Source organism: Loxodonta africana, chromosome 4 (genome assembly GCF_030014295.1).
Source record: "Loxodonta africana isolate mLoxAfr1 chromosome 4, mLoxAfr1.hap2, whole genome shotgun sequence".
Classification (NCBI taxonomy): Eukaryota; Metazoa; Chordata; class Mammalia; order Proboscidea; family Elephantidae; genus Loxodonta; species Loxodonta africana.
Window position 1 is genome coordinate 28,369,270 of NC_087345.1, and position 144,179 is coordinate 28,513,448.

General features: G+C 40.9%; 1 protein-coding gene across 2 annotated transcripts; it reads left to right on the forward strand.

The window, feature by feature from the left end:
• The first annotated feature begins 15,010 nt into the window (after nt 1-15,010).
• On the forward strand, nt 15,011-95,282 carry IGF1 (insulin like growth factor 1). 2 transcript variants are annotated; one of them, XM_003405632.4, is made up of 4 exons: nt 15,011-16,046; nt 21,104-21,260; nt 76,906-77,087; nt 78,693-79,630. In XM_003405632.4, the coding sequence occupies exons 1-4, from the start codon at nt 15,984-15,986 to the stop codon at nt 78,921-78,923; spliced, it is 633 nt and encodes a 210-aa protein (XP_003405680.1). In that variant the 5' UTR covers nt 15,011-15,983; the 3' UTR covers nt 78,924-79,630. The 2 variants fall into 2 exon arrangements, with proteins under 2 accessions (XP_003405680.1, XP_010598061.1); XM_010599759.3 differs by lacking the exon at nt 78,693-79,630 and adding an exon at nt 94,216-95,282 and having other exon boundaries at nt 15,969-16,046.
• Nucleotides 95,283-144,179: the final 48,897 nt, after the last annotated feature.

The window sequence follows — 144,179 nt, forward strand, 5'->3', positions numbered from 1 at the left end:
CCCTATGAGGCAGTTCGGCCCTATTTTATAGTGTCACTATGAGTCAGAATCAACTTGAAGGCAACAAGTTTGACTTTTAAGGAACCCTGGTGGTGCGGTGGTTAAGTGTTCAGCTGCTAACCAAAAGATTGGTAGTCCCAACCCACAAGCCACTCCACAGGAGAAAGATGTGGCAGTCTTCTTCTGTAAAGGTTACAGCCTTGAAAACCCTATGAGGCAGTTCTACTCTGTCCTATAGGGTCACTATGAGTCAGAATCAACTCGATGGCAAGGGGTTTAGTTTCTTCTGTGATATCAAGTAACAAGGTTTGTTCATGAAGAAGGAAGATGGTCATGGTTTACTGTACTTGCAGTCCTAATTTCCAAGTACTCAGTACTAAAATGAAAAGATGATGTTGGTGGCTTGTCTTAGAGGAGAGGATAGGTGTGCATTTGTCAAGTAACTGGTGTTCTTCAAGATTTCTACAGATTGACTATTTTAGTCACTGTCTTGGCAATTTACCAGTTGAAATTTATCTCCTGCTATTTCTGATTTTACATTATTTTTCTCAAATAGCCAACTATCCATCTACTTCTAACATAATTTTGGTACAGTTCTATAAAATAATTAAATTATTCTCAGCCAATAGACTATAGAATTGACACCTTTGTATTGTGGTGTTGGAGAATATGGAATATACCATGGACTGCCAAAAGAATGAACAAATCTGTCTTGGAAGAAGTACAACCAGAATGCTCCTTAGAAGCAAAGATGGCAAGGCTATGTCTCACATACTTTGGACATGTTGTCAGTAGGGATGAGTCCCTGGAGAAGGACATCATGCTTGGTAAAGTGGGGTGTCAGCAAAAAAGAGGAAGAGCCTCAATGACATGGATTGACACAGCGGCTGCAACAATGGGCTTACGCATAACAACGATTGTAAAGACAGCACAGGACTGGGCATTGTTTCATTCTGTTGTACATAGGGTCACTGTGACTTGTAACTGACTTGATGGCACCTAACAACAACAGTGATAATAGACTAAAGGAGCCCCGATGGCATAATGGTTAAGAGCTTGGCTGCTAACCAAAGGATTGGCAATTTGAATTCACCAACCTCTCCTTGGAAACTTTATCAGGCAGTTCTACTCTGTCCTATAGGGTTGCTATGAGTTGGAATCAACTGAACAGCAACAGGTTTTTTTTTTGTTTTGGTATTTTAATAGACTAAAATTATCATAGTTATAATTCAGTTATACAAGCAACAGTACTTAATTCACCAATGATTTGTGTTCTAAATGTTTATAGACTTCAAGAAAACAGTTGCCTAGAAACTGAGGTCTAGGGACATTAATCTGCTTGCTAGGTAATTGGCTGTGAGGCCGCTGTAAAATTCACAGCTCCTTACTTTAATTTTCATTCTACTGTACCTACTTCTAAGAGGTACTTCCTTTTTCTAAGGAAAATATTTTATTTCTATTCTGCTGGAATAACACCTTTAGGAGTCCTAAGCATTGTTAAAACTGGAGTCCCCTGCCCTCCACAGCAGTAATTTAAAAATAATTAAAGTGAGTGAGAAAAAAACTCTTTGCTGTGAGTCGATTCTGACTCATAACGACCCTATAGGACATAGCAGCACTGCCCCATAGGGTTTCCCAAGAGCAGTTGGTGGACCTGAACTGCTGATCTTTTGGTTTGTAGCCAAGTTCTTAACCACGTGGCACCGGAAAAAGTTCAACAAAATAATCCTGGTTGTAAAAGGGAAGGAGAGAAATAAGGTGGCAGCTAAATGGAGAAGTGGAATTAAGATGGGAGAAATGGCAGCATATTTATGTACTGATGGGAATGATGGAGGAGAGAGAGCCAACTGAGGATGTGGTGAGGGGAATTTCTGGAGTGATATTTTTGAGTGGGCAAGAGTGAATGAAAGTGGAGCATTGGCTTCAGGTAGGAGCATGGACTTTTCCTTGTAGTAATGGAAGTAAGTCTATGTGGGCACAAAAACGGGTGGGGTGGGGTGAGGAGGTGAGTATGATGGTGGGAGCTTGTGGAAGGTCTCTTCTGACTGCTTCTTTATTTTCCAAGAAACATGAGGTAAGGTCTTCAATTAAGAGTGAAGGTGGTGGTGAAGGTGTTGGAGAATTTAGGAAAAGAAAAGGTCTGAAACAGTCATCTACGAGAGGAGGTGAGTGAAGAGCCAAGGCAAATGGAGTATGATTGCCAGGCAGGATCAAGGGCCTATTCTTCTCTCTCTGCCCCGGCACAGCAATAATCTCTTTGTGTTGTATCATTTAGAAATTGATCATATATTCAGTTTAATACTCCTTGGTTTTATCACCTCTAATATTTTTGTGTCAATGTCTCTTCAACATGATAGCAACCTCCTGAAGGTCACAGATCATGCCTTGTACTTCTGTGTGGCCCAACAGTATCTACCAAATTGGCTGGGTGCATGGTGGGGTTCCATAAACACCAACTGCACTAAATTAAAACCTCGAGTGCTACATCTTTAGGGTCAGAAACTGGCCTGGCATAGCAGAACTCACAATCCTGATGCCAGCATGGAAAGAGAATGTGGTTCAGCAGAGTTGGTTTTGAGCTCCTTGGCCTTTTTGGCTTGCTCCAACTCGTGATTACAAGGGCACAGACTAAGATGCAACCATCCACACTGGAGAGGTGTCTGCCCCCTGTAGACTTCAGACTACAGAGGTCACTTTGGAAGATTTGCCATGTGTTTATTGTAATGTCGCCAAGCAGGCATGATGAAAGCTTACCTGGTCTATGGCAAATACAGTACAATTTTTATCTGTAGTGTATAGATGAGTTAGCTGAGATTTATCCTTAATCCATTTGCTTGCTCATTTTTCAAGAACATTTGGGTATTTGTTTCCCACCTCTGTGCTTTCAATTTATAGAAACTACAATTTCAACTAAAGAGAACATTAGATTTGGCTTATACTTCTCAGCTTATTCTGCCAGCTAAGAGGTTTAAGGAAACCTTAGATTTAAAATTTTTTTTATTTAAACCATGATTACTGTAACAGGTAATTTTCACACATTCATTTGGGTTTGGGGGGGCGGGACTGCCTCTAGAATCTTATATTTCTAATTTTATTTCGACTTTAAATTATCTACCATCTCTCAAGTCCAGTCCACCTCCTATGTGAATTAAAAAAGAAAGACTTTGTGTTCATGTTATTTCATTAAAGCCCACAGCATCAACTATCCCTTTATGTTTCTAGGAGAACTTTCTTCAGAGCTGCTCAATGCCATAATTAATTAATCCAGGCACTGGGAAGAAGAATACAGGTGCTAGAGTGCTATATTTCCAGAAATATGCAGATGAGAAATCAACCAATACAATGGGGAAAAAAGATAGAGATAAAATAAAAAATGGTTCCTTCTGCCTCACCTGGGTCATCTTTGGGTCAATTCCATCTCATCTCTGAGTTAACTCTCACTACACTAGGGTATTTGACTATACCAGTAGTTATCCTATTTTATTTTCCCCATTGTGGTTAATGCTTAGAACCTTTTGAAATTATCTTTTTTTTTTTTTTTTTTTGCATGTTTATTTTCTGACACACAGACATGTAAGCTCTGTGAAGGCAGGGACTTCGTCTTGTTCGCTAGTGTATTCTCAGAATCTGAAATGGTGCCTGGCACATAGGAGAGTTCAATCTGTTGAACGAGTAAATTAATGCAGAAATGAATGAGCGATCCAAATGCCCATTCCTCATCCATGCTGTTTTGTTCAAAATGCTTGTGCTGAGCTTTCCAGCTCAGCGCAGAACTCTGTAGGACAAAGGTGGGTAATTGAGTAAAGTCCTCCCTCAAGGAATACAGCAATTTACAGTAGGATGCATAGCTCAGTTTGTAATTATACACCAATTAGTATGATTATTTAATTAATGACTGCCTCTCTGCACTAACATTACCCTGGGTGACACAACAGTTTGCCCTCAGCTGGTAACTGAAAGGTTAGCGGTTTGAACTTATCCAGCAGTGCCTCAGAAGGAGAGCTTTGGGGATCTGCTTCTAGAAAGATTACACCAAGCAATCCCTACAGGGCGATTCTATTCTGTAACACATGGGGTCACCATGAGTTAGGATCGACTAGAAGACACAATTTCCTCCAGTAAACAGTAAGTTCCATAAGAGGATACACGGTGTGTGGTTTTACTTATCATTGTACTTCTACACTTAACATGTTGTCTACCACACTCAATAATTATTTTATGAATGAAGTAATAAATAAATATATGCACAAATGTATACTTATATGCATACAAGAGGACAAAGCATGAACAAAGTGATATGGGAGTTCAGATGGATAAGCCACACTTCTAGTGGTGGTGGGAGGGAGGTTGGGGTGGCTGCAGGAATGGAAGGAAGATTGGGGAAGGATAAAAAACCAAAAAACTAAACCCATCGCTGTCGAGTCGATTCCGACTTGTAGCGACCCTATACAACAGAGTAGAACTGCTCCATTGGGTTTTCAAGGAGTGCCTGGTGGATTCAAACTGCCAACCTTTGGGTTAGCAGCCAAACTCTTAACCACTACGCCACCAGGGTTTCCTTGGGGAAGGATAGGTGGTAAAGAAATGAACTGGATTTTTCAACTAAAGGAGTTCCTGGGTGGTGCAAACAGTTAACTCACTTGGCCGCCAACCAAAAGGTTGGAGCTTTGAGTCCACCTAGAAGTGCCTCAGAAGAAAGGCTTGGTGATCTACTTCCAAAAAATGAGCCATTGGAAATCCTATGGCTCTCAGTTCTGCTGTGACACATGTGGGTTTGCCATGAGTTGGAATCTACTCAGTGGCAACCGGTTTCTGGTTTTTCAATCACAAGGGCAGAGTGAGGGGTAGAGGTGAGAAGCCTTTAGCCGGAGCTAAAGGCACAAAAGGGACAAACATTTAGTGTGTGGTAAGTGGTCCAATTGGGCTAGAGAGACAGATGAAGTTATGTAACACAAGGTATGTTTGCAAGGGTCTGTTCAGGCTGAATTGTAAATGGCTTGGGAGTTACATTGATTCCATGATATAGCCAATGAAAACGCTCGTAAGATTCTACACATTCCCTCCAGGATAAAAAAGTATTTTGAAGTCATTTCTACAGTCTAAAAGCCTAAATACCTTTTAAGGGGGCTCATTAAAAGTTGCTTAACTATTCTTTTTTTAATGAGACTTTTAAATGTAAGCAACACAAGAAATAAAACTGCCTTTTTCTGATGTTGCAGGCACTGAACGGTCTGATTTTACAAGCTCAGTGATGCAGTCAATCTCATCTACATCTGCATTTACTTTCCATGACATAGACCTTTCTGATGGAGCACTGACGGTACAATGGGTAAGAGCTGGGCTGCTAACCAAAAGGTCAGCAGTTCAAATCCACCAGCCGCTCCTTGGAAGCCCTATGGGGCAGTTCTACTCTGTTCTGTAGGGTCGCTATGAGTTGGAACTGACTCGACGACACGTAACAACAACACAATGGACTTTTCTGGTAAAGGCTCAGTTTGACAGCAGAAATGAACATGGTTTTGTGAGGCTGAAGTGGGAAAAGAAAGAGCTCAGATAGAAGGTCTAGTAGTATTCCCTTTGCTTGCTCTTCCTTCCTTCCTTTTTCCCTTCTTTTTCTTTCTTTCTCCCTTTCTCTCTCTCTCTCTCTTCCCACCACTTTTATATTTTTGCTTTGTTTTGTACACATACACGTACTTAACTGGAACTATGGGATTTAGCATTATAATTCCAAGCATATCAGATTTCAAATGCGTCTCTGTCTTAATTACTAAAATCAGACTTCCTGGAAAAGAAGAAAGCCTCCACTTTGCTCCCAGCGAATGACTGGGACATAATGAACATCTGGAATGTATACTCGGCTTCTTTACGTGATTACTGATCGACCCAATCCCATTGCGTTCTTCCAGGACTATAAAAACGTGTTAACATGGTTACATCACACACTTCAGCTGGTTTGTATAAGGCATGATTTTGCCACATGACATTTATTTAAGAAAGTAAATAATAGCTCCATTCAAAGTGATGGTGTAGCATTCAGGGCACCCACGTGAACCCAGCCCTGGCATTTCCTGCCCATTTTTCTGGAGTTAACCAAATTGTTTGACACTGAGCTATGTAAACTTATTTTCCAGGCAGCAGAATTTAATACTTCCAAGAGAATGAAGTTTTCTCTAGTTTTGGATGACCCCAGCTTCAGTGTGGGTGATTAGGGTTGCCCCAATTTATGAGCTGCGTCTTCTAGTCTTGCGTTTCAGTAATAGAGTTCCCCTCACCAAGATAAATCCATCTTTTATACAAGGACACGGGGCTGGGTTTGGCACACTTGGGACAGGAGAGCCCCTAAAGTGTTTCCAAAAGGCTCAATGGATATCCTTATGGAACCATTTAAAAGCTGCAAAAATGCAAATGTGTCACCCCTGGTGCTAAATGCTGCCGACTACTATTGCCTAGTTGTTTCCAACTACACTTAGCGTCAGTTCTCGGCTCTTCCCGCCCACTGAAAAGATTCCCTTCAGTCCCCGGGAGCTTTGGTTTTTATGTTTTGTTTGTTTAATGTTTTGTCCTAAGAGTTGGTTGAGTTTGGATCAGAAGAATTTCCTGCCCCACTGAGTCTGTCCACAGGGGCAGTACCTGGTGAATTATCCGTGATTTGAAAATATGTGCTTTATCTGCAGAATCCACAAGAGTGAGTGGTCTGGAAAAGTCCTGATGTTGGAAGACTTGTCCTAGGTGGCCTCTTGGGAAAAGCAGATGCCCTCACTAGTAGCCCCAGGCACTCTTCAAACTTTGCAAATGCTACAATTGCCTCTGGATATCTCTTGCTTTCCAAAGCAGTGGAGTGAGTTTGACAATCTTGGCACCTTGCAGAGAAGCTTGCCAGCCCATGATGTGGAATTGCTACCTTGATAGGAACCCAAGCTGGGAAGGAGCCTGCCAGTTGGTTTGGCAGTGCTCAGGCCCCAGCAAGATCCAAATCTGAAGTCACCATTTTCCTTGTGAAGAATCGGGGATATGAAGCCAGAGGGCAGTTGATTAAAGGGAACTAGTTCAACTAGCACTCATCAGCCAGGAAAACGGGGGAAAAAACTCGCAAAGAATAGCTGCGAGAAAAAGGCCAAAATACTAGCCAGTGAGCACACAATCTGGTCAAACTATCCTACCTTGAATGGCAGGAAAGTCAATGAGACACCAGGAAGTGTCCCTAATCCATCATGAGCCCCATTTGAGAACTGCCCCATCGCCCATTGCCTTCGAGTCGATTCCGACTCATAGCGACCCTATAGAACAGAGTAGAACGGCCCCATAGAGAACTGCCAAACAGGTAAATCAATAGTTCTCTGAGCACTTCCAAGCTGTACTGATTCTAGGGCAGGCTGAGAGGGATTTGCTTCGCTACCTATCCTAGGCCAATCTGTGGATGCTTCTCTAACCTTAAGAAATTGTAGATACCAAGGATTGAGCGTATCCTAGACCCTAGGACTCTAACAAGTAAAGCACTCACTGTCATTGAATCTAAAATGTTTAGGCCTTTAGGTCTTATCAGAACAAAGTTTATCCAAATCAGGGCGGATTTAGTAGACAGATGTTTGGCATTGTGAATTGCTTTACCATAAATGCCCACATGTAAAGTTCTAGTAAAACTACTCCAGGAAATCAGTCCTTTGTTCTTACTGTAATTGGAAGGGTATAAGTGGCTTCCATCTGAGGCAGGCTTTGCCTGAACTTCTAGATTAGAGTCTTCTTGCTTCGAAAGAATCATTGTCTGTTTATGCTGCTCTGGGTACTTATTATGTTTTATTAGAGGCAGCATGGTATAGTGAAAATTCTGTGGGGACTTGTTTTCTTTTCCATGCATTATGAGGCAGTAGCTCAGACTGGAAGTGGTGGAAATGATGAACAGTCAGCATAATCTTTCTTCACTAGCTTCCCCCAAAATGCTGCATACATGGCTGCAACCAGGCCCCATCCTAGGTGCTGATCTCTACAGTTTTCAGGCTTGGCTATTACAGTTATTCTAAAATCATTTTTTAAATTAACTATCCTTTTATTGAGCACTAATAACTGTACAATCTTATACTGTGGGGAATGTAGGATTTTATAAGAAAACATTGAAGGAGGTCATCCATCTACTAGACCATGTACAGTAAAACAACCTGAATTTGAATCCTGGCTCTGTAATTTATTAGCCATGTCACATTGAGGAAATCATTTAACTTCTCTTAGCTCAATTATTCTTTCATTTATCCAACAAATATTTTGGAGACTATAGTATGTTGAGATGGAGGTGAGAGTGAAGTATCTGTTTCATTGAGGTTTGTGAGAATTAAATGAGATCATTAAAATAATATGAAATAAAGGATTGCATATAGTAGGTGATCAATAATGGCAGTTGTGAACATTTTGATCAAAGATTTTATAGAAGAATTTTGATCAAAAAGGGAAGAGCAGAATAGAATTTCAAATTCTCATGGAATCCAGACTTTTTGGAGCCATTGAAGCTGTATAAATCTCTGAAACTATTGCCCTGAGATAATCTTTAAACCTTAAACCAAAAATATAACCTGAAGTCTTATTTAAACCAAACAGTAGTTTAGTTAATAGTATTGTGGTCTTTTAATGAACTACCTATATAGGATCAAATTGACAACAGCAACTTGAAAGGTTAGGTAGGAAGCTTAGGGGACAGTGGGTTTATGCTAATGGGGGAGGAACAATTCAGAAAAGGAGGGTAAAAATGGTTGCACAACTTGAAAAATGTTATCAATGTCACTGAATTGAACATGTAGAAATTGTTGAATTGGTGTATATTCTGCTGTGTATATTTTCAACAATAACAAAAATAAATTGTTAAAAATGGCAGTTGTTATTATCATTATTAGTTAACAAATACTTATTGAGCACCTGTTAAACACCTTTCTGGTATTCTCTGCGTTCCAGCCAGGATCGATCCGACATCAGCAGTGATGCCCTTGGTCCCGTTTTTCTAGCACTGTATCAGACAATGTTCTGCTGCTATTCATAAGGTTTTCAGTGGCTAATTCTTTTCAGAAGTAGACCATCAGGTCCTTCCTCCTAGTCTGTCTTAGTCTGGAAGCTCAGCTGAAACCTGTCTGCCTGGGGTGACCCTGCTGATATTTGAATATCGGTGGCATAGCTTCCAGCATCACAGCAACACACAAGCCCCCACGGTACAGCAAACTGATAGATGCGTGGGAGTAAATACTAAGGATAGTTAGCACATATAGTACCTATCAGTGTGGCACAACAGTTAAGCACTCAGCTGCTAACCAAAAGCTTTGTGGTTCAAACCCACCCAGTGGCTCCATGAATGAAAGATCTAGAGCTCTGCCCTCGTAAAGATTACGGCCAAGAAAACCCTATACAGCAGTTCTACTCTATCACCTGGGGTCCCTATGAGTCGAAATTGACTCGACAACGCCTCACAGAAATAATGGTATGTTTAACAACTCTTTTGGGAGACTTTTCCTGACTATAAAAGTAATACCTGTTCAACATAGGAAAAAAAAAATAGGAGGTGCAGAAAACATTAAGAAGAAAGTTAAAATCACTTGACACCCTGCTCCCCAAATGGAACACAGTCTCAGGGGAAGAAACATCTGGGAGGCCTCTCTCAACATTTTGCCAAAAGGCGGAATTTTGTCCCACACCTACCCTCTGAAGTCTGAAATTTTTTTCCATTGGTCTAAACGGCAAATTTTCTGAGAAGGGAATGAAAGCACTACTTATTATCCATAGAAATTCAGACATGTGTTTAGGTGTATGTTTGTGTGTATGTGCTTGAGTGTGGTGTGTGTGTGTTCTGTACATACTTGTCCCCTTTCGTGGCAGGAAAAAAACATATTCTAGTTCTTGCCAATCACCGCAGTCATCAATGAGCAGCATCTCAGTAAAACATTAATGACACAGCCAAAGCAAGTATCCTGTGATTTTCCCATTGGCAAGGATTGGGACAGGTAAGTGCAGGAGGCTTAAAAAAAGGGGAGGTTTAAGAAAAAATGCATGAGAAGAAAACATAGAATTGAAAAATGCAATTCATTAACTTGGATTTTTGTTTTGTTTTTTGCAACTGGGAAAAGACTATTATCATTGCACAGTTTTCATGTCCTGTGAATGCGTCTTCCGAGGACCACCAGGTTTAAATATTTGTTTTCAGCTCGGAGAAAAGTGGAGGCCTTCATCAAGGTGTTTTGAAAAGGAGCAAAGCCTGCCGTAGCTATTTCTTAGTGTCTGTAACATGTGCCATGGCACGCCTTTGTTCCTTGCTCAAGGGTCTGTGCTGGGCAGAGGATGAAGTACTGTCTCCAAGGGTACAGGCTTACCGGGTGGGTCATTACCAATGGCTTCCCTAGATGCTGTTTCTACCCCTCAGTTGATTACTTAAAATTCTATTAATGCAGAAAACCCCAACAGGGAACAGTCTGAAAAGCTCCCTAGCACTGACCCACAAAGAAGAGGTGAAGGCTGGAGGCTGTGTGCCTATCCTGTTCTGGAAGAGCACAATACAGCTACCTTCATTGACCCACATGAAAAGTGCGATGCTCTGAGGAACCAGTTTTCCCAGGAAGTTCAGGGATTGCCAGAAACAAGAACTTTTTGCTTCAACGCTTATTGTGAACAATCTTTATCAAGTGCAATCATTTCATTTTTCCATTACAATATAGATAGATAGGTAACAGGTAGGTAGGTAGGTAGACAGATAGATGCTGCTGTTGTTAGGTGCCATCAAGTCGGTTCCCACTCATAGCAACCCTATAGGACAATGTAGAACTGCCCCATAAGGCTTCCAAGGAGCATTTGGTGGATTTGAACTGCTGATCTTTTGATTAGCAGCCAAGCTCTTAACCAATACACCACCAGGGCTCTGACAGATAGATCAAAAAAAAAAAAAAAAAACAGAGAGATAGCTGCCCATAAATCAACTCCAACTCACAGTGACATTACGTACATCAGAACAAAAAATTGCCTGGTCCTGCATCATCCTCATGTTTGTCCACATTTTTCAGTCCATCATTGCAGCTATTATACCAGTCCATCTCACTGAGGGTCTCCCTTCCTTGCTGTCAACTCCACCAAACACGACAACCTCTTTCAGTGACTGATCCTTCCTAATGGCACATCCAAAGCAAGCAGGTTGTACAACGTTCTGCTGTGACCCATAGTTTTCTTTGGCTGATTTTCTGAAGTAGATGTCTAGGCCTTTCTTCCTAGTCTGTCTCAGGCTAGACACTCTGCCAAAACTTGTCCACCATAGGTGGCCCTGCTGGTATTTGAAATACTGATGGCATAGCTTCCAACATCACATCAAGCTACTACAGTAAGACAAATTGACAGATGGGTAGTGGAAAATCTATTTACCAAAGTATAAATACTACAATTGAATCTTTCAGCATGGAATATCTGGCTACTGGAAACCCTGGTGGCGTAGTGGTTAAGTGCTACGGCTGCTAACCAAGAGGTCAGCAGTTCAAATCCGCCAGGCGCTCCTTGGAAACTCTATGGGACTCTGTCCTATAGGGTCACTATGAGTCGGAATCGACTCCACGGCACTGGGTTTGGTTTTTTTGGTTTATGACCAAGATATCCTTGTCCTCATGAAACTTACAATCTTTCTTTCCTCTCTTAGCACCTTCCCGTTTTTAAACTACAATGAATCAAATACCTAATTTATTTATTTCAAGATGCTGGATAAAACTAAAGGTAAGAGTAGCTTGAAGTACATTTGAGTCTAGAGCTTTTCAAATGCCCCACCCCCAGACTTCACACGTTAATTGCAGTGGCAGTTTCCCAGAAGCCCACTAGAGGGCGCGCACATTTTTCTATTCCACAAGAAAGAGTGTTTGTGGGCACTACCCCTGAAGTTTGGAACTGAGTCTCCTTTCCCCACTTTCTACTCAACTTAAGGCAAGGGTGGTAAGCCCCGAGGCGCTCTCAGTCCCACAGCCCACCTTCACCCATACAGCGGTTTTTCATTTGCCATAACGAAGAATTCTTTTCCTCACAAAACCTCAACAGTTCTGTTTTCTCTTTCCAGCATTTGCCGTTTAAACATTTTAGAAGACACAAGATCCAAGTTTGATGTTGAAAAGAAGATGAGGGGATTTCTCTTTCCTATTACTGTTTTTCCTAGCTGTGAGGGAAAGGCTCTTGTAAGGATTTTGAGCAGCTCCTTCTAGCTAAAGACAATCTTTCTGAGCAGTTCACAGCATTCTTCTGAGATCTTTTGGAGCTGACTTCAGTCCCCTTGCTCTGCAGCATTTTGTTTTGAGGTCCAGCCTTTTCCTTGGAGCTTTAAGTCCTGAATTGATGAGCCCTTGATCTTGACTTCTCAGAATACACTCTCAGACCAACTCTCCCCACAAACAATGAGCCAAGAAAAACATCCAACAGTGTCCCCAAGTTCTTTCCCTGGTGGGTTGCCCCAGAACCAAAGATCTCACCCTTTGTTTGGTTCCAAAGACCCCTTACCTCAAAATATCCTTTCCAGGCTTTTCTTGGCAGTCAGAAAAGACATTAATGAAATAAATTGTAAATATGCCTTATTGCACACAGATATGAAATTACCTTTTGGATGAGTGCTTCTCCAGCTAACACAGAAAAGACCGAGAATGTGGCTTTGAGCAAAATGAGGGAGCACCGGCCCCTGCCTACCCCTTTCGGTGAACTTGCCCTTTAAGGAAGCGAGCACCTTTTTTTTTCATCTTAAGAGAGGTGTAAAGAAGTCTTCAGAGGCTGAGGCTTTATGCAAATATGCTACTCAAGAAGAAGGCTTTAGGCGAGAGTTATTTATATCCAATAGGCATTATACATGCAAAAGGTGAAACTGTGAATCTCTGAATTTCCAGGAGTGGATGTTCTCATGATGAGCACCTCCTTGCAGTTTGCTATTTTGGTGCCACACAATCCCCATATCTAACTGTCAGGCTCCTCCAGGCAGGAAACTATATAATCAGTCAGTGATTTTAGATTGACCCTGTATGTTTCTCTTAAATGGGACTTTATGACCTGGACTTTCCTTGGGGATTAGATTTACTACCACTCTGGAATCCCTAGTTAATAGGTGCATTCATTTCTTTTTCTCCTAAACAGGTACAGCACTCAGCCATTAAGAGGAAATCATATGGTACATTTATTGCCCTTTCTTTTTCATATTGACTCTTGGAATTAGCAAAGAAAATGGCTATTTCCCTAGGAATTATTGCCCTGCTCTGTTGCTGGCTCGCCCTACCCAGAAATATAGACTATTCTCCAAATTGAAGTATACAATAATCACTTCAGGAAATTGCTTTCACTATTGGAAACCGATAGCTCACATCGGAATGTTTCCACAGCGCAGCTGATGACAATTATGACTCCCTGAAATTTCAGTTCTATTTGATTGTAACATAAAAACTGGGACATAAATTAAAACCCAATTATCATTTCAGGGTAATTGGGGTTATAAAACCAAGAGACTGTGAGTCAGTGTGTCGATATAGCTGGAGAACAGTGTCTGATGGAACGGCATGTGTTCTGCCTCCCAAAGGAAGCTCTCCTGTGAAATGGCTAGGGATAAGGTGATCTGTGCACCCTCCGTGCCAAGGGAGTGCACCAGACTGGGTTACAGACTTGGAGAAATGTAGTGAGCTTCTAGGGTATCTTGGGAGGATTAAGATAAGCTAAATCTGCAATGGGGAGGGGGTGAAGCATAGTAGTAGCCTTCACCTGTTGAGATGCCTGGTGGTAGAATAAGGCAGTCAGTGCCAAGACTCCTGCCTGTACCTGCACTTGGAAATAAAGGAGTTTTCTCACCTGGGAAACAGGTGAGCCGCTCTTCGGTTCCATATAATCTATATCATCAACGTCCCTGTGAGGAGGACCTTGTTTTTCATAAAGGGCATGATCTGAAAAAGCTGCATTAAAAAAAAAAAGGATCTTTGGTAAATCAAGTCCTAAGTCAAGTGCACAGGGGGAGCTTGTTAAAGGAAGCCTTGGGTTGTTCTTTAAGTACGGAGACCACGCACACACCTATAGATGCCTGAAGGGCCACCTCTTGATGGTGCTTATTTGCACACAAGTCCTCTGCTGGCCAAATCGTGTGCATTGAAATCTTCCCAACCTTTTACCAAAAAGCCCTTCATGACGCGACCCCTCCCCTGTTCTGGATTTACAGAAGGGTTTCACTTTCTTGTCTTTCCAGAGAATAGGTCGCTGCCCACCCCCTCCCACCGCCCCCCCCCCGCCCCCATGCCTTGTTCATATTTTTTAAAGAGCACAGGATAGCAATGTTTTCCTCCCTGTCTCTGCCGCTCTCTGAGAGCTCCCATTGGGTACTGACTGTATTCCATTCCTCTCTGTTTCTCTAGGGATACATGCAGTTGGGCACACAGTAGGTGTTGATTAAATGGGGCTGAATACAGTGAACGATTGAAACGGTATCATCCCCGATTCCTAACTTTTATTTCTGGAAGGTAAACATGTAACACACAGAAAACTTGACCAAACCCCACCCCTTTCAAAACCTACCAGGTTTGCTTTTGAGGGCAGCCACTTCTGTAAACAAATTTCTGGCCACAAGATAACATAAAGAGCCAGACTGGGGATTGCAGCAGACCTCTCTTTCCAGGTGCTGTGTAGCTTCAGTGAGTCCCCTGGGACCCAGGAGACAGAAATGCGAGCTCAGGAGTATTCCGACTCTCCCTGGGAAACCAGGCCTAGAGAGAGATTTCGGGAAAGTGTTATGTCAGATCTGGGCTTCTATTTCCCAGTCCAATTTCTTATCTACTACCTCACAAAACCGAAGAGAAATTGTTACAGATTGTATAGACAAAAGATCAGAATGTGATTCTCAATGGCAAAGGCAAGTATACATTATAAATAGCAAGACAGCTGGCTTGGACCATGCTGCAGGCCACTCACCCGGTTGAGGGATTTGGATGACATCAGAACCCTTGAGAGGGTATTGCTAGCCAGCTGCTGGTTATTTAGATACACAAAAATTGGAGAGAGAAAACACAGACACACACATACAGGTTCAAGTTATGCAGAGCAATATGAACAACGAGAAAACGGCTTGCCCCTCAGGTGCCCTTCCCCTGGGAGATGACAGGCTGCCTGGTAGAGGAAGGAAGAAAAAAAATTGTATTTTATTTTTCCAGTGAGCTTTACAGCTCAGTAAAGTCTTTGCCTAGTCGTGGGCAAAAAGCATGAGACAATATTCTAAAGGAAGCCAATGGCGAGGCTGCCTGCCCCCGTTGTAAGTTCTAAGAAATGAGATCATTCCCTTGACTTGGCAGCTGGGACAAGGGATCACCCCAGCTCTGTCTTCCAATCTCGTCTACCCCGGTCACTGCAGGGTTAAAATTTGGGGGTTTGCTTGAGGTAGGGTTTGCCTCTTCATTTCTTTATTTTTCAATTGTGCGTTTGCTCTGGAATATAAAATTGCTCACCCCTCCCCCGTGTATGTTCCTTTAACGCCGTGAAGGTGTATTCACAGATGTATCTTCATGCCCAGTAAAAAGTTAAATCAGAGACGAGAGCCTTATTTTCTATGGCAGAATAAGTATTTTAATGTCTGCTAACCCTGTCACTAACACACATTCTTTTAAGGGAAAAAAATGCTTCTGTGCTCTAGTTTTAAAATGCAAAGGTATGATGTTATTTGTCACCATGCCCAAAAAAGTCCTTACTCGATAACTTTGCCAGAAGAGGGAGAGAGAGAGAAGGCAACTGTTCCCCCAGCTGTTTCCTGTCTACAGTGTCTGTGTTTTGTAGATAAATGTGAGGATTTTCTCTAAATCCCTCTTCTGTTTGCTAAATCTCACTGTCACTGCTAAATTCAGAGCAGATAGAGCCTGCGCAATGGAATAAAGTCCTCAAAATTGAAATGTGACATTGCTCTCAACATCTTCCATCTCTCTGGATTTCTTTTTTGCCTCATTATTCCTGCTAACCAATTCATTTCCAGACTTTGCACTTCAGAAGCCATGGGAAAAATCAGCAGTCTTCCAACCCAATTATTTAAGTGCTGCTTTTGTGATTTCTTGAAGGTAAATATTTCTTACTCTTTGAAGTCATTGGGGAATTTTATTGAAATTGTGTACTGTTTGCTGCTGCCTAGAAATGTGATTCACTTTAGAATTTTCATTGTTTCGGAACTGGGAGTTATTTATAAATTGCTGAATATGCAATTCTGTGGGATCTGAAAAACAGCTTCGGGAGATGGATGCATTTCCACAGATATCCGTATGACTAGAAACTATGGCAAGGTACTTACGCTAAATCCCCCACTTATGCAGGGCTTCAGTGGTGTCATTATGGAAGATTCCTGTAAATCCTGTCTATGGTTAAGGGCTATAGAACATGGATATGAACTTTTGGAATTTTTTTTCCTCTTTTGCAGGTGCAGATGTTTTATTTTTAAGATCATGTTTGTGTGTGTATGTGTGTTGTGTGTGTGTGTGTGTGTGTGTGTGTAACTTGTCAGGACTTTATTTACAAGGCACGCCAGATATGAAGAGTTGCATTTGAGATGATGTTAAAGCTTTTAAATATGATCTTTGGAGCTAAGGTCCCGGAACTCTCTGCACTTTTGCCCAGAGAGTCAAAGTTAGAGGGAAATTTAATGTGCCCTTCTGAAAAGAAAAAGAACTCCTTGACAACTCTTGCTGACCTGGCTTATTCGTCTGATTTAAACAAATGCATACCGTTGATGGAAAGCGGAAAGTTTCGAGCAGCTGCCTGTCCAATTTGACTCTTTGGAAGAGGACGTTCGTGGGCAAAGTTTTGCCTTGGGATTGCGGGTTGTAAAACTCTGATTTTATGCTCAGTGTTGTAAAGTCTCTGTAGGTAAATTTGGCTGCCGTTGTCAGTGCACTGACTTCTGGTTTCCAATCGCTGGCCCTAGTTCAAGTTTCCATTCTCAGCAAAATTATATCCTTCAAGACGTGTGTTTTTTCAATTTGCAAGCACTTTTAAGCAGCTGTCACTGACTCCGCTGCTGCAATTGCTTGCGGGCTCAATTCATAAAACGTCCCTGCCGCTTAAAGCAGCATTCATCCGCTGCTTTCAAACACTCCACCGCTAGGACTTTGCTTGGTCAAGTAAGAGGCTTGAGAGTTAAGGATAGATACTCCCTTGTCAGCCAGGCACCTGACTAGGCTGTCCTTGAGATTCCAAGACACATTTGCCACCTTGCTTTAAATGAATTCAGTATACATATCTACTACCGTGTCCCGCAGCTGGGGTATTTTCCTCCCTAATGAGATGATCACAAAAGAGGTTGTGGAGAGTTATCTCTGCATTTAATTACAAGGTGGGGAAACTGGGTCCAAATGAATTTTTCATTCTGGGTCTGCTGAACTTTTCAGAAGTGGAGCTAGCAATCAATCCTTACTTTTCACTGTGCTCGAAGCAGGAAGTGGTTTGGGGGAGCTGCAGGGTCTTTCAATTGTAATTTCAATGAGTCAAGGTGTCCTGCCTAGAGGCAGCAGAACTCACAGACTGATTGTACTCTGAGTCTCAAGATATTTCCTACTGCGTGGGGGAGTCAGAGGGAAGAGGACAAGACAGAGGGCTGGAGCTTGGATCACTATCTGGGCAGATGTAATAGACACAATGGGAAATCGGTGGCTCGATTGGGGGAAATGATTGACTCAAATCCCAGCTGTGCAATTTGTTCATTGTTTGAATGGACAAAAGGCAGTTTACCCAGGCTCCTAGCATACCTGCCTGGGTGTCCAAATGTAACTAGATGCTTTCCCAAACCACACCCACAGAGCAGCACACGTTTTTAAGTCCTCAGTTTTCTATTCACATCAGTCTCATAATACCCACCCTGACCTGCTGTAAAAGACCTGGAACAAACAAAAATGGGTACACCTACAGTGAGTATTTTCTTACGACTATCACCATCAAATTTTAGGGCATTTTCACTGTAGCCCAGACATCTGGAGGCAATTGATGTACCATTTATTTAAGACAAAAAGAAAGCTTTTTTTTAAATTTGGATTTGTGAATGATTTTTGAGAAAGTATTCTGGAATTTTTTTTCTACTTCCTTCTTTTCTATCATATCTTTCCTTTCTCTCTCTTCGTTTTCTTTTGTGTTTGGCAAAATAAAAGGGCAAGGAAATTATGAACATATGGGGCCAATTGTTTCAAACTTTTAACTCCGAAACAAGTTCATTACTGTTTTCCCTTTTGAGAACATAACGTGATAAATTCTCTGGTTCTCTGTGGGTGTACTGGACTGGTTCCCTGAACTAAAGGAAAATGCATTAGAGGTTCTATCTTGTCCTAGAACTAAAGAGCTGATATTTATCTGAGAACATAATGAGCAGAAAAAAAAAAAAAAAATTGTGAAAAAAGCTTAAGTTCTTAAATGCTGGAGATTCATAGGTATTCCTGGGCCTAAATGGGTTAGACCAGAAATACCTATTAAAAATATAGTTTTGACATCTAACGAAGTTCTCAATTCACAGAAGCTATGAGTTGAATGACTTTTCCACCCTGGATTTCATGAGAACTGAAGAACTAGAAGGCATTTATAATTGCAGGCATTTGGTATTCAGCATTACTATAAACTCAACAGAGAAAGGAGGGGTAGAGAAATTGGATTGGCAAAATAACAGACATTCTAGAATTAACCCATTGCCAGAATGTGGGGGGCGGGGTGGTTATCCTATAAGATCAATTGCAGGTTTGCTCTTTTGAGAAGGGCAATGAAAGCCCATTTGTTGAGGTTTCTATGGGAAATACTGAAGGGAAAAAAAACCCACTACTTCTTTTACAACTAAGAGAAATGAGGGCTGGCTGATATCTTGTTTCTAGCAGACCCAGTAGCTTTGGCTGGGGGGCGGGGTGGTGGAGAGTTTCCATGTAGAGGTCTACCGAGAAAATGGAAAACCTGTTCAGTTGGGCTCTCATTTTCTCTTTTATTTCATTTCCATTATTCATGATAATTTGCAAATAGAGGGCGCCTTTCATCTTCAACTGTTTTACAAGGATTAACTAAATATTTATGTTGTCTTAACGAGAGTCAGGGGTTTGAATCTCCCCCCCACCCCACTCCCCCCCACCAATTGCAGGGATGAAGGTCTGGCCACAAAAACAGAAATTTTAATTAAAACAGTTGAACAAGCCTTGCCACTGATGCAGAGCGTTAAGTTGAAAGTTCGCAGTGTGCGAGGTGGGTGGTCAGAAAATAAATTTCTGAGTCAGCTTCTTCAAAAGTGATAATGTTGGATGGACCTGCCACTATTACCAAAAGAAAAAAAAAAAAAAAGAACCGTTGCCATCTAGTTGATCCTGACTCATAGCAAACTTATAGGACAGGGTAGAACTGCCCCATAGGGTTTCTAAGGAGTGGCTGGTAGATTTGAACTGCCAACCCTGGTTAGCAGCCTTAGCTCTTAAGCATTATGCCACCAGGGCCTCTATTATTAAAAAAGCCTCTTTTTGAAACTATAGATTCCAGCCTAACTCCATGACCCTTTTAATAGGGTCCCTTGCCTACCATCCCGCCAGTTGTTCTTCCAAAGTCGCTGAAAGCAGACACATCTGAAAGAGGCAAGGCTACTTCCCTTGGACGGCCTCCTGGAAGAAGCCACTCTTTTGTGCCACAAGTAACAATATGAAAAACTTAATGATCACCTTATCGTCCTCTACAGAAGGAGGACATAGACTGGAACCACAAGAACCCTGCTTCTGATAGGGCTGCAACTGGCTGCCTATCATGGGCTAAAGCACACCCAAGGGGTCCCTGGGTATACTGTGCTACAAAATGGATACAGTGACACAAAAGTCCCTCCAAGAAATGAAGTCAGAATTCCTGTGACAAATTTAAAAAAAAAAAAAAAGCTCTTGCAGGTTTTGAGCTCAGTGTGTACGCATAAGAAAAAAAAAAAAAAAAAAACTCGTTGCTATCGAGTGGATCCCGACTTATAGTGACCCTACAGGACAGAGTAGAATTGCCCCATAGAGTTTCCAAGGAGTGCCTGGTGGATTTGAACTGCTGACCTTTCGGTTAGCAGCCATAGCCCTTAACCACTATGCCACCAGGGTTTCCTAGAAGGCACTTGATATACATGTGTTGATTTGATATTGGACTTAACAAAAGGGGCTTTAGAATGTAGGAGTAGCAGTCTGCTTAGGATGAGTCAATCTCATTCCTAAATCCTCATGTTCTTCCTGTTTCTGGGTTTGTTTTTCCTTCCACTTGTGGTTGTATTAACTGCCGATATACGCCAGGTAAGAAATCACTCTCTCTCAATCTCTTCTCTCTCTCTCCTTTTTTTCTCTCTCCCTCTCTCTCTTTTAGCCACATTAAGTTTAATCAGTAGCTGGAGAATATGTTCTGGTTAATTTACTATCCTGGTCAATAATGGATCATATGCCATCTGTGGTTAGCCCATTTTTTAAGAATTTAAATTAATAAAATGTATTTGGCTCCAAATCTATGCTAAACCCAATTTAATGTTTGTTGATTCAGAAAGTTCCATCAGACTCTCAGAGTGCTATGGACTCTTCATTGTAATAACAGCATTCATCATTTATGTAAAAATGCTCTCAGATATTTTATCTCATTTAATTGTAATAGGAACCCATAGAGAAAGTTACAGTAACTCCATTTCTTCCCCAAAGGCAGCTGAGGTTCACGGAGGACTTCTCCAAGGTTCCGAAGTAGCAAAGGGACTCAAACACAGCTTGTTTGATGCCAAGATATGCTCGGTCCATGACACCCAGCGGCTTCTCCTGTACTTTGTTGTGCTTCTGTGGGGGTGGTTCTGACTAACGGCAATAATGGAATACTGGGGGAAATTGCACCCTGGGTGCCACGAACGGTTTGTGCTTGACTGCTAACCTAAAGATTGGTGGTTCAAACCAACTCAGAGTTGCTGTGGAAAAAAGGCCGGTAATCTGCTTCCATCAAGATTGCAGCCGAGAAAACTCTATGGAGCAGTTACACTCTGTAACACTATGGTTGCCATAAATCGGAATGGACTAGATGGCAGCTTTTGGGGGGAGGGGGAATGCGGCCCTGTCCCACCCCCGCCCCCCTTGCAAGAACACAGAGGAAACGTGACCCTCCTTCTGTCTCTCCGCAGGTGAAGGTGCACATCATGTCCTCCTCGCACCTCTTCTACCTGGCCCTGTGCTTGCTCACCTTCACCAGCTCCGCCACAGCGGGGCCGGAGACGCTCTGCGGGGCTGAGTTGGTGGATGCTCTTCAGTTCGTGTGTGGAGACAGGGGCTTTTATTTCAGTAAGTAGCCCTCCCCCTCACTGCTCTCCTAAAGTCTGAAGTGTGTGGCTCTGTGGATTTACAACCACAGAGAGTATGAGTGAGTGACTGAACGACTGCCCGTGGCTGGCAGCCAACCTCAGCATTGCGTTCCTCACCTTAAAGTAAGCGCAGTGCTTCAGTGGTGCTTTGGCAGGTTCCGCAGACTTAGGTTGGAATTTTCCTCCTTAAGAATTTGGCTTTTAACTGCTTCCTGCTGAACTTTCCTTCAACAATTAAGGTCTACCCTTGCTATCCCACTCCTTTCAATACCGCCAAGTCAACTCCGACTCGTAGGTACCCTATAGGACAGAGTGGAACTGCTCCACAGAGTTTCCAACGAGCTGCTGGCAGATTTGAATTGCCTACCTTTTGGTTAGCAGCTGAGCTCTTAACCTCTGAGCCACCAGAGACCCTACTTTTCAAGGAAAGGACAGGACAGATGAGCCCTGGGGTATTGAGGTTTTGCGTTTTGAGACCTATAGGTGCACATACAAACATATGGAAGCATGAAGTCCTGTTTTAAGTGCTATGTGCTTCAGGGTTCAATAGTAAGACTCTCCAGTCACGTGGACTTGGTAAAAGAACTAAGGAGGTATGTTTCAGATGTCTCCATACAACATGAAATCACCAAGAACTGCCAGAAGATGAACCTCACTCACAGGCATGTTTGCAAATACCCAGGCTCTCTCTAAATGCAAACTGTACTAATTTGCCCTTTATGCAAATTGACCTTGCGTTTTTTTTGTTTGTTTGTTATTACTCTCCTTTGCCATAGCTCTTCTCTGGGAGTCTCCAGGGATATTTAGATCTGGAAAAGGTCTTTGACAAGTACAGGGCCACTTATCCCGTAAGTGGGTCTCAGGTGATTTAAAAGTACACAGCAATAAAAAGTAGACAGCGAAGTCAATGCTTGCAAATAATAAACATAAACAAAAGTCAGTGTTGCCTAAGGGAACTGATCACCTAAAGAATCTACCTCAAGTGCGTCTGTCTCATTGTATATTACAGGGCAATGAAAGATTTAAAGCCAGGTGCTCATTCTGTATACTTCTTTGGAATTTTAGAATCTTGGAAACTGATGGCTCTCAGTGAGCATGAATCATCCTTAAAGGTTCATATTGCTCAAGTGAGGACAGGTTACCTCAGCTACCCACTAGGCTTTGAATAGCTTCTGTGATGACTCACACATTTCAAGTCTGTCTCAGCTTCTTCCCAGATGTCGGCTTCTCTTTAGGCAGGTGTTATGCTTTGTGTGCGTGTGTGTGTCTGGAGGCCCTGTGTATAGTGGTCTCACAATCAGTAGGGGAGATGAGAAGAAAAAGGCTGGTAGGAGACTAACGATTTCTACTCACTGTGGATTTGGCAACAAATAGTTTTTAAATAACTAGTGACAGAGAGTAGGACATGCTTTCTACCATTTGAACGGTTATATTCCCACTCTGCTTCCAGCCAATGCTTTAATTGAGTGAATTTATCCAGTTCTCTGTTACAGTGTAGATGAATGAGTTCATCAGGTGGGTGCTTTTAGAATAGCAGACTTGTCTTACCTCTAAAATAACCTGCAGAAGGCAAACATCCAACATCAACATCAACCAACAATGGGTTGTAATTATTCTATGTTTTGCTGCAACTGATCCACATCTTAAAAATATGAATAAATGGTTCTCACTTTACTTTGCCCAAGAGGATGTTATATTGCCTGATAACCCATTTGCACAATTTTCTTTGATCCAGTTCACTAGGTAATTGCCAAACCTATAAGCATCCTCTGTTATGATGTTCAACATGACATGTTCTAGGATACCCATGTATGGTGGATGGGGACTGGATCGTTCTATGCCTGTGATATCTGCATTAGTTGATGAAAAATGATAATGTAAAGAATGATTTGGTCCTAAGTAACTGTATGATACTTGATTATATATATTAGCACAGTCACTTGAGAATATTGGACACCTATGGTGAAAACCAATTTTAAGGCATGGAAAAAGTTCTTTTATTCTGTTACTACAATGATCAATTTGTTGCAAATGTTTTTTAATTCTACCTTAATAACATGGAGGGCAAGATTATACAAGACAACTCTTGATGTTTAGTGTATGACTTTGGATACAAAGTGGTTTTGTAAATTCTAGAGGATTATGTATCATTACTGTCAGCATTGTCATGGAGTATATGTTTCATACGTTCTGCCTTAGAGAACTCCATGATTTATGTTAATCTCTTGCCTGACATAGATCCTCATGACCAAAAGTATTCTTTTTTAACTTTCTAGTCAACTGGACAGTCCTCTTTTTCTAAGTTATCCCCTTTGAATTCTTTAATTCGAAACAACTATAGAACGCCTGTCTATTGTGTGTAAGGCATTGTACCTGGCATGAATGAGACGCCTAGAAAGATTGAGCTTGTGTTGAAGAAACTCACACCCTAGTTAGGAGGTAAAAACACGCACAGAAGTATTATGAAGTGTGATAAGAGAAAAATAACCATGGGAAAATAGATTATAGTTCTTTATGCTTTTCCTGAGTTTTTGGGGGGAGAATTTTTTAATCACTTGCCTTTACCAGGTTCTACTCTCCCAAGAATAATGCCCTCTCAACTGGCTTCTTGATGCCAAAGCTCATATTTATTCACTTTGGAATGCCAATGTATAGCCTAATGCCTGACATAGTAGCTGTCCATGTTTAATTGGTGAATTGAATTGAATGGAATCTAAATGAATCTAGTTGAATCCAATTAAATTGAATGTATTACATGATCGGGACCTTAGTCATAATGACCATCAAGAGTTAGGTTTTGTCCACTACTTAGGATAATTCTCACCTCAGGTTTACCCAGTTATTTGATGAAACTATTTCTTCTGCTTAACTGAATACAGTGTATACTGACAAGGACTTAGAGGCTGCATTTGGTCATCCCTTTTTTAAGCTACACTGATGGTCTGCTTTGTGTCTGAGCCAATTATTCTTACAGGCATTAGCTGTTGTCAACAAATTTTATTGAGTTTCCTTTTCATCCCCTGAGATTTATTGTGTGTGGAGAAGTCATCTCTAAGCATTTGCAGTCTCTGAAATATTCTTCAGAGGAAAACGGTCTTCTCCACCTCCACCTCATATCAGCTGGCTCTTGTTTTTTTGTTGTTGTTGTTCTTTCTTTCTTTTTTTTTTTTTACTGTTATTTTCAAAGTTTTATTGTGGCTGTGCCTTTTATGTTAAGCTGCTTCAAATCCATTTTGGAAGTTAGCCTGGATTTTTTTTCTTTTTTAAATAATGGAAGACAGTTTCTCATCTTAGTTTGAAAGTCAAGCATCTAAAAGAAACATACCTCTGTAAGTGTATCATTTTTGTCCATCCACAATATTTAGTAAGGAGAGTTTTTAACCCTATTAGAAACAGAGGTGTTTTGAGTAAAAGTTTATGTAATGCTTGTTTTGTACTGATTGAGCCAATGTGAATGGGCTCGTATTTTCCTACAAGCCCTAGAACACAGTAGAAGCAACCTTCTGGATTATTTGTTCTGTGAACTTCTTCCCAGCATAAGTGGAACAGTTCATCTATAATTAATGCAGCTTCCCCAGACATTTTATGAAATGAAAGTTCCAATGAAGAGCTAATTACCCATTCTTCCTTATGCATCATAGTAATAGAGCCTATCAACCAGCCTTGTACTCTCATAGTTCTGTGAGAAAAATGGTGGCATAATGGATGTGAAAGCACATTGGGGAAGAGCTAGCTATTATCTGACCAAATTGATGGAGTCTTCATAGAGCACAGCTTGTTATAACCTCATTTTGTATGAAACCCAGCAAGAGGAAAAGAGCTTCAAGTGAAATACAAGTTAAGCTTGCCACAGATAAAATTTTTGACAGCCCTGGTGATTAACCATTTTAACATGCTGTTTAGGAGCTGAGGGAATTTCTCTCCTTGGATCTAGTTAAGAAATTGATGGACAACCAGCCATTTTGGATGGTTTTAATTAAGAGCAGCCAAAAGAAAGAGAGTTTCTGGGGTCCTTTTTAGTTTTAAGAGTCTATAAACAGACCCTTAAATAAACTGTATATGCTCTACCTCCACAGTCTGGGGAAAAAGGAGAAGTAAATCAATTAGAAAAAATGCTGGATATCCTTTGGGCTGTTCCAGATTTATAGCTTTTGTAAAACATGCTTCCAATGCATAGTTATTAAGAACAGGTCTGAATAAACAAATGGCATTCTTTATGTGTTAAAATACACTATTTTTTATAGCGCTTAAGTGAAACTTTGCAATTAACTTTCATTGTTATTGATTGCAATGACCTTCCTAGAGCTAGGTTATTATTATTAATTCAGACTCCTTTCATTTGAAATATAGTGCTCAGTAAACTGCTCCCAGACCTGTCATTCATTAGCCTTATTGCTTTGGCAGGCATTTAAACTTCCTGGACTGAAATGTTCTTGTCTATAAAATGAGAGGATTTTGTAAAAGTAAACGATCTTTTCTAACTTTAGCAGACTCGTATTCTAGATTGTAATTAAAGATTTGGTGCTATTCAAGTAAAGAAAACTTTAAGTAGTGACCAAAGAACACTTAGTTTCCTTTGCCTTCTTTACACAGTTTGTTGGTTCACAAAGACAAGAGGTTCCACAAAAAGAACTTCAAGAAAGAAGACCCAGCTTCTTTGTTTTGTTTTAAGCTGGGCTTCAACTCCCCAGGGATGGAATAGAAGCTCATACATAACCAAATACATGCTACATGCAGATCATCTGGCCAACGGAGCACATGCCTCCAGAAAGCAGGCCTCCATGTTTCTTTGCTAGGAAGGACCAGCTGACGGCTCTCATCTTCGTTTTCTCTCTCTTGGATGTGAGGACAAATGAGTAGGTCAGTTTTTAGTTGGACTTTATTAAATTAGAAAGGATGAATAAGAGCCTGTAGACCTCTAAACCTTGACCAAAAGTCTTTTTCAACCTATGAGCCTTGACTTTCCTGAAATCAAAGAAGAAACTGCAATTTGGGATATTCAAAGACATGCTCACTCCCTTCAAGACCATCTCCCTAATGGAGAATTATGAAAAGCAAGTGAGTGAAGGGTTCAAGACCAAAAGTTTGGCTTCATTGCCAGACATCCCAGGTTTGAATCCTGGCTCAGCAACTTACTTGGTGGGAAACCTTGAGAAAATTACTTAACCTCTTCATTCCTCAATTTCTTCATCTGTAAAATGGGACCTACCTCACAGAGCTGGTGTTAAGTTAAATGAGTTAATATATTAGGATTTATTAATTTAGAATACTGCCTGATACACAGTAAACACCATATACATATTAGCTATTACACTTATTTATTCCCTTCTGAGATCACTTGCAGAATCTGTTGCAAAAGGTGAGGTACCTGAACAGCCCAATTAACTATATACTCATTTCCTCTCCTTGGGAGCAGCTGATATAACCCATTTTTAGTAGTAACAATTATGTAGTTATATTAGTAACATGAACAAGAAGGAAGTCTTATGTTTGTCTAGTATAAATTACATTTTCAAAATCAGTTGTATTGATTCTTCCACTTTGTCTTTACCCCAGTCTTGGTGGGCAAAGATCATGCTTCATTGGGCAAATGAGAAACGTGAGACACTGTGACTTACTTAATTGGGTGGGTCCAGAAACATGGGCAAGGTCTCTTGTCTCCCAGATGTGTGTTCATTCAACCATCGGCGTTGTTTAGAGACCCAAAGTGTTCCAGGGGAAGAGAGATGCTTCCAAAATCCCAGTCCTCTTTGGGGAGATAAGGAGCTAGAACTCCTGGGTGACTCAGTTGATGCTGAGTACTTCCTAGAAAGGAGGTATGAGGGAGATATCCATGAACCTAGATGTTACCTTCTTGAAAATTTGAGGAAACTCTAGTAGAATTTCCTCAGGGTGGACGAGAAAAGTCTTCTTTGGTTAGAGGCTGCTGCTGTCCGAGAGCCTTCCCAGTCTGGATTCTTGGACCCTACTCAGACAGAACACTGCTGTAGCTCACCTATGGACACCATGATGTGAAGTATGACCTGGAGTAGCCTCTCATCTGGCAGACTTCAGAGTCCTCTGCCAGAAAACCTAAAGTGTTTAATTTCTTGCAGCTGTTAGTTGTGTTGATTTTTCTCAAAGATCTATTAAGGAAGGATTATTTATTTTAGCAATGATCTTCCTTGGAGCACTATGAGAAAGATGGTAAAGGGGAGGTAGTCACAAGGCCCTATAATCCAGACAGGGAACAAAGCAGGGACACATTTTCCCCACCTGACAGTGAAGAGAGCTGTGGGAGCAGCCAGATGTTTGGATTCAAGGCTTCCACCCGCACAGCTATCACTCAACCAGTTGACTGAAGACCACTGGCACTGGAATACCTCATATCTTCACCAGTTGGTAGGGTAGACATTTTGGATCCAAGAGAGAGTTTGGCCATTCTGCAAGCTCTATGGGCCTCTACATATTTTGTCCAGACATCATATGCCATACAAGCCTCCTTTAGAGCCTCTGTTAGAGCCAGCCTCATCTCTCCAGCAGCCTCCGTTCTAATTTCACAGCCCACAATGAAGAATCTGACACACTGAGAACAGGCGCATGGTCTCTCCCAAGGCAATTCCTCATTGTTCTCCATGATGGGCTGCAAAGCTTTGCTCTTTTTGGCAGCCAGACGTCTTTGACAACCATAGTGGCAAAAAATCATTTTTGCACTGAGCTGCTGCCCTGGCAGAGTTCCATCCTACACCTCTCTGTGAAACATCAGTGAGCTCTTAGATCCCAAGGAATTACTTTTGGTTGCCTGGAAAGTTCAAATCTCCAGGACTTATTAGCTGTTAGACTAAGGAGATGACAACGCAGCATTTTGTTTGTCATTATCTATATGCGAGATCATGCTTAAAACATAGCAAAGAGCTGTTATTTGACATGCAATTCCTTAACTGCAGTGAATTGTATGCCTTTTTAACGCATTGTTTAGTCTCGCGTTGGCTAAAGCCACTTAAAGAAGCACTTGGCAAGCTCTGGCTTTTCATTCTTGGCATAGCTGCCCCTCTTACTTTTTCACTGAACCTTAAATACGAAGAAAAACCCTTCACTTACTTTACATCTGGCATATTGCCTTGTGCAATTGGCCAGAACCTTTGCACATGGCCCTCTGCATTTGTCCTAAGGTAATTAATGGCTTCGCAATATTTGATCAACAGCAGCATGGACACAAAGAGAAATTGTGCAACCAGCGGGGACCACACGGTTTTTTTTAATTAAAACCTTTTGCATTAAATGTTCAGACTTTCCATAGGAATAACTGGTCCCATGCAAAAGAAAGCATGTTGCAGGCTCTGGGAAGCCACCCAAGAACTTGATTATTAATTAAGTATACATTACGTTACTATCTCCCTGTTAAAATTATCTGATTGTTCAAAGGAAGTAAAATTGTGGATAGCTACAAGCTTGGAAGACCTTGAAAAATTAAATAGCCAAAAGCTTAATGTTTAAGATGAGGAGTCTGAAACTCAAAGAAAAGTAACATGTCCAAGGCCACACAGCTAATTAGTGGCAGAGGTAGAAGGAGACACTGTTGAATCTGTTTTCTGATTCTAGTGCAGTGTTCTTCCATTTAGCAGTAATTAACCACTTTTATGTCAAAAAAAAAAAATTTTTTTATGTCAAAGTTGGAAACCCTAGTGGCATAGCAGTTAAGTGCTAGGGCTGCTAACTAAAACGTTGGTGGTTCAAAGCTACCAGGCACTCCCTGGAAACTCTATGGGGCAATTCTACTCTGTCCTATAGAGTTGCTATGAGTTGGAATTGACTCGACGGCAATGGGTTTTGGGGTTTCTTTTGGTATGTCAAAGTTGGAGTCCCTGAGTGGAGTGGTGCAAAAGATTAAAATGCTTTCCTGATAACCAAAAGTTTGGAGGTTTGAGTCTACCAAGAGGTGCCTTGGAAGAAAATCCTGACCATCTACTTTCAGAAAAATCAGTCATTTAAAACCCTATGGAGTACAGCTCTGCTCTGACACACATGGGGTTGCCATGAGTTGGAATCTACTGGATGGCAACTGGGTTTTTTTTTTGCTTTGTTTTATTTCATGAGGAGCTCCAATGGAGCTTACTCACATGAACATAGATCTCCTTGGCACTTTTATTCCAATAAGCTCACCTAAGCCTTAAGTTAATGATTTCATTTCCTTTGCTGTAGAAATTTACACCCACTAGAGTGATTCCCTGCCTGTCTCCTATAAGGTGCACAAAGCTTTCAGATGTGCTTCAGGCATTCCAAGTCCACTTACGGGCATAATTTAGACTATTATTTTATATTATATTATTCTGACTCTTTGGTCACTCTCTCCAATGTCAACTTGGGTAGAACTGCTTTGGAATGACTTAGCAAAGCTGTGCTCCTGGAAAATCTGAAATAGTCTGATGAGTTGTTGGACCAGTTTTTTTTTTTTTTTTTTTTTTTTTGCTGGAGATTTCTCTGATAGCCCCAGGCCAAAAGAAATTTACACCTGATTTTTTTGCAGACTTCCAAGCAAATACTCTGTGAATCTCTTCTGACTTTCTTCTTTCATCTGCGGTCTTTATGAAGTCCTAAGAAGGCTGTTTGAAGGGGTCTTTTTAAACTTTGAATAAATGTCAATCACAGAGCCAATTCTGTGACTATTGCTGGGAAGATGGGACTAACTCTGTGCCTTTTACCCTGATGAGACGGGTCTTTCATCAGAGACAAGTGATTAAGAAAGTCTTCGCTAAGCCAGCCCATATGCACCAACTAGTGATTGTCTATGAAACTGGGGAAGGGAGCATCAGGAGTTAGAATTCTGGATTAAACTGATTTGGTGACACTGTAAATTTGAGCTTACTCTTGCCTCCCTTCCTTCCTTTTGACACGATTTTTAAATCTTGCTTCTTCCTCATACTCCCCACTCAACTTCCCCAACAGTGCCATTGGCCCTAGGGCTTCTCAACCTCAGCGCAGTTGATATTTTCAGGTGGATGATTTTTTGTTGGGAGGAGGTAAGGTGGGGGGGCCTGCCCAAATAATTTAAAAATGTTTAGCAGCATAGCTGGCGTCTACCCACTAGATGCCAGTAGTACCCCTCTCTCAATCATGACAATCAGAAATGGCTCCAAGCATTGCTAAATGTTGCCTAGGGATTAAAATCACCCCTGGTCGAGAACCACTAGACTAGAGAAATCACTAGAAAGGAAGTGACTAGAGAGATGGGAAAGCCGCCAGTGCAAGCAACACACTAACTATCAGTCACTGCTAGTCAGGAGTCTGTGGCCCATCACCTGGAGTAAGCAATGGGAAGAGTCACTGTGATTTTGAAAGCTTTTCTTTGAAAACAGAAAGCTCGTCCCATAGACTATTTAAAAGTTATTTGCTGGCCCTCCCTTTGACCATGGAGTTATGAAACTCATTTTATTTCAGTAAGGGCACACAGAAATGGTCTAGAGCAAAAATATGTGCTTAAAAGTTTGAGTGTGACCACCTGGAGCAAATGAAAATGAAGCTGGTTATCTCTGACCTCAACATTTGTGGCCATTCCGCCTCGGTCCCATAAGAAGTGAGCTTTCAATTCCTCACAAGTGAAAAGGCCTGTTTCATAGGTAGTGACCAGAGTTTTTCTCCTCTCATGTTTTTCCTATCTGAGTATCATCACAGTCATTGCTCAGAAACCCCCCTACCAAAAAGCAAAAGAGATTAATGAAATACTACTTTGGAAGCCAGAAGTTCCAAGTTTGGGTCCCACCCAGCTCCCTTGCTTAACAGATCTGTGACCTTCGAGAAGTAACTTAATGTTCCTGCGTCTTACGTTGCTCATCAGTAAAATGGGACTAAAAAATATACTTCAGAGTTGTTTCAAGGCTAAAATATGGGAGGGCTTTAAAAACTGAAAGGACTTTCCAAGTATAAGTTGCTATTAATAGATTGAATTAGATAGGCTCATTTACCTGTTGCCAGTCACAGCCACAAATTAGTTCAATGGTTCAACTTCAACACTACCTTCTGCAATAGTTATAATCTAGAAGTGTTAATTTGGCAGTCTTATCTTCTCAACCTTAGTAGTTAAAAACAAAAGCCTGTTGGTATTTTCCCACTCTTATATCACTTGCATTTAGAACATCTCCCAAGAGTTAAATAATGGATCTTCAGAATGCTCATTTAATATCACCTTTTTTTTGTTTCCTTTCACTTGGAGGAAGCAAGAAAGAGATGGGGCCTATCACTTTAACACACTAAGCTTGCTTACGAAGTTTGTCCCCCACAAGGTGGTTAGGTAGTCACTGAGGTATCACATGTAGGCAAAACATTTCCAGTCTCCCAAGTCAGCTGTTGGTGATTTCTGCTTAGCCTCAAAAAGAAGTGTTCAGCAAAGGGAATGTCCTCACTAATCAGAAAAGTATCTTTGTACTCTCAGGTTGTCTATCTAACTGCTTCTTTATCACAGGCTGACTTAGGGGAATTGATTTTTTTTTTTTTTTTTTTTTTGAACATGGTGTTGATGAAATAAAAATTGTGAGCTGGGTTGTTTTGTCTGGGTTTATCATCATATGGGCCAGGGACCATGTGATTTTTCTATTCCAGAGACCCCACACTCAAAGACTCTCAGAGACTTAATATTTGACGTAGCAAAGTCACTTTTGAACCACACACTCAAATACTGGCTATTGTTGCCATGAATTCCATCCTCTCTGTTTTACTTTGAGCTCCTTTGGAAGTTGTCATTCCAGCTGTTAAACTTCCTTGAAAACAGAGACTAAGTGTTTAAGTTTTTTGTTTTTTGTTCTTTTTCTGTCCTTCATAGCATCCAGTGTTGAGTACTTAATAAAACTCTTTGACTCGATCTCTAAAAAAAAAAAAAGATCCCCAAAGCTATTTCCTCCTATATAGCCTGTAACTTTCCATTTGCTAGTTCTACCATTGCGAATGTGAGATTAAAGATATCAGAGTAAAAAAAAAAAAAAGAAGGCAATCTGAGGTGTCACTTCTTGGAACCTCCTTCACTACTGCCCTCACTGACAACAACTCCTCGTCCAACAGAGAGATAATTCCAGCCATAGGGAGTTTTCAAGGCTACCACAAGAGCAAGGAGCCCTGGTGGCACAGTGGTAAGATGCCTGGCTGCTAAGCAAAAGGTCAGCAGTTCAAACCCACCAGCCACTCCATGGGAGAAAGGTGTGGCAGTCTGCTTCTATAAAGATTTACAGCCTTGGAAACCCTATGGGGAAGTTCTACTCTGTCCTACAGGGTTGCTATGAGTCAGGATCAACCCGACAGCAATGGGTTTGGTTTTGAGTCACCAAAGGTGCTATCACAAATGGGTTCCACCTGTGGAAGTAGTTTTGCGACCAGAACCTCCACTCAGCCCCTCTCTTACATTCTAGCCAAAGTACTTACAATAAAAGGAGTAGTGGTAGTTAAGGCCCCATGACAAACAGTACAGCCCCGGCAGATAAGCCCCAACGCAGATATAACAGGTGGAGTACCAGTCCTTACAGCATACTACAGGTAACTTCTATCGGCCAAAGCAGAACTGAAGAATTGGAAAGGTAGAAAGAACCACAGGTCAAACTGGTCCAGTGCTCTCACCTCCCAAATGAAGGAACCGAGATCCACTGATATACATGAGATCACAAAGCATGCTAGTAGGAAAGCCAAGCCTAGAATTCAGTCTCCTCACTCTCAGTCTGGAGCTCTTTGCACAGCTGGACATTTTAAACTTAACCTTGATAAACTCACATGAAATTAATACTAATAACCACAGTTTATAAAGTCAAAGTGAACTGCTATGTCAAGTGATTTTTGTGTAACATATCCTTGGGTGGATTAACCAGGAAGCGTGATAAGCACGAGCTTCCATGTGCTTACTAATCTGTAGTACACAATTTCATGTGTTTTTCACCACATCTCTGAAACCCATGTGAAATTGTACACAACAGATTAGCAAGTAAACACAATTAAGCCTGTGTGTACCTTGTTTATTGGGTAATCTGTCCCTGAATAAATCAGAAGATTCTTTGAAATTTCAAGCCGTTAACCATTTATAAAAACTTTTTACAATTGCTTCCACCCATTGGATAACATCATCAAGTCCCTTTGTTCAAAATTTGATCAAACTGACTGTATGGCTATGGATCTTCCTAGACCCTAGTAGTCTGGTAGATTGGAGGCTTTAAATAAAAAAAAAAAAAAAGGAAAGAGCTAGTTTCTTTGAAGAGTTAATTTGAATCTGAAGTCATGTCAGCTGGTTGACTAGCTTATACATTCGGAATTGCTTGCTAACTCAGAAGCTACCTAAAAAAAAGATATTGTCAATGCCTTATCTCTGTCTCCCCACATTCCTGACTTGCTAGTCTTCCATAAAGGTCTTCCATGAAGAAGCTTAAATTTTCCTACGTCTTTTGAGTTTTATGTTTCTTTCCATTAAAGTTTCCAACCGTTCATAGACATATTTAGTTTGGCAGAGGGGAGTGGTGACTCATGGAATGAAGAAATTTGAAAGCAAAGCTACTGAAAATGGATCTAATTTCTTTTTGGGGTAATTTGGGAGCGAGCAATCGATAATTTGTCTAATTTTTCCTGGTTTCATCAGCTGCCACACTGCCAAATATTTGTTCTGTATGGATGCTTGTTATCCCTGAAATATATAACAAATTTCAGCCGCAACTATATCTAATATGGTCAATGGGTAAGACTATTGTTGGCTCATTTTCTCATTGTTTTTGGCTGAACACCCTCAATCAATGGCTATTGAGTGAAAAAACAGGATCATATTGAAACCATTTTCAGCATGTTCCTTCCTATGGATCCAACCATTTCACTGTTTGTCAAGCACAGCAAATGTTCTCTATTAAAGGGATGACTGTGTTTTCGGCATAGACGCAACTGTCAGTTAATTGCATTCACCTTATAAGTCCACTCTCCCAATTTGGTGTAGAGATGTTTTTGGCTCTCCAAGGATTCCTTTTTTTTCTACCAATTTTTGCCTCCCACTATGGAACAGATATTTGGGGATAGGTTCTGAGAAGATCAATGGCACACTCATATAATAGGCATGTCAGGCTTACCTTAAGATAGTATGTGGGCCCTGAGTCATATGAAGTATAAGTCTTGAGAAAGGAATTAGTGCCACAAATCTGGCTGGCATTTCTGTAGATTACTAGTGCTTTGCATGTAATATGGAAATCCCTTCTACTGGAGAAGGTAGACGAAGGTGAAGAAACATTGTACCAAAGCACCACGACGTGTAAGCTAAAGACACACAGAAGGACTGCTCTGACTGGTTCTTGAAAGTGAAGCACAGGCCACTTAGAGTCTTAAAGTCATTTAATGGGTGGCTGGCTTATACAACTGATTTTGATGCCCACCTCCCCCCCATCCACAACAATAACAGCAATAATATAGAACAGAGAGGTGTATCTGTTAGAAGAAACCAGACTTGATGGGTGGCCATAGAAAGTGTTTTGTGGCAAGACAACACTTCTTGTTTATAACGGGCAAATTTGGCTTGATATGCATATGTTCTAAGGGGCACATGTCACTGTTGCCTAGCAAAAATTCGGCTTAGTTTGTGAAGATGACCTAGAATCTTGCTATGCAAAGCCACCTGAGAGCTTGTTAGAAAATCAGAATAATTAAAATTTGATCATTACATCTACATTAAGTCATTTAAATCCTTAAATCTGCAGAATCCAGACCAATTAAGTCAAAATTTGCATTTTAAGCAGATGTCCAGGGGATTTGTATGGAAAGTAGCATTTCAGGAGCCCTCATCTAGGGACTGAAAGGAAATAACAGGTATTTATCAATTGGCGGCTCTCAACTGCTAAGACAGAAAACACAAGATAGAGCTGAATTTTCATTGAAGATTTGAAAAACTTGGTTGGGGCCAAACTGCTTATAGTCATTAACAATGTATGTGTTGACTGAACTCCATCAAGTACCGATTCCCCAAAGTTGATGGAGCTTTTCCTCAGAGGAAGTATAGAACTGCTCCAAGGATAACCCCATGGCCTGACCTTCTGTGAACTGGAAATTGGAACTCCTAATTGCTGTGGCTGCAATTTCCAAACCCATCACTGGGGCCAGGAACTGAGCTCCAGCCCTTAAGATCTTGCCAGATTCTTTTTCAATAGCTACATTTTTCAAGAACAGCCAAACAAGCCTCCTTAAAAGAAAAAAAATTCTAATTGCATCGAGTGAACAAATGTGTGTTTTACTCAGATCAGATTGCTTCTTTTGTCATGCTTAGCTAGGTTCTAATATTATTTCCTATAAGCAGGGGCCTATCTATGGAAAATAGCGCCTATGGCAATTAGTTTTAATTTGCTGAATGATCTCTCATAGCTGGCGATGGAAAGGCGATGGCCAATAGAAAATGCTTATTAGCGCCCCTTCTCAAGCGGTGCCCAGGGCACGCGCCCTACCTGCCATACCTTAGGTACACTCCTATTTATGAGTCTGAGTTGATTAGTTCCATTAGTATTCCTATTGGGATGTAAGAGAAATGGTTTAAAGCTGAGAAAAGTGTGTTTCCGTAACCTATCAGAAGATTTAAAACAGCTTTTCAAAAAGACACAGCTGGCTTCCCAGTTGACAGCCTTCACTAGACTCTGTCCTGGAATTCAAGAGCTTCCTCAGCCTAAGCATATTATTGAAGTTCCAAGAGTCCTTTGGTAGCTCAAACAGTTAACCTCTTGGCTACTAACCACAAAGCTGATGGTTCAAATCCACCCAGGTATGCTTTGGAAGAAAGGATATCTACTTCCGAAAGATCATAGCCATTGAAAACCCTATGGAATGAATTTCTACTGCTAAGTATATGGGTCCTCATGAGTTGAAAGTGACTTGATGGCAGCTGGTTTGGATTTTTGTTGTTGTTGTGTAGGAGTGGCTGGGTGGAACAGTTAACTTGCTCAGCTGCTAGCCAAAAGGTTGGAGGTTCCAGTCCATCTAGAGGTGCCTTGGAAGAAAGACCTGGTGATCTAATTCCAAAAAAAGAAAAATCAGCCATTGAAAACCCTATGGACCACAGTTCTACTGTGCCGAACATGGGGTCACCATAAGTTGGAATTAACTCACTGTCACCTGGTTTAGGTATCTGAAAGGCATGGCTTTCTCAGAAGAATGTTACCCCACAGCAGAATGGGAGAGTGAGATAGAGAGGATCAGTTTGTAACTTCTATTCCCTGAAAAGACACTAGAAAAAAGGGAGGGTTTTGAATTGGAGTCTTAGGAAATTGTGAGTTTACTCAGAGTTCTGCCGCTAAATAACTTGGTAAGTGTTTTGCTTAGTCCCTAGGGTCTGAAAACCCTTTTCCATTAGAACAATGATATTCTATAAGATGAACCAAGGCATTCCACCTCTGAAATGGGATCATTGTGATCTCTTTTCCCAATTTTCCAGGGGAAAAAAATAAGCCATATATATAGTGTTCACATTTTTTTCCCATACATTTTCCTTGAATTCCTTTATTCATTTATATACCTATCTGGCCTTAACAAATATTGGCATATATTACCCCTGCTCCAGATATGAAAGATCTCTTTGAATTTTAACCACACACCTTTCTGTTTTAATCAATTCAACAACTTTAAGCACCTGCCCCCTCTTGACTATATTCAAATCTAGGATAAGGCAGTATTGGACATAGCCCACAATTATATATTTATTTCATTTAAACTTAATCCAACAATATTTTAATCCAACTATATCCCTGATTCCTTGGCATTCTCCCCCTTGAAATAATGTTGACAGGATAACCTCTAAGATCTTTTCCAAAACTAACATCTAATATTGTTTCATGGCAATCTCTAAAATCCTTTAAGAAATCCAACTGGATATGAACCTCATCGTTTGTTTCTTTGTTAGCATCCTTCTTTCATTACTTTTACTTTGTGTTGTAGTAAAACGTATGGAAGTAAAATTACAGCGTTAATCAATTTAATTGTAGAATCATCAGCTGGGCACCTGCTCTGGGTTAAGCAACGCACAAGGGGAGGATGACGCCATGCCTTCAGAAAGGTTTCACTCTAGTGCGCGAGGACCAATTAAATATCAACCCTACACCCCCGGTGCTTGAGTCAGATGGAAATAATTCTCCCTGTATTATTCCTATCCTCCATTTACTGAGTGCCTTTTGGTTAGCCAGACGCTAATGATAGCCCCTACCTTCAGGAAGTTAATAATACTCTATAACAGATGTCACAGAATGGTGCTATTCCCCACTCCTACCCCGGCTGAATCCAGCCCACATACATGTTTTGTTTGGTACACATAATATATTTTTGGAATTATAAAAATCAAGACATTTTAAATACAAACTCAGATTAACAACTTCTCTTGAAAAGCTGGATGGTGAGACAATGCCAGGCCTGCACTCCTGAGTGGCGGCTATCAGCTGGAGGATTTTGGGTGGGATACATGCCACTCCAACACATGGCAGTGTCTTGCAGACTTGCTTTATTCATTTATATACCTATCTGGCCTTAACAAATATTGACGTATATTACCTCTGCTCCAGATATGAAAGATCTTTTTGAATTTTATCCACACACCTTTCTGTTTTAATCAATTCAACATGCATTTATTGAGTGTATACTACCACCTAGCCACTAGGCTAGCCACTGCTGACTGGTATGAATAAGATACAAACCTTATCTTTAAAGAATTCCATACAAAACAAAAACCAAACCCACTGCTATCGAGTCGATTCTGACTCATAGCAACCCTACAGAACAGAGTAGAACTGCCCCCATAAATCTTCCAAGGAAGAGCTGGTGGATTTGAACTGCCCACTTTTTGGTTGGCAGCCAAACACTTAACCACTGGGCCACCAGGGCCGCATAAGAACTCCATAGTTTCTCTCAAACTTAGCAAGGGTACAACTCAGCTAGAATTAAAAAGATGATCAAGTCCTCCTGGTGAAGAAAGAACCCAGATCTGAAAAAAGTGAATATGCAATAATTTAGAGATCATCATCGAAGGTATATTTCTTCAAGAGCAAGTGGAGTTTTTGGCCAGTGACCTTGCAAAGCAGGAGAGGCCAGATTCCCAGCCAATGCAGTGGACAGGTTACACAATCACCCACGGTGTTTAGGACAGTGGAGACCATCAAACCAGCTCTTCAGGCGAAGGGTGTTGTAGCACTGTAGTTTGTTTTGCACCAAGATCCAGAACAGCTGTTACCAATTCACTGGACGATTACACGTGTCCCTCCTTCCATTCCCATCACTGTTTAGGTACTCCTCGTCGCTCACCAAAACTATTGCAACAGCCTTCTCAGTGATCACTCTGTGTCCAATCTTGCTTGACACCAGCCATCCCACCCATGAGATTAATCTTTCTGAAGCACAGTTCTAATCACTTTATCCCTTTTCTAAACAATTTCCAGTGACTCCCCATGGCTAAGTAAATTGAGTCCAAATTCTCTAATTTGACAGCAAGGCATTTTACGTAAGGCTCCTATCTGGCTTTCCGGTTGTATTTCCTAATATTTCCCTACAGCAGTGCTCACAAACTTCCTGTCTCTAGGTTTTATTCGGTCCTCAGAAGGGTTTTGTTTGGAAAATACAGGATTTTTATAAACATTTGAGTTATCTGCAAATATTTACAAAATGGCTTTTCCCTTTAGATTTGCACATGCTTTCCGCTTTACCCAAGTCCCCACCACTCTCTGCTGTATGATTCCAGATCATGTTACTCCTTTACTTGCTTGGCCCTGGTAGGCTTTTGGATTTACAGCTGTCCTCTACATATTATAACATCTAACCTAGATGATGTTCTACCCCATATTTTTTCTTTCCTGGGCTTTCCTCATATTCTTCTCACAAATTTTTTACCATATTTCAGCTCTCTCTTTCCTCTGAATAATAATAATATTACTCCTACAGAACTTATACTCTGTCCTATAGCTTATGAGTTATTTATTTACTAATTTATTTTATAAGTGTCCTGACCTTATACCATCTGGTTGACTCTAAGCTCCATATAGGTAACGACTGTGTGTTATAATCTCTGTAAGGTCTCAAATAGTCCCTTCTACGCAGTACAGTCAGTGTGTTCCTGGCTTTAAGTTATTCATTCTCCCTTGGCCTTACAGGCCTATATTAGTTGTGTATGCCCCTAAGAAGGCGGTAACTCACTAGAAATGCAGACAGCACTAAGTCGGAAGGCCCCCCTGGGTTTTTTTTTTTTAGCATTTTCAAGTAGAGAGTGAGAAATACTGTATCTAAAGGCAACTACTGTGGGATTTTAGGTAAACAGAACATGATCCTTTTGGTTGGAAGCTGTCTGTGATCTCCAAATTAAAGCACTACTGCATGCCTCACAAGGAACATTGGAAAATCCTTTAGTGTGCTCGACTTGTGTTAGTATTACAGGAGTCAGTCTATTCCTGGGGCCCAGCTAAGACAGTGAATTGAGCCAATGCCAGGGAGAGCACACAGATACCCTGGAAAAAAAAAATGTAAGAAAAAGGGTTCTGTACACTACACTCAAATGTGCCCATTTCCAAAGTTACTGAGTGCCCACAAAGGAGCTTTCATGCCTGTTTGCCCTGGCAGAAAGACTGTCAACGAGTCATGAGGTTACAGTCAAATCTCATTAGCTCCAGAAATGGATCCAACTCAATGGACTTTGATCCAAATAATCAGTCGTAAATGTGGACCAAAGAGAAGAAAGTTACTCTTTTAAAATGTAATTCAACTCAGCAACGTTTAATGTAACCAGCATATTGATAGGAATCAAGAGAAGGCTGAAAAAAAGAGGATGCAGCCAATATTTACGAGCATCTACCACATTCCCAAGGTATAATGTAAGCACCCACCTTAAGGTACATTCAGTCTGGTTAAGAAAGCAACTCTTACCATCTGTAGGAATAAGCAGCAAAGTGAACATACGGCGTTAAATCAAACTCATTGCCGTCAAGTTAGCACAGCATTTAAGTGTAAATGATTATGAATAAAATTGGTGTTTTTTACCTGATTCCCCCTGACATGGCAGATCTCTACACGTGTTTATTGAATTTCCAAGTGAATAACAAGAATTTTCCTTCTCTTCTCCCTACACACAATCTTGTGAAGTTTTTATTGATGTTTAAAAGTAAGATGGAATTTGTCACCTTCATGCGCCCTCTGTCTGCCTGGGTCCTTGGCTGCGTAGAGGTATGGATGCGCTCTGTTGCCTGAGAGAGGCCAGAAATACTGTGCGAACAAGCTGCTTTGACTTTGAATTGATGGAAAGCTCATGAAAGAATCCTTCCCCTTGTGAAGTTTCCAGGCCAGTCTTTCCAACTCAAGTTCAGCGAGGCATCCAAATTCTATGTAGAGTCATGAGGTTCCCTTCCCACCTGACCGTCTGTGTCACACAGTGCAGCTAGTATCTGACGTGGAGAACATGACATTATTGACTCCTTTTCCTCCAGCACAAGGATTCCTTGCAATAGAGATTTTTCTGAGTTAAAAAGAAATCCAGCCGTGAGTGTCTAGTTGAACAATATTTATTTCGCTACCCAAGACATAACACTGGGTATCAGAACAAGCTCCAAATACAAGGTGAGGAGATTTAGAGACACTGAGGTATCTTGGCTTTGCTAGTTATAAGTTGGGTGTCTTTGGGCAATTCTGTCATTTGTAAAACGGGCACAATAAGCCCAACTCTGCCTAACAAAAGGGTTGTGTGTGTGTGTGTGTGAGAGAGAGAGAGAGAGAGAAAGAAAATTGGGTATTTTGAAACGATACCTGTGAAATCATCACAAAATTCCCAAGAAATCAAGGCCAGTTATAGATTTCTAGAGAGAATTCAAGTGTTGTCAGAATTAAAGAGGGCTACAACCAGAGTAGATTCTGAAGTTGCAAGTGGGCTAGCCAAGATGACAACCATGCATCTTCCTCTAGAGCTTGGGAACTACCACTCCTTTGTGGGTCATGTATGATTTCTGTGGACTGGAATTAGAAGGGCAAAAGTAGGAGTACCGTTATTACTTGGTCTATTAATGGCTTCCCACATTCCACCATCCCGTGTGTAGGGATAAGAGGTTAATCAAACACATCTCTTGGGCAACAGAAATGATCAAGGTTGCCCCCAGAACACAGCTGCTTCAAAAAGTAGGCTTTGTTTCAGGAAAAATCTCCCACAGAGAAACACGAATGCCAAAGAGAACTATAAATAGGACTATCATTTATGTCAATTATAAATAGATGTGTTCCCTTTTGATTAGAAGATTAATGTTAGCTGAAAGTCTGTAGTTGAACAGAAATGAAAGAAAAACTTCTGACAAAATATTATTACATGCTAACAGTCACATTTGATACCTTTCCTCCCTGAGGTATTTTCTCTGATTTTCCCTAAATGAAGACTTACTTCTCATTTGAGTTCAGAATTCAGTTTAGTTTTTGAAGTACTTTTGTTCATCTCTTATCAGTTCCTTAAAACCTCCCATTACGTTCAAGATTACATAGCACACACGTGTGTGCACAGACACACATATACATAGATACACACAATTTTTTTACATAAAAAAATTGAATATCAGTGTTAGGAATTCAATATGGGGTAAAACTTTCTCGTAAGATGCTCCCAAGGTGGCCACTGTGTCTTATCCCAAAAGTTCTCCTTTTCATGAAGGAGATTCTTTGCTGAATTACTGTGTGCATGTGTACCTGTTAGTAAACATATCTTAGCAATGACCACAATGACCAAAGAGATGAAACAAAAGTTAAGTAGAGGAAGGGCCACATCCCATAGGCTGTTGCTACTAAGCACTTGTCAGATATGGGGCCACTTTCCTTTCATTCTGGAGGAACCATTCTCCAGAGGGATCCCAACTTTTTAGGTCTGGTTAGCTGACTACTTGTCCTCTGTTCCTATTCATGACTCATTTCTACCAGAACCAGTGACAGAAAGTCAGCTTCCCATCCAAGCAGTCTTCTAGGTTCATCCTGGGACAAGGGGTAGCAGATGGAGCAGCAGGGTGTCTCAGTCCTGTACTATGCACAATAGAACGTGTGCCTCCTGCCTACTAAGATCGTGGAATGGGAAATCTTACCTGAGTCTGTCTACCCACCTTGTTTCATGGAGGCTCTTGGTTCCAGGTTACCCAGACCCAGCCTTACCCATTTCTGTTGAGTGAATCTCAACTCGTAGAGGCCCTTTAGGACAGAGTAAAATGGCCCCATAGGGTTTCCAAGGCTGTAAATCTTTATGGAAGTAGACTGCCACATCTTTCTTTCACCTGAGTAGCAGCTGGTGGGTTCAAACCACAAGATTTCAGTTAGCAACCTAGCACTTAACTGTGCCACCAGAGCTCCTCATAGACCCAGCCTTAGAAGGGGGCTTTAGGTAGAGGGGAGTCCCTGGGTGGTACAAGTGTTTAAGTGCAAAGCTACTAACCAAAAGGTTAACAGTTCAAGGCCACTCAGAAGCACCTTGGAAGAAAATCCTGGTGATCTACTTCTGAAAGATCAGCCACTGCAAGCCCCCTGGAGCACAGTTCTGCTCTGACACACAGTGTAGCCATGAGCCAGAGTCGACCGGACAACAACTGGTTTTTGTTTTGTTTTTTTTTAGGTAGAGAGGACGGAGAAGAGAAGGCAGATCAGGGCTCCAAACCAGTTCCTCCAGGTTCAGTCATGGCTGAGGAAGCAAAACCGGAACAGACCCAGTTTATTAAAAATTGGGTGAACAAGAATGGTAACTGGGATGGGAAAATTTACAGGTTGAAGTCCTGCTAGAAACCTAATCTACCTCTTAGAAAACAAGGGCAGGGTATGCACTGTCTAGCAATCAAATCTCTGGCTCCTTGGATTTTGAGCAGAACCGGAAACAGTGGTGCCCGCTTAAAGACAGTGACTGACCATGAGGCCTTCTGTGTTTTGCTCTCTACAGTCCTGCCAGTAACCCAGTCTCCCTTATCAGGCTCCTGAAAGGGCTTATGATGCCTCATCTGAATCTCCATTCCAGGGCTTCAATCCTTAATTCTTCCCATTCCAGTTACCATTCCGGAGCACCCAAATTGTAAAAATTTGGGTCTGTTCTGGTTTTGCTTTGTCAGCCATGACTAAACCGGCTCTAACTGGTTTTAAGCCCTTAGGCAGATGCAATGAGTAGGGACCCTCTTGGGAAACTCTTCCCCCACTTTAAATTCCCTGTTCTGGACTCAATGTGAGATGTTTTAAAATGAACTTAGCTTGTCAACTGGAAATTCACTGCCTGACCCAGGATTCGGGGGAGATTTCTGGAAAAGCATTAATCAGGGGTTTGGAAAGTCTGGGTCCCAACACATAAGAAGTGTATTGAAAATGTTTGAAGATATAAAATTCTTAGAACCGTTGGACAGGTTTCTGTGTGTGACCTTTCTCTTCCAAGTGGCGTTGCTCAACACCCCTGCTCCCCTCAGAAGGCTGACATCATACTGTTGTGCAACTCACAGCCATAGCAATGTCACTCTGCTAACTGCACATGCTGTGCGTTCAACTACTGAGAAGCCAAGCAGCTTTAGGTTTTGAGTCAGAAGTTCTGAGCAGGATCATTCTCATGAAATCTGAGCCCCTGGTTCTTCTAAAAAGTCAAAACACATTTGGATCTTGCAAATGGAGGATGTCAGAGCCAATATTTTCCACTTTAATCAAAACCCAGGAATGGCATGGTGGGTGGCTGAGGCCATGTCATCCTTCCTCCCTTCCCTTCCCCCATATGGCCTGCCAAGATTCTCCAGACTTGAGAGAGCTGAAGTGAGAAAGAAGGTCTGGTCCTGCATGTTTAGCGCTGAACCTCTCTGCCGAGCCCTGCCCTGACGGTAGGCTCTGACACAGTGTAATATGGAGACACAAGCCCGGGGTCAACAATTCATCTCCCAGGTTTATAGGTAAACAACAAATAGGAAAGGCATCTTCTTTTTACTCAGGCCCTGTATTTATTTGGGGTTCTATCCAATGGTCTGACTTTATATCCAGTGCTGGTCTCTGACTCACTTGACCCCCTGATGGAGAATCTTCCATCCATACTGGATCGCTCCTCTGGCTTGAGCTGTGAAACGATTTTCAAAACTGAGCCCTCTATTTATTCTTAAATAGCCTGGCCTAGAATGTTCTTGGGAGCTTTGTGAAGGAGCACTGAGTACTGGCTGATTCGCAGCAGCCTTTAGCTTGGTTAAGTCAAACATTGGCACATGCAGGTGACCACCTGATGTTAACATTTATCTTGTTCCTTCTGTGTTGCTTTCATCTTTCAGAGAAGTCTAGGAATAGCAGAGAGATTAATCTGCCCTTCCCCCTGATGCACGCACTCCTCATCCAGGGAGAAGGAAGGGAAAACGCTGTCAATTCCCCAGACCTCGTGAATCGCTACGGAGGGAAAATAGCAGTGTTGGTTAATGGCAAGTTTCAGAAAGCTTGCCACGATGCTTCCAAAAGCTTGCCACAATATCTGTGAAGTGTAATGAAGGCACTCGTGCTTGTCTGGAAGTCAAAGCTTGTGTTTAGGCCTTGAATGGGTAAGATTTTGATAGATGGAGAAATCCTAGGCAGAGAAGCCAACCTAATGGAAAAGCGCATAGATGGCAAAGTATGGGTACATGTTTGCGGGTTCCATGAGACATGGAGCCTCTTGCTGGGTAATGTAGTAGTGGAGAGTAGTGTAAGATAAGCCCAAAAAGATAGTAGTGCAAGACAAGTCCAACATTTATATAATAGCTAGCACTTTCCGAGCTCTTATGTGCATGGTGCTATTCTAAGCACTTACATGTATTAGCTCATTTGATCCTAACAACAACCCTGAGAAGTAGGTACTATCATTATCCTCACTCTACAAATGAGGCCACTGGACACAACATACTCTGGAAAGATGTTAAACAAGCATATGATATGGCCTACAATTCTCTAATTGATGAGACCATGCTAGCACAGTTTGAGCCATTATAGGTCTGCAAGGTTAAGCGCTGAGTGGCATCAGTAAGTGCACAGATATGTAGTGGAAGTTCTGCACACAGAAAAGGACCTCGCATGCATAATGGCACATCCTCTAAGTGTGACAAAGTCAAGGTTATAAATCAGACAGCCAACACCAGAACCCATATTCCTAACCTTTACAGTATACTGCTTCTAGCATGCTTTTAGTTTTTGGTTTTTCTTCTATACCCTTTTCCCTAGCTGTGAAAATGCTGTTACCCCTAAGGCCAAGCTCAAATATTTATTTTTCTTTAGTAAGGTCTCATCCAACTCCATCAACAAGAATTTACCTTTTCCTACTCTTTTTTTTTTTTACTCTAGGCTCCTCTTTACTTGTATCTACAGTCATTTTCCTAACCTTGTATATGAGTCAGTTATGTGTTCACTTGGGAAATTCTTGAGACCAGAATTGATGTCATAATCCTCTTTATATCCTCAGAAACTGGAACAGTGCTTGGTATGTACAAGGTACTCAATTAACATTACCTGAATTGAGTTGAACATCAGAGTCCACTAGTTGGCGCCTAAAGAAGTGTCCTCTCATCCTATCATACCTTTTTAAGATCATCTTTCCAAATTAAAAACAAAACAACAAAGAAACGATTAGCTCCACAGGGAGCTTTCCCACTCCTGAAAACTGACAACCTATAAAAACAGTTTGGACAAGGGCAATGTGAACAATCCCAGGCCACAGACCAAGAACACCATTCCAAGTTTAGCCCTGCTTGACTGCAAAAGAATGCTAATGGTATCAGCACTCCTAAAGGCAAGAAATGTGGCCACACGTGGATGATGTATCTCAAGAAGAGCTGTGGGGTTCTGGAATTTCTGAGAAGGCTCCCTTCATCCTAATAAAGTTCCCAGCTTCTCGATCTCAAACCCCAGCTCCCTGCAGAAGACTCAAAAACACCCAATTTAATTAAAACCGCTTCTTTTCACATTGAAGTCACAGATTTTCACAGGGTGCAACGTGTTGCTAACCCAGCAGTTTCCAGACGAGACAGCTCAGCAAGGCAGGTGCTGTTCTCTTTTTAGGGCCAATGTCCTTAAATTGCTTTGCTGCTTAGATGTCTCTGGGGGCCAAATTGCTCTGGAAGATTCCAGCCCAAGCTCGCCCTCTTTTACCCAACTCTTATCTGACCTGGAAGTTTTCATTCTCCCATAGGTGACATTAGCCATTATGAAGAGAACATCTTCTCTTTTCAAAAGTATACTTTTAATATCTGTCGTTCATTCTCTTCAAACTCAGAGAGCCAATAACAACAGTAAGCACAGCACAACACACTGGGAGAATGTCAAACAAGTATGTGATATAGCTGACAGTTATAATTGGTGAGATCAGCCTAGCAGAGATTGAGCCATTAGGTCTGCAAGGTTGAGCACTAAAATGGGACAGATATTTACTGAGCATCTATTATGTGCCAGGCACATATGACCCAAGACCCTTCTTCTGAAAATCTGTACCGGGAGCCGGGGATATTGTACTGAACTGAACTTTCAGGGATCCCCTAGGTGCTTACAGTTTACCCATAAACGTGCAGATCCAATGCTTAGGGAGATCAAGGAAGGGAGAGGCCCTTATCCACTGGAATCATCAGAGAAAAGAGCTATACAGTGTATTTCCCAAGCTATTTTTCCTTCCCAACTGTTGGAATATCTTTCTCATCATTTTCCCATCTTTTTCTTTTCACCTTTTTTTCTTCTTAGCACCTTCCACAGCATGCATTGTGGAGCGCCTGCTGATAGAGCAAGTGGTTTAAATCCTTTCTGGCAAGCAAGTCCCACTATTAGCTTCAGTTTGGGCTCTTGGTCCTTCCTGTTCTTGTCCCAGCCAACCAAGGGAGGCACATATATTGTGTGACTTGTGTGACTTGTTGGTCTCCATCTGACTCATTGTTTTTCTATGTTTTCCTATACACATTGAAGCATTCCAGGTACACTGGAGTCTCTTGTCCTGGAAAAGCCCACAATTCCTAAGGTGTTATGAAAAGGAAACCAATGTCCACAGGCCTATATCTTGGCACCTTGATCTCGAGTTTCTAGAAGCTCTGGCTTCCTGAAAGTTCATTACACATTGAAGTAAACAAACAAAATAGAGATAAGAAAAAAAAAATTAAATCATGCTCAAGTTACTTGTTTGAGAAATACTGAATTATCTCGTGGAAAGGTGAGCAATGGTCTCTGATCCTCGAAGATCAGTGCATACAGAAATCACAGGTTGTGATACAACTTCATTGGCAAAATCAAGCCCTACCTATGAGCCAAGTGGTCTACCTAGAAGAGTTCTGAGAATAGATAATCTGGTCTAGGGGTGGGGAACGATTATTCAAATTCCAGATATGGAACTGTGACTCACTAGATATGGCATTAGAGTGTATATTTTGACATTTACTTATTTTCTCACCAGAAGTCTTTCTAATTTTCCAAAATACTTCTTGCTCTCCTCTTCTACCATCAGACTAACCTACTATTTCAAGTTCCTCCCTAAATATTAAAGAAAGAATTTGCCTCTGAAGCCTCTTTCAAGGCTGAACCTCTGTGACTGTATATCCTTTGGCCCCAGATCCTGACTACAATTAACAGAGGTTTAGGAGAAAATGACTTAAGATCCTTCTTCTGAAAATCTGTGCAAGATATTATTGGAGGAATTGGAAAGAAAGAAAAAAAAATTAGATGCATAAATGGAAGGATTGAGGACTGACAAACAGCACACAAACATTGAGAAAACAAAATTTAAAATAGCAAGAGACCTTCTTTCAGTGTACCTGATGAGTTTGAGGAGCCCCGGTGGCATAGTGGTTAAGAGCTCAGCTGCTAACCAATAGGTTGGCAGTTCAAATCCACCAGCAGCTCCTTGGAAACCCTATGGAGCAGTTCTACTCTGTCCTATAGGGTCACTATGAGTCAGAAGCAACTTAACAGCACCTAACAAAAACAAGTTTGAAAGAAGAAAGGCAAACGTCTACATCTTCTGTATTATCAACACAGAGAGGTAATAACCATAATCTCCAAATTAGATGGCACATAGCCTTAGCCTACAATTGGGCAAATGGGGGTGCAAAGGAGATTGAGGAGTCCAAAAGAGTGGTGTTTTATCGGGTCTTATTTAGTCTTACAGCAATTAGAAGTCCATTTGTCCTCAGGAGAAGCATTGCATGGTGACCGGGTTTTGGTTCCTGAGTGAAAGCTACTGGGGCCATGAGAGTAAGAGAAGGTTCAGAGAGGAAGCCAAAAAGTGGGGGCAAAAGGCAAATACAGTTCCTGTCACATCCAAAATAGTTCATTTAACTCTTTGTGCTACCCTCTTACTCTTTGTAATGAAACGATTGCTGTGAGAGTCGTGGAACAGTAAGGAGATCTTTAGCTTTGAGCAGTAAATGAGTGAATTTGGCAAGGAAAGCATGAAATTTAGTGAAGGAAGGAGTGATAAGGGTAATAATATAAAAACCCTGCTTCTCTCTTTGAAAGACCTACTCTGTGAAAATCCACACTGATAAAATACATATTCTCTGAATGAATTTTCTCAATTCAGAAGAATCTATAATTTTGATAAGATGCTTTTTATGTCTTTATCTCATGCCCTCACATTTGACATGATTGAGCACTTACTCCAAAGACGTTCTCCATCTCTTCACTCTACTGGATGAGATGAAATAGGAGAATCCACAAGGTAGGGTTCTTTGGAGGTCTCCATGACCACCCACTTTTGTGCCCCATTTCTGCCAAGTGGATATAACATGATAAGACTCAGAAACCCTAGGTAGTCCAGAGGGTAAGAGTTTCTGTCAAGACCAGTGGTAGAGAAGCCACAGAATTTTAGGGTTGGAAAAGACCTTTGAACTCATAGAATCCCCCTACTGAGAAGGTACCCTTCTTCAACATCCTGACAGAGGCCTCTGCTGAAATTCCCCTAACAGAGAACATCTCTACTGCCACCCCTGTTCTGGAAACCTACAGCCTTACCAATGGGGTGCTACATCAATCCATGAAACTCCCATCTCTCATGAGTGGTACCTCAGAGCAGGGCTCCTTCTCTGAAACTTCATTGTCTCTTGTACCTCCTAAGGCATTTCACCTTATTGTGCTTTGTATTATAGTTATTTGTTGGTAATCTCATTCCCCTGCTGAATCATTAACTCCTTGAAGGCTACACATTGCCTTACTCATTCCTTTTCTCATACTCCACAGTACCTAGGACAGTGCCTTAAATATGGCAGAAAACCAATGGTTTTGTTTGCATTTTAAATTGAGTTATTTTTAAATTGAATTGCAGCCTAGTTTTTCAGGAAGACTGTCTAGATTTGATATGATTTTGCAGATCAGAAATAAATTTATTGAATGATTTTATGAATTACTTAATCAGTGAATGACTGCTCATCGAAGGAGCAGTCAATTCCTCTGTGAATTGAGGCAGTATTGGGAGAATGTTTTATTCCTCTGACACTAACTCTCCTTTTTTCAGTCTAGAATCTATGATACAAAGGTGTCATCATCACTGTTAATCCAACACTGATATAACCTGAACTTTTGCTCTGTGTAATCACAGATCTTGGGGTGTTTCCTAGAGTAGTCCCTTGACAAAACTCTTACATAGGCTATATGTAAATTAGACTTATTCTCTCCATGCTGTTAAGAGCAGGGGAGGCCCTGACTCCACCGGGTCCCTTCCATCTTAGCCCCTCATCCTCCACAGCAGCACCCTACCAAGCCTGCCTCTGCCTCTGGCATCTCAAACTTCCCTATTCTGTGCCTCCTTCTGCTCCATTTACGCACTCTGGGTAATCTATTACCTTCCTTCCCAGAAACTTTTACTAATATATCCTAATATATTAATCCAATGGAATAAATCTGTAATGGGAACATTTGAGGCACCAGTTACCAGCCAGTGACCTGTTACTTCGTTCACTCAAGAAGAGATTATCATTAAGAGACTCAGCAAGTAAGAGACCCAAATTATTATTATTATTATTTTTTAAACAAGATGGAAGTTTATTTCTCTCTCATGTAAAAATCCCTAGGTAGATAGTTCAGGGACTGCTACAGCAGCTCTTTTCCACAAGATTCTCAGGTACCCAGGCTCCTTCCAGCTTTCCACTTCACCATCCTTACATTGTGGTCCTCATCCACATAGCCCTGATAGCTGCTAGAACACCAACTTTACACCTGTGTTCCAGCCAACAGGAAGATAAAAAGAGCAAAGAGTACATGCTGGTTGTCTTTTAAAGAAGAATCCCAGAAGCTGTCATGTGACACTTTAACTTATATTCCATTGTCTAGAATTTGAGTACATGTGACACTTTAACTTATATTCCATTGTCTAGAATTAAGCAGTCCTGATGGCGCAGTGGTTAAAGCACTTGGCTGCTAACCGAAAGGTCAGTGGTTTGAATCCACCAGTCTCTCCTGAGATAAAGATGTGGCAATCTGCTTCTGTAAAGATTTAAAGCCTTGGAAACTCCATGGGGAAGTTCTACTCTGTTCTACAGAGTTGTTATGAGTCAGAATGGACTCCATGGCAATGGGCTTGGTTTGGTTTTTGGCCACCTTGGCTGCAAGGGAGGCTGGGAAATGTAGTCAGCTGAAAATGGGGGTTTCCATTATTATGGAGGGAGAGGGAATGAATATTGGTCAGCAACTAGGGATCTCTGCCAGAGGGCCATCCCAGAGCTCAGAGCCCTTCAAGCCATGTCACTTAGGAGCCTGCCTATGCACTGCAAAAAAAAAGCTGATCTAGTGCCAGCCAGATTCAGATGCCAATCGTAGCAGCATTGCTTAACAATCTGTGTGATGTCTGAGCAATTTCCCTTGCTGTCAAAAACTGAACTAACAACTCCATCATAATTTGCTATAGGATGACACGAGATGACTGGCGGTGCCTAGGACAGTGCCTGGCACATAGTAGATGCTCAGGCAATGTTTATCGTTATTATTATCATTACTATAAAACTGGCTCTGCTCCAAGCTTTAGACCAACTTGGGCATGAAAACATTAACAAAGCTTATGGCGGCTGTGCTTCTTTCTTGAGCAATTTCATTCCCTATCCATTAGCCAGATGTGTTAGAACAAATGACTGGCTGCTCAAGAGAGTATCTTTATCCTCAGTTGCCCTTTCCTTTCTGTCGTTGTTGGATGGTGTTGAACAAGACAGAAGCAATTAACAAACTTCTCAGCACCATGTGAGATGACAATTAGGATCAGTAGAGCTCAAAAAAGGGTCTAAAATGACGGAGGTTGAGGTAGCGAGTCTTTTAGAATATAAAGAACATTCATTCTCACTTCGTCCCATGTATCAGGTCAAGCAAACTAATGTGGGAAGTCACTCTGAAAAAGGATAGAAAAAATATTACTCTTTTGGCACCGTCCACAATGCCATGTTACTTGAGTTAATAGGTGTTATTGTTAGGTGCCATCAAGTCGGCTCCAACTCATAGTGACCTTGTGTATAACAGAACTAAATGTTGCCCAGTCCTGTGCCATCCTCATGATCACTGGTATGTTGGAATCCATTGTTGTTCTTGTCTGCCTTTGGGTTAATTCTGATTAGTAGCCACCCTATATGACAGAGTAGAACTGCCCCATAGGTTTTCCTAGGCTGTAATCTTTATGGGAGTAGATCGCCAGGTCTTTTCTTACCGCACAGAGGCTGATGAGTTCAAACCACTGACCTTTTGATTAGCAGCCAAGGGCTTAACTGTTGTGCCACCAGGGCTCCTATAGCTTGATGTACTGGGTTTCCCATTGTTTCATACTAAGTTCCTCTTGGAAAATGCAGGGGGCAGAAAACTATAGACACCAAGATGAATGAGAATAGAGAAACAAAGGCCCTTGAAAACAGAACTTGGGCCATTGGTACATCTTGTTTAGTTTGAAGCTAAGGGGGGGGGGGGACATTATTTACAAAACCCATGACCCAGTACATTCAATGGTAGTTACGTTTACAGTGTGGTTTTCAACAGACATATAGGAGTTGTTACATATGAGGTCCCATGGGGCTCGATGAAGAATAAAGCAGTTTCTACTGCAGTAACAAAGCTGGCTTTGATTTCAGATGCTTGATTCTTTTGTTCGTAACCACTTGTAGAGTTGCATGGGAAAGTCACTTCCACTTTTAATCTTAGCTTTGTTGTTGTTAGGTGCTGTTGAGCCGGTTCTGACTCATAGTGACCCTATGTACAACACAACAAAACACTGCCTGGTTCTGCACCGTCCTCACAATCATTGTTATGCTTGAGCCCATTGTTACAGACACAGTGTCAGTCCATCTCATTGAGGGTCCTCCTCTTTTTTGCTGATCCTCTACTTCACCAAGCATCATGTCTCTAGGGACTGGTCCCTCCTGATGACATGTCCAAAGTATGCAAGATGTAACCTCACCATGCTTGCTTCTAAGGAGCATTCTGGCTGTACTTCTTCCAAAATAGATCTGTTCATTCTTCTGGAAGACCATGGTATATTAAATATTCGTTGCCACCCCATAATTCAAATGCATTAATTCTTCTTCAGTCTTTCTTATTCATTGTCCAGTATATTAGCTATTAAGCAATAATGCGTTTCTGTCAATTTGTCCCCTTTGATATACAATCTTTCCTACCCCTGAGCCCCTCCTTTGGCTTCTGTCTAGGTGGGAAGTTTCTTCTTAAGTTGAAAAGCAGTTTAGTAGAATGATTTAATCCTCAGGCAGACCTCAATTTGAAACTTGATTTGGCTACTTAATAAGTGGGTATCCTTTAGATAAATTAATAAGTTTTTTTCTAAGTATCAATGTTTTCAAGTGTAAAATTGGAATACTGTCATGTATAGTATTGCTGTAAGAGTTAAATGAGACAGTATGTATGAAAACCAGATGTCCCAAGCCGCCCAGTCTCCTTGGATCACAATTTTCTCCAGTATCTACATAAAATATCTTTTGACCCCATTTCACATTCCATGGGGGTTCCATGCTCTGCCCAAGAGCTGTGATGGTTTGGGACACTGTACATCTCCCAAGTTAGTCCATACCACAGTCTGCTTTCCAACTAATGCCTGTTCTGTCATCGTTCTTGACTCCTACAATTGCCATTCACTATCACCTGCCCTCTTTGCTCTAATATGGTATAAAAGATGAATCAAGGGTAGGAAAAAAACTGGAGGCAGGAGAGTCATGAGTACCTGGAATCTTGCAGGAGCCGTAGGAATGGGTAGGAATAGGAAAACCTGAGTTATGATAAAGGAATTAAGAGAAAAGGAGTAGAAAGTGGTCAAAGATGGTTCCAAAATTTGGAGTCTGGGTAAGTAAGAGGACAAAGGTACAGACATGGGCAAATCCACAGGAGAATTTGACTTCAGTTAACTTTGGCCAATGACAAAGACATTGACTTTGGTTTTGTAGGTACTGGATGACAGTGGAGCATTCAGAAGGCAATTCCCAGCAGTCGTTAATGGACCTGAGCAAAGCTTAGAGAGAGGGCAGTCCAGAGGAGTCGGTTTGGAAGTTCCCTTCTACAAGTGATAGCTGAAGCACCCCTTCAATATTAAAATTTAATTTTAAAAAGAAAAAGATCTTCGTTGTTAAAGAGGCTAAGTACTACCAAGTTAAACTACAAATGATCTTGCAGAATATTCATCCCTTTAGTTGACCACTGATTTTCTGCTCATTATTATTATTATTGTAACTAAAATTTACAGTCGCAGAATTATAAAGAATTGGAATAAGACTTAAAAATTTCCTGGTCCAAATCCCTCACTTATGCATGGGGAAATTGACCCTCTAGATAGTATGGGTCACCTATCCTTGCTCACTCCAGCTGAATAACCCTGCCAGGTATCCATAACCTACTATTAGAACTTCTGCTATTCTTTGCTCATTTTTTAACCTGCAATTCAGATACCCAAGATTGGTTTTTAGACATTCATCTGCATTAAAAATATTCCCTCCAACTGAAGTATGAGCCCAGGAGGTAAGGAGAAAGTGTGGAACAAGGAGCCAGATGGCCTGGATTTTAGCCCCAGCTCTGGAAAGAACTAGCTACATGCCCTGGAGACAGTCATTGCATCTTTCAAGTCTCAGTTTCTTCATTTAAGCAGCAAGGGGATTGGTGTGGATTAGCTCTGAAAGGGCTTGCAGCTCTCACATTCCATGATTCTTGGAGGAATCTACTGTCTCCAACTGACTCCACGTCTTCTAATCCCACACAAGATGGAGAGCAGGCCCATTCCAGAATTTGGGGAGGCTTGTCAGGACAAAAGTTGGCCTTTTCTCTGTGGGGGCTGGAGAAGGGAAGCAGCTGAAGCAACACTATCAGTTTCCTTCCCATTCAGAAGAGAACAATTGAGCTCCTCCCAGGGGAAACCATTCGAATTCTGACAGTGTGGGGTTTGTCTTATGCCGGGAATGTGGGATTACTGTGGAATGGGGGCGCTTAGTGGCCATGATTCTGAACACAGAATCAAAGATGGAAGTAAAGCCAAGAGGTTCTTAGGTCCAGTCCCCTGCCTCTCTCTAAGCCTTCCAAGGCAGATGGTTGTCATCCTACGTTTAAAGATCTCCAGGGTAGCAATTGCTCAGCTTCCCACAGCGCCGTGGGTCAGTGTGTTTCCCCCTTAAAATCAAAAGTTCTTCCCGATGTTTAAGTGGAAACACTTTCAGTGTAGCATGAGTCTGTTTACCCTTGTCCAGTCCTCAGTAGAGATGAAGAAAAATAGTCTGTGTGATAATAACCCTTCTTATACCTGATGGTGGTGATTAAGTCAACTTCGGCCTTTTCTTTTTTGGGCTAAGTCTTAATTTCATTTTCCACCCAGTTAATCATTTTTCTACTCCTATCTGGATCCTTTCCAGCTTCTCCAAATGAGGCTTAAAATAGTAGAATGAAATTTGAGTTCCCACTCTAATTAAAATCTCAGCATTGCCAAGTTTTGTGGAAGGATTACTCTCTAGGCTTTCATTTCATAATTCTCTGCATACACCAGCCTCACATTACAGTTTTGTTGTAGTACTATCTTGCTCACATAGGGCTCACAGCTATTTTGCTGTAGTACTCGTATCTGCCAGTTGGAGCACGTTTTTGACCATTTTAAATATCTTCTTGTCTTTAATGACCCCCTTTCTAAATTGTTAAAGGTCACTTCAAATTCCAGTCCAAACCTCTAATATGTGAAGATACTTTCCAACTTGGTACAATCTGAAAAACATTTTTTTTTTCTATTTCAAACATTGAGCAAGGAATCTCAATCTTATATCAGTTCTAGAAAAGTCTGACTATCATTCATTTCTCCCAACACCCGGGAGCGAGCGTGGTTTGAGCATGAAAAACAACACAGACTACCAGCCCCTATTCATTTATTCAACAAATCCTATGGTGCACCAATAATAGGCACTGGAAACACAGCAATGAACAAATCACAGTTTATCCAATCGTTAATGTGTCCATACACGTATAAGAAATGTATCCATCAAACATTTACTCTGCGCAGTCCTGTTCTGGGGCCATAGCAGTGAACAGGACATATAAGGCTCTTGCGTCCATGGATCTCAGACTCCAACACGGGGGCAAGGGAGTAGGAAGACAAAGTACAAGTCAACCAACAAATAATCAGGACCATACTAACTTGTGATAAGTGTTTTGAAAGAAACAATAGGGTGTCAGACTTCAAAGTGGTGGCTACTTTAGATGGGATGGATAGAAAAGGTCTCCCTGAGGAGGATACTCTCAAAACCTTAGAGCTTAGTAGGTTCTGCTCTTCTGAATCAGTCTCCTTTCATAAACCAACCTTGTTCATGTTCTTTTCTCCCAGTCCCAGAGCTCATTTTGCTGGGATGTTAATGGTTGACAATGCATTTGCTCCTCAGTTAATTACTTATGTTTCCCAAGATTTCTTTCATGGTCTTTAATCCAAAGAACTGATAAACAGGAGGAATTTCATGATACAGGAGCCTAAATTCCTTAGGAAGTTCATAGCTATTCCTTGAAAACCAGGGTCCCGTGGCCCGTTAAGTGAGGGGAGAGCACACTTGCACACCATCAAATAGATTCCTTCACAGCAGAACTTCTGACAACTGAATAGGCTAGTGGATCTTAAGAATACCCAAAATAGGATGCCATTTGCAGCTGTTTCCTAAGCTTTTGCATGGAGCATCTTGAAGAACATTCTCTGGTGAGTGCTAGCCTGAGGAGATAACTGAGATCCTTTGGTGTTTTTGGACATTGGATATGATTCCAGTCGTAAGCAGCCAATGCATAGACCAGCCCTGGTTGTTTTGGAAAACCAAACCAAAAACCAAATCCAGTGCTGTCGAGTCGATTCTGACTCATAGCGACCCTAGAGGACAGAGTAGAACTGCCCCATAGAGTTTCCAAAGAGCATCTGGCAGATTTGAATTGCTGACCCTTTGGTTAGCAGCCATAGCACTTAACCACTACACCACCAGGGTTTTGGAAAAGTATAATAAACAGAAGCCTGCCATGGAAGATAGGGCATCCTGTTCCTGACTTTGTCTCCGCTTCTCTGCGAGCTTGGTTCTGTCTCTCTCTAGCTTCCAAGGAGCCTTTGAAGAATCATTTGGGAGTCTGCATTTCCTCTCTCCAGGAAAATCCATATGCATGTATAATTAATTGCACACCACGTCAGAGGGTTCGCAGTCCTTGTACCAAAACTCACCCATAGGCCCCAAAATTTAAAAAAAATGGAACTGGAAGATCTTTAAGACCCTGTCCCATGCTAAAATTCTACTAAATTTCTGCTATTGGTTCATGTTGATCTTTTGGTCCATGTTTTTGATTGGCCCATGGGTTTCTTGTGCCCAAACCAAGTGTTCTACATTCTCCCAAGATTCCTTCAGTTTTGGTGGAGTGTTCTATACACAAGGAATACTTAATACATACCCCTGTGCCTATGGCTAGCTGCCTCCAAAGAGAGTCCTATCATGACTTCTGTATGAGAAACAACTAGAGAAGGTAGGGAAGACTCTTTACACAGAGGTGTCAGTCAGCCCTGGGGATACCCAGTTGGCTTCAGAATTAGCAAATGAAATCATTTTCCCTCTGATCTTTTCCAGAAATAGATCTGTGAAGAAGGTGCACACTGTAATGACCTAGTGAGGCAATGGGAAGGAAGTGACTAGAAAGGGAATCATTAAAAACTCAACTTTTTCTTTAAATGGAAATGGAAACAGGGACTTGGAGGAAGGTTATAATTGTCAAGCCAGCAGTGGCCCCTGCTTTCCCTCCCGGTGCTCTCAATATGGATTTCCTGCCCTGCGGGACACCATTTGATTTAAAGCTATGGGTAAAGTACTATGGGAGCCTCACACAAATGCTCCTGAAAAGGGCTCAGGAAAGAAATAGAGCATCGTTTGCCCTCTTCCTGCCATTCGTGTATTGAAGCAGTTGGATTAATTAACCCTCTTCACTCAGTGGGATTGATCCAAACATTTGCTTGAGAAATTCTGATGATTATGTGTTGCCTGACTGACAAATAACAAATTATAATTTTTGTTTTGCAAAACTGAATATCCTCTGGCTTATATAACCACCTTGGTTCTATATGCAATCACTGGTGATGTATTTCCCTTCAGTTCTCCTTTGCTGTGAGTTTCAAATGATCCGTGAAAGGGTGTTTTGATGATGTGACCCTGAAAGTGTGCCAAGGACCCAGCCCACATTTTGGCTTCTCTGTATTACCCTAGGAGGTCATAAAGGGGAAGGCATAGAAAAGGCAGAAGATTGGGGATCTCAGGAATCTGTCCTTTGAGCTAAGTTTTACAGTTGAGCAGATTGGTTTGAATCCCACCTGACAACTTTGCAAGCTTAAAAATAAATTGAACCTGGTACTTGGGAAAGGCAGCTTTCAATATCAGAGGTCGTCCTTGTGTTTCTAGCTTTCCGTTTGGCTAGGGAATTGGTTAAGGCACTAATTTCCTTCCCTGCAACCTGGCATGTTGTCTTCAGGTGCTAGCTGGAATTCAGAATGACGTGAACTGCACAAATAAAAAATACAGGGAAGGGAAAAAGGTCAACATGTGTTTTTCATTTCAGTTCATTTTCTGACTTTGGAGGGTCATGATTTTTTTTTTTTTTTTTTCCTTATTGCAAGAAAACTGATTCTGCTACCAGACTAACATATGGATACCTCTACTAGGCAGTTATCAAAAGAGGTAACGATGCCTTTCTGGGGTTTTTGAAGTGTAAGTCTTTCCCAGGACTCCAGTCCTCACTGGGCTTTCCTTCTCTCGAGTGCTATAGGGCTTAAGCATATATTACATACACGCGTCAGAAGTGTAATCACAGAATCAGCAGCATCAGTGGGAACTTGTTAAAAATGCAAATTCTTGGGTCCCACCCCCAGACTACTGAATTGGGAACTCTGGGGGTGGGGCCCAGCCATTTGTGTTTTATAATTCCTATGATTATCATACAGGTTCAAATTTGAGAACCACTGGTATGTATCACAGGGCCCTGGTGATGCAGCATTTAAGAGCTCATGCTGCTAACCAAAAGGTTGGCAGTTTGAATCCACCATATGGAGCAGTTCTACTCTGTCCTAAAGGGCTGCTATGAGTTGGAATTGACTCCATGGCAACGGGTTTGGTTTTTGGTTGGGCTTGGTATGCATCATTGTGTAACCATCACCCCACGATGTGTTAGTCATGTTGGGCACTGGCTGTTTCAGAAATCTACCTGAAATTAATCCACTCATGGGGACTGGGGGCAGGTATGTGGGTGGAGCCCTGGTGGTGCAGTGGTTAAGAGCTTGGCTGCTAACCAGAAGGTTGGCAGTTCGAATCCATCAGCTGCTCCTTGGAACCCTGTGAGGCAGTTCTGCTCTATCCTGCTCTATCATCATTAGAATCATCATCAAGTAATTAATTGTGTGGCTGGTTGGTGCAATGGTTAGAGCACAGGCTCTGGCACCAGTTTGCGTGAGTTTAAATCCTGGCTCTACCACTTCTTGCTACGTGGCCACGGGTAAATTACTTAACCTCTCAGGTCTGTCCTGAAAACGGGGATGCAAAAAGTACCCACCTCACGGGGTGCTTGTGATGACTGCATGAGTAGGCACTTGCTGGATGTTAGTTAATATTATTATTCAACAAAGAGTCAGTAGGTGCCAACTATGCACCTGGGACTGGCCTCAGTGCTTGGAATAGAGATGAGGACAAAGTAGACACAGTCCCCACCCTCCGGGAGCCTGCAGTTCATGAGGCACACTGGCATTACCGATAGGCTAATTCCAGAGAGTGCCTGACAGTTCACAAATCACTTTCACACACATTCTATCCTTCAGGCATTTCAACAACTCTATGAGGCAGATGGAATTATTTCCGTTTTATAGATGAGGAAACTGAGAGTTTAAGTGACTTATGAATCTGGAAGTTCCTTTAGTTTCACGTGGTAAGTCCGCTCCACTCACATACTAAAAAACCAAAACCAAACCCATTGCAGTCAAGTCGATTTCAACTCATGGCCATACCATGTGTGTCAGAGTAGAACTGTGTTCCAGAGGGTTTTCAATGGCTGGTTTTTCAGAAGTAGGTTGCCAAGCCTTTCTTTTGAGGTGCCAGTGGGTGGACCCAAACCTCCAACCGAGGTTAGCAGTTGAGTGCATTAACCATTTGCACTGCCCAGAGACTCCACAGAACAAAATAAGTGCTCAGTAAATAATTGTGACTTAATGAGTATAAGCAGGAGAGGACTAATGTGGCGGAAGAGGGGAAATGCAGTCAGCCAGGTTTTGGACTGGCTGGAGCGGCAGGTTGTCAGAGATACTACAGTCTGAAAGAAGGCTGAGAACACTGAACTGGGTAGGAGCGAGGTTCTCTAGAGAGCATCTGGGTTCAGAAAAAGCATGGGAGCAGAGCCTTTATAGTTTAGGATGCAAACTCCCCCACACCATACCCTGGGGTGTGGGGCTGCCATGGCAGCTGTGTTCCTTGAGCCTCCCCCTAACCTCCTCATAGAGAAGAAACCTCACAGATACTTGGTGGTTTTGAAAGTTGAAAACCAGGGTCTCTTGTCATCCATTTCGTTTTCCTTGTTTTTTCTTCTGCTTAGCCAACCTTAGGGTGCCAAGCCCAAGTCTTGGTTACACCCCATGTTTCCTTCAGAGGAAACTGCGCTAGTAACTGAAAACAGAAATAGGTTCTTTTATTCTAATTCACAGTTTGCAGGTAAGATTCCTGTTTGTGCTCAACCTTGGCTGTCTCTTTTCTAATCCTGGGAGAAAAATCTGGATCTAATTTTTCTGCTTTGTTGATTAAATTCCTTCTGGTCCTTCTGCAAAATTGTGGGCTTTCATCAAAATAGGTTTGTCTGATAATACCCTTTGACTTGGTAATTCCATTCTGGGGAATTTATTCTTATAAATGATTTAAAAGGAATAGAAAATTATGTGTACAAAGAAAGCTATTGCTGCACTGATTAAAATAATGATAAAACTGGAAATAGCCTAAGTGTCTAATAATAGGAGAATGGTGAAAGAAAGAAATGATGGCAAACCTGTTCAAAAAAATATTATACAGACTTTGGAATTATGAAGACTATGTAGCAATGTGGAAAATGCTTGTAATACAATGTTAAGTGAGAGAAGCACAATGTTTCATGAAATCTAGACTGTGACTATATGTCAAATGATGTGTGCATATAGATGAGAACTCAAAAAAAAAAATAGAGAAATGAAGATGATGTGATTTGTTGGGCTACTAGGCTTATGGATAAAATTGCTTTATTTCAATTTCTGTTAGAGTTGTTACAGCTTTGTGCAATTCCGGGGATTGGAAGCAGGATGGTCTGGCCACATTACAGAGGTAACTGTCCCTTCCAGAATTGGGAAGAGTCACAGTGTACTGGGTGAGATGTGAGCATCCAATACCCAACCGAGCCCTAAGCTGCAGGATTGCACAGACTGCTCTCTCTCTCAAGGGCAAAAGCCACACATGATACTCCTTCTGGCATTCTCCAGCATACTTAGGAAAAAACTCTATCTACTGCATATTCTCAGACTTGGGAGTTGATGGGCTGACTTTGATGACTTCATCCCTATCCTTCATGAATATTAGCATCACGGTGCCTTTAAGAATCCCAGTCATAGTATGAACTTCAAAGTTTTTGCTCACCAGGGAATTTTCCTACTTTCAAGGAGCCCCTGTTGAGGTGGACTAGCTCTGCAACTTACTAGCTGTATGATTTGGGTCCAGTTACTTAACCTTCCTAAGCCTCAGTTTCCTCATATGTATAATGGTTATAGTAATAGTGCCTAGCCCCATGTGGCTACTGTCAGGATGTAAATGAGATAAGGCATAAAAAGTAATATTTACTCAATAGCTTAATAGAAAGCACTCAAAAAAGGGAAAGTATTGGTAGTGTGGAGTCCCTGGGTGGTACAAACATTGAATGGACTCGGCTGCTAACTGAAAGGTTGGAGGTTCATGTCCACCCAAAGAGGCACCTCAGAAGAAAGGTCTGGTGATCTCCTTCCAAAATACCAGCCACTGAAAACCCTATGAAATACAGTTCTACTCTGACACACATGGGCCCACCGTGAGTCAGAATTGACTTGATAGCAACTGGTTGGTCGGTTGTTATCAGTAGTGTGTTATTTCAAAGGCTCCCATTTTTCTAAATCTCAAAGAAATAAGTTTAAATATTAAATGAATGGAGGAATGAAATGCCCCCCTTTCAATTCCACAAGAAACTCATGTTTAAAGGAAAAATTTCCAAACTCACTTGATGACATTTTTAGGTCTCCTTCTCCTTTACTTACTAGTCAGTATGCTGTAGGTTTGAGTCTTCACAAGTGTTTTTGCTTGCATGGAGGCCTTTTTGCGACAACTGTGTTTAAATCATGTCAGGGAGCTTAACTAAGCTTCAAACCAGGTAGCATGGTTTGCACAGTAACTCTGACATTTGGAGAAATGGGTAATTTCAGGCCATATAGAATGCTAGGAGAAAGGGACAGTGTTGGTGATGTCACAGATGAGTAACCCAGATGGGGGCATGAGAAGACTGGGAAGCCAAGAGCCACAGCCAAGGACCAGAGAGGAATTTGGTTTGAAAGAAGAGTGTTAAGACATCAACAGCCTGGAAAGAGAAGTACAGGGTGATTTGTGGCCTGTTGAATACCAGGAAAAAAGACGTGGCAAAAGAAGACTGATGTTCTCAAGAATGCAAGGAATTTATGGCGCTTCATAGTCTGACTGCGGGAAATGCCTACCCAGGGCAGATCTCAATGGGCTACGGAAGGATTAGTTCAACAAGAAGGTATGGGAAGACTGGGACTTCACACATGACCTTTACCAGAGAATCTTCTTGAACCAGAAGTGAAGAAGAAGAATAAGGAGGAGGAGAAGGAAGAGAAGTTGCTTGAGGAAAAAAAAAAGTAAGTCAGCAAGTCTTTAGAAGTAGATTAAAATGTTCCTGAACCAACAGCCCCCTTTTTCCTAGAATTCTTTTCTTTAAAAGCCATCTTCGGTTACTTTATCTCACAGTTCAGGAATTAGGATGTATGGAGCTCTCTCACATTCTCTTATTTGCACCTCTACTACTCAGGATCAAAAGTTTACTTCTCTTCTACCATCCCTATAATATAGAAGCTGCTACAGGACCTTGAGGGCCATTCCTCTCATCAAACTGTTGTTGTTGTTAGTTGCTGTCAAATTGGCTCCGAATCTTGGTGATCCCATGTACAACAAAACAAAACACTTCCAAGTCCTGTGCCATCTTCACCATGGTTTGTATGCTCAAGTTTATTGTTGTATCCACTGTGTATTTTGAGTGCCTTCCAACCTAGGGGGCTCATCTTCCAGCACTGTATCGGACAATACTCTGTTATGATCCATGTGGTTTTCATTGGATGATTTTCAGAAGTAGATCATCAGGCTGGGAAGAGAGAAAGGAGGCTTCCCTGCTGAAAGACCATCAGAAGAGAGCATTTAGCCCCTCAACTCAGGTCTTCACTTCCTGCCAGAGATAGGACAGAGCTAATTATATACACCCACCACTTGTCTGTCAGTTTGTGATACTGCAGCTACTTATCTGTTGTGCCACCAGTATTACAAATACCAGCAATGTCACACATGGTAGACATGTTTCAACAGAGCTTCCAGACTAAGACAGACTACAAAGAAAGGCTTAGAAATCCACTTAGGAAAATTAGCTAATGCAAACCCTCTGGATCACAACGGAGTATTGTCTAATACAGTGCTGGGTTATGCGCCTCCTGGGTTGACAAGCACTCAAAATACACAGTGGACATGCCAATGGACTCAAGCGTACCAATGATCATGAAGATGGCGCAGGACTGGGCAACATTTTGTTCTCTTGTACACGGGGTCACCATGAGTCGGAGCTGACTCAAAGTCAACTAACAGCAAAGTAGACGCACAGGTATTAGCATAAACAATGCCTCCTGGCAGTCTTCCCAAGCCCAGATCTGAGCCAAAAGAGAGCAGAGAGAAGGCACGTGTCAAGGGAATTAAAATGGTCCACAGGCAGTTGCCCTTCCCTAGTGTCACTACACCAAAGGAGCCTCCTTATCTATATGTCACATTAGGCCTCCTACTGCTTGTTCCCGATGAGGCCAACTGATTCTGAACCATGATCCAAAAAAAAAAAAAAAAAACCAACTACCACCGAGTCGATTCCAACTCATAGTGACCCTATAGGACAGGGTAGAACTGCCCCATAGGGCTTCCAAGGCTGTAATCTTTACCGAAACAGACTACCACATCTTTCTCCCACAGCGCAGCTGGTGGGTTCAAACCGCAGGCCTCTCCTTAGCAGCCAACCGCTTTAACCACTGCCCCACCAGGACACCATGATAGGCTGTATGATACATTGAAAAATGACTCCTGGACCACCCCACTCTAGCCCTCAGGAAGGAAATTCACAGAAGTGAATGATGGCCTAGAAGGCCAAGAGGCCGCTGCCTCAGAATAGAGTCCCAGGACAGAGTGATGTGGTCCTTCACAGTGTTTGGGTGTGTGAGGAAAAAATTAAAAAGAGTTCAATTTCTCCAGCCAGTATCGCAAACTGAAAATATTTTTCGTTGCTGAATTTAAGTCAGAAAATCAGAGATTTTTCTTGATGGATAATGAAATTTGCTAAAAAGCTTTTAATGAGTCAGTGTGGGGATGCAGGCACAATATCAGTCCCAAATGAAATACGATGAGAACATGATTTAGCTCAGAGACAAGCTACAACGTAACCATACCTCTCTCTTTCCCCTTATTCATAGTTCACTTCTTCAATTCAGGAAAATAATATTCAGTGTAAGGAGTCAGAGAAGTGTGGTGGCTAAAAGCTAAAAGGCTCAACGATTGCCAGAAGATTACTAAGAAACCTTTTCTCTTAACCCTGAGTTTGCTCTCATGTCCAAAGATATACGAAATTCTAAAATATAATAATTCAAGGAAAGAACTTAAAGTCTCTTGGTCATGCTTAAGCAATCAAATGTTAAAAGGAAAGGGAGAAAAATTACAGCAGCAAAATTCCATGGAAAGAAAAGAAATAAAGGATGGTCTGATGAGCCCAGGTTTGACCTGAATGTTCCTGAAATATTACAATTTCACTCTAAATGAACCGTTAAGCTTCATTCTCATTCTACATACTCGCTCGGACCTTTGATCAATAACACTTCAACTTGCTTGAGAACTCCATGTATGGATTTTAAAAGTTTTAATACTTTCAACACTAAATTGTTTTACCAAAAAGGGGGGGGTGGTGGCATTTAGAAAACTACATTTGTAATCGTTATCTTCTGTTTTTATCCTCCGGGAGGGCATTGGGTACCAATGACACAGAAGATGGCTTGTCTGGGAGCCTATTCAGATTCTTAGAGATGAGATAATATGTAGTTGTGGCTGGAATTTTCCAGACAAAATATGCATTTGTCCCACTGAAAGGAAATGAATATCCTGCAGAGGAGTTATATACCATTGACAGACACCAAGGAAATTGGTAAAACTAAATGTTAGCATACGTCAAGCACTAGTAAAAGTAAGGGATTCTAGTCAACGATCTGAACAACCCTTCTAGGACAGAAGAGTCCCTGGGTGGTGTAGATGGTTAATGTGGTTGGCTGCTAACCGAATGGTTAGAGGCTCAAGTCCACCCACAGGCACCTTTAGAAGAAAGGCCTGGCAATCTACTTCTGAAAAACCAGCCATTGAAAACCTTCTACAGGTCTACTCTGATACATGCAGGGCTGCCCTAAGTCAGAATCGGCTCGATGGCAACTGTTTTCCCCCACTCTCTGCCCCAGGACAGAGAGACACTTACTCATCTTTCAAAGACACAGCTCTGTGAAGAGTAGTGATAAAAGGCCGTGCCTGCAGATCTCCAGAAAGATTCTTCTCACACTAACTCTCATGTCCAATAGCCACCAGAAGTAAGGGCCAGCTCTCCTCCTTAAAGCCTTTAGGAGCCTGGTTTTCAGAATGTATTCTTATCCTTTCCTACTGTCTCAACAGCTCCACCAAAGACTCTTAAGACCTCTTTTTCAGCTTCCTTCTAATTCACACCTGTATCCTACTGCTGCAATTCCCATACATGATCTTGTCTCCTGGTGTCTTGAAAATAATACTAGAAGCCAGCCCTGGCTCCTCTATGTGAACGCACAAGTCCCCCAAACTCTCAAGCCCTCTTCCATACTGGGTACTTTCTGCCATCAAGATCAACACTGATTCTTGGTTTCCTTAGATCAGGCCTATAAATCTTGTTTTTATCTAAAATGAAATCTTAAAAAGAGGAAACTCCTGGTTCCCCCCTCAAACTTCTCCTCACTGTTACATTTCCCTGTTATTAAGGAGAAGCACTGATGCACTATACCTGCATAATTGATTAAACACTGGGTGGCATAACCATCCAAATGATCTTTAGATTCATATTGTTAGAAGGGGCACTTGATAGGATTCAGTACTTTAGTTGTCTACGCAAGAAAACAGAATCTCAGAGAGTCTGCAGACTTGTGAGTTCACACAAAGGAGCCAGGGATGGCATCCAGTGTTGTTTTCAATATACCATATTGCCTTCTTTTTCTTCCCCCTCTGCGTATGGCACTGTACTAGGTGCTATAGAAAACACTCCCCAGGAGCCTTCGACCCAAACACAACAGCTTCAACACACCGGCATGAAAGGGACATTACACACAACCCACTGGCATTCAAGTGCACGCCATGCGGTTATTAATATCATGTAGTGCCCTACCCCTCTCCCTCCTCCCACCCTCCCTGTGTTCAATATGTCACTGACTCTGGCTGCTTCCTTCTCTGCGATAGTGCCAAGGGCAGTCTGTTACTGCAGAGGCTGCCTTCCAACAGTTCACTCCCTGATGCAGGTCCAGGTGCCTTTCCTTACAGGGCCTCCACCTCCCAGCACTCTCCCTTCAGACAAGCCAGACTTCCCTGGCAGCCGTCACCCCTTCAACTACCATCCTGACCCTGTCACACCCACCCCTGGGAAAATCTCCAGATGTACCCCAAGCGAAAAAGCAGAGGCCCGAGTGAGGAAACCAGTTGGGAGCAGGGCCCCAGAGAAAGCAGGGCAGGTGCCAAATTGCAAAGAAAAGAGAAATGATAGACTTTGGAGTGAAACCAAAAATAAAGAGAAAGTGTTTTAATACCGCTTTGGCTGATTCATCTCTCTGTGGCACCAGAAAGAAGGACATTACCCTCTTCTATTCATGAATGCCTTATGTTTTGCCTACAAGGCCTCTCTTCTCACATCTGAAAAAGTAAACTAACAATAACAGTGTGTAAGTGTAAGAGATAATGCTGGTGGCATGGCTACAATCTCCAGGTTGGAGCCAGACTCAGCTTACAATTTTCGTCACAGTCTTTCCCAACAAAATGAGATAACTGAGGTCCACGTACATGATTCCTCAACATCCCTTCTTTTTCTTTCTCTTGATATCTGTTTTAATCTAATTCAGGTGTGGGTCCAAGATGGAGTAGTGATTAAGTGGGCCTGGTGACACTGTATACTAAAAAAAAAAAATAGGTGACTGCTTATTCCCAAAACATGGTTAGCAGGAGAGGGAGCCACAGTTTGCAGTCCTTCCAGGGAGGGAACTCAAGTCTAATTCCTAGCCTACCATAAACTCTGCAAGGCATGAGCTTATGCCCCAAAGTTTATCAGTGAGTAAGAGGAGCACCGATGGCTGTCAATAGCAGGAGAGGAAGGACGGCAATAGAAAGAAAGAAAAGATAGAAGTGGGGCATGGAGTAAAGAGAGAGATGAGAAATACATATGCTGGGTGAAAGTGATTGGAAACCTGCTCTGACCATGTATTTCCATTTTTTCTTTTTCATTGTGGTAAACATATGTAATAAAACATTTACTATTTCAACATTCTTCACGTGTACAATTCAGTGACATTAATTATGTCTATTATGTTGTTCAACCATCATTATCCATTTCCAAATCTTTCTATCACCCTTATCAGATGCTCAGCGTTCCTAAGCAATAAGTCCCCCCTTTTACCCCAGCCCCTGGTAACCACTAACTTTTGTCTCTATGCAATTGCCTATTCTAGATATCTTCTATAAGTGAGATCATACAATATTTGCCCTTTGGTGACTGACTTATTTCACTGGGCATAATGTTTTCAAGGTTCATCCACGTCGTAGCATGTATCAGGACTTCATTTCTCTTTATGGCTGAATAATATTCCATTGTATGTGTTTCTCTCTCACCTACCCTATGTCTTGCAGCACTGTTTTGAAATAAGTAGATGGATGCTAAGACTTAAAAATCAATGATTTTAGCCAGGGGATTATTTGGGAGAAATCGAAGGTAATAATGGGTGAAGATAACCCCATATAACTTTGACTTGCTTTACTTGATTAGAGTATCCATTCTCATAGAGTGTCCATCCTGGCTTAAAACTACTTGTGACACTCAGTAGAACATAAAGTTTTATTTTCTTTCAGGGGAACAGTTATATATTTATTTTAATGGAGTATAGCCCTCCATTTAGAAAAGTCATCTTCTTCAACCCAACTTTGGAAAAGTAAAGAAGGAAGAGGACACCTGCTCAGCTAGCGAGATCAGCCAACTCAGCTCCACAGTAATAATAATTATAATAAACTCAACCAGTTGCTGTCCAGTGCTATTTATGGAGACCCCATGTGTGTCAGAGTAGAACTGTGCTCCATAGTGTTTTCAGTGGCTGATTTTTTGGAAGTAGATCAGGCCTTTCTTCTGAGGCACCTTTGGGTAGACTCAAACCTTCAACCATTTGGTTGGCAGCTGAGCACGTTAACTGTTTGCACTACCCCAGAACTCCGATAATTAGAATAACCTAAAACAAACCAAACTGATTGCCATCAAGTCGATTCTGACTCACAGCAACCCTATAGGGACAGATTAGAACTGCCCCATAGGGTTTCCAAGGAGCAGCTGGTAGATTAGAACTGCTGACCTTTTGGTTAGCAGCCTGAGCCACCAGGGTTCCAATAATTATAATAGTTAATATTCATTTAGAGTTTACCCTGTACCAGTCACTGTGCAAAACACTTTACCTACATTCTCACTTAATCTTCACAACAGGCCTGGGAAGTATTCTGATTACCCCCATTTTATACATGAGGATCTGAGGCTTAGAAGGTTTGGTCCTTGTCCAGTGTGCACGGTGAATAAATGGCAGAATCCAGGTCTACCTGACTCCAAAACCTGTGCTTTTAGCCACTCCACACACTGCCTCCTTCGTTGAGATGACAGATGTCACAGGCAGATCATACTCACATCCTACAATATATTCTAAATAATAGAAACTCCGTAACTAGAAATGGTAGCTAACTTATATAGCAGGCTGCACTGAAATAATTTTAGACATAAAAATGACCTCTTGGCATTTGTGTATCTTTTACCTTAGACATTGATAAACCAAACCCTTCCCTTAGGATGACATTTCTGTCCAGCAAAGCATTTCTCTTGCCAAAGTATAATTTTGTTGGCTGCATCCATCTCTTCCAAGCCCTGGAATCACACCTAAACTAGTAAATTGTGCTGTCCTAGCAAGATGCTCCCCATCTAGAGCACTGTATCAGACCGAAGTAATGCATCACTTTGCTTCCCTCTCTGTCTGCCCATTTCTCCGGAGTCCTAAAACAGCAATGTGTCTGCTCTGGATCTCCAGTTGTGCCTGCCACCCAGGCCTTGTGTTTAGCTCCCTGGCCTTGGAAACAGAGGTGGGCTGAAACGCCTGCCCTTGAGTTGAGGCTTTTGAAAGAATGGAGGGTCTGGAGAAAGAAGCAGCACCATAGAGCTGGGATTCATTCCCATTAGACCCAGAGAGACACAAACATTGACTTGATTGGGTAACGGGAAGACTTTGGTCTTTTGGGTTATAGGGATTAATAGCTGAGAAAAAGTTGCTGAGTAGTGGGGGTGGTGACAGATCAAACAGGGCCATGATTCCTAGAAAAAAATGATCATCCAATGGAGAGGTAATGGGACCAGCAAACACTGGCAATTAAAAATTAACACAGGCCAAAAGTGAAATCAATGCCTAAATTTGATAGGCTTTCAAGAAAAGTTTATGACATGCAGTTCATAGAAAAGAGAACGTTTTTTCAATGTTCACTTTTAAAAATGCCAAAGGTCGATTCTACTTGGAAAGATCCTTCCCCAGAAAAGCAGAAATACAGGGGATTCTCTATCAATACATAAAGGCAGGCAATATAGATATATTTCAGAAAAACTTTTTTTTTTTAATGATACTAATTTCAAAATGGTTCGACATCAGGTTTGATATTGATGATAATTCACTTAATCCCCCTAATATGTTTGGTTACACACGTTGTTCCAAATGCGTGATGGTGTGGCCAGTTTACTGTAGTAAAACCTCCCTTCCATATCTTTACTAAGTAGATGACTGTATATACCCCAATAATTATTTTAATTCAAGTGTGATTTTTATTTAAAAAAAAAAATTTTTAAGGCAAAACATTGACTCACCAAGAAGCTTTAAATTAAATGAAAATCCTGTGAACTCAAGAAATATCATCCATTCAATGTATTTTAGGTCTGCATAATAGGCTTATTATGGTTTTCTTTATACTAGAAATTCACAAAAAGTGTTCAGTTTTTCACATAAAGCCATCAAATTTGGAGGAAATATTGGGAAATGATTCTCCCTTTTCCACAAATGAAAATAGCAATTAATATGCTAAAATGGAGACAATTTTAAGATTACTCACATTTTATCCAAGTTTCCTACTAGTATTCCACAGAATATTGAATATACCATGGACTGCCAGAAGAACAAACAAATCTGCCTTGGAAGAAGTACAGCCAGAATGCTCCTTAGAAGCAGGGACAGTGAGACTTCGTCTTACATAGTTCGATCATGTTATCAGGAGGGACCAGTCTCTGGAGAAGGACATCATGCTTGGTAAAGGGAGGGTCAGCTAAAAAGAGGAAGACCCTCAACAAGATGGACCGACACAGTGGCTACAACAATGGGCTCAAACACAGCAACGATTGTGAGGATGGCACAGGACCAGGCAGTGTTTTGTTCTGTTGTACATAGGGTTGCTAAGAGTCAAAACTGACTTGACGGCACCTAGCAAAAACATCCCACAGAAAAATATTTTAACTGAATAAATTTTTGTTCAGTAAGGTGGTCCACAGAGCAATGTTGCCCTAAGAAACTAATCATTCCAAGTTATTCTAAATTGTCAACATTTCTAGAGGTTTTGGATAGATAGTTGGTATAAGAAATATAATTTCCTGGCATCTATAGATTTTAACGTAATATTTAATTGTATAATCAGTTAATCAAAAGTTAAATGCAAATTAGTTTCTTATTATCTAATCCCATGCATATTATCATTCAGAACCATAATTGAGAATTGTCTAGAAATAGCCCCCAAAATCCCATCTGAATTGTCTTACTTCTTTTTTCCTGCTTTCAAAAAATTATCCATTTTAGAACTTCCTCCTGCTAGCAACTTCTAGAGAAAAATTTTATGTTGAGAACGCAAAGAGTAACACGTGTTTGTCTTTAGACTGGCTATGTCCCTATTTGGAAAAAAAAAAAAAAGTGTTAGTTATTTTGCTATTTAAATACTTATTCTTTAAATTAACTTTTCCTCTTTGCAATGATAGAAATGAAATAGATAAAGTAAAGCTCTCTCAGTAGGCAAGAGAACCATCAGAAGAAACCATAGCCCAGTACAGGTCCCAACTGCATTTCCAGAAACCTAAAAGAAATACAAGTTTATGTAACACTGGGGGAAACCTTGGTGGCGTAGTGGTTAAGTGCTGTGGTTGCTAACCGAAAGGTCAGCAGTTCGAATCCACCAGGTGCTCCTTGGAAATTTTATGGGGCAGTTCTACTCTGTTCTATAGGGTGGCTGTGAATTGGAATCGCCTCAATGGCAAAGGGTTTGGTTTTTTTCTTTCTTTTTTTTTTGATAGTGGAGGTGGTACTGTTTTATCAGTAATGAACAACCATAGCTCTTTGCTATAGAATTGATGACCCCACTTAAATCTCAGCATTACACAGTCCTCTTCAGAGATGGAAGGAAGTGAGTTGCTTGCATCCATGATAAAATGTGAGACTCAGCTAACTGGTGTGGTTTTGATGATGCCACAATTCTGCCCAAAACGCTTGTAACTAGCAAGTTTGCCCTGAAGATTATTGAATTACTCCACTGACCGTGCATTATTTAAGGGGAAGTGCTGTTCTTATAGAAGCCAGCTGTTTAACCATTGGAATTCTGTCTGTTGGCCAACTTTCAAGAAACAGCAGTTCATTGTGACTAAACATTATGTCAACTGGTAGGGGAGTCAAGGTCTAAGTTAGGTGGTAGCAAACTTATCTGCTAAGCAATCTTTAGCCTTCATGCTATGAAAACTCTGGAGAAAAACTATTGACAAAATATTTGTTTTTTTCAGTGTTATGATTTTGTCAGCAAGAAAAATTCTGTAAAATACATGTCTGTTCACCCTAATGGTTGAGTGAGTATATAGATGCATCATAATACCAATATGGCAGAACTCTTAGACTGTACCTGTTGTCGGAAGGACTATCTCAGTCACTTACCTTTTGTTGTTGCATCAAGGGAGGACAACGACAACAAAAAATGTTTGGAGCATCATAGGGAACTCTGATAAAGAGAAAACAAATCTTCACCTTCTAAGCTATGGAGCCCCTGGGTGGTGCAAATGGGTAATGCTCAGCTACTAACCAAAAGGTTTTTGGTTCAGGTCTACCCAGAAGCAACTCAGAAGAAAGGTCTGTCTATCTACTTCCAAAAAATCAGTCATCGACAACCTTATGGAGCATAGTTCTGCTCTCATACACAGGGGGTCTCCATGAGTTAGAATCAACTTGATGGCAACTGATAAGCTAGAAAATATTTGAACTTCTTTCTGAAAGACAATGCTGCATATTTCCAATCATACTGAATATTTGGCCCAGATGAGCTTTTGCCTCCATATCTTTATGTGTTATAGAATCTTAGGATTAGTAAGGACCTTACCAGTCATCTACTATTCAACACAGGAATCTGCTCCTAGGTCCTCTGAGAGGTGTTCATGTAGCCTTTACCTGTTTTCAGTAATGGGGAATCCATTACCTTTCAAGAAAGCCCATCCCATTTTTAACCCTTTTGAGTTCAAATTGTTAAAAACTTTTTTCTTTTATCAAGCCAATATTTGTATTCTATTCACCTACTGGTTATGATTCTGTCCACTGGGACAGAATCACATAGTGCCTGATAAGGAGTTTTTAAAGGCAAATATGGAACAATTGGTTACAGCTCATTTAAGAATTAATCATACTGACAACTGTTTCCATTCAGAGGTCATTAGAAATATCTATTTTTCTTAAAACTGATACAGGAGCTAATTGTTTTATTGCCTTTGTAGCAAACCACATCATATCAAGTCTCCAGCTTTAGCCCATAACAGTAAATATCTCTATTTCAGTTCTGGAAAAAGAAGCAATAGAAAGCATTTGAAGATAAAGGACAAGCCTTTGACCCTCAACTGTGGCCTCTCAATTGGTGAAAAACAGCTTTTTTTTTTTTTTAATGTCTTGATGTAGGAGCAGAATTCAAGTCTATAGGACACTTCAAAAGATGAATTAAACTTCAAAAGTCAATAGGTAAAACTTGTTATATTCAGATATTCCCAATGAAGTACAATGAGTCAATTGTAGACATTATGAATAGACAAAGAAAAACATCTCTCTAGGACTGTGGCAGCTAGAGATAGTTACAGCCAAAGCAAAATCCAAGTCTGTATGTCGCTATTTCAACTGCATTTAAAAAACAGACGTGGACTTCAGATGAACCTCCTTTATGGAACATTACAGAAAAGTCCTAATTCTCCATTCCTAAACTCATCAGTCTGTGGACTGAAAGGCAGAACTATCTTTATAGTCTGAGCCATGTCAAACTCTGAGCTCACCTACAAGGGGTAACAAACCACATTCCTGATGTGTGCTATTATTTTTTGTTGTACTGGTGATTACTCTCCATCTCACAAGAGGAAAAACTCTGGTGAGTTTCATAACTGTTGATAGTCATAAGAAGAGAATTATAGCAACACACAGAAATGTTCTCTGCCATCCCAAGGTGAAGGTGGTACTTCCTCCAGTAGCAGGCAAGGAGCTCCAGCACCTGTACCAAAAAAAAAAAAAAAAAAACCCAGTGTCGTCGAGCCAATTCCAACTCATAGCAACCCTATAGCACCTGTAGGGTATACAAAAAGCAGGATTGAGTGCAAGATGCTTGAAATGGGTCCTGGAATCCCAAAGCCCATCTCTCTCCACCTACAAGGCATAAGCAAGCATTTTGAAATCAGTTGTTTATGAGTTAGCCAAGTTTGAAACTTTCTGGAACCATTCCCATCATCCCACACCCAACTACCAAACTGCTAACACATAACCAACAAGCAAATCCCAATCATGTCCCGTTAAGAAATTTATAGCCTCAACAAAGAGCAGTCATCACCTATGTTTGACTACGGGGACAGTTACCACGTTCTAGGCCAAGTAGCCGCCTCCTCCATCCCTACCCTAAGAGAAAAACCAAAGCATATCAACTGTTCTTTACTAGCTGACCCCTTTGGCCTCTTGAAATAGCCACTTAGTAGGAAGTATGTAGAGGTCCTTTGTGGATTACAAAGAAACCATGTAAGCCATTTGTGTTTTTCTTCTAATTCACAGTCCCATGGAAAGATTATAAAAACAAACAAACAAAAAAAATTCTTTATAGAACTCAGGGGACCAGCCTTGTCTTGGCTTGCCAGGGTCCGGCTGGTGAACAGAAGCTGAGAGACCTCTTCTGTACTAAGTTGATCCTCCAACTGCAAGAGAAAGCACTGCTGAGGCTCCAACTGGGGCCAGCTGTCTGGTTCCTCCCCACCCCCACAACTAGGAGGAGACCATAGGGTTTGCTCTAAGCCCAGAGAGACCACAAATGAATCCTCACTGAGTTACTACCTCCAGCTGCCCTAAGAATGACAGTAAGCCTGCCTTACAGAGGAAGCATCCAGCAGGCTGCTGTGCCAAGCATCAGGAAAGCATTTGGGTTCTTAGAGAATGCCATGAACGACTGATGCTTTGAGCAGCAAGGCAGCCACAGGAAGCTGGTCTCAGTGACTGACGGCCAAGCTAGTTTGGTAGCAGGCCATTACCATAGGTCTGAACTCCCCCAACTAAGGAGTTCAAAATGTAGATGGGTATTTTGACTTTCAAAGTCCCATCCTGAACTGTGGTGTCATCGTGATGTGAAAGACTTTTTATTTAAAATATAATAGATTCTTCTGTGTTAGGAATTGAGGTGGAAAATACATCAGATTTATTGCATTCTTCTGTCTCAGTAGTTCACAAAAGTTCTCCCATGAGGCCTGGGCATCATTAGAGAAGACCCACCCAGCCCAAGACCCCTCAGGGAGGTGAGGAAGATGAGAGAAGGCAGAGATACAGACCTCCTGCCCTTGCCTCAGCCAGATCAACTTGACTTTTGTCTGTTCTCAATGTTGGTTTTTATAAAAGTTTTGGTTTAGTAAAAAGTTATGACAAAAAGTTTATGACTAACTCAGGTATATTTTTAGTTCCATATAAGCTTGTTTTGTCCTCTCTTTTAATTCCAGATCCAGGAAAAGTGTGTGCAAAACAAAACAAAATCAAACCAAACCCAAACCTACTTACCAAATGGAGAGGTCTAACTGACTTGCAAATATCAAAAGAAATTTGATTCATGGTGTTCCCTCCAAGCTATCAGAATCACATGAAAGATGGAAATTGAGTTCATTCTGTTTCAGTCTAGGAATTATTCCATAAGAAAATAAAATCGATTATTCTGACCTCTCTGAGGATGTGGGAGAAAGAGCATTACCACATTGGTATTGTCATCAGCTCTAAGTTCCAAGGCTACTGGAGGCAATTGATTGTGACACCACCATTCCTTCAAAGGCCATAGTAGACCCTGGAAAGGGGTGCTCAGAGGGTGGAAACCAACATTTATTTAGGATCTCCTATGTGTCAGGAAGGAAACCCTTGTGGCGTGGTGGTTAAGTGCTACAGCTGCTAACCAAAGGGTTGGCAGTTTGAATCCACCAGGCGCTCCTTGGAAACTCCATGGGGCAGTTCTACTGTGTCTATAAGGTTGGTATGAGTCGGAATCAACTCAGCGGCAATGGGTTTGGTTGGTTTAGATGTGTCAGGGGCTGTGCTAAGCACTTTTCATTCATAATTTCACTGAATCCTCAAACAGTTCTTGCAAGGAAAATGTGATTGACCCATGACACGAATTGGTAAAGTGAAACTCAGAAAGCTTAAGTGTTTTAAAGAGGCAAACAACAGGTCTCCTGGGCTCTATGAGGTACTTGGGCTTTGCAGCAAGTTAATGTGAGTTTGAATTCTGGCTTCACCACTTAGTGTATGAATGACCTTGAGCAAGTCATGCCCGACTCTGAATCTCAGTTTCCACATTTGCTTAATCAAATCAGGAGTCCTTTTCAGGTTTGAAACCTCTCTGATGCTCAATCTGATTTTACAGTAGAAGCAGTTAAGCAAAAAAGTGAACATTTGAGCTGTCCTGCATATAAAAAGATTAAGGGAACTTAATGCTAAAAAGAGTAGTCCCTGGGTGGCGCAAATGGTTAAGCACTTGACTTCCAGCTGAAAGGTTGACAGTTCGAACCCACCCAGAGGCAGCTCAGAAGACAGGCCTGACAATCTGCTTCCGAAAGGTCACAGCCTTGAAAACTCTATGGAGCAGTTCTACTCTGCATACATGAGGTCAGCACGAATCAAGATAGATTTGAGGGCAACTAAAACAACACCAACAATGCTAAAAAGATTAAGAGGTCTTAGCACATGATCTTCTTTTAATTAATATTCCTGGCCACCTGCCTACTAATTCAACAGATAGGGAATTGCTAGGATTGGGCATAGACAAGCTTCTTGGCTACAAGCTGCTAAGGAATTGGTGAAATTAGCACAAATGCAGTACGTGGTGAATGAGTTAGTGTTTATGAGTGTGATGCAAACTCCAGGAGACATAATGGATTCCAGAAGGATCTGTGTGGTTTGAGATTGTTGGGGAAGCATCAAGAAGAGGTCGAGACATTGGAGAATGTGTAGGTTGAGGAGATGTGGGGAGAGGAAAGATGTCAGGAGCTGCTGGGGGGAAGACTGTGAGGATATCAGACTCCCCTCTTAAGCCAGGCCACTCTGCATTTGATTTGTACAGACAAGCCCACAGGGTACGGCTCCAGCAGTCGGCGGGCACCTCAGACGGGCATCGTGGATGAGTGCTGCTTCCGGAGCTGCGATCTGAGGAGGCTGGAGATGTACTGCGCACCCCTCAAGCCCTCCAAGTCAGCTCGCTCCGTCCGTGCCCAGCGCCACACTGACATGCCCAAGGCTCAGAAGGTAAGCCAGCCTGGGTGGGATCCAGCCATCCTTGAGTGATCTCCTTGAGTGGGGATGGGCCAAGCAGAAATTATGTGCCGTAGTCTCCTAGTTTAGAGTTCCTGGGTGGTGGGAATGGTTCCCATGCTTGGCTTCTAACCAAAAGGTTGGTGGCTTGAGTCCACCCACAGGTGCCTCGGAAGAAAGGACTGGTGATCTACTTTCAAAAAATCAGCCATTGAAAACCCTATGGAGCACAATTCTACCCTGACACACACAGGGCCACCATATGTTGGAGTCAACTCGACAGCAACTGGTAGTCACCTAGTTTACAGGTCAAGAAAGCTCCATTCCCATCTTAGATGTTCATCCTTTTGATCCTTTGGCATTGCAAGTTCTCTCCCCACTGCTCTGGATGATCCCGAAGACGGGGTAGAGAGCAGTGATTAAACCACTGGCAGCAGACAAGACTGAAGTCACCACTCACCGGCTGCAAGCCCTTGGGCAAATAACCCAACCGATCCAAGCCTCAGTTCCCTCAGGAAGACGGAGATAATCAGGATGTCTACCACATCAGATCGTTGTAGAAATGAAGTCAGTCAATGCACATGTGATGCTTTTCATGTGCCTGCACCAAGTTGTGTTGAATAAGTGTTAACGTCTGTCATTATTACTGTTATTAATAACAAGACATGTAACCTTTTGAACTCTGGGATTTTGTGATGGTGCAAAGTGAAAAAACACTCTAAAATGGGAGCTATTTGAAATTCACATTCAGTGGCAAATATAACTTTTTTTAGATGTTAAAAATAGAAATTTCTGTTCGGCTCTAAGAGCACCTAGAAAATTCTAAGGATCAAAATCGGCAGGTGTCTTTTCCTAAAGCTAGACTTTGAACAAAGCTTAGAGGTACTGTTCATGCACATTAGCCACTTGACGAATTTTTGTTGAATGAGTGAATGAATGAATGACCAAATGAATACGAGCAATTAACTAAAATTTTAGTTCATTCATGATTAGAATGAGAACCAAAAAAAAAGGTGAAGGAGGAAAAAGTAAAACCAGGATGAGTAGAGAAATAAACAGCTCTCATTTAGTTCTCCTCAGAGATTCTTAAAAATGCCAGCGTGTGGTTTTCACCTTTGGAGCCAAAACTAACATTGCGCAGGAAGCATGAGATGAGAGACCAAGTTCACAATGACACCTTGGCTGCTTCCTGGTCCTAAACTGCAGCCAAGGCTGAAGGAGGGCTGTGGGTTTCCCAGAGGTGCGTTCCTGGACAGCCACCCTGGGAACCAGAAAGAACAAAGTAGCCAGTGGGGGAGTCAGGGAGCACATACCTCAGAAGTAACTTTTAGGTGAATGTGTCAGGAAACTGCTTGAGGGGGTGAAGGCAGGTTAATTCTTTCTCTTCCAAATTGACCTAGTTCCTCTTGATGTCGGCGGGTGTCAGAGATGAGTCCCAAAGATCGGCAATGTTGGGTCCTGGGACTGAGGTACAGACACATCTCCCGCGCTGATGCTCCATCCCTCACACCATATGGAGCCCAAACTCAGAGGTTCTGTCTTCAGGGACACCGCAGGAACTGCCTGTTCTCAATACAATTATTTTTGTAATGTTTACAGCATCGGCCCCCATCTACCAACAAGAAAGCAATGAAGTCTCAGAGGAGAAGGAAAGGTGGGCCAATGAAACACCCAGGAGGGAGGCAGAATGAGGGGGCAGAAGCATGTCAGCAGATCAGAGGACAGAAGAAAGAGCAGAGAAGGAAGGCTGGAAGTAGAAACTCTGAACACAGAGGCCAAAGAGGAAAATGGACGCAAGAAGTAGCACGCAGACAGAGGCAAGGGCAATGAGAGAGAAACAGACAGCAGAAAAGAAAGCAGGAAACGCCATAGAGGAAATGAAGACACATGGCCTGGTGGAGCGAGATAACACATGATGGAAGGAAGAGGAGTAAACATGCTGTAGAATGTAGCTATAAACAGTGGAGAAAATGGAAAAGAAAAATGTAATACCCAAGAAAGTCCAAAGAAACCACAGTGCCAAGAATGAAAAAAGAAATAAAAGAAGGAAACATGACACAACACCACCCCTCAAAAAAAATTTTTTAATAAGAGTAAAAAAAAATGTAAGATAAAAAATCAAGGCATTGATATGCATTTCTTAAAAATTTTATATGAATCTATTATAGAAGAATTGCCCATGTCAATATAAGTCCAGAGTTAAATATTAGCCTAAAATTCTCTGCAAGACTGAATTGTGTCATAGAAGTTCCCAGATTTCCTTTCCTGCAGTGCAACTGGAGGCTGCATTTCTTAGTCAAGTCCAGATTTGGGGCCAAAGGACATCCAGTATTTGCTTAGTGGCCTGTGAGGCCTGTGAGGTAACCTGTGAGAGACAGTCACTGACCTTTGTTGTTTTTTTTTTTGCACTTTGGAATTCTGATGTCTGACTGCTGCCTTCTGATTCTACCTCCTAGAAATCTCTCTTTCTCTCATGAGTGCGCACGTGCACACACACACACACACACACACACACACCTCTAGATGTCTAGATCTCAAAGCCTGTGAGCTTCTGCTCCATAAAAACCTTGTTGTGGTTAGGTACTGTCGAGTCGGTTCCAACTCATGGCAACCCCATGTACAACATAACAAAACATTGCCTGGTCCTCTGCCATCCTCACAATCGTTGCTATGCTTGAACCCATTGTTGCAGCCACTGTGTCATCCACCTCTTTGAGGATCATCTTTTTCACTGACCCTCCACTTTACCAAGCATGATGTCCTTCTCCAGGGACTGATCCCTCCTGATAACACGTCCAAAGCATGTGAGACATAGTCTCGCCATCCTTGCTTCTAAAAAGCATAAAAACATTAGGACCATGTTATGTTACAGGAGTCCCTGGATGGTATAAACAGTTAATGCACTCAGCTGCAAATCAAAAGGCTGGAGGTTTGAGTCCATCCAGAGGTACCTTGGAAGAAAGGCCTGACAATCTACTTCCAAAAATTCAGCCATTGACAACCCTATGGAGCACGGTGCTACTCTAATATACATGGATTCATTATGAGTTGGAATCAGCTCAATAGCAATTGGTTATGTTATGTTAGAGCTTGAGGAGGACTCAGAAATCATTTGGTTTAATCCCTTATTTTAAAGATAACAGTGAAACCTAGAAATGAGAAATAATTTGCTTGGGTCCTAAGCTGCTCTCCTTATGGTCAGCAAAGAACAGCACATAATCAACATGGACTAAAAAAGATTTCCAAAGTTAAAAAATAGGGCAGAAATGGCCCCGTGAAGTCCCCCACTAGTTTAATATTCTTCCCCCAAAAGGAAGAGGGTGAATGTGAACAAGGGTGCTGGATTTTCCTGAGAGTAAAGAAAAGCTAAGTAGAATCACAGAATTTAGGTCTTAGAGATCATCTCATTCAACTCCTTTACTTAATCAGTGGGGTTAGTATCTTCCTAGATAATGAATCAAAAAGTATTCAAGAACATCCAAATTGTCACCTATGAGACTGAGAGAAGGTGCAGGAAAGAAGTGCTCAGCCAAGCAAATGCTGACATGTGACGATGACTACACTGACCAGTGAAGCATTTCATTCACGTAGCCTACTTTGAAGATGTCATGGTATAAAGGGGCCTTCTTTCTGCCTGTTCCTTCATGCCCCTGCCCTGCCTTCTCCTTTAGCATCATCCTTCCTTCCTCCATAGTTCACTGAAAATTCAAGATTCCTGGAATACAATGCAGATGCCCAAGGCTCAACCCAGTAGGAAAAGGCCCAATTAGAAGCATATCAAAACCACAGTTGGGAACCAAGCCACTGCCACATAGAGTTGCAAAGTGGATCCTGGTTTATCAGGATTAATGAAAGCAAGGCTGTTGCCTGAGCCCACGTGGCCAGCCACCTGGAGACAGTGAGTCTTAGAACTCAGGAGACAGGAGCCAGGAGCCATTGAGTTCTCCTGCTAAGACATCCCTGCTTTGAGACCAGCCTCAGGCTCAGGCCAATACCTACTGTGACCATCACTTGAGAGTAGCCTGCAAACACAGATGCCTCTTCAAGGGACCACAGTTCAGCAGAAGAATTAAGAGTTCAGGACCATGGAAATGTCCCTTGCAGAGTTATCCCTTCCCTCTTTCATTGATGACTGAGTAAATGTCAATTATAACTCAAGGCTTTGGGTAAACTATAATTCTTGATTTGCTTTAGCTGTCGTCAGAAAACATCCAGTCTTCCCCAGCCTATAATTATACCCTACGAGAAACTTAATTCCAAGAAGAACTACAAGGCTTTTAATGAAAAAAAATTAAAAAGCACCAGAACTTTCCACTTAAAAAATGCTTAACTCCCAGATTATGCATTAAAGCACACTTCTTTCGGAATGGATTAAAGCAAGCACCTTGGAGGCCTATATATGATTTCTTAATAATATGAACTAGAAAGCAGGAAGTATTTATTACTGTTTTTCCATCTCCTTCTTTCTGGTATCAATACCTAAGCACCTGATGATATATGGCACATAGTGCTGGATGGATGGATAGACAAACAAATGAAAAAGGCAGAAAAACAGACCCTGAAAATAAATTGTATTTCTGAGATGAAATGATTCCTCTCATCCCACAAAGGATAGTGAGGCAAGTGGAAAGTTAAAAAAGAAAGGCGGAGAAGCTGAGTTTAACACAAATTTTGCAGGTTTGGGATTTCCTTTTCTAGCCTAAACTGAAATTGTTTGAACAATTACTCCTACAGGTGGCAACTGGCTGAGTACTTTAAATGTTATGTACCTATTACCCAGTCACCCAGTGCCGTTGAGTCGATTTTGACGCATAGCAACCCTATTAATGTACCTATTAGTCCTCTCAATTCCTTCTTGAAGTAGGCAAAATAATAATCATTATTTAAAATTCCACTGTTTCCATTTCAATGCTTAGGCCAAATTTATGATTGAGTGTGAAACTATTGCAAATATGTAAGGAATCATGATCCTTAAATAAAATTGTTGCAAAACAGTTTTTATTGAGCACCTACAATGTGCAAGCCTCCATACTAGTTATCAAGGACAGTTATAAAGATTCAAGAGTCAATAAAACATAGTCATTAAGAGTACAGAATCAGACTGCCTGGGCTCAAATTCTGTCTCTGTCACTTACCAGCTGTGTGGCCTTGGGAAAGTCATGTAACATTCCTGCGCCTCAGTTTCCTCATCTGTTGAGTGGGGGTAAAAATTGATAGAGTTGTTATGAGGACTTGAGATAATATACATATAAATGTACGCATGTGTATGTGTGTGTAAGCAAATACATATTTTAGTGCTTACAATGGTACCTGGCACATAGTAAGTACTATTAAAGTATTAGCTAATATTATTTTACCTAGTTCCAAAAAGAGAGCCATCTGAAAAAGAAATAGACCTCCTCAAGTAGAAATGAGTTTCCTATCACCAAAAACTTCAAGCCCCAGCTTGCCAACACTGTGGTGATGTAGTAATATGGATTTAAGCATATGGTAGGAGAAGAAGAACACTAGATGACCTAAAACCCCTTCCAATCCAGAGAATCCCTGGTTCTATGATGAATTCCAACGTAAATGATAGCTCAGTTCTCCCACATGAAGAATCGTTAACTTTTATTTCGTTAACTAGAATGAACTCTCGGAAAACCACTATTTTTCTCAACCAATTAAAATCAAATGTAGTATGTGTTTTCATTTCATGGTGCCTGGGGAAAATTTAATTGTAGCATGAACTCCAGCTCTTGCTAGTTTTAAGTAAAACTGCCAAAATAAATAGAAACGTGGGATATTTCCGGGCTCACGCAGCTTCCGGGACACTTCAGTTTCTAGGGCTGCCGATTCAGTGCCTTTCACAAGCATTTGATCTTCTTTCAAACATCTCTTGAAAACAAACAAAACCTCATACAGCTCCAAATGTGTGTATTGTTAGGATGTAAGGGTGGAGAAGGAGGGAAAGAAATGGGCTCTCAAAGAGCAAAACCCTTTTTCCTCCTCCATCTTAAGGCCACACCACACCTCCCTCAAGGGGAATCAATGTTTTCTTAGGTAATAAAGGTTGCAGTTTCTTAAGCCCGTGAGCATCCAGGGGGGAGGATGAGATCTACTCTCTTTACTTGCCTGTAAGTAGGGAGTAAGGCCTTTTTCAATTAAATAACACGGTGCTGACTTTTAACCCAAGGACAGAGTTGATACCCTGAGGTTAAAGTGGAAGCCTTGGGTAGCAATGAAAAGATGAATAATTTTAAATGAAGCAGAACCCCCTTTTATGAGGTTTAGAATATCCACTTTAGAATTTCTCAGTCCATATACTCACCTTGTTCCTGGATGATATAAATGATTAATGCATTCAGCTCCTGATCAAAAGGTTTGAGTCCACCCAGAGGCAGCTCGAAAGAAAAGTCTGACAATTCACTTCTGAAAAACTAGCCATTGAACACCCTACGGAGTACAGTTCTACTCTGACACATAGGGGGTCGCCATGAGTTGGAACTGACTTGATGACAACTGGAACTGGATGCCCAACCTCAACGCTTAAAGCCCGGTTACTGCTTCCTTTGAAAAGCAGTAATATTTATTGCCCTAAGTAAAACAAATCTACTTTTTAAAAAGGAGTAGCTCCTGCAAAGCCAAAATCAGCTTCCCCATCCTCAGGAGTCCGACTGAAAGCTGAGACTGTTTCCCTGGTACCCACATAATCTGGGTCCTTCTTTAATGGGATACCTTAATGCCTTTAGTACTACCTCATTTCTATTCAGCAACCAAAAGACATGATTTAAAGACATAAACTTAAGTTTTAACCTCAAGAAGAGGGAAATGGACATTAAAAACAGCAGCAAATGATGACAGACTGAAACAATGGGTCCAGGGGTCCATGTCAGGTACTTCTACAGAGCAGCTTAGAAAGGTCTTGCCCATGCTAGGCACTCAGTTATACCCTCAATGAGGTATTGCTAGATGAGTAACAGAAGCCAGAAAACATTTTGGAGAATTCCCATCTCTATTTTATTAACTAATATGGTTATGGTTTTAAGAACCATTGGTCAAAAAACTAATTCTTTTGAAAAAGGGCAGATTTGATAGACATAAAAAATACTAAAGGTACATCCAACTGATTTTCATTCTAAATGTCTTTGTGGTGACTAAGAATCTGCAATTAACTACAAGAACCCAGTTTTAGGTAGATGTTTACTTGGGAGAAGTATTTTCTTTTTCCTTTCTCTCTCTGTCTTTCTCTTCTTCTTCTGTCTCTCTTTTTCTGTGTATGTAGTTTTGTGTTCGAGCATTGTTGCACCCAGTGGGGACTTGGGGTGAATGACTTTCTGTAATTATAGGTAAATACTCTTTCCTGGCTTTTTCTTTCAGTGAAGGTAAATTCCTCTATAAAAACTAATAATGGCTGAGGAGAAACTGCACAATTTCCTTGTCTTCTCAAAGGCCTAGGTTCTAGTCCTAAATTAAATACTACTCAACAAATAAAAGGAACATTGTTGGATGGGCAGATAGACATCAGCTTTCTTTCTATTGTATCTTCTAAAGGTTCAGGGGTTTCAATCACATCTTATCTGGTCTTCAGAGAGGCACATGCTACAAAAACAGTAACTTTCACATAGAACCAATTTGCAACTTTAGAAATCTCCAGGAATAATTCTGGACCTAGCACAGTCCAGGCTCAGTGAATCCATCAGTCTTCCTTCCGTCATCCCGGACCCTACATCTATTAGAAATTCAGGATTATGGGCAAAAATCATCAAATGCCTCTTGCACCTCTTTCCCCTTTCTTAACCATAAACTTTTAACTTCTTCTATTCACTCTGGGATCCCTGGTAGCATAGTGGTTAAGAGCTATGGCTGCTAACCAAAAGGTCAGCAGTTCAAGTACACCCAGGCGCTCCTTGGGAACTCTATGAGGCGGTTCTACTCTGTCATATAGGGCTGCTATGAGTCAGAATCGACTCAATGGCAGTGGGTTTGATTTTTTGTTTTTCTATTCATTCTGGCATGCACTTTCACCCCCTTTGGGCCAGATAAAGGAATAAACATTTATTTACTGTCCTCCTTAGTCTCTCTAACTGGCAAGGTCAGAATTTCCAAAGGCAAGTGGGATGTTAACAGCAAAACCTTCAAAAGATTGAGCATCATGGCAACTCTTCTCTCTGGTAAAATAGCTCCAAATTTTCCAATCAGAGACCAAGAATTTTTACATCAAGCTCATGCTGGCCAAATGGCCCAGGCTTCCAAGCTAGGATTCATATGCCAAACGTTTCACAAAACTCTGTGTAAAATGTGTAAACGTTCCCATGGAGGTTTCTGTCTGGCTAAAACCAAGAGGTTAAGTAATCAAAGGCCAACCAGCAGTGCCATCCATGAAAATACAATGTGCTATTTTCATACCTGTCAATAACAATTATGGCAAGACAAAAATTCCAATGATTAGGAGCAACATCCTGGCAAGTCGAGGGTTGGGTACAGGTTCCTCATCAGTTGACAACTGTAGCTTTGGGAACATGTAGTTATGATGCCCGTGTGGTATGTCGAAGAGTTCATGGGGCGTTGCAGGACTAGAAGAGATGGAAGGTATGAATCAATCAATAAGTTACAGCATGATAATTGGTATTTTATCAGTATTGGTTGACCTAGGTCACTGTTGAATGCCCTGGTTTCTCTCTCTGTAAATAATGACATTTTTTTTTCCTTCTTCCAGGACAGAAGTATAGGTACTTTTGGCACAACATGGCAATTCTGATTTTTTAAAACTGTATACACGCATGAATTGTTATTGCGCCATGTTTTCTGCCTTGGAAAAGCACTGGCTGGCACCCTGCATGTTTACTTTTATAAGCTGAAGGCTCCCATCAACCTCAAACAGATGCAAATCACTTAAACTTGTCATAGTGTTATTTTGTTCATCCTAAAAGTTCAGAAGAGCCTTCCAAACTTCCAAAATTTCTCTAAATTCAGTGAGGAGGAAAATTCAGAACACAGCATTTGAATGTTCTGCCCAGATTTGTCACACACACATGAAGAATGAGTGGAAGAGGGCAACACCCTTTCCTACTAACCCTGTGAACTCATCACTGTTGTGATGAAACTACACCAAAAGCTAAAACCCTGGGCTTACATATCCCCCCAGGATGCATATAAATTACTGCACACACTAGCTGAAGTTCTCTAGCATAAACTGTATATCACATGAAACAACGGCATTTTGGAGGCTTAAGAGTAATCCAGTCCAGTTTTTAGGTAAGAATGTGCTGAATCTTTTGCACATATCAGTGAAATTGCTAGAATCTGGTGTTTTACTTTTTTAAATACCACGACATTTAAACCTTTCAGCAATTCCAAAATCAACTCACTCTGGGAAAGATAGTGCGCTTAAACTTTTCTTATTTAAAAATGTAACACAAACACAAACAGCTAACTAAACAAGCTGCCCATAAAATCAACAGTCTAAGCAGCCCTGAACCCTAAAGTATTTTACAACATCCTTCAAGACTACTAAAGGCAACACAGATATCTCTTGCCAGCAAGGGAAAGTACCCTTCAGCAGTTTCTTTCTTTCTCCTTTCCCCCTCTCCTCCAGGCTTCCAAACCATGTTGGTAGTGATTACTTACATCACCAGCAGGAATATTTGAAATAGAGTCAGCTGGTGTTCTAAAGAGTAAGAAAGTTGCTAAGTGAGGATAATCTTCAAATAATGATGAGGCAAATACATGTTTCCTGGTTCCTGGGGATTTGCCAGGGATGCACCAACCAGTTGCCACTGAGTTAAGTCAACTATGCCTTCAAATTGGTTCTAAATGGTTCAGCCATGGCCGAGGGAAATAAGGCAGGGCTTCAAATCGATTCAAAGTGGTTCAGTCATGGCCCACAGGAACAAGGGCAGCATACTCGTTGTGTAGCAACCACATCTCTTGTGTGTCAGCTTTTGACCTGAGTAGGAAACAGGCAGCGGTGCCCCACTCGAAGATGGCTGCCACTCGTACCACTTTGAATGTGCGTTGCTCTCCACAGTCCTGCCAGTAATCCAATCTCCTGCATCAGGAAACTTTCCGGAGTCTGACGCAGGAGACTGGATTATTGGCAGGACTGTGGAGAGCGGCACACATTCAAAACAGCTTGGTAGGCCACAATCTTTGAGCAGGATACTACTGCCTGTTCCCTACTCAGGTCAAAAGCCAATGCATAACAGATTTGGTTGCTATGTAAACGTATACTGCCCTTGTTTCTGTCAGCCATGACTGAACTGTTTAAAACCGGTTCAAAGCCCTGAAGTTGACTCCGACTCTTAGCAATCCCATGAGTATCAGAGTAGAACTGTGTTCCACAGGGCTTTCAGTGGCTGATTTGGGGGACATAGGTCACCAGGCCTTTCTCCCAAGGTGCCTTTCATTGGACTCAAACTATCAACCTTTTGGTTAGCAGCCAAGCGTGTTAACCATTTGCACCACATACTCACCAATCACTAGGAAAAGAAGCTATACTTCCACTATCCTAGCACTCAAGGAAGCTCTGAACACCCAGGAGGTAGCTACTCTTACCCTGCACTGGTCTAGAAAAGGAGCAACCCCGTACGTGGGAAGCGTATTAGCAATAGAAAGTATTAAAAAAAAAAAAAAGGCAATAATAATTGCTGATATTTATTAAGCACTTGCCTTGTGGTAAAGGTTATAGTGAATCATTTTATTTAATCTTTACCATAATCCTGTGGGGTAGATGCTATAATTATGTCCATTCAGGTGAGAAAACTTCAAATGAGCCAGGCTGCCTGTCTTGCCAAGGTCTTGCTTCTAGCAAGTGGTAGAATTCAGAACCCAGACCCAAGAAGGACTCCAGTTTATTGACCATGCACTGCTCTCTCTCCTGCATTTCTTAATTGATATTTAGTGTACCACAACTCACCACTTGTAAGCTTTGAGGCAGGAGGGACCTCTGTGCTATTTGTCCTCGTACAGAGCACAGCAGGAAGTAGGTAGCCATGCAGCAGTGCTTGCTGTTGACCTGAACTCTATTGTACCACTCCTGCAGGAAACTTAAATTAATTTAAAAAGTATTTCCTGGCTTGGATACAGAGCTAAAGGAAACATGCTACCTGCTCTCAAGGAACTTACTCCTTAGTGGGGAGACAAACACGTACACAATTGAATCTATGGCATGTCCGTGCTCTTAACAAAGGTAAAACTAGAGTAGACTCTGACAGCGCAGAAGCCATAACAGATTGACGTTGCTAACATCAGCCTCACTACATGAATCTAAATCAAGTGCCCTTGAAACCGTAGGCTCCCTTGCACACAATTCTCGAAATCTCTCTGTGGCAGGTAAATGTGAAAGGCTCAGCATATTCAATCATAACAACACTATGAGTTGGGGGTGCCGCTACCCCGCCCTTTCTCCGAGGAAACTGAGATAGAACATAGTGATTGCCAAGGTCAAACAGCCATGTGTGGGAGCTGGGACCCAGTCCAGGAGTGTAAGTTCAGATCCTCCAAAAAGCAGAAGAGATGGGGTTAAATGAGCAAGGATCTGGTTAGGGGAAATGCCTGTGTGAAAGGAAGTAGTAGAGGATCTGGGAAGACTCAGCAAGCCGTCAGACCGCAATGCAAGTCTGACCCCAAGTGAGGGGAAGGGGGAGACAGGGCTGGGTAGAAATGTCCTAGACTGCCGTACCTAAGGAACACTCAGCAAAGCTATCAGAGAGTCCTTGAGCCAAAGTTGGCTAATAAAGGAGTTCCAGGTTTCTAAGGAATGGGTCTGCCTTAGGGCTGCCCCCACACTCAGTCAATGGCTTGGGTGAGGGGCCCAGCTTGAGTCATCCAACTATGGCCAGAGAAGAGGGTCATATTGAAAAAAAAGACCACTAACACAGTAATCACATCAAAGGAGGATGAGGCAGTTTCCAGAAAAAGCAAGAGACTGGGCAGACCAACACTGTGTCCAGTAAATGCACACTTGCTACTCGTTGCTAAAGGGGCAGCCACGCACATGAGGAGCAAGGGTCTCTCAAAATGTGCACCTTGTGTTTTGATTTTAAAAGTCACATCCCAAAGGGCTGAGTGGATCCCATGACACTCACTCTACATGGCTCCCAGAGATGAAAGGCTGACTTAACCTGGAATTTGAACTTGTGATTCCCTGAAGTACAGGGACATCAAAGTTGATATTGAGACATCTAAATTGTCCTCTGCCATGTCACGTGTCTCCAGAATAAACTAGCAATATAACTACAGCACATCCTTTTCAACAAGTAAAAAGCTGGTATCTGGACCATCTGGCCAATGATATAGCTGCTCTTTTTTTCCCTCCGTTTTGGCCTTTTGGGGAGAAATTCAATACTGAGTTAAGACTTTATGCTGTGCAACAGGCTGCTAATATTCAATGCTGGACAGTATTTTCCCAGGATTTTTTATAAGGTGTCGAGTTTTTCCTAGACTTCATATCACATAATACTTAACTTGTTTGGAGTGGGTGGAGATGGAAACATAGCCTATTGAAAACATCGCTGCTTCCTCCCTGAAATTTAAAGAGCTTATTATCGTTCCCTTTTAGATTCTGTGTCTCAGGCAAAATCTCATAAAGATAGGCACAGAAAAAAAGAAGAGGTTGTAATATTCAGGGGTTTAGCTTTTGCATGAAGATGGTACGGGAGCAGCCAATGCTTCATTCTGTACATAAGGTCGGCAGGTGTTGGAGCCAACTTGATGGCAACTAAAAACAGTTTTTGCTAATTGAATACTGTGCTACTAGCCCTCTATCAGCAATTACACAAATGGGTTCAGCTTACACCTATGGTAAGGGTGGGCAGCCACCTTCCTAGTCCAGACTCTTCTGTCTGTCCCTAGGGCATGGCCTTACCCTCTAAATCAGCATTAACCAACATCTGGGGTCATGGGCAGCTCGGGGCATTATCGACTACTGCTACTGGGAAGAACGTTGGAGCTGGAAGCACCAAGTATTGTTTTGTATCTTGGGAAGTCAGTATAGCAGAATGACTGATAGTGGGCTCCAGAATCAGAAAGAGTGAGTCAAAATCCCAACCACTGTCACATCTTCATTTTAAGAAATAAAGCAATTTGTTTAACCTTTCTAAACTTCAGATTCCTTAAAGCTAAAATGGGCAATATACTATACTCATCCCCAAAGTTTGTTATGAGTATTAAATTTAAAAATACATGCAATTAATATGCATGATATAATCGCAGCATATAATAACCGTTTGAGCGATATGAACTCTAATTATTTCAGTCCTATAGCTATCGCTTTGTTCCCATGTGACCCCCAGCAAGTCATTAAACCTTAGAGACCCTCAGCTTGCAGAATGAGGCTGATATGAATAATGTCTATTTCACAAGGTTTTGTGAGGGATTGGTGAGATCGTTTTGTAAAATATCAAGCACCCTGCAAATGTTAAGCAAGATTATTATTATTATTGCCATTGTTATTAGCCTTCAGCGATCTTCTTAGTCAAAAAGTTTGTGGGCAGCTTTCCAAAGGAAAGCTTGGAGCAAGGATAACAGCCAAGAAATAACAGGAGAATGTTAATTGCCTCTTCAGGGTCTTTCCTAGCTTCCTAATTATCTGTGCATGGTACACAGTGGGTATAATATACATCACAAATTAAGCCCTTCTCAAACTTATTCCCTAGTGAGTTGTTTAACTCTTCCTTTCAGAAGGGTAAATTTCCTCAACCCACCCCAGTGATCTGGAGGACTGAGATCTATGTATTTTTTTAATAATCTTACCTTGTCTGGTGTCAACAGGAAACAGTATTTACTCACTACTGTTTTCCTTTCAAAAATCTGTCTAGTTGCATGCTAGAAACAGTTTCAGCTGGTTTGTTTGTCTTGGACAAGCTGCTGAAGTGAAAAGTTTTTGCTTGGCTGAACGTGGGACAGTTTCATAACCCTTCAAGAAGTGCATTGAAGGTGGGTGCCAGCTCTGACGGCTGCTTCTAACATGCCTCCGCTTGCAGCCCACTGTCAGGGGTGGTCAGCATGATTTAATTAAGACAATGTGTGAAGCAACAGATGCAATGGAGACCAAGTCCCTGAGTGCTTTTGTTTTGTCACTGTCATTGTCTGCAACAAAGAAGTCACATGTGAGAGCCTGGGAAGAGAGCCAAATACAAACCAGATGACATCCCAGCTGGTTTTGAATGGCCTCCACCGTATACATGTGTGCATGGGAGCCATGCTGTTTGGAGCAGACTTGGCTTTACTCAAGGGAGTTTCTGCCCATAGTTTTGTTGTGATGCTGAGACAGACCCAGAAAAAATAGAGGATCTCTCTGCTCAGACTTCACACTTAACACCTTCTGCTTTGATAAAAAAGAATCTCACTATTGGAAAAAAAAAGCTAAGATCTATAGGTTGGCTAGTCTAACGAATTCAGCAAGGGAAATAGACAATAACTGAATGTTTTCTTCTAGAACATTCAAGTTAATTCAACTTAAGATGAAGCCTGGGGATTATACACCTCATGTAGCTTTCTTTTGATTTGTTACCTTTAATTCTTGAGCATTTTCCTGGTTTGGGGGTTATCCAGATTCTTAGAAATCTTTTTCTGAGCTGATGTTCCTCTTAAACAGAATAGAAGGTAAAACTCATATTAGTGTATTTTGCATCCTGTTAGTTTTTTTGTTTTTTTGTTTTTAGTTAACTTGATTAGTAGTTTGGCAGAGAAGTGATATTCTTTATTATAGCTGTTTGGGGGCTTGAAAGAGCCATTAAGAAGTGAACAGAAATGTTTCAAGAAGCTTGGGAACATGAGTGATTCTACTCTCTACTGCCTTATGTCTTTCTTTCATTTTTTCTAGAGAACTCCTGCAAGAAAGAATAAGATGTAAAATTAGAAAGACAAATTTATTGGTGTCTTAACAAGTAATGCTGTGTACAGCAACAAATACATGCAAAGTGGACTTGGTAAAATGATATTTGGGGGGAAAGCACCAGAATTCTAAACACATGGTATTTCAAGCTATCCTATACAAACGTCCAGTGTTGTCCCACCAGCTTGTAGCAGTCACCACTGAGCTAGATTTTTTTTTATATAATTTTTATTGTGCTTTAAGTGAAAGTTTACAAATCAAGTCAGTCTCTCACACAAAAACTTATATACACCTTGCTACATACTCCCAATTACACTTCCCCTAATGAGACAGCCTGCTCCCTCCCTCCAATCTCTCTTTTCGTATCCATTTCGCCAGCTTCTAACCCCCTTTACCCTCTCATCTCCCCTCCAGGTGAGCTAGGTATTTTAATAAACATTTTTACACAATGATGTGCTCTCCCTTCTCTTCAGTCAGCATACCATATTGACCACCCACTCAAAGTGCTAACCAATTTTCATGAAGGATTTAGTGATAACTTTAATGTCCCAGGTGGAGCTGAAAATCATGTGTTGGAGAGATTGCCAAATAATGATGGGCCCATAGTGTTATTTCCAGGGAGTGGAAATTGATTTTCCTTCAGCCTCAGCATTAAAACCTCTCACTCTCTCTGGCTTGGGCCTCAGGTTTGAGTGCTTTCTGGGGTCTGTTAGCTCCTAACAATATTGTGATTGTGTGAGGTGGTCACCACCTTAGCCAAAAGGAAGAGTTTGGGAATTCCAGCCACTGTGGTGGGAAACCTTATTGTCAGTCTTGATGGAAACATTTTCTGGGGGAGAAGGGTACTGTGGCTCCTTGCACTTCACTCTATACCAATAGTTGTCCACTCCATCCTTCCAGAGCTCTGGCTAGAGGTGAAACCAATAGAGGAAGCACTGTAAGTTTATGCATATAAATGCCACACCTCCCTTGATTTTGTTTCAAATATCCCTTATTTGTGTAAATTTTTCTATTTAAATACTACTTTTAAAAGGATAAAATAATAATTATAGGAAAAGCATAATGATAATTCTCCAGATCATCACAGGACCCCTCATACTCATCCATTCATTTATTGAATTCATTCTACAAATATTTATTGAGCACCTGCAATATCCTTGGCACTGTCCTAGACACTGGAAACCCTGGTGGCATAGTGGTTAAGAGCTACAGCTGCTAACCAAAAGGTCAGCAGTTGAATTCCACCAGGTGCTCCTTGGAAACCCTGTGGGGCAATTGCACTCTGTCCTGTAGAGTCACTATGAGTTGGAATGGACTCAACGGCAACAGGTTTGGTTTTTGTTTTGGCTCTACACACCAGGGCCGTAACAGTGGACAGAAAAGTCCCTGCTCTCATACAGTCTATATTCTAAACAAAACTCAAAAATCCTTGAAATATTATTGCTGCTTTTTTTTTTTTCCCAACATTACTTCTTGTTGAGTGATTAGTAGCATCAAAGCAAGAAGCTCAAGGTTTTTAGTCCAGGGATGGTTACTTTGCAATAGAGGTGAAGTAAGAAGAATAACAAATACATAATAACAGTAGTAACTAGTACCTATGTAGCGCTTACCAGGGGCCAGGCCTATTGTAAGTGACTTTACATATATTAATTATTTAATACTTAATCTTACAAGGTAGATACTATCATTATCCTATTTTTATAGCTGAAGAAACTGAGGCACAAAGAGATTGTCACTTATTCAAGTTTACATTCTAGAAAATTGAAGAGTTAGAATTTGAACCCAGCTTACTGTACTATATCATACCCCCCAAAAAAGTCTGTGATTTTACATATTTCTAAATCAATTACAAAACATCCCAGTCATCTATTTCTAAAACTCTGCTTCTCTCCAGATGAAAAAAAAGGAAAAAAGAAAAACCTCTGTGCTGCAAAATTAAAAGAGAGCAAACTGCAATGAAACAACCAAGTATGACCTCGGAATGTTTTCTGATTTTTTTTGTTTTTCCTCACTAGGAAAAGGTGTTACAGGAGAGAAGACTGAATTTTCAGGATGCCCTTCCTATCAGTGAATTAGCGACAGCAGTGGAGAAGTAGGAAAATGCATCTCTGTGTGACTGTAAAGCTATCTGTGGTACCCGTGTAACCACGGGTACATAGAAGTAGCCTGGGTGAGGTGGGGCCAAAAGACCTGTTTACGATCTTCTCAGAAACCCTAGGGCCTGAGGCTGAGATCCAACGTTAAAAATAGATGGATACATCAAATTCATCAAATTAATGTCATTTTTTTCTCCCTTGCTTATAGGAAGTACATTTGAAGAACACAAGTAGAGGGAGTGCAGGAAACAAGAACTACAGAATGTAGGAAGACTCTCTCGAGGAGTGAAGAATGACATGCCACCGGCGGAATCCTTTGCTCTGCATAAGTTACCTGTTAAACATTGGAAGATCTGCCAAAAAAATATATTTGATAACATTTCAAAAGATGGGCATTCCCCCCAATGAAATACGCAAGTAAACATTCCAACGTTGTCTTTAGGAGTGATTGTTAAAAGCTTTGCACCTTGCAGCTATGGCCCTGGAATTGGTAGATTGCTGTTGATCCTTTATCAATGATATTCTATAGAGAAATATAGATATATAGATATATATCTTAGTCCCTGCCTCTCAAGAGCCACAAATGCATGGGTGTTTTATAGATCCAGTTGCACTAAATTTGTCTCTCTATCTTGGCTGTTGGAGCCATCCATTAGCAGCCTTGTCTAAGTAGTTTTATTAATTTTTTTTTCTTATTTGCACTTCTTTCTACGCAACACAGGCTCTTTGTTTTACAGTGTGTGATAACCTTGTTTGTCTATCCCCATTGCCCCTCCATCACATCTATATTTGCCGAATTTGGCCTCCTCAATAGCAGCAGCAAGCAGCAAGTAGCACGTTCACTTTTAACCCACAAGATTCCATCTGTGGCATTTGTAGCAAATATAAGTTGGATGCATTTATTTTAGACACAAAGCTTTATTTTTCCACATCTTGCTAAAAAATAAAAATAAAAACTGCAAATAGTTGCAACTTCAAGGCCAATCATTTTTAGGCGCATGTTTTAAGTTTAGAAAGTCTCAAACTCTCAATGTTTTAAGTATAGAAAGTCTCAAACTCTCAATGTTTTAAGTATAGAAAGTCTCAAACTCTCAATGGTTCTTTCGAATGATGAGTTAGTGTGCAACCTAATTCGTAACTTCTCTTTTTTTATTTTTTCCATATAGAGCAGTATGTAAATTTAGCATATCAATAATACAGAATATATCAAACAGTATGTAAAACTCTGTTTTTTTGTTTTGTTTTGTTTTGTTTTTTTAGTACAATGGTGCTATTTTGTAGTTTGTTATATGAAAGAATCTGGCCAAAACAGTAAAAGGTGAAAGCAAAACAAAAGATGAAGCCTGGAGCCAAAGATCACACTAAGAGGAAGGGCACTGAAAAACTCATCCATTTGGGAAAGAAAGCAAAGTACCCCCAATTATGCCTTCCAAGAGGAACTTAAGACACAAAAGTCCACCAATATAAATTTGATTGGCGAGTCCAGAGAGGTAGCCGTGAGTGGAAAAAGCATAAGGCTAGGAATTTTAATAGTCCTGGTTTCTTTTTCTCACTGAAGAAACAAACATCTACTGGCTCTGCCACGGACTCACCACTGTGTGACCTTGGGCAAGTCACTTCACCTCTCTGTGCCTCAGTTTCCTCATCTGCAAAATGGGGGCAATATGTCATCTACCTACCTCACAGGGGTGGTATGAGGATTAAAAAGATAATGCTCCAGATTTTTATACTGGGTTGCTCTGAGGATGCAATGTCAGAACCCATGAGTTGCTGGGATGCAAGGAATTCTATAAACAACCCTTTCCCAGTATAGCTAGAGAACTGATTAACCAAATGCACCTGACATCTCAATTCTTGTCAATAAAACTCTCCAAACAACTCAATAGCTTTTCAAACACTTCGAATTAAGTTAGAAACATCTGATGTACATTTTGATTTTGAACTCTGCATTAGATTTATGAATACAAAGGTAAGTAAAACAACGAGCAAGAAAGAAAAAGACAAAGGAGAAAAAATTACGAGATTTCTACCAGTGTAAGGGTGATTAAATTACTCCATTTGCTAGAACTCACTGACTCTTCAAGGCAGTTACTATCTATCTAGTAATACCTCTTTTAATATTATAAATGATAACTCTCTTCATTTTGAAAAACGTATTTATTTCTTCTGTTTAGGCAGTATAAGAAAAATGGCCCTGCATTTTAAATATTGAAATAATACCTAATAAAAAGTCACAAAGTTACTTTCCTTAATGAATTTTACTCTTAACCTTGGGCATGTGTGTGTGTAGTGTGTAGTGTGTGTGTGTGTGTGTGTGTGTGTATCAGATATATATATATATATATATATACTTTTTGTTAAAATATGCTAGACTAGAGTTGCTATTTGAGAGGCAATCATTCCTTTATAATCAGAAAGTTTCCCACAAGTCTGCTTAGGAGAGTGGCCAGCTCTCTGTGGGTGTGTCTTAACCATTCAACTAAATATTGCTATGGAGAATTTCCAATGATGAGGATGGGCCCACACTAGCTTAGACTAGGTTTCCCATCTATGGATTTTCTTGTTAGAACAATAAGTCACCCAGCATTCAGCTCTTTTGATCTGAACACTTTGGTGAAAAACACCTAGGTTTGATTACATCATGCAAACTTTATCCTTTATATTCTTGGAAAGCTTATATGAAAAACCAAAATAACAACATCTTCAGTTTTCCTCCCACTGGGTCATCTCAAAGTTCAGAGGCCAGAGAGGAGACTTCCTGGATCTCTGAATATACACAAAAGGAAGGCTCTCTTGCTCAGTCAACAAGTACGTTAACTCTCTCAGTCTACGGCATGAATTGAATTGAGCACCTCAGGTATGCTGAGCAAGGTTCTGACCACTATGGACAGATATACGAGAAACTAAACATGTCAGTTTTGCCCTCCTCCTGTTTTCCAGACATAAGTTTTATGGAGTGAGATGCTGGGCTGCCCTTCCCAAGATGGTACTTCTGACTTTCTTGTGCCCTGTGTGTACCTTTTAAAATTACCGACTCCCAGGAGAACTTTACAGGCAGAATTCTGCCAACTTAGGAGTTTCCTGACAAGATGGATATGGTAATTCTAAGAGTAGCTATGACTTATTTTATTCTCTTAATTCTATTCCCAGCCCCAAATCTCCCAATGAGGAAAGCTTAAACATGCAAAGCCATGTTTTCTTTCTTAACTTTGTTCAACACATGACCCCCTCCTACCATTGCCATCAAGTCAATTCTGACTCATAGTGACCATATAGGACGAAGAAAAACTACCCCCACAGGGTTCCCAAGGAGCGGCTGGCAGATCTGAACTGCCGACCTTTTAGTTAGCAGCAGAGCTCTTAACCACTGCACCCTCTCTCCTATTGGCTCATAAATCAACTAACTAAAAATCAACTACTACACTAACCCACTGTTTATTTTCAAAGGAATAAACTAGAAGATAAATTGATGTAAACTCTGAAAGTCAGTTGATCACTATATACTTCAAGGGAATGACTCAGAATTGATACAAGGGAGCACCTAAAATTTCCCAACTCAAAACTTTATAAGCTTTGCTTTAGAGTTTTATTGCTCCAGAATTTAAAAATGGGACAATTTCAAGATCTTTATGAAAGAGGTGTAAATATTGGTAGGAATGAGCTTTCAGTGGGTAGGCTAATGTCCAATTTATACCTAGGTCTAATTTCTGTTCCCATCTTCCCAAAGAGTATAATAGTATTATGCTACTAGTATTATATAAACGAATAGTATTATTTGAACGTTAGGATCTACCCTCCTAGAGATAAAGAAAAGCTTTCTCAACAGCCACCCTACACACACACACACACACACACACACACACGCTCATCCTAAGTGTACAATGGTATACAGAGAAGAAACAAAATCACTTAATCTTAAAAAACAAAAATAAAAAAACTAGCCTCCCTCAAGAATTATCCCCCTCCTTGGCAAATGCGTGTTTGTGTAAATGAAACGATGTCATACACTGTGGCTCCAGGGTTTCTGTTACTAGTTTCCACACTTGGGAAAAGTCTTGGAGTGAAAGACGTAGCACATTTTGCTTTCCCATTTATTGTTTGGCCAGCTATGCCAATGTGGTGCTATTGTTTCTTTAAGAAAGTACTTGACTAAAAAAAGAAAAAAGAAAAAAAAAGAAAGCATAGACATATTTTTTTAAAGTATGAAAACAACAATCCTATAGCTAGATGGCTTAATAAAATAGCATTAGGTCTGGTCACCACCATCTTTCAACTTTTGATCACTCACAAGTAAACGTACCGTTCACACCAAATTGTGAGTTTGGGGGTGCAGGGGCAGGAGATGGGAATGTTTAAAAGTTCGAAGGCTCCATTATTTTGCTGGCTCTCAAATGCAGCAAAATAAGCGATGTATTATCCAATGTAAACACCTTAATCAAGAGCATATGGTATAAATAGGGAGAAAACAAACAAAAAAAAGGTCTTATAGGCAAATGGCAGAACCGAAGAATGATTAAGTTACTTATTGATTTTTGTGCTCTGTGCTCTAAAAACAAATATTCAGCACATGGAGAAAATAAAAACAAAGAGAAAAAAAAAATACATAGATTCACCTGCTGAAAACAGCTGCTGCCACACACCCTTGGGTGGTTCTCTGGCATTTACTGGTTCATAAAATATACCCTCCCTTCACCTGAACATCTCAAAGAGCAGTGGCTCTCATAAAAAACAATCACTGATCTCATTAGGAAGTGTTGGGATGTATTTCCTTGTGAGATGGGGGCTATCTACTGATAAGGAGAGAGAAGAACTGATGAGAAATTGTTGAAAGAGATGGCTAATAATCTGTGAAGATTTTTTGGTTTTTGTTCTTATTTTTGTTTTTTTACTTTATACAGTTTTAATGAATATCTTAATGTTCAAACATGACTTGGTTCTTTTCTTTTTTTTTTATATTGGAATGAGGGATGATAAGTTAAACCCACATAGACTCCTTAAAACTATAGGTTAGGTAGAAATGTATGTTTGACTTGTTGTTGAAGCTATAATCAGACTATTTAAAGTGTTTCACTATTTTTAATCTTAAAAGAGTGTACTAATTTATTAGAGACAGAACCTGTTTGGCTCTCTTCATAAGAAAGGGCGTCCCCACTCAAATCATATGGGCTTTCCCATCAGTGCTTTCAAAAGTCCTATCAGATTTGTGCTATGTCATCATTTATTTTAAAATGGAAGAATTGTGATTCTTTATTCACCTCCCCTGTGATGAGCATAAAGTCCAGAATCTGAGGGGGCAGAAACAAGAGGAAAATTTTGTTGATTCTTTGTTTGTTTGTTTGTCTGTTTGTGTATTTGTTTGTTTTCAGTGCTAGTGTTTAATCCTATAGTACATATTTGCTTATTGCTATTTTAATATTCTAAAAGACTTTCCTGATAGGTGTTAGAACCTGATACATATATATCTTTTTTGTGTGATTTCTATTTAAAAGTAAAGGAGATAAGAAGCCTGTCTGAAGCTTTAAGTGCATATGGTACAGGATAAAGATACCAATTTAAATAACCTAGTCCTACCTGGAACAATACTTTTTTTTTCTTTTCCTTAAAGAAATCCCTGATAGATGAGACAGAGGGCCCAGAGGATTTTTGCAAGTGTCATTATTCCTTCCAGTTCTTATTCTTGCAGTACACACCTCAGATTTTTAAAGAGGGCTGGCCAACCTGGAACCCCAGAATGAAAGGAACCTTCTAGAAAACATGCATTTCGCGTGTTCTCTCTTAAGATTACAGATTGATCTTAAATATGGTCCCTCTTTCTGCATTCTTCATCTGTCATTGATGAGGCCTTTTCAGGGAAAAAACAACAATAACATTTCTTTAATTAAAAAAAAAAAAAGAACACCAAAGTCTAAGTGTTACTGCATAATTGAAATATAAGCTAAGATGGAAATAGAGTTTCTCCTACTTAATAAGTCCTACACCAAATCACCTGTCACCTTCAAAATGACCTTTCTCAATCCCTAGAATCTGTCTTCTCTTAATTGCCCAGCCCTACTGTACCCTGAAAGAACGAAAACATTTATTTTCTTTTGCCCAAAATGTACTGATGTAAAGTAGGAAAAATGAAAACAGAACTCCAAAATTCTTTGCAAGCCACCGGCTGGCCCACTCACCCACCCACAGCAGTCGCTTCTGTTAATCCCTTAATCTGATTTTGTTTGGATATTTATCTTGTACCTGCTGCTAAACACACTGCAGGGCAGACCCAGTAACTTCCACTTTCTACTCATCTCTCTTATCTGTGTCTGTATATCATAAAAATGTCTATTCAGAATGTCAAAAACTTTCCAATGTCATGCAGCTTGTATTCATTTTCCATAAAGGACCCAAATACCACATCGGAACTCCTTTGGCTAAGAAAGTTAATGAACTATGAGAACTGGGATTACATCATGCATTTTGTTTTACCATGTTTTTATCACATTTATAGGCCAAGTGTGATAAATAAACTTACAGACACTGAATTAATTTTCCCTGCTACTTAGAAACCAGAAAAGAATGATCGACCGTTCATGGCATCTGTCTTAGTTCCAAAGCATATTTTTTTATTAAATTAATTCTGAGTGTATTTGAAATTATTATTCAATTCATTTATGGCAGAGGAATATCAATCCTAATGACTTCTGAAAATGTAACTAACTGAATCCTTATGTTACTTTTACTGTTTAATAAGCATATTTTGAAAATGTATGGCTAGAGTGTCATAATAAAGTGATATATCTTTCTTTAGTAATTGCATTAAAATTAATCATGTTTGATTAATTAGTTCTTTTGGATAATGTCGGTCTAATGTGTCATTCCTTAAGAATTCTACTGTTAATTAGCATTTTTACTAATTAAGGTCATTGCAACAAATAAACATGAAAACTTACCCAGCAAGATGAAATTAATCATATGCCAAAATGGAGATATACAATTTACAGATTATATTTCAAAATAAATATGTTTCAAAGGACTTGTACCAACTATGTTAAGAGATGTATGAATTGTATAATATATGCATTAACAATAAACCAGGTTAAAGTAACAGATCCCACTCACTGTAAATCAACAGTGAGTTATAATCTGACATAAAGTGTTTGGGAAAAGATTTTCTTGCCAAAAAATCCAAATAGAGGAACAGAGTAGCACTGCCCCATAGGGTTTCCAAGGAGTAGCTGATGAATTTGAACTGCTGACCTTTTGGTTAGCAGCCAAGCTCTTAACCACTGTGCCACCAGGGCTCCACAACATATTATATAGAATACATAATATACAAATGGTATTTCATACACTCCTGAGAGATTTTATAAGAATGTGATGATTCAGCATGGAGTTTTTGTTTCAATAAATCTTTCTAATCCTTAATAGATATTGTGAACATCAAACTCACCAACAGCATTTGTAGACGTACAAGGTGAAAAGATTAGTAATTTCCTTTTATGATTTAAGAGCATCTCATTTGATCTTCCTTTTGTTAAACCTGCCATTATCTATTTAGAAAGTTATCCGAACACAGGAAAAAAAAAAAAAAAGGCTCATGAACTTTGTATTTGGTTTTAAGGAAATAATAATAATAATGCAGTTTCCTTTAGTATCTCCCCACAAGCCATTGGTAGCCCGGTTCACCATCACTGCCAACCTTGCTCCCCAAGGTTTTCATGGATATGAAAATTCTCCAGGTCGCCTCTTCCTCAAGTGGCCATTTTCTTCTATGTGTATTGCTTCTCCCCTCACCATCCTTTGTTCCCCCCACCACCTTGGATAAAACCTTTCTGCCTGCATTCCCCTAAAACGTCATTCACATGAGGCTAATCTAGTGACATAGTCACCGAGCAGTGCAAACAGCTCACTTCTATCCCAAAAGGCTGGAGGTTTGAATTCACCCAGAGGTGCCAAAGAAGAAAAGCCTGATGACCTACTTCAGAAAAATCAGCCATTGAAAATACACGGGGTTGCCATGAGCCAGAATCCACCCAAGGACCACTTGTAATCTGGTTACGACCTTTCACTGAAGGTTTTGTGAATAATGAAGTGGGAGGCAGTTCAGCACAGGGCAGAAAACGACTTCCAAGTCAATGTCAGACTTCACTGTTCCTGCAGATCCATCAAGGAATTTCTGGCTACTGTGCCTCTTGTTGTTTTAGTAAGATTGCTTCCTCTCTGCTGTCAAATCTCCCAGGAACTCCTTCCCATCCAACCCTTTAAGTTCTCCCTTTGAAAGAACTTGCAGGGAAATTCTATCATGTTCTGATGCGGAGCAGTCTCACTCACCCTTTGTAACCCCAGCTTTCCCCGTGGTGGGGTGGTGGTGCGGCTCACCTTTCATTGCTAAAGATGCCCGAAAAGTGCTTTTTCCTAAACAAAAGGTCAAATCTGTCCCTAAGGGGAATTCTGTCTTCCTCCAAGGTCATCTGGGTCAAATTACAGCCTTTTTGAAAAATAACATTTTTTCCTTCCTTTAAGATCTGTATCAGCGGTAATAACCACCACCCAACAATTGCAATGGTTCATATTTGCTGAGAACTTACTGTGGGCCGATCACTACTCCAACTGGTTTACCTGTATTATCTCATTAGTCCTTTTAAGGGTCCTATGAGTCAGGCACTATTATTAACTCCACTTTACAGATAAGGAAATGGAGGCACAAAGACATCATTTAACTTACTGAAGGTCACAGAAAGGCAAAGCCAGGCTTGAACCTGAGTCTAAGGACATCAAAACCTTTGCTATTAACTACTTTACCATTCAAGCCCCAATCCACAGACACAAGGACTGCTCCATATACCGACTGATATATCCTTGCTCAAGTTTGGCTTCATATGTTATAGGCAGAAATGTAATTACTCCCTTGAGTGATAAACTATTTTTGAGTATGATATTATAAAGATAAATAAGCACGTCTGTACAATAACCAAGGCATCTAATTGGCTTTCAATATTACCCACTGCAGTGCCTCTACTTGTTCACATTGCAATGTCAGTTCTTCATAGCCCTTCACATTCTGTATAGAACATCCAGTGGTAAACCATTCTAATGATACCTCAGTAAGGAAGGTTATGTCTTGGGCCCTTATGTAGTCCAGGAATAAACCACTTCCACATAAGGAAAACTAAAAGCTGGTCATGAAGAATCTTGCCAAAAGCTCTAGCAACAATCCACATACTTTTCTCTTGGCAGCTTATCAAAGTCAGGATGGTCTCACGGGATATGGGTGAACCAGTGCTTCCAGAGACACAAATGCAGAGAATGCAGAGCCACAGCCTACGGTTTCATGAGACTCATGCTCCTATACCCCTGCCCTTCAAAAAATGTCTCAGTCAGCCCGAAGGGCACAGAGGGTTCCCAAAGGGTACAGTGCTGCCCCCAGATGGAGACATCTCAAGTTGTCACAATGATCGGAGTTGTTACTGGCATTTATTGGGCAAGGGTCAGAGCTCCAGACAGTCATGTAGATGATAAACCTGTATATAATTACCTAAGCCTAGAATATAGCTCCAATTTATTTATACACTCAAAGTATTTTTGCATGATTTTAATATAAGCTGAATTTTCTGAAAACGTACTACCATGTAAATCAAGGGAAGGCTGTACTTTGTTTGGAACTTAACCACAAGTTGTCCACTGTTTCAGAAGATGATATCATTGATAGCAATGTTAACTGTGGTATATGAGTCTCTCCACTCCCCACCAGTATCAGTCTGCACTTGAGGCTGTCACGTTCACAGCGTTTCCCATCTAGGTGTAAACATCGTTACGTTTTCTAGTAGAGCTATGCCTGAGCATTTCTGTGTTGCAATGCATATTATTTTATTGCAAATTGCTTTCCTTTTATTTCTCTTTTATATTATAGCTCAGGCATCATTTTGATTTTGTTGAAATTGTATGTGTCAATATTATTTATGAATTTCACTTTGGGACATTAAAGGGTAAAGTAAAAAATCTTTGTTATGTAAAGGGGGGCATTGGGTTGGATAGAGTGGATCCACCCCTATACACATCAATTATGACACTCTCTGGAATGTGTCATCTGGAAGGCAGAGCCTTTGCCCCCTTCTCAGTGAGGCACCCTCTATGTAAAGCTGATCTGAAAGCTAATCTCTTCTCACCTGTTTATGTGTAGAGATTAAACATCTTTGGGAACCAATTTAAGGGATAATGATTATGGTTAACGCAACATCTGGTTTCTAAACGCTCTTTCCTTCACCCTGTGATGGGATGAGATGACTTTGAAAAGAACAAAGCAATTGCTAAAAACAGAAACAGATGTAAATTGGATTTGAGACAACTGCAGCAGTACATCAGAAATAAAACTTGACCTTGACTTCAAGTAAGGTAGGAAATGAGTCCTGGCAGGGAGGTTTCTCTTTATAGTGGTTACTACCAGGAGACAAAGATTGAGTAACTGTCCTATAATTTCATAACTACCTTTCTTGTTTAACTCGTGGCTCCCCAGCCATCTCTGGAGGGTCTTCAAATGGAGATGGTGGAGGTCATAGATTCTATTCATGGCAACTTCTCTATGCAAGCACTATGGCTGAGTCCATCATTCCACTTCACAAACATGGAGTTGTCCTTCCCATTCTGAAATCTCTAAAAAGTGTGTGTGTGTGTGTGTGTGATGAGAGAGAGGGAGAGAGAAAAAGAGGGAAGCGTGATTGCTCTTCAAGAGAGGGAAGGACACAAGAGTAAGAGAGGCAAAAATGTTACCCCAGGGCTATGCTTTCCATCTTCTTTGGCCCAGAGCTTCTAACTCACCCACTCATGCACAGCCTTAAATACTCAAAGATTGGGTTACCCCAGGACCAAATTTATCTCCTTATTTCTTTGCCTCTTTCTTTGCTTTAAAGGTCATTTGGGAATTGAGACTTCCCAACCAAAGAGATTCTCTTAGACTGTTAATATTGAAAAGTCTCTCCTGGTATCTGCAGACCTCACTGCCACCGTAAAAGGTAGAATGAAATAATTTGATACATATTTATACTAGAATGTGCCAGTTGTTGACTTGTTTGCTCTCAAATCCATTTCCCCACCGTTCCCTTGATGTAATCTGTTTCACAAGGAATTACATTCACCAGCACCTATGTTCTCTGGTTTGGCCAAGGGAGGTGTTAGCAAAAGATGGAGGGTAGAGGAAGGAAGAAGCCAGGGTATTTCCTCCCTTTTCTCTGTTTCAAGGAGTATCTTTGGCAGTAGTTGCACCTCCTCCCTCCACAGTCCTTGTCCCCCACCCCAAGCAAGCACCATTTATCCCCTACTTTGTGGACATAATCCATCCAGGTGGTGCCTCCCAGATGGAAAGACCACCTCCTCTCTGTGTCTTTCTAGTCCTAGGGATGGTAGTGACTTTCTGACATTATTCATCTCTGGGCTTACTCCCTACTTAATTTGGCTACTCAGCTCTTCTATCACTTACATTAAATCCTTTTTGATTAAAATATTTAGAATGGTGCCTGTTCCCCTAACTGGGCCCTAACACATACAGACAGGAACAACATAGTGGTAAGAAACACAAGCACTGAAATAAGACAAGTGTGGGTTTGTACCATGGCTATGATTCTTCTAGATAGGAGCTTTGGACAAATTAAAACAATGTTTGTGAGACTCAGTTTTCTCTTCTTTGAAATGGCAATAATAATAATAACAACCTAATATTGGTGTTTGAGGATTAAACACAGTCATGCAATAGTTCCTAAACTTCCAGTTTTCTCAAACTAGTTTTGAAGTTTCTAAAAATAAAACTAGAAATAGGGAGAAATTTACATAGGGTGACAAAATGTTTTTTGGTCAAAATTAGGACTTAACAAAATTACTATCACTCATCACTATCATTTCATTACAAGATAATTTTATTAAAAAACAGCATGGATATACTTAGAATAGAGGGCAGTTTCCTAAATCGAATAAATTTAGCTTTGTAGAAAACTTATTACATTATCTTAATTAATTTTTTTCAACTTTTTAGTTTCTCTGTGGCTAGGTGAAAATACTGACACAACGCAGCATTAGCCTGCTCATCAGCTCTTGTTTGGCATGGTTCCTGGAATTTTTACCATTATTACTTCCATTGTTATTATTAGGAATAAGAATACTAATTAAAGATCTAAGATAAGCCAAACCACACCAGTTGCCATGAAGTTGATTCCAACTCATGATGATCCCACATGTGTCAGAGTAGAACTGTGCTCCAAAGGGTTTCCGATGGCTGATTTTTCAGAAGTGGATCTCCTGGCCTTTCTTCTGAGGCGTTTCTGGGTGAACTCAAACTGCTGAGTTAGCAGCCAAGCACTTAAATATCTGCGCCACCCAGGGACTCATAAAAAAATACCAAAATCAACCCCACTGCCATCAAGTTGATTCCGACTCACAGCAACCCTATAGGACAGAGAAAAACTGCCCCAGAGGGCTTCTAAGGCTGTAAGTCTTTACAGAAGCAGACTACCACATCTTTCTCCTGTGGAGTTGCTAGTGGGTTCGGTCAGCAGCCAAGCGATTAACCAATGCGCCACCAGGGTTTCTCAAGGTCTTATACCAAGGTGGAATTTTTTTCGTTGGGTTTGTTACACCCTTTTCATGTATTTTCTGGCTCACAGCCTCAACTCTCCTAACAGTGATCAAGTGGACACCTTTCCCCCAGATTTGACTCTAACTCAGCAGAATCAAGTGAAAAACTACTAGTGTTTGAACCTAAAAACCTTTGCACCACAAGGCAAAATGTAAAATATCAAGTAGAACATTTTCTTCCCTGTGTCGCTATAATTCCTTCTCTTTCTTCACCTCACCCCAACGCAGCCCAGCCCAGCCCAGTCAGCAGAACTATGACCTTTCCTCATAATAGTTTTTAACCACTAATATGATACTTTCAGTCTGTGCCTATACAGTACCAAAATAATTACTCTGGTAGTTACAATCAATTGAAGGGAACAATGCAAATAAGTCAGTTGTTTGTCATTATGCACAAACCAAACACAACTAGTTTTTCAGCAAGTGTTACTGGATTCATTGGCACACAACTTGAGTTATCATACATTTTACTCTTGGTCACGTTTATTCCACGGCATATTCATTCTGAGCCATTGCTATTATTCTTAGCGATCTATTAAGTGGTATTTGATGGTCTGGTCTCTTACTCCTCAGACTTTTAAATTTTCCATAATGTCAAATAATAGAAATATCCCTGATGTGGCAAACTTCGATTCCCTGAAAGAAAAGTGAACCTACTTTCAAGTCTTTCTTAACCCATGAGGATTTATTTCGAATCTTTCAATATGTGCGTAACATTATTCCAAATCCTCATTGGGGCTGCTTTTGCAGGACCCAGGGGTGTATCAGTCAACTGGAAAAGCAATTTGAGAACCTCTAGGATTGATTTTTGAAAACGCAGTATCCACGGAAACAGACCTTAGATGCTATCCCAGCAAATGCTGGCAGCTCTGTACTTGTGTGGAAGATGCCTTCTGTGGGTTTGTCTAAGGGCCGTTCTATCGATACCATCATTCTTTTAAACATGGCACATTCTATGCTGTATCCTTGTATGACCACTGTGCAAAAATTCTGCATGGAGACTTGTATTTCCCAGTAAGAGTATGCAGCAAGCCAAGCAGCCTGGTAAGATAGGGAAATTTTGCTGTGATAGGCTTGCTTTGGAAACATTCATACTCTCTGGATTTGTTTGTACAATACTGTTGTTGTTGTTGTTGACTGCCATAGAGTTCCCTCTGACTCATGGTGACCCGACTCATGGCAACCCTGACTCATGGTAACAACATGTACAACGGAACCAAATGCTACCAGGTCCTGTGCCATCCCCATGATGGTCTGTGAATCGGACTGTTGTGATCCATAGGGCTTTCACTGGCTGACCTTTTAGAAGTAAGTGCCAGGCCTTTCTTCTAGTCCGTCTTAGCCTGGACGCTCTCCTGAAACCTGGTTAGCATTATAACAACCTGAAAGCCTCCACTGAGAGGCAGGTAGTAGCTGTACATGAGGTGCATTAGCTAGGATTTGAACCTACGTCTCCTGCATGGAAGATGAGAATTTCACCACTGAACCACCAATACAATTCTCAAACTCCAGCAGCTAGTGCTCCAACACTTGCAAGTACACACTTGTACAGAAGAACCACACACTCCTGGATCATCACACTCCTACACTCCCTTTTACCTGAGAAGTAGTGGAATGTGGGAAAGCAGATGTGGGTTGAAATGGACATGAAAGTTCCATGTGCATTTGGCTGTGGCGTTGTCTCTGAAAATGTGGTCTCTGTCCCAAGGGCTGAGGAAGACAGACAAAGCTTCCTGAAGATACAACTTGGATAATTCCACTTGGGGTTCTTCTTCCAGTAGTTTTGACAGATTGCACACAACCACTCACACTTTCTCACCAGGCCCCCTTGGGACCAATGCTACATATTTTAGAGACACAAGTAGATGGGATTAGTGGGTGAAGTCTGTGAACCATGGAACACAATTTTCCTCTCTGTGTAACTAACTCACCCTTTTAGGGATCAAACCTATGACCTTGGGCTCGTTAGCACTCTACTCCAACCATGCCCAAAACAAATACAGGTTTGAAGCCAGAAGAGCTCCAAACCACACGTAAGAATGTAATCAACAGAACCACAGGGAAACACATAAAGTAAACACTTTCTATATAGGCGAAAAGAACAGAAGATTTGGAAAGAGGCTGCACTCTCTAAATCCCTTAGTCATCCAAAGGCTTACTGGAAATTTCCACTTGGATATCTTCCATCACTTTGACTTCAACCCATTTCCCTCTCTCAGCCCCCACCGCTAAACATAATTTGCCATTTGAAACTTTTAGTCTGTGGCACTATCACTCTATCAGTCAGCCAAGTTCAGATTGGTTGGAGTTGTCCTTAGAAATACATTCAACCATTCAATACACGTTTAGTAGAAAACAAAGTCCATCGAGGAGGCTTTTATTCAAACATCTCTCACGTCTCTCCTCCTGCCTGTCCCCTTAGGTATCATCTCAGTCCAACCCTCTTCACCTTCTGGACAGTTAAAATAACTGCCTACCAGCTCTCCAACCTCCAATCCATGTTACACAGCATTCTTAAACTTCTGCTTAGCACCCCTTTTCAAAAACCTTTAGTGACTCCCCAGTACCCTACCATTTCAATACGATATTTTACTTTTTCCTAATATCTGTTACAATTAAACCTATACACCCCCACCTTTGTATACATCATTTACCCTGCCTAGAAATTGTCTCCCTTCCTTGTACCTACTCAGTCTATCATTTAAGACGTAGCTCATATGCCAATTCTTGCTTTCTAGGCTACTTCAACTCTACGGATTTTTCACTCTAAACTCCTGGAGCCCGTATTAGCATTATCGTTCATTAGGAATCCAATTCTCTACTAATCTATCATGAGTTTATTTTTTCTCTAAATAATGTTTGTCTGCCAATCATATTGCAAATTCTCTGAAGGCAGGGATTTGGTTTTACCCCACAGGCATTTATTGAGTCCCAATAGATGCGAGTGGAGACAGTAGTGAGTCAGTGGTAGAATTCTCGCCTCCTATGCGAGAGACTCGGGTTCCATCCTTAGCCCATGCACCTCATATGCAGCCACCATCCGTCAGTGGAGGCTGGCATGTTGTTATGATGCTGAACAGGTTTCAGTGGAGCTTCCGGACTAAGACGGACTAGGAAGGAAGGCCTGATGATCCGTTGCTGAAAATCAGTGAAAACCCTATGAATCACAACTGTTTGATCTGCAACCAATCATGAGGATGGCACAAGACCAGGCAGTGTTTGTTCCATTATACACAGGGTCACCATGAGTCAGGGGCAAAGTCCTCGGCAGCTAGCCACAACAATAACATGCAGAGGTACTATTCTGGGAATATAGTGGTGAACAAAACAGACTTACATTAGAGTAAGGGAGAGATGGACAAGAAATAAGTACTGTACATGAACAGGTACTTGCAAATAGTAGAGCACAGAAAACAAAAGACTGTGACATTATAAAACAAGAATTGAATCACTACTACTAATTTAGCTCTCTTCTAGGGCCAGGCAGTCTAATAAGAAAGAGAGAGCTTTACAAAACTGTCTCCCCGTTCTATCCTGGATTCCCTTCCTCACTAGTATTCTCTCCCTTACAAATTCAATCCAGTTACCTGGTTTCTCCTCCATGCAGGTGATGCCAGACTAATCTCTCTTCTGAGCTTCAGTCATTATAATCCACTGCCTGACAACACCTTCACCTAGAATTGTACATCCAACACAGGAGCCACTGAATACTTGCAAATGTGGTAGGTTCAAATTGGGCTGTGCTGTAGGTATAAAATAGCAGATCACACAGATTTGGCACAAAAAAAGAATATAACATAATTTATCTTTTTACACTGATCACATGTTGAAATTATAACATTTTGGATAGGTTGGGTTAAATAAAACATATCACTATTAGTTTTATCTGTTTCCTTTTACTTTTTTTTTAATGTGATGACTTGAAAAATTTTTAATTACATGTGGCTCACATTATATTTCTGTTGGGCAGTGCTTATGTAGAAGTTCTACCATTCATCAACAGATATCGAGCACTAGTAGCAAGCCAGGTACTATTCTACTTGGTGTTTAACTTTCAAGCCCTGCCAGTACTTCAATTTAGATTACTTCAATCTAAACCGAATGTGCCTCTTCTTCAAAAACTTCTCTGTGTATTTGGGGTTTCCTACTTTGGTCAGTGACCCCAGAGTTAGGAAGTCAGACATCTTTCTCTTTTCTTCCAGTTTATCTTTTCCCAAGTCCTGTGCAGTCTCCCTCTGTAGCATCTTCTCTGCGTCCTCCGTTCCCTTTTCTCACACCACTGACCATGACACCTCTCAAAGGACAATTTAGCAGACCCCCTGCCTCCAATTCACCCCATTCCAGCTGTCTTAATTTCCTAAGGCTGTGGTTAAGAGCGCAGCTGTTAACCAAAAGGTCGGCAGTTCAAATCCACCAGCTGCTCCTTGGAAACCCTATAGGACAGTTCTACTCCATCCTGTAGGGTCACTATGAGTTGGAATTGACTCGTTGGCAACATGTTTGGTTTTTTTTTTTTTTTTGGTTTTAAAAAAAATACTGTGAAGTGGGTGGCTTTAAAGAACAGAAATTTATTACCTCACAATTCTAAAGGCTAGAAGTCAGCAGGGTCATGCTTTCTTAATCCACCCTAGGAGAAGATTCTTCCTTGTCCCTTCCAGTTTCTGGTAGCCCCAGACAGTTCTTGGCATTCCTTGGCTAGAAGATGTATTTTCATATGGCACCTCCCCCTGTGTGACTTTGTCCCTGTCCTTTCCTTTATAAGGCACCACCCAGAAGAGATTAGGGCCCAGTCTACTCGCTATGACCTCATTAACTGATAACATCTTCAAAGAAAGAAACTATTTTCAAACTAGGTCACATTCACAGGCACAGGGCTTAGGAGTGCAAGATACGTTTTTAGAGGACAGAATTCATTCTACAATATCAGTCTAAACTATATGCTGCTGCCATATTAATCTTCCTAATGCATTACATCAATACCAAAATCAAAGAATGGGGCAATCAAAGGAACCTCAGGAACATTTGTAGATTCCTTTCTGAATAAGATTTATGGAGGGAGTACTGCCTGCTTGTCACCAACTATTAAATACTTCAAATGGATAACTGCATTTAATCATCCCAACAGTGTTATGAGGGAGATATCATTACTATGCCCATTTTTCAGATGGGGATCCCAAGTCCAAGGAAATTAAATAACATACCCAAAGGCACGACACTAGTTGTAAGTCCAGGTCTGACACCCTATGGGTCACAATTTGCTCTTAATGTCTAAGTTGTTATTGTTGTTGTTATTGTTAGGTACCGTGCAGTATGTTCCAACTCATAGCAATCCTATGTACTACAGAACAAAGTGCTGCCTGGTTCTGAGCCATCCTCACAATCATTGCCACGTCTGAGCCAATTACCACAGCCACCATGTCTATCTGAGACAGATGGGGTTAACTGTGCTGGTGGAACCAAACAACTTGTTAAAAGATTACCATCTAGAAGTTGGGTAAACAGGAACCACACCCTGTCAACAAGAGATAAGGTTGAAACAACCTGTGAATTACTATCTTCTTCTTAGTGTTTTTCTAGTCCCTTTCCCCTTTACAGGCTCTGCATGCACAGAAGAACAAAGTGTGACTGCTGTTTAACCTTCCTTAGCCCTCCGAAGATGGCACTGTAGTGCCAAAGATCAGTGCACTTGCAATATATCCCATAATAAGTGATGCCAAGGGCTCCCAAGAGGACTCCATCTTGAAAATCAGTGGGTCCCATCTTGCATTCCGTAGGGGCATGCAACCTAATAAACATGCACAGCCATTCTGAGACGTACCCACCCCTTGAAAGAAGCCCACTAAATATTCATTACTCTGTTGTCTCCATCGAACCCATATAAGCCCTAGCCTTGCTCTCCTTTTCAAGTCAGTCTTTCGGAGAGGTTTAGTCCACTGCTGGAAACCCTGGTGGCATAGTGGTTAAGTGCCACGGCTGCTAACCAAAGGATCAGCAGTTCAAATCCGCCAGGCGCTCCTTGGAAACTCTATGGGGCAGTTCTACTCTGTCCTGTAGGGTCGCTATGAGTCGGAATTGACTAGACGGCACTGGGTTTTTTTTTTTGGTTGGGTTAGTCCACTGCTGACTCAAGCAAAATAAAGCCTGCTGAAGATAAAAAAAAAAAAAAGTTTGTCTTTATCTTCAGCAGGCTTTATTTTGAGTATTCTTACTGGGGAAAAGACAAGGACCCTTTGTGTCAGATTGGCGATTGGTAACATATCCATCTCATGGAGGGTTTCCCCTGTTTTCACTGACCTTTAATCTACCAAACATGATGTCTTTTTCTAGGGACTGGTCTTTCCTGAAGACATGTCCAAAGAAAGCAAGACTTAGTCTCACAATCCTCCTTTCTAAGGAGCATTCTGGCTGTACTTCTTCCAAGACAGATTTGTTCATTCTTCTGGCAGTCCTTGGTATATTCAATATTCTTCACCAACAACCTAATGTCTATGCTATACTATTAAAGTGATCAGGAAAGTCTTCATAATCCTTTCCCCCCAAAATTGGCTTCTCCATTGATCCAGTTGCTGTGGTGCAGTGGTTAAGAGCTACAGCTGCTAACCAAAATGTTGGCAGTTTGAATCCACCAGGCACTCCTTGGAAACCTATGGGGCAGTTCTAATCTGTTCTAAAGGGTCCCTAAGAGTTGGAATTGACTCCACAGCAACAGGTTTGGTGTTTTTGGTTTATTGACCCAGTGGCTCAGATCAAAATCTGAGTCATTTTTGATGTTTCTCTCTCACTCTCCAAATTGAATTTATCAGCAAATCCCATTAGCTATTTCTTAAAAACATATGCATTCCAACTTCTCGAGGTCTTCATACACACACACTCATCACAGGCCCTGTCATCTTTCACAATTCTAATTCAGTTCCTTACTACCCTTCTGGCTTCCACAGTCTATCCTCAACACACCTACCAGAGTGATCTGTTTGAATGTAAATCAGATCAAGGCACTCCCTGTTCACAATCTTCCCTTCCTTGGCTTTTCATCATAAGAATATTCAAAGTCCTGCCCATGGCCTTCCAAGCCTGATGTGACCTGGCTTCTAGCTATCTCAGATATCCCTATCACTCTGCTCTAATTGCTCTGGCCTCTGGCTGTTCCTCAAAGGCAAAAAAAAAAATTTAAAGTATGCCCTTATCTCTGCATTTGCTGTTTCCTCTGCCTGGAAGATTATTTCCACAGCTATCTCCATGGATCTCCCTCACTTCAGGCAGGCTTCTGCTTAAATGTCACCTCCTCAGAGAGACCTTGTCCTGGACTTTCAATCCCCTTATCCTGCCTCGTAGCCCTCTCCAATGACTCCATACCACACATGTGACATATGTATTTACTGTCAGTCTATCTCGCTAGCATGTCTGCTTCTGAGAGCAGGGACTCTGCTTATTTTGTTCACTGATGTATCCCTAGCACCTAAAACATTCTCTGACACATAATGTTGTTAGCTGTTATCAAGTTGGCTTGGACTCATGGTGACCTTATGTATAACAGAACAAAACATTACCCTGTCCTGCATCATCTTCAGGATCTTTGATATGTTTGAGTCCATTTTTTTTGGCTATTCTGTGAATCCATCTCATTGAGGAGTCTCCCTTGTTTTTGCTAACCTTCTGCTTTGACAATTATGATATCCTTTTCTAGCAATCAGTCATTGCTGATGTGTCCAAAGTAAGCAAGTCAAATCTCATCATCCTCACTTCTAAGGAGCATTGTGCTTATATTTCTTCCAAGACAAATTTGTTCCTTCTTCTAGCAATCCACAGTATATTCAATATTCTTCACCAACACCACCATTCAAATGCATCGATTTTTGTTCTGTTTTTCTTTTGCATTGCCCAGTTTTCGCATGCATACAAAACAACAAAAAAGATCATGGCTCGGGTCAAGTGTACCTTAGTCATCAAAGTGACAAGTTTGCTTTTTAGACTTTTAAAGAGAAACTTTCACCTAAAGCTCAATAAAGGAAAAAAAAAAGGTCTTTTTTTGCAGCAGATTTGCCCAATGTAATATATTATTTGATCTCTCGACTGCTGTTTCCACGTACATCGATTTTTGATCCACATAGAATGAAATCATTGACAACTTCAATTTCTTTTTCATTTATCATGATTTTGTTTATTGGTCTAGTTATAGGCCCTCTGTAAAGATTAGTCAAATGCATGAATGAATGAATAACTGACTTGACTCCTGAGGAAAGTCTGGTAGGATTTTTTGAAGGAAAGAAATTATAGGTCAGGGTAATAATATATAAGCAACAAAAATAGTACCATTCCTTGAGGATTTCTGTGTGCCTGGCACTGCATTAAGGGTTTTTAATGTTTTATCTCCACTAATCCACAACAACTCTATTAGGCAATCATGATTATTTTCCCATTTTTATCTATAAATTAAACTGGGCTTAGAAAGGTTAAGTAGCTTCAACATATATAATACATACAGTAGAAAAACAGAATCCAGAATATTTATATATACGTGCACAAGCACACACACACACATATAATTCCTAAAAAAAACACAAATAGTCCAGTAGAAAAATGGGCAAAGGTATGAACAGAGAACTCATGGAAGTGAAAATACAAATGGCTGACAATCATATGAGAAAAAGTACTCGCTCTCATTTATAATTAAAAGAATTTAAAAATAAATAAAAAATAAATAAAGCCACAGTAAAAATGCCATTTTTTACCCATAAGCTTGGTAAATTTTAAAGAATTATAGAATTGACAAGAATGTGGGAAAACAGGTATTCTTATATCCCACTCATGAGAGTGTACTCTGGTTCACTGGAGGAAAAATGGGCAGTAATTATTAAAACTAAAATGTCTATATTCTATGATTCAACAATTCTACTTCTACCCTAGAGAACCCTCACAAGTCTATATAAAGAGAAAAGCATAAGGATGTCCATTGAAGCATTGCCTTTTAGAGCAAAAAACTTGTAAACAACCAAAAATATCCCCTGAAGTTTTCTTAAAACCAAACACTAGCTTAACTAGTAAAGAACATCTGCCTTGAGCATTGTGCTTAAGATCTATGCATATGGGATCAAACTGACAACAGCAACTCAAAGGATTAGACTGAAAGCTTAAGGGGCAGTGAATTTATGTTAATGGGGGAGGAACAATTCAGAAAAGGATGGTGAGAATGTTTGCAGGCTTGAAGAATGTAATCACTGTCACTGAATTGAACATGCAGAAACTGTTGAATTGGTGTGTGTTCTGCCGTGTATATTCTCAACAACAACAAAAATTAAATACCCTATTAAAAAAAAAAAACTTGTAAACAACATCAATGTTGTTTGAATGTATTCCTTGCTATGAATTAGTATTCATGAAGCAGTTCAGAAGAATAGGGTAGCTGTCTATGCACCATATGGTTAGATTTCCAAGGTATATTGTTAAGTGAAAAAAACAAGATGACAAGATGTAGAATGATATCTACAGTAACATGTGTACGCAACAGCAAATAAAAGAATACATTTTCTATGGAGATAGATGATGGTGATTGATAGATAAACAGACAGAGACAAATAATTAATGATAAGAGAGAGAGATAATTTAGACCAAGAAAATGAATGAGAACACCTAAAGAGAGAGTGTGAAGACAGAAGAGTGGGGGCCCAGGACCAAACCCTGAGGAACTCTATCACTTAGAGTTTGGGTAAAGAAAGAGAGTTCTGAGAAGTTGCAGTCATAAAGTTAGGAAGAAAACCAGAAGATTGTGGTTCCACTGAGTCAGAATGGCAAAGTGTTGCAATGAGACAGTCAGTGTTCAAATGCATTGAATGGTGACAAAATATCCAGTAAGGTAATTTTGAAACATAGAAGATACTGGTGGCCTTTCTAGAGTAGATTTAGTCAGCTAGAGAGGCCAAAAACCACACTGAGGCTGATGTAAAGAAGGAAGGAGAAGTGAGGAAATTAAGACAATGTGTGTAGAAAACTTTTTAAAAGAATGTTGACCAAGAAGGAGTCAGAGAAACAGAAGGGTAAGGGAGAAGAATATGGAATCGAGAGTTATTTTTAATGAAAGTTACTGGAGAATGTATGTATGCTAATGGAAATTACCCAATAAAAGGTAGAGGTTAAAGATGAAAAAGAGAGAAAAGAAATAGCTTGAACAAAGTCCTTAAAAAGATGCAAAGGATAAGATCCAGATTCTTGCAGAAGAAAAGGTCTATGAAAAAAGAAAGATTTCCTTGATGGCAACAGGAGGGAAGAAGAAAAAAGAAGTGTAGATGCAGGAAGTTTATAGACCTGGTTGATAGTGGGCAAATGAGGGAGTGCCTGTCTGATGAAATCTACATTCTCCATGAAGTAGGAGGCAAGGCCATCATCAAAAATGAGGGCAAGGTGGGGCGGGGGCGGGGGGTGGAAGTTTGAGGTGGTCATTGTGGTGGATGAGAGGATAACCTTAATAGAGAAATATATTAGCAGAGAATACTCATGTGAAGCTGAGTATCACAAGTATGTAGTGATACCAATATGGCCATTTGTCTCTATAACCCAGTAAACCCAGTGCCATTTTGTCTCTATAGCCATAGGTTATATGTGTCAAGTTCTTTGCTAAATTAGTTTCACTTTCTTTCAACTTTCAGTGAACTCTTTACAGTCAATCAGAAAGTATACATACTATCCAGCATTCCCTTTTTGAGGTCAAAGAATTATTTAGAGAATATTGTGTGGTATTACTCTATTAAAAGTATCTTTGGAACTTCCCCATCAGTAAAATGGGAAGCATTATAGTTTTGTTTTTTCAAATTAACTGAGAAAGAATATGTTTAAATGGGTTATCTTTGACTCTTCTCTCTCCCTCAGTGAATGCCGCCCATTCAAGTCTTGCCCATTCTGACTCCTAGATCCTTCTCCAACGTGATCTCTTGCTCCATATCCATCGCTATTACCCTAGGCCTGCACATCAGTTGGACCGAATCTATGTGCACATCAGAATGCTCTGAGTCTACCCAAACTGGCTTAGTATTTCTGGGAGTGGGACCCTAAAATCTCTATTTTTGACAATTTCCCTAAGTGATACTTTTTCAGTCAACATCTGTCCACATTTAGAACCCACCCTACCATAGATCCCTTGAGTGTCTGTCAGTTTGTGTACAAAAATCCTCACAACTGGGCCAATAAGCAACATTATGATAAATGGAGAACAGATTGAAGCTGTCAATGATTTCATTTTATTTGAATCCACAATCTACACCCATGGAAGTAGTAGTCAGGAAATCAAAAGGTGCATTGCATTGGGAAAATCTGCTGTGAAAGACCTCTTAAAACTGTTGAAGCAAAGGTGTCACCTTGAAGACTAAGGAGCACCTGACCCAAGCCACAGTATTTTCAATAGCATCGTATGCATGCGAAAAGCTGGACAATGAATAAGGAAGACTGAAGAAGAATTTATGCCTTTGAATTGTGGCATTGGCGAAGAATATTGAACTGCCAAAAGAACAATATGGACTGCCAAAAGAACAAACAAATCTCTCTTGGAAGAAGTACAACCAGAATGCTGCTTAGAAGCAAGGATGCCGAGACTATGTCTCACATACTTTGGACATGTTGTCAGGAGAGATTAGTCCCTGGAGAAGGACATCACGCTTGGTAAAGTACAGGGTCAACAAAAAAAAGGAAGACTTTCAGCAAGATGGATTGACATAGTGGCTGCAACAATGGGCTCAAGCGTAATAATGATGGTGGGCATGGCCCAGGACTGGGCAGTGTTTTGTTCTGTTAAACACAGGGCCACTACAAGTTGGAACCGACTCAACAGCACCTAACAACAACAACTACCATGATAGACAGACAGACAGACATATAGATAGATGATAGATAGATAGATGATAGATAGATAGATAGATAGATAGATAGATAGATAGATAGATAGATAGATAGATAGATAGATAGATAGATAGATTAGATAGACAGACAGATAGATAGATAGATAGCTGTTGTTGAGTCAGTTCTCACTCATGGCAACCTTACGTGCAACAGAATGAAATGCTACTCTGGACCTGCATCATCTTCACAATCTCCAGCATGTCCATGCCCTTGTTGACCCTCTACTTCATCAAACATGATGTACTCCTCCAGCAATCCATCCCTCAATTGCTGTCCAAAGCAAGCAAGTCAGACAAGGTTTTGTTGTGATCCATAAGGTTTTCATTGGCTACTTTTCAGAAGTAGGTTGCCAGGCCTTTCTTCCCAGTCTGTCATAGTCTAGATGTTCTGCTGAAACCTGTCCACCATGGGTGACCCAGCTGGTGTTTCAAATACCAGTGGCACAGCTTCCAGCATCGTAAAAACACCCAACGCACCAGAGTACCACAAACTGACAGGCAGGTGGTGGTAGTCTACAATATGTAGCTTGTCTTTTGGTCTTCTCTGACTTTGGAAAGAAGCACCCATATCTAACAGAGAAACAAATCTAAAAAAGTGAAAGATATTTCCACTTTTGAATAAATTGTCTTCAGAGATGACCACTTGAGTTGAGAACACAAGGACATTTTGAGTGGATGGAGAACAACTGAGCCCCCAGGAGGAGATGAGGAGATGCTGCATTCAGGAGCAGTCTACAAGACTTGTCAAGAACTTTGGACATCCTCTGTTGAAGAGCTGCCAGGCAGAAGAAACACCAAATGGCAAGGAAAAATTGTATAAGAAGAAAACTTAAAGAGGAGTATGAAAGCTTGGAAATAGCCACATATCAAATAAAGTGTCATTTATTCTTTTCTAATCACACAACTCGGTTTGAGGATTTAGTTGGAATGGGGGCCTGGTTGGAATAAAGAGGCTCTATTACCTAAAAGGGCCAGTGGAGATTATAGTAGCCAAATAAACTGTACAAGCCTTTTCTAATTTACCAGCTGTTTCCTTCCTGTTAAATGGAAATAGAAAAACTAAACCTTTTAAATGCAATATGAAAATAATTCCTTCAGACTCTAGAGAGCACGATCAGATTCTTACAGAGAAACGACTTAGCAGTGACTTAATAATGCATTCCCAGAATACAAATGCAAGGGACCAGACATGGAATCTTCATCAGCCTTTCTAATGACATTCACAGGGTTATTTTTATGCTTAATCAAATGAGTCTCAGACAGCTTTTGAATATGGAAAGGATGATACACAAATGTTTATGCCAATTTCTGGTTATGCACTTTGCTTAAAAATCGACTTGGAGGAACTAAAATTTTGGCTGAAGGTTTTTCTTAGTGAGAACACAGCAAAACATGTGGGCATTTCATCTCAGTTGGGGAAGGCGTCATTTTGAGTCCCAGGGTTGTAAAAGGTCAGCTAGGTGACAAAGTGACAAATTCTCATTATACTATTTAATAAGATTTTATAGATCACAACTTTGAAGTAGGCAATTTCCATTACCATTTCCTGGATGGCAAATAACATTGAAGTTTTCTAGTAAAAGTATAATTAATGACTCAAAACATAAAAATTAAAACATGCTCCCATCATTTGCTTGTGCCTTAGAAACAGAAATTTATAATATAATTTAGAACTAATAGAGACCTAAGAAAGCAACTAATTTGGGCATTTCTTTTGCAAATGAAGAGCTTGAAATCCAGAGAAACTGTCAGATTTCATTCAAAATGATAACACCTAAGAGCTGACTGGATTTAGCACTGCTAGCATTGCTGACTTACGTACGACTGGGGCCCTTGCTTTGATTTTCCATATATGTTACATACTGGAAATAAAAGCACAGCTCCCTGGCTATCCCATGCACAGGTAGTTTTCATTTCCCTCTAAGCTCCTGTCTGTATATCTTTCCTGCAATGCCCTGATTCCTAGGGAACACCTGGTGGAAAAGCACAGAGGTGAAGGGCAACCCCAGCAAAATCTTACCAAAACTACTAATTCAAGTGAATAGAAAAAAAATAACAATTTTTTCCTTGGCTAAAGTAATTTGGTTTGGCTTTCCACATGACCCAAATTCACCAGATAATTACCAGTTCTCGGTTTCTCTTCATGCCGTTTTGGTCTGGCCTTTGAATCCTGGGTGTATCCACAGTCCGAGGGATTAACTGAAAATTTCCCCTGACATTATTAAATCCATATACCATGCACTTTATGGCCTGCTGCAGGACCCAAAATCACCACCATTAAGTAATATACTTGGGAAACAGGCCCAAGCCCCCAGATCAGCTGAAGGGAAAAAAGTTATCGGAATAGACTAGCTGGAGTTGTAAATCACATGAGGGCAGGGATATATCTGTCTTGTACATAATTTTACCACTAGCACCTAGCACAGTACCTGGCAAGCACATAGAAGGGGCTTGATACATAGTTCTTGAAAGCAGATATAAATAAAATAGAAAATCAAACAAGAAATGTCAGATAGTGAAAATACATCTTCTCTCTTGGTTATTGTTAAAAAATACTATCAAGAGTTTATCAGCTCTATACCATATGGGTGCATGCACACACACATCCAGAAGTGAATTTTTACCCTGGTGTGGCTGAGCACAGGCAGTAAAAACTAATACTAGCAATTAATGAATCCTTACTCTGTGCCAGGAATCATTCTAACTAAGCCCTTCAAGTGTGTTTATTCGTTTAGTCACTGCAAACCTATGTAGCAGATATTAGAGTTATACCCATCTGGCAGATGAAGAAACCAAGGCACTGAAAGTTTAATAAATTTCTCAAAGTCTCTCAGCTACTAAGGGGAGAAAAAAAAAAGGGAGGGGGTGGAGAACCAGGAAATGAAGCAGTCAGCCTGGCCCCAAAGACCACACTCTTGATGACCCTGCTCTCCTAACTCTTAAAATTAAACCTATGTAACCAGGATGGTTGCGGCACCCAGTAAAAGTGCTGGGTGGTTACTCTCTACATCTCCAACAACCCTCCGGGAACCATGACTCTGTTTCATGACATTTATTAATGTCCTTGGCCATTGTAGAGAGGGGTATCCATCATGGGTAGCTCATACGGAACCTAGCAAAATCCTGAGGCATTGATGCGGATTATCTCTGCTGACAGTCCATGGGTGACAGACATGTAGGCAGCTGTCTACAGAAGGCCTTAAACAGAGAAGACTGAGAGGAAGAGCGAACACGGCTGTCCTCTAAATGGCAATGGGTGGTCTGCGGGGCATACCATCCGTGAGTGCTCACCAGCTCCCCTCCACATGGTGCCGTAGATCTGGTCTCCTCCTCCCAATCCTCAGCCTACCCTTTCTCCTCTCCCTCTTCGAGTCAGGTACCCATCAAACACTAGCCCAGAGAGGGGCTAGAGTAACCTGGTGGTTCTCCTATTCTCCTTGTAACCCAACTTTATGCTATAGATTCTATAACCTGCTTCCTTATAGACCTTCTCTTCGGATTCTTAAGGGCCTTTTTTCTATCTCAATGAAATCTGGCTCTTGCAAAACAAAAGCTATGGCTTTCAGAATCATGCTTCTGTTATGGGTCACAAACCAAAAATACCAAACTAATTGCCATTGAGTCGACTCTGACTCATGACCACCCACGCATGTCCAAGTAGAACTGTGCTGCATAGGGTTTTCAATGGCTGATTTTCAGAACTAGATTGCCAGGCCTTTCTTCCGAGACACCTGGATGGACTCACACCTCCAACCTTTTGGTTATTAGCCAAGTAAATTAACCATTTGCACCACCCAGGGATTCCTGTGAGCTACAAGTACCTATGCTTTTCATTTGTTTGTTTTAGCATCATTCTCTTTGTTTCCCTGATCTAAAGATCCTAATTCTTACCAAAGCAATAGAGATGCATTAGATGAACAGGAAAGAAGTGTTGAAAAGATAAGTTGAAAAATATTTCAAAATAAAAACAAAAACCTCCTTTCCCTGCCAGTCAACTACAGGCCACTCCATTTAAGAAATCAACAAAGGATAGCAATTCACTTTGAAGCATTTTCTTTTATGTGTGTTTTGGGTTGTTTGCCTCCTCCCTAAACCTTCGGAAGCAATATCTGAAGATGGTTCCCTATGCTCCAGAATGGAAAAGATCTCTGGGCCTTGGCTCTTGCACTAGGTCTGCTGTGAACTTGTTGCAAAACTTGGGCTAGTCACTTCTCTTCTGTGGGCCTTCTCGCTGCAGGAGCACACTGCACAAGCTGATCTCTCCCAGCTGCACCATCTAACGATCATCACATTCACTGCTTCTGAGGCAGTTGCTGTGGACAAGATCTCTCTGGGAAGCTGCATGTATGGCTTCTCTTAACCTCACAATCATCCTGAGAGAAGGGAGGTATCTTTATCCCCATTTTACAGGTATGGCAGCTGAGGCTTGTCACTCGGCTGTAGTGATAAATCCAGGATTCAAACCCAGGATTTCTGGGCTCTGAATCTCTCTCCAATCTAAACCTACAGTATTTAGTTTGTGTGTGTGATGTGTATGTGTATGTGTTTCACTACAGAGCTGCTAATTTTATCAAAAGAAATTTAATGGGCAAATACAAAGTTTAAAACACATCTATGCACAATCCTGGAAAGGGACTACCACTATTTAGTCAACCCAGCCGAGGGCAGAGCCACGGGAGATCCTCAACCAAGAAGATACAGGCAGCAAATATGAGCAAACAAGCAAATTCCCTTTGGTTGACCAATCTGAGTTGATTACGTTGACGGTACAATTTCTCACCCCGCTAAGGCAAGACCATAGTTGCAAAATCTTTTAAAAGGGCAAGGGAGAGACCACAAGCATTTTGGCAAAATCCTGGTTTGCAGTGGCCTCTCATGCTGACTTATTTCTGCTGAAATGATAAGGATCCCAGGCAGGCTCTCTGGGCAGGAAACCCCAGCGCCTAGGGAGGGAGGCTAATTGGGAAATGGACAATGGGCCATATGCAGACTCTTGTATCCCTGACACAGCAAAAAACTGCCTCTTCTCTGGATGGAAAAGTTGTTTTCCCACTGTGCGCGTGGGAGAGAGATGACGCACTCTGTGACAGTAACTGCGAACAGGTGGGTGAAAAACAAAGGTCGCTTCCAAGTGGCCTGTTAAAACTTTCCCTTTTCAAAGTCTGAGGAAATAATAGTGTGACTGCCCAGATGAAAGTCTATGTGTTGCTATGCGTTCAGTGTACACCTTGCTTATCCATTCAAAATTCCCAATTATAATCACAGCTGTTATTTGTGTGTTGGTTTCAGACATTCTCCCATGGCCATGGCAAAGGAACAAAGGAAAATACCCCTGTTGGGAGTTACACCTGCAACTGGAATGAATGTCAGCTGCATCCATATTGTATCTGGAATAATAATAATGCCTTTCATTTGCAGAGAGCTTTACAGTTTATGAATTCCATTTACATGAATCTCACACATTCATTCAAATTAAATATGGTGCCTCCCTTACAGAAAACAATACAAAAGAATTCACTTTAAAAAGATCAGTTTATACAGCATGTAAATGTCTAAACACTTCTCAGTCTATAAAAATATTTGTTACATGAACATAACTACATAACTACCCAAGATGTCCCACTAAATAATTTCTTTTCCATCACAACAACAGCAGCACACACATAACACGTATAACGCACACAGAGCATACACAAAGGATTGTACCCATTTTTAGTTAGGTTGTCTATTTTTTCTCATTGATTTGTAGGAGTCCCTTATACATTTTGGATATGAGTTCTTTGTCACATATACAATTGTGACTATCTTCTGTTCCTGATTGGGTCTGTGACTCATACCACTTTTGAATGTTAGAGTTAGAAAAATTGTTAACAATACTTTAGCTCAACTTCTTCAGTTACAAGTGAGGAAAAAGGGACCCAGAGAGAAGGTCACATAGCTACTTAGTGGTAGAATTAAGATTAGAACCCAAGTCTTCTGACTTTTTCTCCCTGGTTGCAGCTATTACTCTACACTGGTAAATTCTTAAGTATGGGATGCATATATTGAAAGAGCACCTATTGACACACGCAACAACATGAACGAATCTCAGGCATAATGGTGAGTGAAGAAGTCAGACACAATAGATTATATACTGTGTGAGTCCATTCATATAAATTTCAAAATGGGACAAAACTAATCTATGGTGACAGAAGTTAGACCTCTATCCCTTGGAAGAGGGTACTAATTGGGAAGAGGGCATAAAGGAGGCTTCTCAAGGTGTTGAAAACATTCTACATCTTGATTCAGGAGGTTGTTACATGGATGAACACATATGTAAAAATTCATCAAGCTATCCACTTAAGATCTGTGCATTTTATTGTATGTAATTACACATCAATACAAAACAGAGAAGAAAACCAAAGCAGAGATTTAACTATTTCTCACTGACTTGGTGGATGTTGAGCAAAAGAAAATAATTTTGGCTCTCAAATTATTTTTAATTCAAATTATTCTTTTTGGCTGACTTTCACTATTACACAAACCACAAAGTTGCCAAATGTCTACTTCTTTGAATTGTCTGGCTCTGCCTTGAGATAGCTGTGGGTCTGGCTAATTGACCTTCAAAGTCTCTCCTAGGTCTGAATTTCTGGGACTTTTTGAAAAACAATGCCAAGATATATATATTCTCTGAGTGGGAAGGAACGTCAGAGGTTGTCTGGATGTGAGAGGTTGTTCTTGCCTGTTATTTTGTATGGGTAAAGCTTGGAGAATGGAAATGACTTGCCCAAGCTTGCATCAATAGATATGAGGTGCAGCCAGACTTCATCTCAACTCAATTCAGCAAATAAGCCTTGAGTGCCTGCTATGTGGCTGGCACTGAGTCACACACTATATTGGTTTCCTAGGCTTTGTAACACCACTGCCAAGGGCACCATTGCACTACATTGTGACAGAGCCCTCAACTCACTTCCACATCCTACAAGATCCGACAAGGAATCAAGACAAAGTTCAAAGCACCAAAGTAATGTAGCCACATTGTGTCCTTTTCTGCACTTAATCACACAATCTTCAAACTAAGTCTTTCCTTGTCCCAGGACAGGGTTCTGGGACTCAAAATCATGATAATGGCAAACATAGTAATTTCAAATTCTACTGTATGAAACCACCACTCATCTGTCAGTTTGTCGTACTGTGATGGCTTGCACATTGCTGTGTTGAGTGTTGCTGTGATGCAAATATCAGGAAGGTCACCTATGGGGGAAAGGTTTCAGTGGAACTTCCAGACTAAGACAGACTAGGAAGAAGGACCCAGCAGTCTACCTCTGAAAAAAATTGGCCAGTGAAGATTTTTTGAAGAGCAGTGGAACATCATCTGATATAGTGCAGGGACACGAGCCCCTCAGGTTGGAAGGCACTCAAAAGACAACTGAGGAAGAATTGTTTCCTCAAAGTAGAGTCGACCTTAATGATGTGGATGGAGTCAAGCTTTCAGGACCTTCATTTGCTGATGTGGTATGACAGACAATGAGAAGAAACAATGGCAAATATCCATTAATAATTGGAACATGGAAGGTATGAAGTATGAACCTAGGAAAATTGGAAGTCATCAAAAATGGAATCCGTAAAAATCAATATCCTAGGCATTGGTGAGCTGAAATGGACTGGTATTGGCTATTTTGAATGAGACAATCATATGGTTTGCTATGACAGGAATGACAAATTGAAGAGGAACGGCATCACATTCACTGTCAAAAACATTTCAAGACCTAACATGAAGTACAACACTATTGGTGACAGGATAATATCCAGAGCCCCACAAGGAAGACCAATTAACATGACTATTATTCAAATTTATGCACCAACCACTAGTGCCAAAGATGAAGAAATTGAAGATTTTTACCAACTTCTACAATCTGAAATTGATCAAACAGGCAATCAAGATGCATTGATAATTACTGATGATTAGAATGTGAAAGTTGGAAATGAAGAAGGATTAGTAGTTGGAAAATATGGCCCTGGTGATTTAAAAAAGACATCAGAGATCACATGATAGAATTTTGTAAGGCAAATGACTTATCCATTGCAAATACTTTTTTAAACAACATAAATGGTGACTATACCCGTGGACCTCACCAGATGGAATATACAATAATCAAATCAACTACATCTGTGGGAAGAGACAATAGAGAAGCTCAGTATCATCAGTCAGAACAAGGCCAGAGCAGCCTGGTAGTAGTACAACAGATACATAGACTAATGGAACAGAATTGAGAACTTAGACATAAATTCATCCACCTATGAGCAGCTGATATTTGACAAAGGCCCAAAGTCCGTTAAATGGGGAAAAGAGAGTCTCTTTAACAAATGGTGCTGGCATAACTGGATATTCATATGCAAAAAATGAAACAAAAACCATACCTCACATTTTGTACAAAAACGAACTCAAAATGGATCAAAGACCTAAACATAACATCTAAAATGATTAAGATCATGGAAGAAAAAGTAGGGACAATACTAGGACCCCTAATACATGCTGTAAACACTATACAAACCATAACTAACAATACACAAACACCAAAAGAGAAACTAGATAACTGGGAGCTCCTAAAAATCAAACACTTATGCTCACCAAAAGAATTCTCCAAAAAAGTAAAAAGATACCCTACAGACTAGGAAAAAAATTTTGGCTCTGACATATCCAATAAGGATCTAATCCCTAAAATCTACAAGATACTGCAACACCTCTACAACAAAAAGACAAATAACCCAATTAAAAAACGGGCAAAGAATATGAACAGACACTTCACCAAAAAAAGTATTCAGGCAGCTAACAGATACATGAGGAAATGCTCATGATCATTAGCCATTAGAGAAATGCAAATTAAAACTACAATGAGATACCATCTCACCCCAACAAGGCTAGCACTAATCCAAAAGACATAAAATAATAAATGTTGGAGAGGTTATAGAGAGACTGGAACACTTGTACACTGCTGGTGGGAATGTAAAATGGTACAACCACTATGGAAATAGACTTGGCACTTCCTTAAAAAGCTAGAAATAGAAGTACCATACGATCTAGCAATCCCACTCCTTGGAATATATCCTAGAGAAAGAAGAGCCGTCACACGAATAGATATACTCACACCCATGTTCACTGCAGCACTGTTCATAACAGCAAAAAGATAGAAACAACCTAGGAGCCCATCAACAGATGAATGGATAAATAAATTATGGTGCATACACACAATGGAATACTACTCAATGATAAAGAACAATGATGAATCTGTGAAACATGCACAACATGGATGAACCTGGAGGACATTATGCTGAGTGAAATTAGCCACAAAAGGACAAATGTTGTATGAGATAACTATCATAAGAACTCAAGAAAAGGTCCAAACACAAAGAAAGCATTCTCTGATGGTCACAAGAGTAAGGAGTGATGGGGAGGGGAAATCACTAACTAGACAAGAATCATCTTCAGTGAAAAGAAGGACAACATGCAATACAGGGGAGGTCAGCACAATGGACCAAAGCAAAAGCTAAGAAATTTCCTGAACACTGTAGCTGGGCCTGGGACCTGGGGATCATAGTTTCAGGTGACTTCTAAATCAACTGGCATAACAAAGTTTATTAAGAAAATGTTCTGCCTTCCACTTTGGTGAGGGGCATCTGGGGTCTTAACAGCTTGAGCACAAAGGAGAATGAAGAACACCAAAAACACAAGGGAAATATTAGCCCAAGAGATAAAAGGTGCATATAAACCAGAGCTTCCATCAGCCTGAAACCAGAAGAACTGGATGTTGTCTGGCTACTACCAATGACCAACCTGACAGGGAACACAACAAAGAGTCACGGATGGAGCCAGAGAAAAGTGTGGAGAATTCAAATTTACGTAAAAAGACCAGACTTAATGGTCTGACAGAAACTGGAGGAACCCTCAAAACTATGGCCCCCGGATATTTTGTTCACCAGAATTGAAACCATTCCTGAAGCCCACTCTTCAGACAAAGATTAAACAGGAGCATAAAAAATAATTATACTCGTGAGGAGTGTGCTTCTTAGTTCAAGCAGATACAGGAGACCAAATGGGCGGCTCCTGTCTAGAGGCAGGATGAGAAGGCAGGAAAGGAACTGGTTGAATGGACACAAGAAATCTGGGGTGGAAAGGGGGAGTGTACTGTCACATTGTAGGTATTGCAACTAATGTCACATAATAATACGAGTATAAATTTTTGCATGAGAAATTAACTTGAGCTGTAAACTTTCACCTAAAGCACAACTGAAAAAAAAAAAAAAGGCCAATGGCTGAGTGCAGAACAGACCACCAATTGCTCATAAGTATGTTCAAGTTGAAGCTGCAGAAAATTTAAACAAGTCCTAGAGAACCAAAGTACAACCCTGAATATATTGCACCTGAATATAGAAGCCATCTCAAGAAAAGATTTGATGCATTGAACACTAATGACTGAAGACCAGATGAGTTGTGTGATGACATCAAGGACATCATACACGAAGAGAGCAAAAGGCCATTAAAAAGTCAGGAAAGAAAGAAAAGACAAAAATGGATGTCAGAAGACTCTGAAACGTGCCCTTGAACAGACAGCAGCTGAAGCAAAAGAAAGAAGTGATGAAGAAAAAGAGCTGAACAGAAGATTTCAAAGGGCAGGTCAAGAAGATAAAGTATTACAATGAAATGTTCAAAGACCTGGAGATAGAAAACCAAAACAGAAGAACACGCTCCACATTTCTCAAGCTGAAAGAACTGAAGAAAAAATTAAAGCTTCAAGTTGCGATATTGAAGTATCATGGGGAAAATATTATACAACACAGGAAGCATCAAAAGGAGATGGAATGAATACAGAGTCACTGTACCAAAAGAACTGGCCGATGTTCAAACATTTCAGGAGGTAGCATATGATCAAGAACCGATGGTACTGAAGGAAGAAGTCCAAGCTGCACTGAAGACATTGGCGAAAAACAAGGCTCCAGGAATTGATGGAATACCAGTTGGGATGTTTCAACAAATGAACATAGCACTGAAGATGCTAACTCATCTATGCCAAGGAATTTGGAAGACAGCTACACGGCCAACTGACTGGAAGAGATCCATGTTTATGCCCATTCCAAAGAAAGGTGATCCAACTAAATGTAGAAATTATCAAACAGCATCATGAATATCACACGCAAGGAAAATTTTGCTGAAGATCATTCAAAAGTGGCTGCAGCAGTACTCTTGACAGGGAACTGCCAGAAATTCAAGCTGGATTGAGAAGAGGACATGGAACGAGGGTTATCATTGCTAATGTCAGATGCATCTTGGCTGAAAGCAGAGAATACCAGAAAGATGTTTGCCTGTGTTTTGTTAACTATGTAAAGGTATTTGACTGTGTGGATCCTAATATATTATGGATAATATTGCAAAGAAAGGGAATTCTGGAACACTTAGTTGTGCTCACAAGGAAACTGTACATGGACTAAGTGGCAGTCGTTCAAACAGAACAAGAAAATACTGCATGGTTTAAATTCAGGAAAGGTGTGCATCATGGTTGTATCCTTTCACCATACTTATTCTATCTGTATGCTGAGCAAATAATCTGAGAAGCTGGACTATACAAAGAAGCATGTGGCATCAGGATTGGAGGAAAACTCATTAACAACCTGCATTATGCAGATAACACAACCTTGCTTGCTGAAAGTGAAAAGGACTTGAAGCACTTACTGATGAAGATCAAAGACCACAGCCTTCAGTATGCGTTGCACCTCAACATGAAAACAAAAATCCTTACAACTGGACCAATAAGCAGTATCACGATAAATGGAAAAAATATTGAAGTTGTCAAGGATTTCATTTTACTTGGATTCACAACTAACATCCACAAAAGCAACAGTCCAGGGATCAAACGATGCACTACATTGGGCAAATCTGCTGCAAAAGACTTTTTTAAAGAGTTAAGAAGCAAAGATATCACTTTGTGTACTAAGAAGTGCCTGACCCAAACCATGATATTTTCTGTTGCCTCAAGTTCATACAAAAACTGAACAATGAATAAGGAAGACCAAAGAAGGATCGATACCTTTGAATTGTGGTGTTTGTGAAAAATATGGAAACCCTGGTGGCGTAGCTGTTAAAAACTACGGCTGCTAATCAAAAGGTCGGCAGTTCGAATCCACCAGGCATTCCTTGGAAACTCTACAGGGCAGTTCTAATCTGTCCTATAGGGTCGCTATGGGTCGGAATTGACTCGATGGCAATGGGTTTGTTTTGGTTTTTGGTGAAGAATATGGAATATACCACGGACTGCCAGAAGAACGAACAAATCTGTCTTGGAAGAAGTACGGCCAGAAAGCTCATTAGAATCGAGGATGGCGAGACTTCTCAAGTACTTTAAGACATGTTATCAGGAGGGCCCAGTCCCTGGAGAAGGACATCATGCTTGGTAAAGTAGAGGTCAGCAAAAGAGAGGAAGACCCTGGAGGAGATGAATTGACATGGTGGCTGCAACGTTGTGCTCAAGCATGGCAATGATTGCGAGGATGGCGCAAAACCAGGCAATGTTTCCTTCTGCTGTACGTAGGGTCTCTTTGAGTCAGAACTGATGCAACGACACCTAACAACACTATATGAAAGTTCTAATCAAATTACCTAAAAATACGTGACCCTGAAACTGTCTATTTTGTAATTTTCTACTTCCTGTCTGGCAAAACTTGTTTTTTCTAATTTAATTTAGGGCCCACTGTAATCCATTGAGAGTCCCTGAGTGGCAGAAACAGTTAAGATGCTCGGCTGCTAAGAAAAAGGTTGGAAGTTCAAGTCCACCAAGAGGTGTCTCAGAAGAAAGACCTGGCAATATACTTCCAAAAAAATCAACCATTGCAAACCTTTTGGAGCCCAGTTCTACTCTGACATACATGGGGTCACCGTCAGTAGGAGTTAACTCAGCAGCCAGTTTTCTAATTTCGTACAACCTCATCTGGAGATCCTTAACTAATTATATCTGCAATGATCCTATTTCCAAATAAGATCACATTCTGAGGTTCTGGGTTGACACAAATTTGGGGGAACACTATTCAACCCTGGAATCCCCAGGGGCAGAGTTTTGCACTCAAACTAACCTAAAGCTTGGTCGTTCAAACCCACCCAGAGGTGCTTCAGAAGAAAGACCTGGCAATCTGCTTCCAAAAGATCACAGCCTTGAAAATTCTGTGGGGTGGTCATGAGTCAGAATCAACTCAATGGCAGCTGTCTGTTGCTTTTGTTTTATTCAAACCCAGAAGATTCCCCGGCTGTTAGATTCAGGCATCGGTATTTTGTAAAACACCCTGGTGATAAGAGTGTACCAGTTCAGTAAAGAACGAAGACTTTAATTGGTTTAAAAATCACCTAGGTAGCTTGTTAAGAAGAAAGATTGCCAGACCCCACCCCTAAGAGTCTAAATCAGCTGAGGTGAGATGGGGCTCTTCCAATGTACATTTTAAATTAGTTCCCCAAGGAGTCCTGATGCAGATGGCCCCAGGACCACACTTCAAAAAACGCCATTCACCAGGCTACTCTTCCAAGTTCCCTGATCAGAGCAAGCACTCTCACTTTCCTTGGCTTTGTTTTTGCTTTGCTCTCTGCTTAGAATGCCCTCCCCTCCTCCTGACCTCTTAGAGAACTTTCGATCACCTTTCAAATATAAGCCCTTCTCTGTGACTTTCCCTGACCCTTCCTAGGAGGAATTAATCACTCCCCATGTGAGTTTCCACAGCACTTTGTACATGCTTCCGCTGAAGCATTCATCACGCAGTATTATGACTGTGTCTTGATGTGTCTGTCATACCCTTTAAACTGTATTTTGCTTTTTTCATCTCATCAGCACCTAGCACAGTGTTTGGGACATAACTCTAGTTAGTAAATGTTTATTGAATTAAATGAAGTTGTTTGGGGAGTTGGTCATCCTTCTAGATATCTGTCCATCCATGTACGGCAGGAGCACAGACTCTGGGATTGGGTACAGGAAAGAGTCTAGTGTCAGGGAGCAGGGTTGACCATAACAAGGCAGGTTAGGGGAACTGCCAGCCCCAGGACCAGGTTTAGGGCACGGCTCCTCCAACACAGGGGGTATACCAAGCGGATTCTGGCTAGTTTCCTAACACTAGCAGTGACAAGGAAAAGAGGTAGGATGGTAATTGAAAGTTGGAAGTAGATATGAAGCAGAAGTCCAGACACATGGATATGATGGTTGTTGCTCAAACTTAGACGATAATAAGAATAATTGGGTGGCTTATTATTTAAATTAAAAAGAAAAAAATAGATTTCTGAGCCAAAACCACACCTATACCAGGTGAATTTTCATGAGACATGATGGGATTCTGAACATTTAACAAGAGCCCTATGAGATTTTTATGATCAGCCTGGTTTGAAACATTGGGCTAAGCCATCTCGGGCAATGCAGGGAGTGGGAAGAAGAATTTTTAATACAAGGGAAACCCAGCACCCCCAGGCACCTGATGACCTGCACTGGAGACACTGGGTCCCAGGTTTGATGGGTAGTGAGGAGAAGTTTGGAGAACAATGGCCAAGGGTCTAACCTGGGCCCCAGGAAGGTGAGGCCTGAACTTTAGAGAACCCTAACAGTGTACTTCAGTATTAGGTGCAATAGTTCCTGGGTAGCGCAAATGGTTAAGTACTAGACTACTAACTGGAAGGTTGGCATTTCAAACCCACCCAGAGATATCTCAGCAGTAAGACCCGGCGAGCTGCTTCCAAAAGGTCACAGCCTTGAAAACCTATGGAGCAGTTCTACTCTACACACATGAGGTCACCATGACTCAGAATCAATTCCATGGCAACTAACAACAGCAATGCAACTAATAGCAAGTTGCCGCTGCTCTTCATACCTATCCTACCTCCGTGAAGCCTGGAGCTAGGGCAGAGCTGAGTCTAAGGTATGGGACATGTGGAGAGAGTGATTAGAAGCTGAGGAAAGCTGTAGAAATGAAGCCAGCACTAACAGAGTGGGTAGGAAAATGAAGCAGAACTCAAGCAAAGGTCAGTCCTGTCTCCTCCAAAATACAACAATGTAAAGTTGTAATTCCAGTCATGTTTCAAACTCTGGGAAAGGAGGAAGATGTGAATATGCGATTTCTCTTTTTCTCTCTTTCTATCAGCAAGGAGAGGGAAGAGAAGTAAAAGGAAAGATTCTCAACAGTGTGGAATTAGAAGAAGGTGGCATCAGGCTCTCTAGGCCAGGGCTTTGAACTGATTCACTAAGGTACGAACCCCTGCCAAGAATTTGCATTTCTAACAAGTTCCCAGGTGATGCTAATGCCGCTGGTTAGGGACCAATTCTGAGAACCACTAGTACAGCAGTTGTTCTCAAAATTTATTATACATAAGAATCACCTGGGGATCTTGTTAAAATGTAGATTCTGATTCAGTATATCTAGGTGGAAATGCAAATTCCCCACAAGGGTTCCCACTGGAATGAACCGGTTTGATGACCTGCTCTATGCCTGCCCAGTGTTTAAAGTTGACTCCATTTGTGACAATTTTGTGAGTTCTTTGGAGAGCACCTCCCATCACCAGGGCTTCTCACCCAGTTTCCTTGAGGGAAATGATGTGCTGTCTCTCTTCCAGCTCATCACTACTTCCTTCCACAGCTCTGGGATATCAGGGATACCTTCTGCTTCTTCCTATTTAAGGCTTGTTGCTGCCTCTCTGGGGTCACAGTCATGGAAGAAAGCGTATGGGATGAAGTTAGAGAACAGCCAAGATCCAGATCAAGTATGACCTTATTGGAGGCTTGAGAGGTAGAGAAAAGACAAGCCAACAAAAGATAAGGAAGAAAGCCTGCCAGAGATATTGTAGTGATCCAGGCACTGAGACACTATTTACTTTATGTTGAAATTAAGAATGATTTGGGCCTGACCTAAGTATTCTGGGTCACTGAAGTACTAAATACTTGGAAAAAGAGCCTCACTCTCACATTTAATCATTATAGATTAAATTCCCCTTCCAATTAGAATGAGGGCAGAGATTTTTGTCGTTTTGTTCACATCTATATACTTGGGGCCTGGAACCATACCTGACACACAGTAAAACCTCAGAACATATTTGTTGCATGTCAGTGATTACCTAAGGGCTGGAAATTCACAAACTAGGCGAACTGGGAGTTATACAAAGAACACATTACCCGCTCTCCCCCTCCAATAAGCCCCCAATAGAGAAACCCTGTCTTTGACCTAAAGACCAGAGAAAAGAAAAGGAGGGAATAAAAGATGAGAGAGAGAAGAGAGAGGAAGAGCATAAAAAATATAAACATGATACCACAGGGTCACAAAAAATAATAGAAAAATGCCTTACTTTAACTCCTCCACCCCACATCCGCAAGTCAGATTCAGCCTTCTGACCACAGAAATTCTTGAAATTGCACATGGTGCACACAGTATTTTCATTCAGTTCCCAAAACTGTTAATGAGTCTCAATACTAATACCAGTTGTTTTATTTTTATACTTGTGTAGGAAAAAGCTGTGCTTCAATGGAAAACTATGCATTGTCTAGAAGTAGGCCCCGCCTGTTTTTGTAAATAAAGTTTTATTGGAACACAGACATACTCATGAGGTTAAAAAAAAAATAAACAGTTGCCCTCAAGTTGACTTTGACTTGTGGTGACCCATTAGTTTACGTATTGTGAATGATTTCTTTTGACAATGACAAAAGTAGTTCAGACAGAAACCACATGGCCCACAAAACTTAAAATATTTATTATCCAGGCCTTTTACAGAAAAAAACTGTCAACTCCTGGTTTAGATCACACCCTCCTAAGTTACAGATTTATTCTATGGAACTTTTTACAACCCTGTATGTTGTGGACAACTGATAGGAATGAAAAATAATTATTGGCTATGCAAATTATGTCCAGTAGAGGTTTAAGGGACTTCCTTTCCCTACTATGAAAGTGGCCTATTTTGCCTCCAATTGTACATTCATTTCAATATTCCTGATCTATAAATACATCTGTTCTTTGGATTTTCCAGTGAGTTGGTTTTTTCATCTTACTGGTTCTCTCATTCGTTAATAAATTAGAGAAAATCTTTAGCATCGTTTCATTTTATATCTGTGTGAGAGTCATGATTTTATCTGTTTTGAAATATATCCTTTAACACATTAGGAATCATGAGAGGTTTTGGTATCATTTTGTTGGATTTCCATCCGATCACCTCGGCCATCCTCAACCTCTAAAAGTTCTGGAGGGAGCCGTTCTGGACAAGAACCAAAATTAACTTACTCATTGTGTGAGTCAGCACCTTGACCTAAGTATTTTGGATCCCTGAAAAGGGGTTCACAACTTAAGTTTAAGGCCAAAGTGGGGTCTCAACTCATTCTCCTCTCTCAAATCTAAATCGCAGAGTGAGTCTTCTCAGACTTGCCTACAGAAGGTATAAAAAGAGGGAAGAAAGGATGGAGAAAGGAAGGATGGCCATGCTAGGAGCACAAAGGAACCCTAAATTCATTTAACCTATGAATTGCGAGCTGCACAGAACAAGAAAGAGATTGGTAACTGGACCCCAGGACTCAGCTGTTGATTTAGCCTCCTGAAGTAGAAGAGAAAGCACCACATGGAAGATAATGGAATTTGACCTCCTGCCTTTTAAGATGAAAGAACTCATCCTGTCCCAATCAACAGTTTGAGCTCTAACTAATCAGATTAGCAATTCCTCCTTCCTTTGGGGAAGACCAAAACCAAACCAAACCAGTTCTATCCAGTCAATTCTGACTCATGGTGACCCCATGTGTCTCAGAGTAGAACTGCGCTCCATAGGGTTTTCAATGGCTGATTTTCAAAAGTAGATCACCAGGCCTTTCTTCCCAGAAAAAAACAACAAAAACCCAGTGCCGTCAAGTCGATTCCGACTCAAGAGGGGACTAGTAATGAGGAGGACGGAGGTGAACTTAATGTAAAGAAATGAGATAAACATTCCTCCCTTCCTTCCTCTACAATGTAACCATCCACATGCACACACAGAATTTAACAAGCATTGACTGAGATCCCATTATCTGTTAGAGTCTTGTATATAATAATAAGCAAGACAAAGACTCTGCCCTCCTGGAACTCACATTCTAGAGGAGGAGGCAGGTAAGTAAACAGATGATTTTGGTACAGTGTGATAAGTTTTTGATACAGATGAGCAGGGGGTTCTGTGCAAGCACAATGAACAATGAAAGGGCAAGTAGCCCAGTCTGGGGAAGGGACACAAATGTCATTCAGGCCATTTTTAAATATCAAACTCCACGTCCACTCCTAGAAGCTGGAAGCCACTTCTTCTCCAGTAGCATCATAAAACACTCAAAGCAAACTCACCATCCCATGAAATTCTTCTGGACCCAGAGATCATATTTACTAAGAACACTCCATTCTCATCCTGACAATGACCCATCTTGTGGCCTCCTGCAGCAGTAAGGAGGCTACCAATGCTCCCACAATTTCCTCACTAATACAAAGTTCCAGGGAAGTGTTAAGTAGAACCACAAATTAGAGATGAAACTTTGCCAGTTTCTCTTTCAGTTCAGCTTGATTTTCTCTAGGTCCTAAATACAAGTTAGGGCTAGGATGAAAAATTAGTTCCATCCTATATGCCAACTCCAATAAATTAGTAATGTCTATATGGAGTGTTGTGCTGAAAGGAGTGATGAAGCGATGCCATAAATGAATGAGAAGTACCATGATCAATTAACAATGTCTGCTATGGTTGGAGTCACAGTGTAACACTGAATGTAATTGTAAGAAGTGGCACTCCCATTCCTTTGTATTTGTTCCTGGCAAGCGAACCAAGGGATCCATGTTTACTGTAACAGCCAGCACTATCATCTATCAAACACAGGTAAGCATGTATCTTATCTGTAAGATGGCACCCTGACTTTACAAGATGTTGATTTAAAAGTTGGCACCATAGCTGAGCCCTACCTCAATCAGTCTGCTGTTTTATAAAGCCAGCTACTGCCAGGACAGAAAACATATGCTAAGACAATGAATCTTCATGGGCATCAGCCCATTGGTTTCCTTTCCTAAAAAGTGAGTTTCTTGGTCAGAGGCAACATTGAAAGGTGATGGTGAACATGACATTTAGAATATCTACATGACAGTGAACAAGACATTCAGAATATCTACAGATGGTGGCTTTGGCAGAAGCATAGTGGGCAGGAAAATAAATCCAAATAGCTTCTATTTTAGTGAGAACAAATTGCTTCGCCCTCCATGAAGAAAGGAATCAAATGACACTAACCTGTCACCATGTGACTGACTAACCTCTGTGGAATGGTATCATGGGAGAGTCAGTGTTGGTTATTAAAGCTGGCAAGTTGGTGACACCAGGACAGCCTTGGTGAGAGAAAGACCATATAGCTGAGCTAGTATAGCTTCTGCCATTATCTCTGCTTGGCTAGCAGGCCCAATGAGCATCCTTGGCACAGCAAGGACAAAGACCAATTGACATTCACAAGGTATATCACATTGATCACCTGATTACTGGGGGCCTTTTGGTGAATATTTACATGGAACTCAAATATGGTGGACCAATTCTGAGAGCATTCCAGATCAGAGTGCTATTGGGCACATGTGTGGCCAAAACTTTTAGACAGCCAGAGTTGTAAAAAGAGGTCTGCAGGTGGGGAGAGATGAAAGCAACAGGGCACAGTCCATTGTACATGCCAGTTTGGCTGTTTAGGAGAAGACTTATCTCTTTGGAACAATCTCTGCAGACCACTGCACAAAGCTAGTTTGCTTTCTCCTGGGGCAAGAACCCCAGAATTATAAGGAATATTCCAAAAGCAAAAAACCAAACCTGTTGCCATCGAGTTAATTCTGACCCATAACAACCCTAGAGGACAGAGTAGAACTGCCCCACAGGGTTTCCAAGGAGCAGTTACTGGATTTGAACTGCCATCCTTTTGGTTAGCAGCTATATCATTTAACCACTGTGCCACCAGGGCTCCACAAGGCATATTAGGTATTTGGTATTCTAAGACAAGCAGGGAAACATTTATTGGGGGACTTCTGTATGCCGATGCAGTCCTTGGTGTTTTTCAAATGTACCGTGTCATCAGTTCATACAGCTCCCCTATGAGGTCAGTGGTATCACTCCTTTTTACAGATGACAAAACTGAAGCTCAGATGATTAAGTCAGTTTCCTAAGGATATTTAAGTAATAAGTGGGGAAACAGAGTTCAAGGTAAGAGCACTCAGGAGTGAAAGCACTAGAAAATACTTGAGAATCTCCCCTCAGAAATGGGGAGGCAAGTCAAAGAATTTGAATAACTGAAAAAAAAAAAATTTTTTTTTTTTAGTTATTCGAATCGGAGGAATCAGCGTTCCTTGAGACTAAATCAGATCAGATTCCAATGGGATTCATAAAGAGTCCAAGGGGAAAATAGATAGGGATTTTTGACAGGAAATTGTCAGGGGATTCTGGAGCCTTGTTTAGCATTGGCTGTTTCCCAAACTCTTCCTGGATCTGCTTTGGGTTATCGGTGACCCCCTATTATAGCCTAAACTATGGAAATGTTACAGTAAATTACACAACATGAAAGAAACCTACTTAGTTTGATGGATTTACCAATCAGAGAGTACCCTGTTACTGACCTCATCTGTTATTGTTGTTAACTGCCATGAAATCAGCCCCTGACTCATGGCAACTCCATTCACAATGGAATGTTGCCAAGTCTTACACCATTCCCACAAGGATGAGACTGTTGTGATCCTTAGGGTTTTCACTGGCAGATTTTTAGAAGTAGAGAAAACCAGGCTTTTCTTCCTAGTCCACTTTAGTCTGGGAGCTCCACTGAACCCTGTTCAGCATCATAGCAACACGAAAGCATCCCCTAACAGACAAGGGGTTGTGGGGATGGCTGTGCATGAAATGCATCGGCTGGGAGTCTAGCCCTGGTCTCCAGCATAGGTGAAAATTCTACCACTGAACAACTACTGCCTACATGACCTCATCTGAGGGTTGCTTCTCCAGTGCAATATACTTCTCCCTGCTCCTTGTTTTCACCCCATATCACATCTGACTCAGCTTCTGGAGTCATCTCCCTCACTTGATATCAGTTGAGCACCAACTCTGGGCAAGGTACTTTACCAGCTGTGAGGGAATTTCAGGGTCAGCTTTCCCAAACTGAAGTGCAATGCCATGCCGCTGGTAAATTCAGCTCAAGTTCAATGCTTCCCACTCCACGCAGTCACTTATTCCATAAAAGAATATGTTTTATAGTACGAGACAAGCCCTTCCTGGCACGGCTTGTTAGTGCAGGTTCCATTGGTACACTGGCCTTGGTCTCAGGCCTTCCCACTCGCTTGGGGACTCAGGTTCTCTCCTTTTAGTTTGTCCCATTTACACCTTCCAGCCTCAAGTTAAGCTATTGTCTTATGAAAAGGGTTAGGATAGGGATAAAGGAAGGAGGGAGGGAGGGGCATGGGGCAGGCCTTGCTCTTTGAGTCCCCAGAGAAGCCGGGTTCTTTCCTGTTATCTATCTTCTCTCTCCAGCCTGTAACTGAAGCCCTTTTAGAGGATGTCCTTTTTCCTGCCTCGGGACTAAACAAACTGGGATTCTCTCTGGCTCATGGTCCTGAGGGCTTTGTCTGTATTCTGTATCCTCTCTGATCTCGCCCCTCTTCCTGCCTCAGTTTTTCTCCTGCCCCACCCTACTCCACCCCAGGCTGCCTTTTCCTGCTCCCTACTCTTTCCTGTTCCCTATCTCTCAGGCTATTGTCCCCAGGCACTCCATGGTCCTCCCCCATCACCATCTTTTCTACAAATACCCTTAACCTTACCTGCCCACATCTGGCACAGCTGGAAGTTCTGGCCTCTTCCTTCACCCTAGGCAATGTCATTTTTCCTACACAATCCTGTTCACAGCTTCACAATACACATCTGTATTCCAAAGCAATAGCCACTGATCCCGACCGCACTCATGAAATACTTAAAGGCTACACATTTATCTTTTAACAAAATATGTTCAGCCAATCATGACTGCTTTTTCAGGGGACAGTGCATTCTTCCCTAGAGAGAATACTGGCAAATATACACAGCAAATCAGAAATACTGCTGCAAATATGTGCATATGAAATATTCTGGTATAATGTCAAAGTCAATTTGCATCTAAGAACAAGTTTTTCTCCTCTCCTCTCTTCATTGTCTCCAGAAGATCTTAAAACACTTACCCTCAGAAGCCTCCATAATCTCTTGGAGAAATTTTTCTGACATATTCCTGGTTTTTTCACAATATATATAGGCAAGAATAATAAAAGGAAAATTTATGTTGTCCAGTGTCAAAAGCCAAAAAGAAACTACGTATTTTCAGAATGAGAAAGAAGCAAGCAACTATAAATTCAAATCGAATTCTGGAACGACTTCAAGGAATGATGTACTCGGACAAGCAGGAGAAAGTTGAGGCATAGTAAATTGATTTTTTGTAGATGGATTTCTTGCTACGCCAGAAAAACCCTGCTAGCAGTAGTTCCCACACGCACCACAAAATTCAAAGCACAATTACAGCTAGTCTGAGAAAAGTTAGGGATCAGAAAGCAAGGTATTTCATGGAAGCATGGAGTTTTAGAGCTGGAAGGGACTTCAAAGATCAGTTATCCAAATAATGAGACTGCAAAAATGCTGTTGTTGTTAGGTGCCGTCAACTGGGTTCTGACTCCATGCACAACAGAACGAAACACTGCCCCGTAGTGCACTATCCTCACGATCTTTGCTATGCTTGAGCCCATGGCTGTAGCCGCTGTGTCATTCAAAAAGATAGGCTGCATAAAAGTCAGTCTTAAATGGTACTGGGTAATAGAACAATAACCAGTACTCAGTGTCATCAAGTCAATTCTTACTCATGGTGACCCCATGTGGGTCCAAGCAGAACTGTGCTCCATAGAGTTTTCAATGACTGATTTTGCAGAAGTAGATCTCCAGGTCTTTCTTCCACGGCACTTCTGGGTGGACTGAACCTCCAGTCTTTTGGTTAGCAGCTGAGTGCATTGACTGTCTGCACCACTGAGGGGCTCCAATAGAACGATAGCTAATATTTATTATAGAGGCCTTACAAAGTGACATTCTCCATGCTAAGTGTTTTCCATACATTATTTTATTTCACCTCACAATAGCCTTGTAAGTACTACTATTATTCCCAATCTATGGATGAGGTAATTGAGACCCAGATACATTAATAAACATATTCAAGGCTTTACAGGTAGAAAGTGGTAGAGCCAGTATTCAAATAGAGGCAGCCTGACTGTACAAACCTTTTAACCACTAAGCTATAAAACTGACAAGGGTCTGGTCAATTCAAGACTCTGGTTAACCCATTCAAATAATGAAAGCAGATGCATTTAGGAAGGACTTTTTGAGTTTCAGCTTTCTAGATGGATGGTGCTTGTATTAGTTAGAATAGTCTACATTGTGCTACAATAACAAACAATCCCCCAGTCTCAGTGGCTTCTAACAATGAATGTTTATTTCTCATTCATGTTATATTGGACTGGTAGTGAGCTCTGCTTCACATTCTTCTTACTCAGGGACCCAGGCTGAAAAAGCCAGAGGAAGGCAAGATGGCAACTTGTGCACTGGCCCTAAAGGTTTCTATACATTACTTTCATGTACATTTCATTAACCAAAGCAAGTCACATGGCCATACCTAGTGTCAAGTATGTGAGGAAGTACAGTCCTACCATCTGCTTATAAGGAGGAGATCTAGCAATGTTGATGAATAGTTTTATGACTACCACACTGCCAAATTCATGAAATTGCCTTACAAGCTTTCTTGATCAGGTGTGTTGGCTAGTCCTAATTTGTAAATTTGAATAGTTTGAATTTATTTGTGTATTTGGTGAACAAGTCGAATTCCAAATTATTTATTACCACTGTAACTTTTTGAGACCACTAAATACACTGTTCCTCAGGTACAAAATTACATATGCAACACTCCAGACCACACTAATAAAAACAAGATTTGAATACAAGTAAATAAAATTCATATTCCAACTAATAAGCAGAAAAATTGAGACTTTATGTCATGAGACAATATATGTGGAAATGTCTAGCATATTGCCTGGCACAAAGCAAGCACTCAATAATTGCTAGCGTCCTTAAGCATTTCCGACTCCAATTAATCTTTCTATGAGGAACACATCTATCTCAATAACTGCCAGAGACTGTTGAAGGCTAGCAACATTTATGGCTCTAATATTGATTACCAGACAAATGACGTGCTGTAAAATTAAAAGGCAAAAATGAATGACCTAGGGAAGTGCTCTCCCAAAGCTTTTCCCCAAGGAGAAAATGTTAAAGAGAAGTTAGTTCTCTGAGCCACAGTTATTTTCACACCAGCTAAGCCTCCTAAAGTGTAGCTCTTTCTAATTAATGATAACAGTTTTCAAACACTCTGACGTGTGCAGGTCATCATCACCACCCTCTTTGTCAAGCAATTACACGTTTGTACAGAATACTGGAGGTAGAGGCAGGTGGAAGACAACAGGGGTTGTTTTCTCAGGAAGAAAAAGCAAAACCACAATTGGCACAATGGAATTTTCCTATTAAATACTGGAAAGACAGATAAGGGCGTCCAAAGGCAAAAATGCAGAAAACCCCACACAAACGTGAACCGTGGTAATCAGAATTGTAGATCTTGGGGAAAACCCGTGGTATGAGAGCAATTCCCTTTGAGAATTTGGAAAACAAACAAGGGCAATGCCAATTGCATAATACCGCTCACTCTTTTTCTGATTAAAACCAGGATCAAAGGATGGACAGTTTACTAGAAAAAAGAATGGTTATTTTTGTACTGGTCTCTCACCCGTGATGACAAGGCCATTTTTATGACGGAAGATCCCTTGACTTTCCTCTACCTTACTTGACCCCAGTTATGAATACCACCAACTGAAACCTGGCTTCTTCATTTTGCAATATGAAGAAATGCTTGCTGGAGGAACTTTCTAGCCGGATACCCTTGAATGCATTTCCTGATGAAGTGGGAGATGCGCCAGCTGCCACTACAGATGCTGAAAGAACTGGGAACAAGTGGAGCTGATTGTAATAATACGTTGCACGAGGCTGAAGGAGCTATGGTGCTGGAGGGCCCCAGTACATGTGTAGGCACCATCCGGATAAACAAAGTCCAAGGCAAAATTTGGCCCATTGCTCTAGCACAGCTATGAGGATAACTTGCTAACGTGTTCTATGGCACAAGAGTACTGGAGAAAATCTCTTAAAAAGAAAAAGTAATAGTAGCATCAAAGGGAAATTCGAAGTTTCTAGTTCCTAGAGATTATGATTGGCAATTTCAGTAAACTGTATAGGCTGAGATTTCAGAGACATGGAGAAGGTTCCCAGCCAAGAAATGGATCATTTTACTACTTGGAAATGCTTAAATTTCCATCATTAGAGATGCATTTCTTTGATCTAAGCCTTGTTCTGTTGTTAAACTAAAAATTCATATCAACACAGAAAGTCAGCATCAAATCATTTGCACCTTACTATGAATTAATTTATCAGAACCTTATCCCAGTGATTTGTCAACACCTCTTGGTAGTAAAATGAGGCAAAAAGATAAATAAAAGAATGTTCCATGTCTGAGGAGGATTTTATAGCATATAGGAACAGATTACTTGAGACTTCAAAATCAGAGTTTGAGAGTTAGGTTTCCACAAATATGATAGGAAAAGAAAAACA

What these genes read in the sequence shown, in the direction of transcription:
- IGF1 (XM_003405632.4), top strand. Translation starts at nt 15,984, where the DNA reads ATGGGAAAAATCAGCAGTCTTCCAACCCAATTATTTAAGTGCTGCTTT. An exon ending in GCTTTTGTGATTTCTTGAAG is followed by an intron (nt 16,047 to 21,103) that starts GTAAATATTTCT and finishes GTCTCTCCGCAG; the next exon opens with GTGAAGGTGCACATCATGTC. An exon ending in ACATGCCCAAGGCTCAGAAG is followed by an intron (nt 77,088 to 78,692) that starts GTAAGCCAGCCT and finishes TAATGTTTACAG; the next exon opens with CATCGGCCCCCATCTACCAA.